This window comes from Muscardinus avellanarius (assembly GCF_963383645.1).
Source record: "Muscardinus avellanarius genome assembly, chromosome: X".
Taxonomy (NCBI): Eukaryota; Metazoa; Chordata; class Mammalia; order Rodentia; family Gliridae; genus Muscardinus; species Muscardinus avellanarius.
In genome coordinates, this window is record NC_137792.1 from 101,568,656 (window position 1) to 101,712,834 (window position 144,179).

The 144,179-nt window shown below is 42.8% G+C and overlaps 1 protein-coding gene across 1 annotated transcript; it reads right to left on the minus strand.

Moving 5' to 3' along the window:
• Nucleotides 1-41,013: 41,013 nt before the first annotated feature.
• On the minus strand, nt 41,014-98,138 carry FAM199X (family with sequence similarity 199, X-linked; the record flags this gene model as incomplete). Its single annotated transcript, XM_080718707.1, has 6 exons — nt 41,014-41,184; nt 43,477-43,737; nt 47,925-48,086; nt 48,559-48,708; nt 84,484-84,703; nt 97,942-98,138. 6 exons carry the CDS (start codon nt 98,136-98,138, stop codon nt 41,014-41,016), a joined length of 1,161 nt encoding a protein of 386 aa, XP_080574833.1.
• Between the last annotated feature and the right edge of the window lie 46,041 nt (nt 98,139-144,179).

The window sequence follows — 144,179 nt, forward strand, 5'->3', positions numbered from 1 at the left end:
TCAGCAATTCAGTAACATCCTCTTTCAAAATAACAAAATAAGGCGGGGGGGGGGGCTCAGAAGTAGAACGACCCTGGATTCAACCCCCACTACCACACGTACACAAAAATATATACGTACTTGCATACATACATACATAAAGGCTAGGTGTTTCACTCAAAAACAGAACCACCACAGGTTCAATTCTCAATACCACAAACACAAAAGCAATAATAAAAGTAACACAGGGCTCTCAGTATCACTCAGTGGTAAAGCGCACACACACACACACACACACACACACACACACACACACACACACACACACGGGTTCATGCCCAGTAATGGCATTCTACAAACCAAGCTACATCTCCAGGCCTATTTGATTTTCATTTGGAAACAGGGTCTCACTTTGTTGCTGAGAGCCTCGTTAAGTTGCTGAGGCTGGCTTGAAACCTGCCATCCTCCTGTCTCACCCTCCCAAGGTACTGGGATTAGATGAGCTGCACCAAGTCCAGTAATGAATTTTTTTTTTTTTTTAAAGGCAGCCAGGTGTGATGGCACATGCCAGCCTCAGCACTTGGGGATGTAGCCTGGAGGTACAAGGCCCCTGGGTTCCACTCTCAGTACCAAAGAGAAGGCAGCTTAAAATGGTGACAATTATTATAATGATGGTACTTAGGAGGCAGAGACAGGGGAATCATAGGTTCAAGATCAGCCTCAGCAAGTTAGCGAGGCTCAGAAACCTAGTGAGACCCTCTTTAAAAAAAAAAAAAATAGCCAGGCGTGGTGGCGCACGCTTATAATCCCCGCGCTTGGGAGGCGGAGACAGAAGGATCTTGCCGGTTCCAAGCCAGCCTCACTGGCTTGAGAGACCCTGTTTCCAAATATAAAAATGGAACCAGGTGTGGTGACGCACACTTGTAATCCCAGCATTCAGGAGGCTGAGACCGGAGGATCGCGGTTCGTGGACAGCCTCAGCTACTTAGTGAGGCCCTCTGCAACTCAGTGAGACCGGTTTTAAAATAAATAAATAAAAAAAAGGGCAGGGGGTATAGCTCGAAGGTCGACTGCTCCTGGGTTCCATCCCCAGACCCGCAAAAAAGAAATAAATAAAATAAATAAAATAAAAATGGGTCTGGGAATGTAGCCCGGAGGTAGAAGGGTTTCCAGGAACCCCAGTACCACCAAAAAAAAAAAAAAAAAAAAAAAAAAAAGCTGGGCATGGTGGTGCAAGTTTGTAATCCCAACATTCAGGAGGCGAAGATGGAGGATCACAGTTCCTGGACAGCCTCAGCTACTTAGCAATGCCCTTCACAACTCAGTGAGACCCTGTTTCAAAACTAAAAAGACAAAAAATAGGGCTAGGGGTGTAGCTCAGAGGTACCATGCCCGAGTTCCATCCTTGGTACAAAAAGAGCTGGGCGTGGTGGCGCATGCCTATAATCCCAGCATTTAAGAGGCTGAGACAAGAGGATCGTTGCAGGTTCGAGGACAGCCTCAGCAAGTAGTAAGACTCAACAACCTGTGAGACCTTATTTCCAAATAAGAAATAAAACTGGGAAGCCGGGCGTGGTGGCACACACTTCAGGAGGCTGAGACTGGAGGATCACAGTTCATGGACAGCCTTAGCTCATAGCAAGGCCTTTCGCAACTCAGTGAGACTGTTTCAAAAAAATAAAGAGACTAAAATAATGGGAGCTGGGGGTGTAGCTCAGTAGTACAATGCCTCTGGGTTCCATCCCCAGTACTGCAAAAAAAAAAAAAAAAAAAAAACCCGGGCTGGAGGTGTAACACTAAGGTAGAATACCTCTGGGTTCCACCCCCAGTACCACAAAAAAATAAATAAAAATAAAAAGGGCCACAGGTATACCTTGGAGGTAGAATGCCCCGGAGTTCAATCCCCAGTACCACACACACACACACACAAAGAAAGGCAAATAAATAAATAAACATGAGATAGGGCTTGCAGAGCAGCACAGTGGCTCAGCAACCTCTGGGATCAATCTCTAGTACTGCAAAAATAAAAATTAAAATAAAGCTGGGCGTGTTGGCACACACTTGTAATCCCAGTACTTGAGTACAGCTTAGCACTCAGGGAGGCCTTCCATAATTTAGTAAGACCTTGCTTTAAAATAAAAAACAAAATAGGGCTGGGGGCATAGCTCAGAGGTAGAATACCTCTCAGTTCAGTCCCTAGTATAAATAAATAAATAAGTTACGGTGGGTATGGTTAGCTCAGTAGTAGAGAACCAATGGGCTGAATTTCCTACCAGTATAATACATGAATAAATGAAATGTAAATAAATAACATAGGGCTGACTGTGTAGCTCAATGGTATAACTCTCCTAGGCTGAACTCTAGTACCATCAGTAATATTAATAGTCATTATCATAAACAATGAATAGTAAGTTATGGGTAGATGGAGCTCAGTGGTAAAGCGCACATGAAATCAATGTGAAGTAATGTAAAATATACACATAAATTAAAATATATAAATAAATGCATATATTATTACTTTTGGTAGTAGAGCATGAACTTGGGCATTTTATGTGAGTTACAGCCAAACCCTTTTTATTTTTACTTTTTTTTTTTTTGCAGTATTGGGGACAGAACCCAGAGGCATTCTAACTCTGAGATACACCCCCAGCCCAATTTTTTTTTCTTTATTTTGAAACAGGGTCTCACTGAGTTACAAAGGGCCTAAGGAGCTGAGGCTGTCCTTGAACTGAGATCCTCCTGACTCAGCCTCCCAAATGCTGGGATTACAAGCTTGTGTCATCACGCCCATCTGACACCCTAACACTGTGTGCGCATGTGGTACTGGGGGTAGAACCCAGGGGCTTTTCTATCTCCGGGCTATACTCTCACACCTATTTTATATTTTATTTGGAAACAGGGTCTCACTAAGTTACCAAGAGCCTCACTAAGTAGCTGAGGCTGAATTCGAACCTGTGCGATCCTCCTGTCTCAGCCTCCCAAAGCACTAGGATTACAACTGTGCGCCACCACGCCCAGCTCACCCAACCCTTTTTAAAATCTCATAACACTGCCGGGTGTGGTGGCGCACGCTTGTAATCACCTTGTAATCACCGCGCTTGGGAGGCAGAGACAGGAGGATCGCGCAAGTTCGAAGCCAGCCGCGCGCGCTGGCTTAGGAGACCCTGTTTCCAAATAAAAATGTAAAAATAGGTCTGGGAGTGTAGCCCGGAGGTAGAAGGGCTTCCAGGAACCCCAGTACCACCAAAAAAAAAAAAAAAAAAAGAAAATCTCATAACACTGTCCTGCTAAATTGCTAAGGATCTTAAGTAAATATAGAAAATAAATAAGATAGGCCTGTAAGTATAGTTCAGAGGTAAAACCACAGTGAAGTTAAACCCCTATTACCACCAATAATAATAGTAAGGACTGTGAATAAATGAAAAAAATAAAGACAGGTCTGTTGATGTAGCCAGGTGGTAGAAACGTCCGAGTCCAAACCTTAGGAAAATCAATAAAATTTCTTAAAAAAATAAAGCCTGGCATGGTGGCACACGTCTATAATCCCAGCACTTGAGAATCTGAGACAAGAGGATCTCAGACTTGAGGACAAGCTCAGAAACTTGAGACTGTTTCAAAATTTCAAAAAGCAAAAAAAGCCAGGCATGGTGGTGCACGCTTGTAATCCGCGCATTCGGGAGGGGAGGCTGAGACTGGAGGATCATGGTTCACGGAAGCCTCGGCTACTTAGTGAGGCCCTTTGCAAATCAGTGAGACCCTGCTTCGGAATAAATAAAAAATAGGGCTGGGGCGTAGCTTGGAGGTAGAATACTCTGGGTTCCAGCTCCAGTAAGAAAGCAATTAAGATAAAAGAAGCCAGCCGTGTGGGGCACGGAGAAAAACGGGTTCAAGGACAGGACTCATAAAATCGGGCTGGGTGTGTAGCGTGAAGGTAGAATGCCTCTGGGTCCAATCCTCAGTACCACAGATATACACACACACACACACAAAAGTAAAAGGACTGGAGAATGCTAAGTTCAATTGACAGTACTAAAAATAAATAAATGAATACGATAGGGCTGAAATTTCACTGAGTTACAAGACCCCTAAATCCAATACCCACACTACAAACAATATAAGTGCCTAGTTGGGCATGGTGGCATATGCCCATAATCCCAGTACTTGGGAGGCCGAGACAGGAGGATCACAGGTTCGAGGATAGCCTCAGCAACCTGGTGAGGCTGTCGGCCACTTAGCAAGATGTTTCAAAATAAAAATAAAAGTAAAAATAAAATAGGGCTAGGGTAGGCTGGAGGCAGACCGCCCCTGGGTTCAAGCCCAAGCATCACAATAAATAAATAAAGCCTAAAAATAACATCTCTTGGTCTTGCTCAGTGGGTAAAGCACTCCTGGTTTCAATGTTCAGTAATGAGAAAATTGTAAAAAATATAAATCACTCTAAAATGAAAGAAGTGGGAGGTAATGATGCAGTGATAGAGCAACCCAGGGAATGATTCCACTAAACACACACACACACACACACACACACACACACACACAGATAGGGCTGACATATAGCTAGTGATAAAGTACCTCCCTGGGTTCACTCCTATGTACCAACAAAAAAAAAAAAATACTATAGGGGTGGGGGTCTTTGTCTTTTTCTGATATTGAGGTTTTAACTCAGGGGCATTGTACCCCCAAACAAAACCCCTAGCACAATTTTTTCTTATTGTGAAACAGGGTCTCGCAAGGCTGATGAGAGTCTCACTACTTGCCGAGGCTGGCCTCAAACCTGTGATCCTCCTGTCTCAACCTCCCAAGTACTAGGATTACAAGCATACACCACCATGACCAGCTTGGGCTGTGAGTTGAACTCTCAGATAGAAAGAAACCCCCAGGATTCAATTCCGACTGCTGCCAACAATAATGATGATAAATAAAAGTAACATAGGGCTCTCAGTTATAGCCCATCTCTGCAGAACTCCTGTGTTCAAGGCACAGTAGTAAAAAAAATAACAAAGAAATAAATATCAAATAAGAGAGAACAAAGGAGGGGGAGTGTAGCATACTGGACGCTTGCAATCTTAGTACTTGGAAGGCTGAGAAAGAAGAACTGCAGGTCTGCAGCCAGCCTCAGCAACTTAGTGAGGCCCTCCGCAACTTAGAAGAATAAAAAATAGGGCTGGGGGTGTAGCTCAGTAGAATGCCCCTGGGTTCCATCCCCAGTACTGCAAAAAAGAAAAAGAAAAATTAATAAACAAATAAATAAGACTAAAATAACTGATGGGATAGCTCAACGGTTCAGCACCCCGTGGGATCAATCCCCAGTACTGCAAACATAAAAATTAAACATTAGGTCGGGCATGGTAGCAAACGCTTGTAATCCCAGCATTTGAGGCAGAGACCGGAGGAGAATCGCAGTTCGCGGACAGCCTCAGCTACTTAGCGAGGCCCTTCCCAACTCAAACCCTGTTTCAAAAAAAAAAAAAAATTAAAAAAAAAAAAGACTAAAACTAGGACTGGGAGTATAGCTCAGAGGTAGAATGCCCCTGGATTCCATTCCCAGTACTGGAAAAAAAAACTTAAAACATTAGCAGGGCACTGTGGCATATACCTACAATCACAGTACTAAAGAGGCTGAGACACAAAGACCACAGGTTCAAGACCAGTCTTAGCAACTTAGCCAGATTCTCAAAAAACTAGCAAAACCACTTCAAAGCTGAGCATAGTGGTGGTCCATGCCTGTAGTCCCAGTATTTAAGAAGCTAAGACAGGAAGATGGTAAGTTTGCAGCCAGCCGCAGCAACTTAGCAACTGTGAACCTGTTCCAAAATTTTAAAATATAACAGGGCTGGGAGTGTAGTTCAGAGGTAGAATGTCTCTAGGCCATTCCCAGTAACACACACATGCACACCGTTTCAAAATAAAAAATGAAAAAGGGCTGGGGGTGCAGCTTGGAGGTACAGTATCCTTGGGTTCAATCCTAAGTATGACCAAAAAAAAAAAAAAAAAAAAATTTAAATTTAACTATAAATAAAAATAAGATAGGACAGAGGGAGATAGCTTAAGTGGTAGAAAACTGTGGGCTCAGTCCCAAGTACCTTCTAATAAATGAGTAAAATAGAAATAAATAACACAGGACTGGGTATGTAACCGAGATGCAGATGCCCATACAGTGTGGTGGCTCACAGCTGTAATTCCAGTACTTGGGAGGCGGAGATTGCAAGTTCAGGGCCAGCCTCAGGAACTTAGACCCTAAGCAACTAAATGAAACCCTGTATGAAAATTTAGGGGAAAAAAAAAAAAACAGAATGAGGGTGTAGCTCAGAGGTAGAATGCCCCTGGGTTCAATTGCCAGTACCGCCACACCCACCCACCCAAAAAAATAAAAAAAAAAAATAAGTAAATGCTTCTAGTTCAAACCCTAGTACCACCAACGATAATAATAGTCATAAAAATGACCAATAAGGCTGAGAGAGGTCGGTGGTAGAAAACACCTGAGTTCCATGTGTTATAATGAAAAAATATGTGTATATGAAAATACAATATAAGGCTGGGGGAGGGAAACTCAGTGGTAAAGGAATCATGAGTTCAATCCTTACTACTCTAAAAAAAGTGAAAACAAATAACAAAATAAAACCAGTAGAATAGTGGCAGGGGACTGAGGGAGGGAATTGGGGAGGGGAAATATGAGGATTGAGGAAGGGAACCGTTTAGGACACAAAGCACTTTCAATATATCCACATAAAATAATAAAGAAAATCAAAATGTAAAAACGAAGTTAGGTACAATTCCAGTACTTGGGAAGCTGAGACTGGAGGACCACAAGTTCAACCCCAGTGTCATAATTTAGTGAGATCCTATTTTAAAATAAAAATAAAATAGGGCTGGGGGAGCTGGGCGTGGTGGCACACACTTGTCATCCCAGTACTTGGGAAGCGGAGACAAGAGGATCACAGGTTGGCGGCCAGCCTCAGCTACTTAGTGAGGCCCTTTGCAACTGAGACCTGTTTCAAAATAAAGAAAGAATAGGGCTGGGGGTGCAGCTCAGATGTAGAATTCCCCTGGGTTCAATCCCCAGTACTGAAAACCAAACAAAATAAAAAGTCAAAGCGGAGTGTCGTGGCACATGCCTGTGATCTCAGTACCTGGGAGGCTGTGACAGGAGGACTGTAGGTGCAAAGCGAGCCTCGGAAATTTAGCGAGGCTCTCAGCAATCTAGCAAGACCATTTCCAAATAAGAAATGAAACTGGTCTGGGGGTGGAGCTGAGGTAGAATGTCTCTGGGTTTAATCCCCAGTACCACAAAAGATTTTAAAATAAAATAAAAATAGAGCTGGGTATATAGTTCAGAGATATAACGCTTCTGGGTTCAGTCCCCAGTATAATAACAACAACAACAACAACAACAATAATAATAATTAAAAAAAAAATGAATGAATGAAAAATAACAGTGGAGTATGTAGCTCAGGGGTAGAAACCCCTGGGTTCAATCCCCAGTACTATAAACACTAACAATCGAGCCAGGCATGGTGGCGCAGGCTTGTAATCCCCGCGCTTGGGAGGCAGAGACAGGAGGATCGCGCAGGTTTGAAGCCAGCCGCGTGCTGGCTTAGGAGACCCTGTTTCCAAATAAAAATGTAAAAATAGGTCTGGGAGTGTAGCCCGGAGGTAGAAGGGCTTCCAGGAACCCCAGTACCACCAAAACAAAAACAAAAACAAAAAAACACTAACAATCATGATAAATGAATAAAAATAAAAAGAAGGCTCTCAGTGTAGCTCAGTGAAAAAGGACTCCTGAATTCTATACCTTTAATGAAATAAGTAAAACGATTAACTTGGGAATAGTGGCACATGCCTGTAATGCCCAGTACTTGGGGGGCTGAAACAGGAAGATCGCAGGTTTGAGGACAGCCTCAGCAATTTCATAAGACTCTCAGCAAATTATCGAGACCCTGTTTCAAAATAAAATATTAAAAATAGGGTTGGTGGTATAGTTTCTTTTTATTTATTTACTTTTGTGTGGTACCCAGGGGCTTTCTACCTCTGAGCTACACTCCTAGATCTATTTTATATTTTATTTGAAAACAGGGTCTCACTAAGTTGCTTAGAGCCTCATAAGTAGGTGAGGCTGGCTTTGAACCTGTGCGATCCTTGTCTCAGCCTCCCAAGCGCTGGGATTACAAACATGCTACGTCCGGCTGGTGGTGTAAAAGCAGAATGCCAAGCTGGGTGTGGTGGACACATGTTTGCAATCACTGAGACAGAAGGATTGCAGGTTCACAGCCAGCCTTAGCTACTGAGTGAGACCTTCCTTAACTTGAGATCCTGTTTCAAAATAAGGAATAAAAGCAGAATTCCCAGTATAAAAGAAAAAAAGAGGGGATAATATATAAATAAGATGCAGCTGAGGAGATATAGCTCAGAAGTAGCACCCCCATAGCTTCAAACCCCAATCGAACCAATAAAAATAAATGAGCCAAGTGTAGTGGTTCACACCTATAATTCCAGCCTCAGCAAATTAGAGAGGGTTCCCACAACTTAATGAGGCCTGTTTCAAAATAAACCATAAAACAAGGCTGGAGATGTAGCATAGAGGTAGAATGTCCCTGGGTTCCAGTTCCAGTACCACATAGAAATCAATTAAATAAACTTATAAAACTTAAAATAGGGCTGGAGGTATAACTCGGGGTAAAATGGCCCTTGATTTAATACCCAGTACCACACACGCATACCAAAAAAAAAAAAAAAAAGGGAGTCACGGTGTGTAGGTGGGGATGAAACCCAGGGGCCTTCTACCTCCAGGCTACACCTCCAGACCTATTTTATATTTTATTTGGAAACAGGGTCTAAGTTGCTGAGAGCCTCACTCAGTAGCTGAGGCTGGCTTAGAACCTCTGTGATCCTCCTGTTCGAGCCACCCAAGTTCTGGGATTATAAGCATGTGCCACCACACCTGACCAGCGTGTAGGTTTTGAGTACCCAATGGGGCTGGTAGGTAATGGACAGAAATTGCTAAGGGAGTGTGATTTGAACAGAGTGATGGAGCGGCCTCCTTTCCTAAGGCAAATAATAAATAAATAACAAAAATGACAATAAGGCCGGGCGTGGTGGTGGATGCTTGTAATCCCCGTTCTTGGGAGGCGGAGAAAGGAAGATCGCGCAGGTTCGTAGTCAGCCTCGCTAGCTTAAGAGACCCTGTTTCCAAATAAATTAAAAATAAGGTCTGGGAGTGTAGCCCAGAGGGAGAAGGGCTTCCAGGAACCCCAGTACCACCAATAAATAAATAAATAAATAAATAAATAATTTTTTAAATGACAATAAGGCTGAGCCATTGCTTATTGTTAGAGTATAACTGGGTTCCAACCCTAGTACTGCAAAAAACAAATACAGAAGCCAGGTGTGGTGGTGCATGCTTGTAATCCCAGCATTTGGGATTACAATCCCAGCCTGAGCTAGTGAGGCCCTCTGCAAATCAGTGAGACCCTGTTTCAAAATAAAGAATAAAAAATAGGGCACAGAGTGTCACTCAGAGGTAGAATGCCCCTGGGTTCTATCCCCAGTATCGCATAATTAATAATAATAATAATAATAATAATAATAATAAATACAAAAGACAAACAAAAAATGAGATAGGGCTGGTTCAATTCTCAGAACTACACGAAATCAAATCAAGTAAGAATAAAAATTAAAAATATCCAAAACTACTGATAAGACAGAGATTGGGAGATAGCTCAGTGTTAAGAGCAGACCCTGGGGATTAGGGCTGAGGGTGTAGCTCAGTGGCAAGCAGTATATCCTGCCCCCAAAAAAAGTACTACCAAAATTAAAATATTAAATACATCAATAAATAATCAGATAGGGCTGGAGGGTTAGCTCAAAGGTAGACCCTACCTTGGGTCAAACCCTAGTACCACCAATAAAAAAACAATAAAGCCAGGCATAGCTGGGCGTGGTGGCACACGCTTATAATCTCAGCACTTGGGAGGCTGAGACAGGAGGATCAGTTTCACAGCCAACCTTAGCTACTTAGGGAGGCTTTCTGCAACTTGGTGAGACCTTGTTTCAAAATAAAGAATAAAAAAAAAGGGCTGGGAGTGTAGCTAGGAGGTAGAATGCCCCTGGGTTCAATCCCTGGTACTGCAAAAAAAAAAAAAAGGAAAAGAAAAAAAAAAAAAAGTCAGGCATATAACCCAGCATGGTGGGACATGGCTGTAATCCTAGTACTGGGCAGACTAGCCAACCTCAGGAATTTAGCAAGACCCTGTTTCAAAATAAAAAATAAAATAGGGCTCAGGGTGTAACTCAGAGGCAGACAGTCCCCAAGTTCAATCCCAAGTAACACTAACACACACACACACACACACACGGTGGCACAGGCCTATAATCCCAGTACTTGGGAGGTCGAGACAGGAGGAGAGCAGGTTCAAGGTTAGATTCGGAAATGCAGCAAACTACCTTGAATGTTGAATGTCTCTGGGTTCAATCTCCAGTACGGGGGAAAAAAAATTTTTTTTTAAAGAAAAGAAATCTAGGACTGGGTGTTGTAGCTCAGAAATAGAAACAAGCTGAGCTTGGTTGTATACAACTATAATCCCAGTACTTAGGAAGCTAAGACAGGAAGATCACAGGTTCATAGCCAGCCTCAGAAACTTAGTGAAACCCTGTTTCAAAAATAATAAATAAGGCCGGGCGTGGTGGCGCACACTTGTAATCTCCGCGCTTGTGAGGCAGAGACAGGAGGATTGCACAGGGTCGAAGCTAGCCTTGCTGGCTTAAGAGACCCTGTTTCCAAATAAAAATATAAAATAGGTCTGGGAGTGTAGCCCAGAGGTAGAAGGGTTTCCAGAAACCCCAGTACCACCAAAAGAATAAATAAATAAATTAATAATAATAAATAAAATAGGGATGAGATTATATCTCAGAGGTAGAACACCCAATAAAACACACACACACACACACACACACACACACACACACACACACACAAAGACACCCTGGGTTCAAACATTACCCACACTATTCGTAACACTATACAAATTAAAAACAAATAGGACTGTGGATATAACTCAGAGGTAACCCCCCTGAAAAACCTCAGTAGCACCTATAATAATTATTATAAATAAAAATTAAGAGGCCTGGGGTAAGAGCCCAGTGGTAGAGGACCACCTGAGTTGAATACCCATACCAGCAACAATACCAATAAATAAATTAGATAGGGCTGGTTGTTTCAATCTCAGACAAAACAAACCCACAGTATTAACAGTAATAGCCAGGCATGGTGGCACATGCCTATAATCCCAGCACTTAGGAGGCTGAGACAGGAGGAGCACAGTAAAAGCCAGTCCAACCAATTTAGTGGGACCTTCAGCAACTTAGCAAGACCTTGTTTCAAAACAAAAAAGAAAAAATAGTGCTCGAGATGTAGCTTGGAGGTAGAATGCCCCAGGGTTCAATCTCTATTACCACAAAAATTGAGCAGGGAAAGGAGGCAAAAATAAGCTAGACCACAGTGGTGCCTATAACCCCAGTACTTGGGAGGCTGAGACAGGATCGCAGGTTTGAGGCAAGCCTCAGCAACTTAAGAAGACCCTTTTTCAAAAATTAAAGGAGCCGGGCGTGGTGGCGCATGCCTGTAATCCCCGCGCTTGGGAGGCGGAGACAGGAGGATCGCACAGGTTCGAAGCCAGCCGCGCGCTGGCTTAGGAGACCCTGTTTCTAAATAAAAATATAAAAATAGGTCTGGGAGTGTAGCCCAGAGGTAGAAGGGCTTCCAGGAACCCCAGTACTACCACCAAAAAAAAAAAAAAAAAAAAAAATTAAATAAAGGAGCCAGGCATGGTGGCACACGCTTGTAATCCCAGTAACTTGGGAGGCTGACAAGAAGATCGCACAGGTTCGAAGCCAGCCTCAGCTACTTAGTGAGGATATCAGCAACTCAGTGAGACTGTTTCCAAATAAATACAAAATAGGTCTGTGAGTGTAGCTCAAAGGTAGAAGACCCTGGGTTCCATCTCCAGTACCACCAAAAAAAAAAAATTAAAAAATTTTTAAAAGGGATTTAAGTGTAGCTTAAAGAGAGAATGCCCCTGGATTTAGTCCCTAGTATCAATAAGTAAAAATTCCAGTACTTGGGAGGCTGACACAGGAGGATCACAGGTACAAGGTTAGTCTCAGCAACTTAACAAGGCACTCAGAAATTTAAGTGAGACCCTGAGTTCAATCCCCAGGACCATTAAAATAAATAAAAATTTAAATAAATAAATAAATAAATATAGTGCTGTTGGTATAAGTCAGTGGTATACTACCCCTGGATTCAATGCAAGGTAATACAAAAAACTACATATAAAAAATGAAAGCTGGGTAAGTGACACAGGCCTATAATCCCCATACTTGAGAGGCTGAAACAGCAAGATTGCAGGATCAATGCCAGACTCAGCAACTTTACAAGACCCCGTTTTAAAAAAAAAAATGGCTTGGAGTACAATTTAGGGGTAGAACACCCCTAGGTTCAATCCCTAGACCCACATTTAAGAAGAAAGAAAATAAACTATAATATATAAAGATAACTAGGGGAGTACAAATGGCACACAGACCTGAATTCATACCCTCCTGGGTTCAATTCCCAGACCAATAATAGATAAATAATATAATATACAGCTGTTGGTGTAGCTCAGTGGTAAAGTATCTCTGGGCTCAAGAAAGGGAGGGAGGAAGGAAGGGAGAGAGGGAGAAAGGAAGAGAAGAAAGGAAGAAAGAAAGGAGGAGAAAAGGAGAAGCCAGTATGGCGGTACACACCTGTAATCCCAGTGCTTGGGAGGTTGAGACAGGAAGGTCACAGGTTTGCAGCCGGCCTCAGCTGTTTAGTGAGACCCTCTGCAACAGAGTGAGACCCTTTCTCAAAATAAAACAGGGTTGGGGGTGTAGCTCAGAGGTAGAATGCCTCTGTGGTGCACACACACACAAAAAAGGCTGAGGGTATAGTTTGGAGGTAGAAAGCTCCTGGGTTCAATCCCCAGCAAAACAAAAGAAAAAAAGAAAAAAAAAAGAAAAAAAAAGAAAAATGCAGGTTGGGAGTGTAGCTCTGGGTAGAGTACCCCCTGGGGACAATCCTAAATATTGCAGAAAATAAGATACAGCTTGAAGTATAGCCCAGAATAAGAACTCCCATAGGTTCAAACCTCGGTAGAACCAAAAGTAACAATAATAAATAAAATGAATGAAAACAAATAAATAGATAGGGCTAGGTGCTAGGGGTATAGCTGAAATGCAGAAACCCCTGAGTTTGAACCCCAGTATCCTAATAATTAAATAAGTGAAAAATAAGATAGATCCATGATGTCGACACAAGAATAATGATAAATAAAAATAGTATAGGGCTCTCAGTGTAGCCCAGTTGTAAAATGCTCCTGGGTTCCAAGCAGAGTAATGCAATATCTGTGTGTGTGCATGTATACAAAATAACAGAGAACGAGACAGAACAGTGGTAAAGCCCATGGGTTCAATCCCCAATATTGCAAAGAATAAATGAATGAATAAATAAGCCAGGACTGCCACAGGCCTATAATCCCAGCACTTGGGAAGCTAAGAAGGATCGCAGGTTCAAGGTCAGCCTCAACAATTTAGCAAGACTGTTCCAAAATAAAAAATAAGCCAGGCATGATGGCGCACCTTTATAATTCTAGTACCTGAGCGTCTGTGGCAGGAGAGTCTGTAGCAGGAGAATCGCAGGTTTGCGGCCAGCCTCAGCCACTTAGTGAGACCTTTATTCAAAAGAATAAAGGCCAGGCGTGGTGGCTCACGCTTGTAATCCCTGCGCTTGGGAGGCAGAGACAGGAGGATCGCGCAGGTTCAAAGCCAGCCATGCTGGCTTAAGAGACCCTGTTTCCAAAAACAAAATAGGTCTGGGAGTGTAGCCCGGAGGAAGAAGGGCTTCCAGGAACCCCAGCACCACCAAAAATAAATAAATAAATAAAATAAAAATAAACAAATAAAATAAAGAATAAAAAATAGGGCTGGGATGTAGCTCAGAGGTAGAATGCCCCTGAGTTCAATCACCAGCACCAAGGGAAGAAAAAAAAATAATATTATGTATGTAAATATATATGTACACACACACATATACATATATATATTTAAAAGCTGGGCATGGTGGCGCACGCTTGTAATCCCAGTACTTGGGAGGCTAAGACAGGAGGATCATAGGTTCAAAGTCAGCCTCAGCAATTTAGTGAGGCTCTCAGCAACCTAGAGATACCCTGTTTCCAAATAAAAAATAAAATCAGGCTGAGAGTGTAGGCTGGAGGCACAATGCCTCTGGGTTAAATCCCCAGTACCAAAAATAAATAAGTAAATCAACTTAAAGATACAGTTGGGGTACATCTCAGTAGAATTCCCATAGATTCAAACCACAATACCACCAATGATTAAAAATAATAACAACAGGCCGGGCATGGTGGCACACACTTGTAATCCCAGCATTCGGGAGGCTGAGACCGGAGGATCGCAGTTTCCGGACAGCCTCAGCTACTTTGCAACTCAGTGAGACCCTGTTTCAAAATAGAGAATAATAAATTGGGCAGGGGGTGTAGCTCGGAGGTCAAATGCCTCTGGGTTCCATCCCCAGTACCGCAAAATAAATAAATAAATAAATAAATAAATAAATAAATAAATAAATACTAGGTGTGGTACCAGACACTTGTAACCACAGTACTTGGGAGACTGAAAAAGAAGGACACAGGCTAAATGACAGCCTCAACAACAAAGCAAACCCTCAACAACTTAGTGAGACCCTGTTTCAAAATAAAAAGAGAGATGGGCATGGTGGTGCACACTTGTAATCCCAGCATTTGGGAGACTGAAACTGTCACTTGTAATCGCAGCATTTGGGAGACTGAAACCGAAGGATCCCAGTTCGCAGACAGTCTCAGCTACTTAGTGAGGCCCTTTGCAACTCAGTGAGACTGGGTTTCAAAATAAAGAATAAAAAATAGGGCAGGGGGTGTAACTCGAAGGTCAAATGCCCATGAGTTCCATCCCCAGACCTAAAAAAAAAAAAAATGCCAGGCGTGGTGGTGCACGCTTGGAATCCCCGCACTTGGGAGGCGGAGACAGGAGGATTGCACAGGTTCGAAGCCATCCTCCCTGGCTTAAGAGACCCTGTTTCCAAATTTTAAAAATATATATAAAATAGGTTCCCTAATACCACCCAAAAAAAAAAAAATGAAAGAAAGAAAGAATAAAAAATAGGACTGGGCATGTAGCTAGGAGGTAGAATGTCCCTGGGTTCCATCCTCAGTACCTTAAATAAATAAATAAATAAATAAATAAATGAAAAGATAGGGCTGGAGTAGAACAATCAGTGGTAGAACACTGCCTGGGTTAAGTCCCCAGTACCACCAATAAAAATAAAAATAAATAAAGAAGACAGTGCTAGTCCTGGGGTTTCACTCAGAGATACAACCTCCTTGGGTCCAATCTCCAGTACTACAGACCACCAAAGTAAAAACATACAGTTCTTGGTGTATGGTAAAGAACTCCTGGTCCAATAACCAATAATGCAAAATAAATATATAAAAATAAAAAGTAAATAAATCATTATGATTGGGCTGGTAGGGTAGCCCCGTGGTACAGGAGTGCCTGGGGTCAATCTCCACAGTACTGCAAAAACAAAACATTAAACATAAATAAAAAATAAAAGTAAGATAGGGCCTGGGTTGTAGCTCAAACGTAGAATGTCCCTAGGTTCAGTCTCCAGGACCACACACAAAAAAAGACATAAAATTTGTACAGCAGCTAGGTATGGTGGTGCACACCTGCAATCCCAGTACTTAGGAGGCTGAGACAGGAGGATCACTAATTAGAACAGCCTCGGCAAATAATAAGGCTCAGCAACCTAGGAAGACCTTGTCTCAAAATACAAATAAAAGACTGGGGGAGGTAGAATGCCCCTGAGTTCAATCCCTAGTACGACAAAAAAAATTAATTAATTGAAAAAATTGACACAGCAACGCAAAGGAAGTAGAATAGCCGAAACAATTTTGTCAAAGAACAAAAAGGACAGCATTTGAGAGGCTGAGACCGGAGGATCGCGGTTCGCGGACAGCCTCAGCTACTTAGTGAGGCCCTCTGCAACTTAGTGAGATCCTGTCTAAAAATAAAGAATAAAAAATAGGGCAAGGGGTGTAGCTGGCAGGTTGAATGTCCCTGGGTTCCATCCTCAGATCTGCAAAAAAAAAAAAAAAAAAAAAAAAGGAATCAATCTACTTGCTCCCAAAACTTATTACATGTCTACTGTAATTAAGATGTAGTATTTGTGAAAGGACATTAAAACAAACGGAACAGACTAAGGACACAGATATACACTCTTACAGATGCAGTCGTCTTGGTTTTTGCAGTTGATTCCAGGGCTTCCTGCAGATACAAAATCTTTGGATACTCAATTCTCTCGTATAAAATAATGCAGTGCTTATATAACTTACCCACGCCCCCCCCCTTTTTTTCTTGCACCCAGGGGGCATTCTACCTCCTCCCCCACCCCGGTTCTTTTTGTTTTGAAACAAGGAATGACTTAAGTTGCTGAGGCTGGCCTCGAACCTGCCATCTTCTGGTCTCAGCTCCCCAGTACCCAGATTACAGGCGGGCCCTCGGCACCTCCCACCATCTTGCAGGCAGCAGTCCCTTCAGGAACCGGCTTCCAGGAAACCGAAGCCTTTGGGTACCAGGCGCACAGTAGAGAAGTTGAAGCTTCAGGGCGGAAAGTGCTGGGGCACGGCTGGCAGGGAGGAGAGGAAAGATGGAGAACTGCAAGTGGAAATAGCTCTCACGTTCACAAGCCTAAGTCCCGCATGGCCGCCTGCCCGCCGGGGAAGCAGTACCTGCTCAGTCCAAGAGGCCGGAGCCTCAGACCTCGAAGCGGCAAAGGTGAATCCGAGTGCAATGCCGGCGGCCTGGAACCACCAGGAGAATGGAGAAGGAGGTGGGGTCCAGCGGCCTAGGTGGAGAGCAGCCACACGCCGTTAACCTTCTGCCGCGTCTTCCTTCCATCTTTGGTTTCACCGCGTCTGCAGCCGATTGGACAATACCGCCCACTTTCAGGGCGGGACTTCCTCTGAAGCTTCCGGTTCGATGTGCCAATCATCCCTAGAACTGGCCTCACAACCGCGCCCTGGAGTCAATTGTGTGTACCAAAAAACTAAATACATAAGTAAATAAATGAATAAAAGCCAAGTGTGGTGGCGCATGCCTGTAATCCCAGTACTTGGAAGACTGAGACAGGAGGATCGCCGGTTCGAAGCCAGCCTCAGCAAGTAGTAAGACTCATCATACTAACGAGACCCTCTTTTCAAATAAAAAATGTCTTCAAATTAACAATAAAATAGGGCTGGGGTGTAGTTCAGAAGTAGAACAACCTCTGTGCTGCACCCTGTGAGCCAAATCCTCAGCCTTATTGTTTACATTATTTCTTTGTTTTGGCAATAATGGGGATTAAACTCAGGGCTTGCTGTACCACTGAGCTAACTTCCAAGCCCTTTTGATTATTATTTTTTTTAAATCTTTGCAGTTCTGAGAACTAAACCCAGCCCAGAGGTAGAAAAGCCCTTGGGTTCCACCCCCAGTACCACACACACACACACACACACACACACACACACACACACAATAAAATAGTATTTTGTCAATACTATTTGGGGGGGGGTATTTTGTTTTGCTTTTTTGGTACTGGGGATTGAACCCAGGGCATTGGGCATTGTACAACCGTGTGTGTGTGTGTGTGTGTGTGTGTGTGTGTGTGTGTGTCTGTCTGTCTGTCTGTCTGTCTTCCATGGAGATTGAAACATGGGGCATACTACCTCTAAGCTAGATCCCCAGTCTTAATTCATTTTTAATTTTGAAACAGAGTCTTACTAAGTTGTGGAGAGTCGCACTAGTTTGTTGAGGCTGGTCTCAAACCTGCCATCTTCCTGTCTCAGCCTCCCAGACACTGAGATTATAGGCATGCGCCACCGCACCTGGGTTCCAGCCCCCTTTTTGAATTTTTTATTTTGAAACAGGTTGTCCTCAAGTTGCCAGGGGTCTTCTGAGTTGCTGAGCCTTGAGTCTCAACCACCCAAGTACTAAGATTACATCCTATAATGCCCTGGTTTTGATAATCACATTGTGGTTTTATAAACATATGTCCTTATTTTTAGAAAACACACACTGAAGTAGTATTTGACGAGAAAGAAGCATCATACTTGTAACTTATTCTCAAACAAATCAGAAAAATGTACATATTTATGTTGTTCATGACTAAAAGAATCCAAAATAAACCTGTCAAGATGATCCCAGGTCTGCCACATGGTCAGCTTGAGAACTGATGCCGTCAAGGGAAGGGTGCCATCTCCACCTGAGTGTCCCTGATGGGTGCCTGGCAACTTGCCAAGCACCAGTACCTACTGTCAGATGTTGACCTAGAATGCCAATTTCCATTAAGAGCCATCACGGAGCCACGCCTGGTGGCACACCCTTGTAATCTCAGTACTTGGGAGGCTGAGACAGGAGGATTGCAGATTTACAGCCAGCCTCACCTACTTAGTGAGGCCCTTTGCAACTCAGTGAGACCCTGTTTTAAAATAAAGAATAAAAAATAGGGCTGGGGGTATAGCTTGGAGGTACAATGCCCCTGGGTTCAATCCCCACAGGGCAAAAAAAGCCATTGTAGCAGTATTCCATTTGGCCACCAGATGGCAAGCAAAACCACAAAAAATATGGTTTTGCCCACTCCCACCCACAGAACAATTTCACTTCTAAGGGAAATTAGCAACAATATGTGCCAACAATATGCGCCAAGTATACACAAATCAAAAACACAGGCAAATTCCTAAGTTACAATACAACCATATGACAGACCATTAAAGATAATATGGTACAGGGCTTGGTGGTGCACACTTGTAATCCCAGCATTTGGGAGGCTGAGACAGGAGGAGTGGGGTTTGTGAATAGCCTTAGTTACTTAGTGAGGCCCTTTACAACTCAATGATGTAATGGTGCCAAGCCCAAACTGTACAGGTGTGAGATGGCAAGCACGGGTTTTTGTTCTTAGCTAGTTTAGAAAAAATAACCAGAACTATACTGCTGTAAGCTTAAGCCATTTTTATTATTACAAAGGCAGAAAGAACAGAATTATAAAGCACTACGTCAGAGAGACATAGTGGAGTGCCTTGAAGGTAAGACACTGAGGTTTGTTTTTGTTTTTGTTTTTTTGTTTTATTTATTTATTTATTTATTTATTTATTTATTTATTGGTGGTACTGGGGATGGAACCCTTCTACCTCTGGGCTACACTCCCAGACCTATTTTATATTTTATTTGGAAACAGGGTCTCTTAAACCAGTGAGGCTGGCTTTGAACCTGTGTGATCCTCCTGTCTCCTCCTCCCAAGCGCGGGGATTACAAGGGTGCGCCACCATGCCCAGCAACACTGAGGTTTTTGGATATAGAACAGTTTTTATAAAGATTTACTATCTTCCATCTTGCTTAACCAATAGTCTCCCTGACCAACTAGATGTGGGCTCGCCCATTATCTCCAGTACAAGTCTTTTGATATGATCATGAGGATTTACTCTCTCTCATCATGCTTGACTAAAATCTTTCTTCCTGGCCTGATGCAGGTATGGGCCTGCCCCTGTCTGTGGTGGAAGTCTTGGTTAAGACCAAGATGTGTTACTTGGTTAGCAAAATCAGGGTCCACAAGATATCTGTGCCCTTTGACAAAGGCCTGTACCATCCTGCCTCCTCTTTGGGGAATTTTAGCCTATCTGCTAGAAGTTATTTATTATGTAAACTTATCTTTAAAATATGAGGGCCCTGGGCTACAACTCTTTTGTGTACTTGCTAATCACTTTTGGTGCTCAGAACTCTGCCTTCCCATCCCTGCCTGAGTATCTACACAGCACCCAGGCCCTGACTACTTTTTACATTTTGAAATCAATACCAAAGCAATTTTCCCATGCTGGCACATTCCCCATCAAGTGAGACCCTGTTTCGAAATAAGAGAATAAAAAATAGAGCTGGGAGTGTAGCTCAGAGGTAGAATGCCCCTGGGTTCCATCCCTAGTACTGAAAAAAAAAAAAAAAGGATAATATGGTTGGAAGGGTAGAAGGGTGTGCTTGCACTCACCTCTAACCCCAGCACTTGGGAGGCTGAGACATGAGAACTGCAAATTCGAAGCCAAGTTTAGCAATTTAGTGAGACTCGCAGCAACCTACCTAGCCCCTGTTTCAAAATGAAAACATAAAAAGGGCTGGAAGGAAAACACTCCTGGGTCCAATGCCCAATAACACACATGCACACACAGCCGAGGATGATTTTCCTTCTCCAGGGAATGGTAATAAGGCCTCCGACAGCTCAGAGGAGAGAACTGGCAGTTCGTAAATCAACTCAGTGAGGGGTATGAAAGTGTAGACTCTCCCACGGGCAGTGAAAACTCTCTCACACACCACTCAAATGACACAGACTCCAATCATGACCCTCAAGAGGAGAAAGCAGTGAGTGGGAAAAATGACCGAATTGTGGGTTCCCACCATGTTCAGAATGGCTTGGACTCAAGTGTACAATGTTCCGTTTTGTAATGTTTTGCCAGCAAATTTTTATACAGTGTCATTTAATTTGGGGGAGGATACTGTCCAGGAATTAATAAATACTTTGGTCACAATTTGCCTTTTTGTGGGTGTGTTTTTGTTTGGTTTGGTTCATTTTTCTTTCCCTCTTTCTCCCTCTCTTTTTTCTTCTTTGCTTCAGTACCTCTACCACTTTTAAATTGTAATAGTTAATTATTTTGAATGCTGCTAAAAGGACATTTTGTGTAGGGTCAAGATATTTTTATATGAGTTAATGTGAAGTTGTAAATGGAAATTTTCCTTAAAGCATAACACAATGATGTCTGTATAAGTCTGTGTCTCTAGAGCCTGTGCGGTGTAAGGGCATTCTTACCATGCTGTCGTGTATCCGAGCACCATTCACACCTGTTAGAGTAGATGGGCTTACGGCCACCAAGTTTGCCCAGTACAGTAGTTTTTATCACTAAAAGTTGGACTTGTAGCTGGGATCCTATAGTAGTTTCAGTGTTAGATACATTTTTTTCCACCATCCATCTGTGCATTTCCTCTTTAGGTGACTGAATGTTTATGATATTTGTGTGCATAGTTACTCAGTTTTTATGAACTGTTGTATCCTGTTAATGCATACTGCTCTGTGGCTCCAGTATATCTTACCTGTACTGACCAAACCTAAATAAAGATTTTTATTGTAATTCTAAAAAAAAAAAAAGAATTCAAGGGCAATATACAATGTAGTGGCAATATATATATATGCAATTTTGTATATATAATATACATATTATATATAATATATATTATGCTGGTATTGGGAAACGTCTTTGGTACTAATTTTAAAATATACTAATTTCAAATGCATTAATTTTCAAATATAAAAAGTAGTCAGAGGTTGGGTGTTACACAGGCACTCAGGCAGGGAAGGAACCCAGCAGAGTTCCAGGCACCGAGGATATGGGAGGATGGTACTGGTCTTCCTCAAAGAAGTTAGATGCCAAGATCCCTGACTCTGATAATCAATTACCAGAGACAGTGTGGGCCTACAGGAAGAAATCCTCACATCAAAAGGTTTGCTCTGAGCTGGGCGAGGTGGCGCACGCTTGTAATCCCAGCATTCGGGAGGCTGAGACAGGAGGATTGCACAGGTTTGAAGCCAGCCTCAGCTACTTAGTGAGACCCTGTTTCCAAATAAAAACACAATCGGGCTGGGAGTGTAGCTCAGTGTAACAGCACCTCCTGGCGTCAAAATCCAGTACTGTCAAAATGGAAATGGAAATAAAAAATTAAACATAAAGATAAATTTTAAAAAGACCCAGGGGATAGATAGCTCAGTGGTAGAACTCCCCCATCCTAGGTTGAATTCCCAGTGTAAATATTTTTATTTTATTTGTTGTGGTACTGGAGATTGAACCCAGAGGCCTTCCACCTATGAGCTACATCCTGAGCCCTTTTTAAGATTTTTTTCATTTTGAAACATGTCTTGATTAGTTGTTAATGGTCCTGTTAAATTGCTGATGCTGTCCTTGAATCTGTGATCTTCTAGTCTCAGCCTCCCAAATACTGAGATTACAGGTATGCTCCACCATGCCTGGCTCCCCAGTAAAAGAAAAACAAAAAGTAAGCCATGCATGGTGGCACACATCTGTAATCCTAGTACCTGGGAGGCTGAGACAGGAGGAAACTTACAGGTTCAAAGCCAGCCTCAGCAACTTAGCAAAACTCTCAGCAACTTGGCGAAATCCTGTTTCAAAATAAAAAGATAGTACTGGGGGGGGGGTGTGGTTTGGAGGCAAAAACCACTAAGTCAAACCCATGTACCACAAATAAGAAGAATCAAAATAATAAATAAATAAATACCAAAAATAAGATGGATGGGACTGTGGGTATAACTCAGTGGCAGAACCCTCTGGGTCCAATCTCCACTATCACGAATAAAAATATAAAATAAGAAAGCCAGGCGTGGTGGCACACACTTGTAATCCCAGCATTCTGGAGGCTGAGACCAGAGGAACATGGTTTGTGGACAGCCTCAGCTACTTAGTGAGGCCCTTTGCAACTCAGTGAAACCCTGTTTCATAAATAAAGAATAAATAAAGAATAAAAAAATAAAGAATAAAAAATAGGGCAGGGGGTGTAGCTTGGAGGTAGAATGTCCTGGGTTCCATCTCCAGAAACGCAAAAATAAACAAACAAACAAACAACAAACAATAAAAGACTGCCAGGCATGGTGGTGCATGTTTGTAATCCCAGAATTGGGAGGCTGAGACAAAAGGATCGCGGTTTCAAAGCCAATCTCAGCAATTTATGAAGGCCCTCTGCAACTCAGCAAGACCTTGTTTCAAAAGAAAAAAATAAAATAAATAATAAAAATTGTAATATAAATAAATATAAAAGAGAAGGCTGGAGAGGAGGTAGCTCAGCGATAGCCCTGGTTTTTTGTTTTGTTTTGTTTTTTTGGTGGTACTGGGGGTGGAACCCAGAGGCTTTCTACCTCCGGGCTATACTCCCAGACCTTTTTTCTATTTTATTTGGAAACAGGGTCTCACTAAGTTGCTGAGAGCCTCACTAAGTAGCTGAGGCTGGCTTCGAACCTGTGTGATACTCATGTCTCACCCTCCCAAGTGCGGGGATTACAAGCGTGCGCCACCTCGCCCGGCTAGCCCTGGGCTTAATCCTCATACTGTAAGAAAAATAAATAAATAAAAACCAAAAATAAGCCAGGCGTGGTGGCGCACGTTTGCAATCCCAGCATTTGGAAGGCTGAGAGAGAAGTATCACGGTTTAAGGACAGTCTCAGCTACTAGTGAGGCCCTCTGCAACTCAGTAAGACCCTGTTTCAAAATAAAGAAAAAAAAAATAGGGCTAGGAATATAGCTCGGAGGTAGAATGCACTTGGGTTCCATCCCCAGTACCACACACACACACACACGCAAAACACACACACACACACACACACACACACACACACCTTCACATAGGAATACTGCATATTCAAGGCCAACCTCTGCAACTTAGCAAGGCCCTATCTGAAAATAAAAGTAAAAAGGGTTGTTGTGCTCAGAGGTAGAATGCCCCTGGTTTCAATCCCCAGTACCAAAATGAACAAACAAATAAATATACACATATAATTATTTTGGTAGATTCAATCCGGGGGCATTCTACCTTTGACGTACACCCCTGGCCATTTAAATTTTTTCATGTGTGGTATTGGGAGTGGAAACCAGGGGCCTTCTACCTCCAGGCTATACACCCCCGATCGATTTAATTTTTTATACAGAAACAGGGTTTTGCTACGTTGGCTGAGAGCCTCACTAAGTGCTGAGGCTGGCTTCGAACCTGTGCTATTCCTGTCTCAGCCTCTTAAGTATTGGGATTACAAGTGTGTGCCACCATGCCTGGCCATTTATATTTTTTGATTTTGAAAAAGGGTTTTGATAAATTGCTAAGGGTCTCACTAAGTTAAATATGTGCAAAAATAAATGAAAAATAAGATAGGGCTATGAGTGTACAGAATAGGTAGAACCATCCCTGGGTCCATTTCCCTGTACCACCAAAAATAAAAATAATTATAAGAAATTTTAAAAATCTGGGCATGGTGGGGCATGCCCCTTATCCCAGTACTTGGTAGGCTGAGACAGGAAGATTTCAGGTTCAAGGCCAGCTTCAGCAATTTAGCTAGGTCCTCAGCAACTTAGCAAGAACCCTCCCAGATACAAACCATAGTACTAACAATAATATTAAATATGTAAAACAATGTAGGGTAATTGATGTAGCTCAGGCAAAGCACCCCTGGGCTCAATGAATAGTTAAGTATAAGCCGGGCGTGGTGGCACACACTTGTAATCCCAGCATTCGGGAGGCTGAGACCAGAGGATCACGGTTTGGGAACTGTCCCCAGGGATCTTTGTCAGACCCCTGGGAATAATTCCCCAGAAAAAAAAAAAAAAAGCGCAGGTTCTTGTCCTGAGCTAAGGATAGTTATGCAAATAGCCCAGACTCCTGCTGAAGATGTAAAGGAGTTTATTAAAAAGATAGAAATACAGAAGACAGTTACAGCCCCGTGCCATTCAGGAGTGGCATGGGGGGTAGTTTGAACTAATTCACCAAAGATACAACATGTGGACCATTCTTATAGCCCTATCTCTAACCCAGGTGTCCTGCTCAGTCTCCAACCCAGCCACATCCGCCCCCTCTGGGGCAGGGGGGCAGCTCTGTCTCTGGCACAGACCCCCCACACCTTTTGTTACACTCCAAAATGTGGTAAGTTGCTTATCTGGAATCTGGGATTTCCTCACATCCTAGAGGGAGTTTGCCTCTCTTCAGAAACGTAAAAAGACCCTAGGCTTCTTTTATTCCTTTGCTAATTTATATCCAGGGTGACATCTGCTGCCCTCTCCCCACAGCTCCTGGCTTTCTTCACTACCAAAGATATATTTTAAAATTGGAAATCTTTCCCAATACTGGTACATTAACACATCTTGAAACCTCTTCCCAATACTGGTGCAGTAACTATATAATATAGCATATATTATACAATATACATCATATATAAAATAAATACAAATAAATATAAAGTTAGAGAAGACTTAGTGCTGCAAGAAAAAAAAGTATTTTTTTCTTATTGGGGATTGAACCCAGGCATAGTCTACCTTTGAGCTATATACCCCATGCTCTTACATTTGTTTTTTTTTAATATTTTTATTTTTCTGTGGTGCCAGGGATGTAACCCAGGGACATTCTTACCTCTGAGCTACATTCCCAGCCCTACTTTTTATTCTTTATTTTGAAACAGGGTCTCACTCGGTTGCAGAGAGCCAAAGTAGCTGGGGCTGGCTGTGAACCTGGGATCCTTCTGTCTCAGCCTCCCAAGTACTGGGATGACAAATTGGGGGCACCATGCCTGGCTACTCTTTTACTTTTCTTATTTTATTTATTTTGTTTGTGGTATTGGGGATGTGTTTATTTATTTTGAGGTACTGGGGATAGAACGCAGGGGCACTGTACCTCTGAGCTACATCCCCCAGGCTTATTTTATTCTTTATTTTGAAACAGGGTCTCACAAGTAGGCTGTGACCCTGCTGAGGCTGGCAGTGAATCTGTGTCTCAGCCTTCTAAGTACTGGGATTAAAAATTTGGGCCACCAAGCCTGGCAACTATTTTGTATTTATTTACTTATTTTTGTGGTGCTAGGGATTGAACCCAGAGGCATTCTATCTCTGAACTACACCCCAGCCCTTTTCTATTTTTTGTTCTGAAACAGGGTCTTGCTAGGTTGCTGAGAGTATTGCTACTTTGCTGAGGTTGTCCTTGAACCTGTGATCTCCTATCTTATCCTCCTAAGTACTGAGTTTACAGGTGTGTGCCACTGTGCCTGCCTAATTTTTTAAAATCAAAAGTAAAATATGGTGCCTAAATAGACTTTTATTGCATTTCCCAATTTATAATCCATCTTTTCTATGGTGTGTGTGTGTGTGTGTGTGTGTGTGTGTGTGTGTGTGTGTGTAATAGGAATTGAAATCTGGGGCATTCGACATCCAAGCTACACCTCAGTATTGAAACAGGATCGATACTGAGGCTGTCCTCAAATCTGTGATCCTTCTCTGAGCCTCCAAAGTACTGGTATTCCAGGTGCGTGCCACCATGGCCAGTCCATCGTTGTCTACTTGATATAAGTGGAGCAGTTAGTACTGTTACCCATGGAGCTTGGACAGTGGTTCTCAAACCTCAAGTAGACACACTTACTCTCCAGTGTGACTGTTAGAACCTTCACTGCATGGCCCTTTTCCTCATAATCCTGCACGCAATTGTTTTGGAGGGAGAGGATTCATTGGAGATTTTCCTAATGCTCCCTTCAAATTAGTCAAGACTGTAGGATGTTCCAGAGAACGATTCCTTGCCTCGGCTCTTTTCTAGTAAGTACTTTCTAGCTTTCCTTGGAGATACCTTTACACAAGATCATTTGGAAAGTGAGACAAACCTTCACGAGTTCTCCATTAAAAGGATGGTGACGCCGGGCGTGGCGGCGCACGCTTGTAATCCCCGCGCTTGGGAGGCGGAGACAGGAGGATCGCGTAGGTTCGAAGCCAGCCTCCCTGGTTGAAGAGACCCTGTTTCCAAATAAAAATATAAAATAGGCCTGGGAGTGCAGCCCAGAGGTAGAAGGGTTCCATCCCTAGTACCCCCCCCCCAAAAAAGGATGGTGATGCCGGGCGTGGTGGCGCATATTTGGGAGGCTGAGACAGGAGGATCATGCAGGTTCGAAGCCTACTAAGTGAAGCCCTCTGCAACTTAGTGAGACCCTGATTCCAAATAAAATACAAAAAATAGGTTTGGGAGTGTAACCTGGAGGTAGAAAGCCCCTGGGTTCCATTCCCAGCACCACCAAAAAACAAAATAAAACAAAACAAGTATATAAAACAGAAGAAGAATGGTGATGCAGGCTGTGGTGACACAAGCCTGTAATCCCAGAACTTGGGAGGCTGAGACAGAAGGAAGGCTCAGAAACTACAGGAGTAGGACCTACCTGGCCAGCATTTTAACAAGACTCCTGGGAATTTTGAGGCACTGCACAAGTTTAAAAACCACCAAGTTGGAAGATCTCCAAAGTCCCTCAAGCTTGCAAATTCTACAATATAACTGGAAAGGATAAACTTCAGTAAAATTGAAAACAAAATACTCTGGTTTCTCTGAAAATCATATAAATCTTTTGCATTTTAGCCAGGCGTGGTGGCACACGCTTATAATCCCAGCATTTGGGAGGCTAAGACAGGAGGATCATGGTTAGCCTCAGCTACTTAGTGAGGTCCTTTGCAACTCAGTGAGATCCTGATTTAAAATAAAGAATAAAGCCAGGCATGGTGGCGCACGCTTGTAATCCCCGCACTTGGGAGGCGGAGACAGGAGGATCGCGCAGGTTCAAAGCCAGCCTCAGCTACTTAGTGAGGCTCTCAGCAACTTAGTGAGACCCTGTTTCCAAATAAAATATAAAATAGGTCTGGGAGTATAGCCCGGAGGTAGAAAGCCTCTGGGTTCCACCCCCAGTACCACCAAAACATAAAAAAATAATAAAAAACAAAATAAAGAATAAAAAATAGGGCTGGGAGTGTGGCTGGGAGGTAGAATGCCTCTGTCTGTACGGCAAAAAAAAAACAAAAAAAAAAAAACAAAAAAAAACCTTTTGATTTTAACAATACAGAACAAAAACTAAGTGTCTCTGTTATATTTTTATCAATAAGATTTCTTAATTTCTCCTCCTTCTCCTCCTTCTTCTTCTTCTTCTTCTTTTTTTTTTTTTTTTTTTTTTGCAGTCCTGGAGATGGAACCCAGGGGCATTCTACCTCTGAGCTACACCCCAGCCCTATTTTTGAAACAGGGTCTCACTGAGTTGCAGAGGGCCTCATTAAGTAGCTGAGGCTGTCGGTGAACAGCGATCCTCCAGTCTCAGCCTCCCAAATGCTGGGGTTACAAGTGTGCGCCACCATGCCTGGTTTCTTAATTTCTAAGGGATAAACATTCCTTATTTTCCCTATATCCTCTACAATATTCAAATTTGTACCATATGGGCCAATTTTAGCTAAAAAAGAAAATTCTTGGGCATAGTTGATCAGCAAATATCCATTTGAACTTTTTTTTGAGGTACTGGGGATGGAATACACATCATGTCTATACGTTAAAAATATAAAACGGTTAATTGAAATTATCCAAATTTCTGCTGTGTTTAATACCATTCAAAATTTTCTGTCATTTAGGCCGGGCGTGGTGGCGCACGCTTGTAATCCCCGCGCTTGGGAGGCAGAGACAGGAGGATCGTGCTGGTTCGGAGCCAGCCTCACTGGCTTGAGACCCTGTTTCCAAATAATAATATATATATAAAAAATAGGTCTGGGAGTGTAGCCCGGAGGTAGAAGGGCTTCCAGGAACCCCAGTACCACAAAAAAAAGTAATGTATAATGTTAACTTCTATGCAACTGTGATATTATTGGCTTCTTTTTAACTGTATTTGTGTTTCCTAAATATGTTTTATATGCAAAGATACAAATGGGATTTTTTCCCCTGGTACGTCTTCTTATAAAATTGTGTAACTGTTGGCCAGGTGTGGTGGTGCACGTTTGTAATCCCAGCGCTTGGGAGGCGGAGACAGGAAGATCGCACAGCTGAGCTGGCTTAAGAGATCCTGTTTCCAAATAAAGTGTATCCCAGAGGTAGAGGGGTTTCCAGGAACCCCAGTACCACAAAAAAAAATTGTGTAACTGTTGTCTGTTATCATTTAACAGAAATATAAACACCCAAACAATGTTTTCACTTTAAGTTGGGCGTGGTGGCATATGCTTGTTATCTCAGAACTTGGGAGGCTGAAGCAGGACGATCAAGGACAGCTTCAGCAAATTGTGAGGCTCTCCACAATTTGGTGAAACCCTGTTTCAAGGTAAAGAATAAAATACGACTGAGGTTGTAGCTCGGAGTTAGGATGCCCTAGGTTCAAACCCCAGTACCACACACACACACACACACACACACACACACACACACACAGATGATAGCCTTCACCTGCAAGATATCTTAAAAATACTGTTGAACCTGACCTTCTGGGTATTCAACCAAGACTTGAGAACAATCAGGAAATAAAAAACCTAAGGAGAGAACAGCCAATATTTTGGCCCTTGCCCCCCAAGGTCAAATGGAACCTAGACAAGGATGTGACTCCTTAAGGGTTCTGCAATTCTGATACATCACCCAACTTCCTGATCAGGGGGTTTGCAAAGACTCCAGAGACTAAGAGCCACCAGTGCATGTTTTATAAAAAAAAGGAGTGTCATTTGGAGGGGGGACTGTCCCCAGTACTTCAAGGGAAGCCATGACCTAGCAGGGGGTACAGGTGGTAGAGGGAATGCCTCACAGATCCCTAAGACTAACCCGGAGGAGCTGTAACTGACCTTAACAGCAACATAATTTTACAAATAATTATGCTTGCCCAACATATGGCTACCAACTTGGCCTTGAATACCCAACAGAGAAGTATAACCCAAAACAAAACAAAACAAAAGTGTGCTATTCTGGGGTATAAACGACTCATGGATTCATTTAAAAGACCCCCACACACACACAGCCAAGTGTGGTGGTGCACACTTGTAATCCCAGTACTTGGGAAGCCGAGACAGGAGGGATGTACAGGTTGAAAGCCAGCCTCAGCTACTAAGTGAAGCCCTCTGTAACATAGTGAGACCTTGTTTCCAAGCAAATAGAAAATAGAAAATAGGTCTGGGAGTGTAGCCCAGAGGTAGAAGACCCCTGGTTCCATCCCCAGTATCACAAAAAAAGACCCCCATATAACTACATTATATTTTATAATGGTACTTCTGTTTTTAGGCTCACAGAAGAGATATGTCAACTGGAGGTGGTGGCGCACACTTGTAATCCCAGTACTTGGGAGGCTGAGACAGGAGGATTGTGTAGGTTCAAAGCCAGCCTTGGCTACTTACTGAGGCGCTCAGCCACTCAGTGAGATCCTGTTTCCAAATAAAAAATAAAAAATAGGGCTTGGGGTGTAGCTCAGAGGTAGAATGCCCCTGGGTTCTATCCCCAGTACCACCAAAAAAAAAAAAAAAAGAAAGATAAGTCACTGATGCCCAAAACCTCTTTCTTAAGATGCTGTAAAACTAAACCTAGACCTCTTGAAGTTTTGCAGATCCAGGACCACCAGACATCATGGAAGGAAAAATTCTTATTCCTCTAAGCTACTGGAGTATTGTCCCCTAAGACTCCGACCCGCAGGGGCTTAGAGAACGACACAGACACCTCTTCAGCTGAAATATGAATTCTTCTTTAATGGATCCTTAATATGTCTCTTCTTCCTTCTTCTATGCGTACAACAAGCACAATATATATCAGCATCATAATCCCTCCCTCTATTCCCTACCAACCCCAAGCTTCCACAGCTAGGGCATGCACATTTCTGACTTTCTAAGAGGCAGGCTGGTGGCAGCATGAGGCTTTGCGTCACTGATCATTCTGCAGGCACGTAGCAGGGCACACTGCGCATGCTCAAGGAGACGTCCATCTTGTGAGTCTCATGACTTGGCTGCAAGCCTAGGCGCCATCTTGAATCCACGCTGGCAACAAGCCTGGGTGCCATCTCGGTCCAGCCGAGTGGGCCCCCACACTGGAGGATCTATGAGTTCTCTCAGAATTAAAACCTAAAACCTGTTAAGCTAAGTTGCCTTATGTACTACATACAAGGAACTTTGTTTCTTTTCACTTTTGTGGAACTTTTTCCTTTTGGTTATGGGAATTTCTAAAATACTTAAGAGAGTTAATGTGGTCTCCCATAAAGGATATGACAACCTGGCACCTAAGGGAAAAACAAGATATTTGGTTTATAGGTGGCTTTGCCAAATATGTAAGAATAGAAGATAGATAGTAGTGGATAATCCTTATAATAAGCAAATTATGATTACTAATTGACAAGGTGGTAATACTTGATATGCTAAAGTGTATCCTGTGTTTTAGGCTTTGTGCCATGAGGCCTTTTCAATATATGTATGTATGTATGTGTGTGTGCATATATGTATATGTATATACATTTTATATATATATATATATATACACATAATATATATATATAATCTCATGGTCTGTTAACAAATGGATTAGCTGTTTGGCTTCCAATTTGAAATGCTAATAGTGGATGGTCCAGGGTAAAGTGTTGGAAAAATATTTTGCAGCAATCTATCTGGATTATCGTACAATGCATGACATGTCAGTTTTTCATGTAGATGCCCCTGCAACTGAAGTACCACTGAAAAGCAGACGAATGGCTTTGTTGATCAGCAAGCCAACATAACCATTGACCCAACAACTCTGACAACACACTTGGTACAATGGGCATACAACAAACAACCTTCAGGCACACAGAAGAAAACCCACCTATTGATCCTCCTGTTTCTGAGGCTGTATCCTTATCTTCTTTTTTTTTTTTTTTTTGGTGGTACTAGGGGTGGAACCCAGAGGCTTTCTACCTCTGGGCTACACTCCCAGACCTATATATTATTTGGAAACAGGGTATCGCTAAGTTGCTGAGAGCCTCACTAAGTAGCTGAGGCTGGCTTCGAACCTGCGCGATCCTCCTGTCTCAGCCTCCCAAGTGCGGGGACCACAAGCGTGCGCCACCACGCCCGGCTTATCCTTATCTTCTGACCTGACTCTAAGAGCCCAACTCAGTAACTGAGGCCAGTTTCTCTCGTTCTCCTTTAGGTCAGTTCAGACGAGACTTTGGATCCCTGGCCCGGAAGGGACAACCCCTTGCCAGCCCGAAGCAACTATAGAAGACAAACCATAGAAAAAAGACAGGATATCAATGAGACTAATGCTTGGGTAGAATGAGTCAACTCTTCTGCCCACATCTTAAATAAAAGCAACTGTTTTGCTTGCAGGGTAGGAAGGCCTGAGGTCCAGGTGGTTCCCTTCCTACTTGAATGATCCTCTGCTGGAATGTCCTACATGTCGGCTTTGTTCTGAGATGAAATTGTCTGGGGAAATGAGTTGTACACTACCCTCATGTATCTCTTCCCTAAAGTTTGAACACCTCCTGCGGACCCTTGATAAATCCAAGCCCCCAGGAATGTAAACTAAATTTCCTGTCTCTTTAGATAGTAGAATAGTATACAAATTTTCTGGGCAATTGGTCCAAGTGCATCCACATGTTGATCGCATCTGGACAGGACAATTTCTCCACCTCTTAACATTCTCTGAGCCGATGTCTGGTGGTATTGTGGGGGAAATGAAATCCTGATCATTTTGCCTAAAGATAGGCGTGTCATTTGCACTCTTGCCCAATTAGCATTTCACTACCACCTTTAATCATTTTTTGTGTGTGGTACTGGGGATAGTAACAGGGGCATTCTACCTTGTAGGGAACCATTAAGGTTTTACCTTATCTTGTCCCACCCTTACTCAAAAGTGCACTTCTGTCTGTCCTTCACCCAGAGTTAACAAGGTTTGGAGTCATGGGGTCTAAGTAAATAAGACCTTCTCGGAATGATTGATGCTAATTATTCTGTCTGCTAGTTAAGATTAGGTTTATGTTGTACCAGGGTACTGTTTGACTTGCAAAGTGATATATATATACTTTGGACTTGTCTTTTTGCATTCCTGTGCAACCCAAAGCTAGAAACGGTATAAATCGCCTTGAGAAAATAGAGTTGGGGTGCTAGTAATCACTAGTTAGCCCTCCCATGCATTAATCCTCACGCCTCTCTTCAGAACCCGGACTTTTGCCGGCTGGCTCCGGCACTACCTCCAAGCTACACCCCAGCCCTGTTTTTTATTTGGAAACAGGGTCTCACTAAGTTGTGGAGGGCCTGACTAAGTTGCTGAGGCTGGCGGAGAACCTGTGATCCTCCTGTCTCAGCTTTCCAAATACAGGGATTACAAGCATGCACCACCAAGCCCGGCTTACCACCTCTAATCTTAAAGGCCAACTAAAGAAAGGGCCCCAGTGGGAACATCTGACAGATACGTAGACAGATAGATAGATACATGCATACATACATACACAGATTCCATTGGGGTACCCAAAGGATTACCAGATAAAAACCAAATGGCTGCAGGATTTGAATCCATGTTATTTTGGTTGTCAACAGTTAATAAAAGTGTAGAGTGGATTATTAATTACAGATAGTAATAAAAAAGAATTGCAAATTATACAAGGGCCAGGATAAAAGGCATAGCTGGATAACTAGATGCCACAAGAAGGATGACCTGGGGAAATCATTTAGCTATAGATAGGAATTATCTGAGGATGCTGGAGTTGATGGTCCTTTTTCAATCTAATGGAACATTATTTTAGAAAATGGAAAGGAAGGCAGGCGTGGTGGCACACGCTTGTAATCCCCGCGCTTGGGAGGCTGAGACAGGAGGATCGCACAGGTTCGAAGCCAGCCTCAGCTACTTAGTGAGGCTCTCAGCAACTTAGTGAGACCCTGTTTCCAAATAAAAATATAAAATAGGTCTGGGAGTATAGCCCGGATGTAGAAAGTCTCTGGGTTCCACCCCCAGTACCACCACCAAAAAAAAAAAAAAAAAAAAGAAGAAAATGGAAAGGAATAATGACATCAATTCTAATATTCCTCATTATAATATTCAGAATAAGGATCCTAGTAGGATGCTGTGTTAAAGGACTAATCCAGGGGCTAAAATAATCTCTTCTTTTTTTATCCTTTATTTTAAAACAGGGTCTCACTGAGTTGCGGAGGGCATCACTCATTAGCTGAGGCTGCCTGCAAACTGTGATCCTGCAGTCTCAGCCTCCCAAATGCTGGGGTTACAAGCGTGTGCCACCACGCCCGGCTCAATAATCTCTTCTTGTTAGACACCTTCGACAGTGAAAGTCACCATATGCTAACAGAATTTGAATAAAAGAGTAGTAATGTCTAATAAAGAGGGGGTACTGTGAACATGTAATTAAGTCTTTTCTATCAAAGGATTAGTTTAACTTAACTCCATTTTGTAAAACTGTCATTTTGCAGCCTTGTATAAGTCTCTATTTCTTTGCACGTTCCACTCCTGAAAATTGCAAAATGTCAACCCCTCTCCCGGCATTCAATTCTAGGTAAGTTAGTATAAGTCTGTGAAACCATGCCCTCACCTGTAGGGGTCAGGTGCCTGAAGTTTGTGTTAGGAATAAAAACTGGGTGAACTTACTGCCATGTGTGCTTGTCTACCTGGCTCTTGTTAATAAGCATGCCCCTTGTGCAAAAAGTAAAATGGTCTTACAGAGCCAATTTCAAACACGTCTTTTCTTACGACACCATGAAAATTTATTTCTAACAGTCAGCAGCAGTGGGGTTTGTAAAACTCAAGGTAAATCAAAATAAACAATGAAGATGATATTATTGCAAGAGTTCTTAATAATCGAAACGACACTTTTCATTCTGATACTCAGTTCAAAAGACAGCTCTGCCACATAGCCAGTTTTTATGACAACCATACATACTCAGATTTAACTACTGAGTGCTTTCATGTACAAGAAGAAACTCAAAATAGAAATGACTGTGTTACAACTATTGTTATTCCCTCACACAGCTTCAGGAAAACGGGCTTTATATACACTGTAATAAGTACAGAATGTACAGAAGACAGTTATTTATACAAAAGTGCATTAATATAGTAATACATTTAGCAGGAATCTAGGAAAAATCCTGATTAATGATCTGATACATTACAGTATTTAAGACTACTTTTGAAGATTCTCCAAACCAGTCAACTTCCTACCTGCTTTGGTTATGAGATTGACGCTACATAACTAATTACTGAAATGAAAACACAGAGACAAGGATACCCTCAATTTGAAAATTTTAGCGATCTGTGAAATGTTTTACGTATACTGGTATTTACTGTTAGTATCTTTTGACATCAATTCTATTAGATTCCCAACAAAAACATGTAGAATGGCTAACATTTATATCTAAATTAGAGTACTTGAATGGGAAATTAAATTTGTTTACTAAAGGAACCGAAATTATCTGCTTCTTACCAGCCTCAGCTAGATAACCTAACCCAAAAGTCTCAATTTAAATCTAACAAGAGACAGGAGAATCACAAATTGGAGGCCAGCCTCAGAAACTTAGAGAGACCCTGTCTTAAAAAATAAAAATGACTGGGGGTGTAGCTCGGTGGCAGAATGCCCCCAGGTTTGATTCCCCAGAATGACAAAGAGAAAGAAAAAAGAGAAAAAGAAAGAAAAAGAAAAAAGCAAGCAAGCAAGCAGCTCCACAGAACAAGTATTGGCTTCAGGCCACTGTTCTTAGAACAATCCAGAATAGAAAGTGTTAACTTGTTTTTACACATATTAATGCTACAACTATCTTTACAGAGTCAAAACAAATATGCACAATTAAGCAATTCTCCCCCATCCCTCACCACAAAAAAGAACACAGATTTCCAGGGATTGACCACAAATATGTAACAACAGCAACAGCAACAACAAAAACTTGATAATAAAAAAAGTGCTACACATTGGATTCAGGGAAGACCAGTTTTTTGAGTGTAGTGTGAATATCAAATTAAACATATTTTTATGATTATTTGACCTAGTTTAAAATATGATAGCCTAATGTAAAAAAAATCAGCACACCTGTAATCCCAAGACTTGGAAGGCTGAGACAGGAGGATAACAAGTTCCAAGACAGCCTCAGCAATGTAATGAGACTTTTAACAACCTAGTGAGACCCTGTTTCAAAAACAAAAATAAATAGGGCTGAGGATATAGCTTAGAGGCAGAATGCCCCTGGGTCCAACTCCCATTACTGTGCACACACACACACACACACACACACACACACACACACACAAACAAACAAGTAGTCTTAACAGTTAAAAAAGAAAATAACATTTTAGTGAGTCAACTCAGATCTTCCGCCATACCGTGCAACTTCCTTACTCTAAAAACAGAGGAATTTTCAGAGTTCTAAGTCTTTTGGAATAAGTAAATTATTTTCAAAGAAATAAGACTTCAATGTTCTAAGGAATATGTTTCTGATACTATGCTTAGAGAGGCCCACATCAAAATATATCTCAAAATTTTCCCACTTAACCTATTTTTATTAAGATAAAATGTATCTTACTTTATCAGACTGAAAACTAATCAAAGTTACCACAGTCCATATGTATACAAATGCTTATTTCCTAACTAAGCGTCCTTTTCCAGGCTAAATTTGCTTTAATTTACATACTGAATGTCATTGCACTCAACACTAATATTTAATGCAACTGAGAATTTTCTTACCAACTGTCCCAAACTATAAACTGACTTTAAGTAACCCCTCACCAATTCCAAACAAGCAGCCCTCTTCAAGGTAGAAGAAAATTTGTTAAAGGAAAGGGAGGGAAATGTTGCAACTATTATACAAATCAATTCAAAGAATCTGTAAAATTAACCAGAGAATAAACTTGCTATATAATCTTGGTTCTTGAAGTGAGTGATTTTGCCTATACCTTGAAAATAATTTTCCCAGACCCCTTTGATGACTTTTAAGGTTCTTCAATGATCTAGCTGGCAGAAAATACAGTCACACAAATCAAATTTAAGATCTGAAAGTTCTTGTTTAGTTTTATACTCTAGCGATTGATTTAATTGAATGGTTTTACTTACTGATATGCGAACACCATGGACATTATACAAAATGAATTGTAACAGTCTCATCATTTCTGAGTTTGGAAAAGCCTGATATTGACAAAAAGTACAGAGTTTACCACCTTTAAGGCACGTGAGGCTACAAAAGAATAAGCCACGAATAAAAAGTCTCCTAAAGAACCCCAAACAATAAAGACATCTATATTGTTCATGTACTACCATTTTTGGCTTAAATATGAAGACAGATGAAAGATTCTGCAATTTTCAAAACTCATCAGAATCTAGATATCTTTATACAATAACTTCTTGTAATGTTTTCTCTATGATGGGATTTTGCACTTTTAAAAGCTGCATAAAACGAGATACCCAATCAATCTATAAAGAGTCATTATTTTATAAGTCAGTGTTAGGGATTAATTTGGCAATATCTCATCTACCCAAGGGACAGAGAAACTGAACTAAAATTGCCACCATCTAATGTATATTGAGATAAGTCTCATGAAAAACAAGTGCTCTTGTTGGGACAGAATGAACTAGCCCTTTACACCCCACTACACATTACAGTACACTGCTTCCTTTAATCAGCTGGGAAATTGTAGAAAAAATGCATGCCACTTTCACTCATGGCTCCTACTTTTAAAACCTGCAGTAGGGATTGACATACTATTACTCTAATAAAGAGTCTCAGTTGGGTGTGGTGGTGTACACCTGTAATCCCAGTACTTGAGAGGCTGAGACAGGAGGCTCACAGGTTCCAGGATAGCCTCAATTTAGTGAGATCCGGTTTCAAACCAAATAATAAAAAGGGCTAAGGGTGCAACTTATAGATAGAATGCCCCTGGATTCAATTCCTAGTAACGTGCGCGCGCACACACACACACACACACACACACACATACACACACGTCTCTGGATAAATCTGCTAACAGGTTTCTTTTTAAAGAGGAGAATTATTTGCATCAATGTCATTTCTATGCAGATGAGACCCAACATTGGAGCAAATTAAGCCTTGGAATTTTATAAATTGGCTAATTAAGGTCTATATGTAGGAAGAAAAAACACTACGTTGGATTTAAGTTGAACTCAGAGAGGTACCAGATTGAACAAATTATTACTTATTTCAAGAAAGTGATCATTCAAACTTGAATTATCTAGATGAGGCATTAAATAGATTAAAAATAATAAGCAACAAAGACAAAAAGATTTTTATGTCTTTCTGTGTTGGCTTCTTTTTTGGAGAGATAGACACTTTTAACTGTATATCATAAGCAATCCCAAATTGTTTAGTTTTTTTGGTAATGGGGATTGAACCCAGGAACATCCTGCCTCTAAGCTACGCCTCCAGACCTATTTTATTTTTTATTTTGAAACGGGGTCACACTAAGTTGCAAAGGGTCTCACTAAATTGCTGAAGCTGGCTTCCAACCTGCCATTCTCTTTTCTCAGCCTCCCAATTACTGAGATTACAAGCCTGTGCCACCACTCCCAGCTTAATTTTCTCTTACTTCAAAGAAAAAAATTTTTTTTGGATCTGGGGATAGAACCCAGGGGCATTTGACCTCTGAGCTACATCCCCTGCCCTATTTTTTATTCATTTTGAAACACGGTCTCACTAAGTTGCAGAGGGCCTCATTAAGTAGCTGAGGCTGTCCGCGAATTGTGATCCTACCATCTCAGCCTCCCGAATGCTGGGTTTACAAGTGTGTGCCACCACACCTGGCTCAAAGAAATATCTTCAATCTCCTCCAACTCAACTTTATGGACTATCTTTAATTTATGGGACTGTGAAGACAGTGCATCCCTCTTTACATAAAACTTCATGACATATTTCTATGAACACTCAAACCTTCACAAACTTCTGCTTAGTGGCACTTTGGTAAAGTTGTTAAATAGTGACTTAAATCTAAGGAGAAAAGAGGAAGTGATCTTAAATTACATCATGACCCTGTTTAGGAATTTTCTTTACTGATCACTTTAGTGATCAGTAAATATGTGACCAAGTATGTGTATGTGACAAATAAATACTGCTCTATAGGCTCCAAAAGTGGCCACCTTCCTTGAAGAATAGGTAGAGAGTAGGCAACTGTTCTATGGGATTTTGCTAAGGGGAGTTAGAGAATCTGATGGATTTGCTCTTTTCTCCCTTTGCTTTTCCTATACTTGGAAGAAAAAAAAAAAAAAAAGCTTTGTGCCCTTCTTCTATGTATTCTGAAGTCTATGTCCAAGCTCTCTTTGGGTTCCCTACATTTGGTTAGGGATACCAAAGTGCAAATAAAAAGAAAGCCAGAAAGACTCTTCCTGCTGAAAAACATACACAGATATATGCTTTTATTTTAGTAAAATTTTAGATTCTGACTTTAGTGATCTTCAAAAGGTTACAAAAATACCACAGACCTCAGCAAAGCTGCAAGGTATTAATTTTTATCCTGTTTTAATTCTTTAACCTTCAAGGAACCAATGTGAAATGAAAATTTCAAAATAACTGACTGAACAAAATGGAAGCCTGGTATCAACTGAGAATCAAGAATTTAAGTTGATAATATTTTCAACTTAAATATATTTAGTTAAAAAGTTACTTTAAAAGTTCACTTAATGTGTTTACTTAAACAGTAAAAGCCCTATGAACCCCATGACTCTACAGAGTTTAAAAAATATTGGTTACAGATGGGCACCTGTAAACCCAGCGCTTGAGAAGTTGAGACAAGATGATCACACAAGTATAAGGCCAGCCTGGGCAACTTAGTGAGACTTTGTCTCAAAATAAAAAATATAAAAGGCGGGGGTATAGCTCCATGGTAGAGCTGTCCTGGGTTTAATGCCCGGTATGAAAAAAAATTGGTTACAACTCCTTCTATAGAATGAGGGTTACCTCCTAAATACTATCCACAATAAAATACAAATTATGAAAGTTGGACAGCAGTTTGATTGTCAGTAGTTTCCATTTTCATCTTCTTTGACTCATGTGCATGTTCAGATATGTGGTGGAAAAAAAGGAATCACTCTACCTCAAATTCCTAACAATCTCTCTAAGAAAAAATTTAAAGATACTCCATGACTTCACATTGAAATTTAAAGTCTATTAATAACCAACAAGCTAAGTTTTTATTTTGTAACTCACTGCTGTGTACACATAGCAATTTATAGGAAGTTTAGCAGAATGCTAAGGGGTGTGTGTTATCAGTTACTTTTGAACATTAATCTGTTTACATGCCTGAAGTTGTTATACCAAATATTTTAAAATTAGAGCCGTGCTGGACCAGAAATGACCCGCAAAAAGAACTGAGGAATAGCGATTAACTTTGCAACAATTTCACAGCCTACAAATTCTGAAAGCAACTGGAAAGCATTGGTTGTGTGCCTAGTCGCTTGCTCCATTTGAATATTCAACAGAGTGTGAAGTCTAAAATTCAGCTACAAGCAACATGTTTTCCTTCCTCAGTAGTCATCTCCTGCAGTAAAGATTCTGATTTCATGTCAAATGAAACACAAAACTCGCTGGAAAAAGGACTAGGGCCTGTTCTTACACCGTTGAGTTAACAATGAATGGAAAGAGATAGAACTAAATTTAATGAAGGCACTATTGTAAACAGTTTCCACCTTCTTTGACCCGTGTGAATGTTCAAAGATGTGTGGTAGAAGAAAAGGAATCATTCTATTTCTAAATTGCTAACAATCTCTCTGCAAAAAAAGGGAAGAAACTCCGTAACTCCACATTTAAGTGTAAAGTTCTATTAATAACCAAAAGAGCTAAGGTGAATTCTGTGACCCCCCCTGCTCTGTACACTTAGAGCGATTAAGAGAGAAGTTCCGCAGAATTCTGTCTTGCACACACCACCAAGTCCTCCCGTGGCAAAAAAAGATTTGCACCAGGAACTGAGAATTATGTTATGGCCCTTTAGAAATCGCAACATAAGAAATGAATTATGATCTCTACACACATACACAATAAACTATTCAGCAGTACCTTGAAATCTCCTAAACTATAAAAGTACTAGCCTTTGACAAAGCCCACTTAGCCACCATAAACTTTAGTCAAAACATTTACTTAAAACAGTGGTTCTTAAACCAGACTGTGTATCAGAATAACCTGGCATGAGTTAAAGCCCCAGGCTGGACCACTCTCCCAGAGCTTCTGATTCCCCGGGTCTGCAGAAGCAACAACTTTTCCGGTGATGCCATAGCTGCAGGCCCCAGGGTCACCCTCTGAGAACCACCAGTCTAAATTATTCATGGTATATCAGCACAGCCCTAACCAAAATTTTGGTCAAGATGCATGTAAACCGATGATAGAATAATGCTTAGAAAGAACACTGATCAATTCATCCCTATTACATCAAAACATCGACATCTGCTTCGTGGTCTTCCTCTGTCACTTTCAAGGACAACACCTCTTCGTTCAGGAAGAGCCCGCTGAGCCTCTCCTTGCGGGCTTGCCTCTGCTCCTTCAGCTGCCTCTTGCGAAAGGCCTTCTGCTGCAACTTCCGCTGCTTGGATCGTTTCTGGCCAAGTACAAAGATCTGAGTCAGTAAGGGTTAGTGTTAGTGCTTGGCATACCAGCCCAGAGCATTCTATTTAGTCATTTATTTAGGTAATGTAGACTGAACCCAGGGTCTTGTGCGAATGCATTCTACCACTGAGCTTCATCACTAGTCCTTTGTTTTTTTTGTGTGTTTGTTTTTTTTTTTTTTAACAGAACTGGGGATGGAACCCAGGGGCATTCTACCTCCTAGTACTGGGGATGGATGGAACCCCGAGCTACACCCCCAGCCCTATTTTTTATTCTTTATTTTGAAACTGGGTCTCACTGAGTTGCAGAGGGCCTCACTAAGTAGCTGAGTCTGTCCGCGAACCGCGATCCTCCGGTCTCAGCCTCCCGAATGCTGGGATTACAAGTGTGCACCACCACGCCCGACTTATTTTCAAATTCTAAGAGTTGATTAAATTCCTCTATCTGCAGCATGATTCTTACACCAATAAATGAACCAATGGCATAGACTTAAAAATAAGTGTGTGTGTGTGTGTGTGTGTGTGTGTATGTGTGTGTGTGTGTGTGTGTGTCTTACAGGGGGCTGAACGCAAGAGCATAGACTCTCTGAACTATTTCCCCAGCCTTTAAAATTTTTTTTAAGTCTTGAAACAGGGTCTCACTAAGTTACTGGGGCTTGGCCTTGAATCTGTGATTCTCTTGCCTTACCCTCTCAAGTACTGGGATTATAGGCATAAGCCACTATGCCTGGCTAATAATGATTCTTTTAAGATTCTATTTTTATGGTATTTGACTAGCAACTCTTCTGACGTGGAGAAGTTCATACTTGAGCATTTGTTTGACCGTGCACTTTGAAGATTTATTCCTTAAATCAAGTTAAGATACACTGGTGTCAATGCAAAGCAAAAGCAAAGTTAATATTAGGGGATGATATTGAATATAAAATGTAGAGAACACTGCCCAAATCTTTGGCACTTATGCTTTCAAGGTGGCTTTCACCCAAAAGCACTAGCAATTTTACAATAACTGGGAAAGAATCATCCCTTTGTCACAGTAAGAAAAGATTATCTTAAAAGCCCATTAGAAACCTGTGGGTAGCCGGGCATGGTGGCGCATGCTTGTAATCCCCGCGCTTGGGAGGCAGAGACAGGAGGATCGCGCAGGTTCGAAGCCAGCCACGTTGGCTTAAGAGACCCTGTTTCCAAATAAAATATAAAATAGGTCTGGGAGTGTAGCCCAGAGGTAGAAGGGCTTCCAGGCACCCCAGTACCACCAAAAAATAAAAAAGACCCCATGTCCAGGGAAGTCTCTTGGCAACCAATAAAGTTAATATTGTCTTTCTACTTCTCTATGAACCAGGGACAGAATCATTGTGTATCTTTAAGTCGCCATTGTGTTCCCTAAGAGAGATTTTCTTTTCGTTTTTAAATTGGTCCCCAAACCTGGTAAGGTGGCACACACTTGTAGAACAGCCTTGGTAACTTAGCAAGAGTCTGATCGAAGTAAAAAATAAAAAAATAAATAAAAAGGGCTGGGCTGTAGCTTGAAGGCAGGACACTACTGGGTTCAATCCGCAGTAGCGCGTACACACACACACACACACACACACACACACACACACACGCGCGCGCGCGCGCAAAAATAAACATAAATAAATAGAGGGCTGGGGTATGGCTCACTAGCAGAGCGCTCATGGGTTCCATCCCCAGTACCACAAATAAACAAACAAATAAATAAATAAATACATAAATAAGTTCCAGACCATACCACTATACCACTGCAAAGAATAAACTCCCCTGCTAAGGCGTGAAACCATTCTGTATACACTTGTATCATCTTTTTTAAGTGCCCCAAAATATTATACAGAAACTTTTCAACTGTGAAGAGTAGACAGGCATGACAAAAAGCATTATTACATCTTTAAATTCGCTAAGAAGAAACATTCCGGACTAAAGCATCAAGAAAACACTTGACACACACCAAAGACAACATTTTAGGAGCTAATAGACAGCAACATCAGCGACATAGCGAGATTGGCTTGGTCGTGAGTTGCAGTCGAGATTGAAATCTGGAGAATTAGCATTTCCATCAATAAATCTTACTTAAAACAGATACAGAAATGAGATAAAGTCGGATGTGGTATGGTTGTGGGCCAAAAGTACTTCAAAGCACTCGCTCTAGGTAGGCTGAGTGCTTTCTGCGACAGGAAAGGGTCCTGCTCATTCAGTTAAAACCGAAACCCCAAACGAAGGAGTACTAATATTAGTATCGAAAGGTAAAGTTTTGTATTGATTAGACATTTTACTTTGGAATCCCGAATCCGCTCTGCTGCACTGGCGGACAGGTTGCTGTCACTGTGTGCTCGACTCATGTTGGCACTGGAGTTTGAAGCAGAGTTTCCAACACTGGACCCACTGCTGCTTGCAGAACTGACCATGCTGGCACTGCTGCTGCTGGCGCTGGCACCGCTCACTCCGCTGGTGCTTGCACAACTAAAGTTGCTTCTCTTCCAGGCCTCTCTTGCAGGCCGCTGGCGAGGGCTATGCTCCTTGATATAGTTTCTGACCTTGGGACACATGGACCAAAAAAAAAAAAAAGCACATTATCCAAAAGGTTACCAAAAGTCCTGCAGATCGAGCCGGGCGTGGTGGCGCATGACTGTAATCCCAGCATTCGGGAGGCTGAGACAGGAGGATCGCGGTTTGTTGACAGCCTCGGCTACTTAGTGAGGCCCTTTGCAAGTCGGCGAGACCCTGTTTCAAAATAAAGAATAAAAAATAGGGCTGGGGTTGTAGCTCAGAAGTCGAATATCCCTGGGTTCAGTCCTCGGTGTCACAATAAATAAATAAATAAATAAATAGGCTTCCCTGTGCTGAGTTCAATCCTCAATACCACGATAAATAAATAAATAAATAACCGAGCATGGCGGCGCACGCTTATAATCCAGCATTCGGGAGGCTGAGACAGGAGGATCCAGGTTCGCTGACAGCCTCACCTATTTAGTGAGGCCCTTTGCAAGTCGGTGAGACCCTGTTTCAAAATAAAGAATCAAATTAGGGCTGGGGGGAAGTCGTGTTCCATCCCCAGTACCGCAAAAAAAAAGTGCTGCAGATGAACAGGTGATAGAATAAGCGGGGTGCAATGGCACACGTGTGTAACCTCAGGACTTGGGAGGCTGAAACAGGAGGACTGCAGGTTGGAGGTTAGCCTCCACAACTTAATGACACTCTGTTTCAAAATATAAAATAAAATAGGGCTGGGGGTGTAGCTCAGAAGTAGAACCTCCTGGGGTTTGATCCATAGGATCACCACTGGAAAAATAAAGAAAGAAGGAAAAAGAAGACTTCAGCAATTTAGCGAGACACCATTTTATTTTTATTTTTGTGGTATTGGAGATTGAACCCAGGGGCATTCTACCTCCACACTACACCTCCAGCCCTTAAAAATATTTTTTGTTGTTTTGAGAGAGTCTTGCTAGGTTGCTGAGGCTGTCCTCAAACCTATGATCCTCCTATCTCAGTCTCCCAAGTACTGGGATTACAGGCATGTACCACAATGCCTGGTGACCCCGTTCTAAAATTAAAAATTAAAAAAGGGCTATGGGTGTAGCTTGGAGGAAGAGTGCCCCTATGTTCAATCCCCAGTACCCTACCACTGAAGATAAAAGAAAGGAGAAAGACTAGAAAGGCGCCAGGGGTGGTGGGTCACGCTTGCAATTTCAGTACTTGGGAGGCTGAGACAGGAGGATCCCAGGTTCAAAGCCAGCCTCAGCTACTTAGTGAGGCTCTCAGTAACCTAGTGAGACCCTGTTTCAAAAATTAAAAAACAAAATAAGGCTGGAGGTATAGCTTCCAGGGAGAATGCCCCAGCACAATCCCCACAAAAGGTCTCGATTTAAGTTGATTTAAGTAAATTAATGGTCATATCAGTTGCCGAATGAGGCGGCACACACCTATTATCCCAGGATTTCCCAGTATTTGGGATGCTGAGATAGGAGGATCGCAGGTTCAGGGCCAGCCCCAGCAACTTAGTGAGACCTTCAGCAACTAAGAGAGACTCAACTTCAAATAAAAAATAAACAGGGCTGGAGGTATGATGCTATTGGGTTCAATCTCTACTACAAAAAAAAGTCTCCACTTATAGGCCGGGCGTGGTGGCGCACGCTTGTAATCCCCGCGCTTGGGAGGCGGAGACAGGAGGATCGCGCAGGTTCGAAGCCAGCCGCGCTGGCGTAAGAGACCCTGTTTCAAAAATATAAAATAGGTCTGGGAGTGTAGCCCGGAGGAAGAAGGGCTTCCAGGAACCCCAGTACCACCAAGAAAAAAAAAAGTCTCCACTTAAATTGATTTAAGTGAATTAATGATTACATCTATGATTAGAATGGTTATTTCCTAAGTTTTATCCAGGGGCCAGTGGTACCTGTCTTCAAATGCAAGGCATCCATTTATCGCACTAACAAAAAATGGGCTGGAATGTAGAAAAGTATAGTGTATGTCTGTTGAGAGAAATACTGAAATCGGAGAGATCTGTTAGAGATGATAAATAAAACAAATGAACCAATAAGAGAATATAAATATTACGTATTCATTTAGCCATGCACTAGAGACTCTGTTGAGAATATACCAGAAATACACATTTCAGAACAGCAGAGGGAAAGTTCATTAGATTCTGCCCTAGCCAGAATCTAGTCTCCATAAGACTGCTCATGAACACAAAGGTGCCTCCAGGAGCCGGGCGTGGTGGCGCACGCTTGTCATCCCAGCATTCGGGAGGCTGAGACAGGAGGATCGTGGTTCGTGGACAGCCTCAGCTACTTAGTGAGGCCCTCTGCAACTCTGTGAGACCCGGTTTCAAAATAAAGAATAAAAAATAGGGCTGCGGGTGTAACTAAGAGGCAGAATGCTCCTGTGGTTCACCCCCAGACCCGCAAAAAATATAAATAAATAAATAAGCCAGGTGTGGTGGCGCACGCTTGTAATCCCCGCGCTTTGGAGGCGGAGACAGGAGGATCGCACAGGTTCGAAGCCAGCCTCAGCTACTTAGTGAGGCTCTCAGCAACTTAGTGAGACCCTGTTTCCAAATAAAATATAAAAAAGGTCTGGGAGTATAGCCCAGAGGTAGAAAGCCTCTGGGTTCCACCCCTAGTACCACCAAAATAAATAAAGAAATAAAACAAAATAAATAAATATAAAGGTGCTGCTATATGAGATGTAGACAAACCATGGGTCTCCATTTTGTGTTTATACTACATTTTTTATATCCATTCAATAAGGCCGGGCGTGGTGGCGCACGCTTGTCATCCCAGCATTCGGGAGGCTGAGACCGGAGGATCGTGGTTCGCGGCCAGCCTCAGCTACTTAGTGAGGCCCTCTGCAACTCAGTGAGAGCCGGTTTCAAAATAAAGAATATCCATTCAATAAAGAAGAACATGGTGATGCGTGTGTGTAATTCCACTACTGAGACTTGAAACAGGAGGATGATGGCAGGTCTGCAGCCAGCCTCAGCAGTTTAGTGAGGAGCTCCACCATCTAGTGAGCCCTCTTTCAGACTAAAAAATAAAATAGGGCTAGAGATATAGCTCAGAGGCAGCAGAATGCCCCTAGGTTCAATCCCTAGTGACACACACACACACACACACACACACACACACACACGAACAAAATTATGTCGTTTGCAGGAAAACCGATGGAACTAGAAGAATATTAGGCTAAGTGAGATCAGCCAAGTCTCGGAAAGTCAAGTGGTATATGTTTTCTTTCAGATGTGAAATCTAGAAAGAAAATGGGAAACAAGGGATTCAGATAAACTAGCAGAGAGACCAATAGGATTGGGGGAGGGAGGAAGAAGGGGAAATAGGAGGACTGAAGAACGATCAATAAGCATTCAAACACTGCGAAAGCAACAGATGAAGGCATCGCTACTCATCTCTCGAACACGTTCGGGGATGGAGGAGTGGGGAGTGGGGTGGGATGCAGGAGGAAACGCACTGAGTGATGGGTATTGGACATATTCGTTTCACTTTGGATCTCGCTATGATGTATATTTACAACTACAATGCACTAATAAAAGCTCAAAATCCCATGTGTTCTCAAATATTCGCATTATTTTTAATTTCTTCTCCTCTCCGCCTCCTTCTTTTGCCGTGCTAGGAATTGAATGCAGGATATGCATGGACGCATATCCCCAGTCCCACCATCATTTTTTCTAATACAATATTTCACAAAAGCGATTTTGACTTTAATTCACTACGGATATACATCTGATTATTCAAATCTACACTTTTAAGCCAGGCACGGTGGCCCACGCTTGTAATCCCAGCATTTGGGAAGCTGAGACAGGAGGATCATGGTTCAAGGACAGCCTCAGTTACTTAGTGAGGCCCTTTATAACTCAGTGAGACCCTGTTGCAAAATAAAGAATAAAAAAATAGGACTGGGGGTGTAGCTCAGAGGTCTAATGCCCCTGGGTTCCAATCTCAGCACCGCAAAAAAAAAAAGTCTATACTTTTCAAGATGGTGGTATTTTCAACTGGGTGTGGTGGTGCATACCTGTAATCCCACTACTTAGGAGGCTGAGACAGGAGGAGCTCAAGTTTGAGGCTTGCTGGTACAACCTACTGACACTGTTTCAGAATTGTAAAAAATAGGGCTGGGGTGTAGCTCAGAGGTTCAATCGTTAGTACCATAAACAAAACAAAAAGACACAAGACAGTAGTATTTTAACAGGCATGCAATCTATATTCACTTTACATACCTGCTTCAGTTTTTCATCGGTGAGACAGTTAAGTTCAATGATAAACTCACTGTCTGTAGGGGAGATCTGAGCAGAAGGATCAATGATTTTAATAATATCAAGTTGTTCCCGAAGGCCCATCTCAGTACTGACTTTACGACTCAGATATTCAATATATTCCACCTAAGTGATGAAAAATCACAACAAATATCAATACTAAAATCTCTAATCTTTTAGTAGGTTAATGAGAATGAATTTTCTATTGCACTAGCCCCTAACATTGTATTATTCCCTGAAAAGCAATCAGCTAAAGCTCAAATTCAAATTTACTAAAACAATCCACATTTACCCAATGGCTTCAAATACGTAGTAAAATGAGCTTCACCTATTTTCCACGCATAAGCTTTTTAAAAAAAAATTTTATTAGTGTATTATATTCATACATCATATTGGGGTAAAAAAACTGTGTGGACATACATGTGCACATCACCGATTTAACCCCTACCCAATTCCCACCCCGTTCCCTCCCCGTCCCCCCCTCCCTTGCTTGGCTTAGTGACTGACTTCGATATGTTTAAGTACATTGTGTGTTTTAGAGATTTTCCTCTTCCCCCTTCCTTTCTCCTCCTTTAGGTTGTCTTGTTTACTCCCTTACCTGCTCGTCATTTGTCATTGCACTCCAAGGAAGGTCATCTAAATTCCGGTGCTTGTTTTTCTTTTTAGGAAGCAGGCAGGGTGAACTTGGAATGCTGGGTATGACATCAGAAAGCACGTCGCTCCCACTGGCGATGTCACTGCCAGGTAACTATAAAAATAAGGACAGCAGGGGACAGAGAAAGCAAGATGTTAAAAAAATCATTTGAAATGCCACAACCGATTTTACATCGAGTAAAAGTTCTCTTAACATAAGACTAATGGAAACTACAGAAATAGAAGACGCTGATTCTGATTCATGAGATGGTATAAAAATATAATTAATTAGCCTTAGCGAATTTTTTTTTTGGGGGGGAGAAACTAACAAAAGAGATCCCAGAGTTCAAAAATCAGCTCCACTGTTCCCTGGAGGCGTGATCTTTACTAACTTAGTTTACTTCTTTGAGGAGGAGTCTGGAGTAAAATGTAGTTCTTGTGGATCTCAAAAGGTTATTGAGTTTTTGTTGTTGTTTTGTACTTAAGATTGTAGTCATGGGTGTCTGACTTCCAGGTTATACCCCCAGCCCTATTAGATATTTTATTTGGAAACAGTTTTGCTAAGTTGCCAAGGCTAGGCCCCAACCTGAGATCCTCCCGTTTTAGCCTCCCAAGTACTGGGATTACAGGAGTGTGCCACGACAGTTGGTTCTGTTGAGAGGTTTCAAGGAGATAACATGCAAATGAGATGACATGCCTGGCACATAGGCAATACTCAATAAAGATGCTATTTTTCTTTTCCCATAATTTGCCCTATTTTTTCAGTATTGGGGATTGAACCCAGGGGCATTCTTCCTCTGTGCTATACCTCCAGCCATATTTTTAATTCTTCAATTTATTTATTTATTTACTTATTTATTTATTTATTGCAGGTCTGGGGATGAACGCAGGGACATTTGACCTCCTAGCTACACCCACTGCCCTATTTTTTATTTTTATTTTGAAACCAGGTTGCACTAAGTTGCGGAGGGCCTCACTAAGTAACAGAGGCTGTCCGCGAACCCTGATCTTCCTGTCTCAGCTTCCCAAGTACTGGGATTCTAAGTGTACGCCCCCATGCCCAGCCTGCTGTGCCCTGAAGCAGCATATTTGTTGCTAAAGTGGCTGGGTTAAATTTCACAAAGTGGTGTCTCAGAATGACAGAAGAGGAAAAGGAACGGTACCTAGGTAGAGACAATAATTGAATAAAATCATAGGTGGGAAAATGTAGGGTGAGGTGAAATCAATATAATTAAAACAGAAAATGAGTGTAGGGATTGGAAAGCATGTAGAAGCCAGGCGTGGTGGCCCATGCCTATAACACTCCCAGTATTTGGGAGGCTGAGACAAGAGGATCACAAGTTCAAGGCCAGCCTCAGCAACTTAGCGAAACCCTGTTTTAAAATAAAAAATAAAATAGGGCTGGGCTATAAATCAGAGGTAGAATGCCTCTGGGTTCAATCCCCAGTACCATTAAAAAAATCATAGAGAATTGGTCTCATAGTTTGAAACTCATGTTAATGTATAATTATACCGCACCAATACATTTCTACAAAACAAAAGTGTTCACAATATTTTCTAAGCAGAAATAATGTAATAAAACTAATCTTCAGGGAAGAATAGTTAAAAAGCACTATGAGATCCAGACATGGTAACACGCTCATAAACCCAGTTCTTGAAAGGCTGAGACAGGAGGATCACAGGTTTGAGGCCAACCTCAGCAACCTAGTGAGACCCTGTTTCAAAATAAGTAAAATTGGGCTGGGGGTGTAGCTCAGAGGTAGAATGCCCCTGGGTTCAATCTCCAGTACCAAAAAATAAATAAATAAGCCAGGCTATCCCATTGGAAATGTTAAGAAGTCAGACATGTAGGATTAGAGTGGCAGTTGTATGGCAGAATTAATTGCATGAACTGTAATACTTGTTAGATCAGAAATTTTGCATTTTATAACTGAGAAGAAAATAGGCTCTCCCTAAAATTGAGAGATCACCTCTATAACTTCCCATTAACTTGGTTTTCTGCCTTTCCTTCCACTGAAAGAAAAGGATGAAAGGATACCCTTTCTGGCCCTACTAGCACCAAGGAAGCCAAGACTCTATTGCGATCCATTGAAATTTGCACTTGTATATATTTCCTTGGCTACCGTGTGTGTGTGTGTGTGTGTGTGTGTGTGTGTGTGTGTGTGTGTGGTACTAGGGGTTGAACCCAGAGGCATTTTATCTCTAAGCTACACCTTCATCCCAATTCTTCCCTCCCTCCCCCCTCTCTCCCTTTCTTTCTTTCTCCCTTTCTTTCTTTCTTTCTTTCTTTCTTTCTTTCTTTCTTTCTTTCTTTCTTTCTTTCTTTCTTTTCTTTTCTTTTCTTTCTTTCTTCATACTGGGAGTGGAACCCAGGGGCTTTTCTACCTCCAGGCTATACTCCCAGACATCCCGATTCTTCGATTCTTCCCTTCCTTCCTTCCTTTCTTTCTTTGGTTCTTTCTTTGGTACTGGGAGTGGAACCCAGGGGCTTTCTACCTCCGGGCTATACTCCCAGACCTATTTTATATTTTATTTGTAAACAGGGTCTCACTGAGTTGCCGAGAGCCTCACTAAGTAGCTGAGGCTGGCTTCGAACCTGTGCGATCCTCCTGTCTCAGCCTCCCAAGCGCGGGGATTACAAACATGTGTCACCATGCCTGGCTTATTTTGAAACAGGGTCTCACTATGTTACTAAGATTCTCACTAAGTCGCCGAGGTTGGCTTTGAACCTGTGATCCTCCCGTCTCAGCCTCCATGGGCCACTATGCCAGGCTAATAGTTGCCTTCTGTTTTACAAATGAATCAATCCCCGGCCCCTGAGCTCTCCAAAGATAGAGATGTAAAATAAGCCCTGTCGTGGCACAGCCTTGTAAGCCCAGAACAGATTACAGGAGGCCGAGACAGGACGATTGCAAGTTTGAGGCCAGTCTTAACAATTTAGCGAGGCTTTCTACAACTTAGCAAAATTATGTGTCAAAAAAAAAAAAAAAAGAAAGAAAGAAAGAAAAAGAAAGAGAGAAAGCAAACAAGCAAGCAAGTGGGACGTGGTGGCGCACGCTAGTAATCCCAGTGCTTGGGAGGCTGAGACAGGCGGATCGCACAGGTTCGAAGCCAGCCTCAGTTATTTCATGAGGCGCTCAGGAACTTAATGAGACCCTGTTTCCAAATAAAAATATAAAATAGGTCTAGCTAGGAGTGTAGCCTGGAGGTAGCATGCCCCTGGGTTCCATCCTCAGTACCACACACACACACACTATATATATATATATATGTTAGGGCTGTTAGTGTAGCTCAGAGGCAGAATGGCCCTCGGTTCAATCCCCAGTACCACACACACACACACACACACACACACACACACACACACACACACACGTAAAACAAGCCAGCTTCCCCTACCTTTTAGGGCTAGCTTTTAATGAAACCTAACTTCTTGCCATTGAGGAGCTGGGAGGAGAACCGTGGGAGGGAACCAAGCCCTAGGCGACAGGTGCAAACAGTCCCACAGGTAACCTTTCAGGTTTACTGTCCCCAAAGTGCGCTCTCTCTCTCTTTTCTCTTTCTGTTTTTATTTTTCAGGTACTGGGGGTTGAACCCAGGTGCATTCTTCCTCTGTGCTAAACCCCCAACTCTTTAATTTTTTGTTATGGTACTGGGGGTGGAACCCAGAGGCTTTCTACATTTGGGGCTATATCCCCAGGCCTATTTTTTGTACTTTATTTGGAAACAGGGTTTCACTATAAGATGCCAAGAACCTCACTAAGTAGCTGAGGCTGGCTTTGAACCTGTGCAATCCTCCTGTCTCAGCCTCCCAAGTACTGGGATTACAAGCGTGCGCCACCATGCCCGGCTTTAATTTTTTTTTTAATGGAACTGGGGATTTTACCCAGGGGCATTCTATCTATGAGCTACATCCCCAGCCCTCTTTTTTTTTATTCTTTTATTTTGAAACAGGGTCTCTCACTAAGTCGCAGAAGGCCTCACTAAGTAGCTGAGTTTGGCTGCAAACCTGTGATCCTCCTGTCTTAGCCTCCCAAGTAGTGGGATTACAAGTGTGCATCACCATGCCTGGCTTAAATTTTTTATTATTTTATTTTATTTTATTTTTGGTACTGGGGGTGGAACCCAGAGGCTTTCTACCTCTGGGCTATACTCCCAGACCTATTTTGTATTTTATTTGGAAACAGGGTCTCACTAAGTTGCTGAGAGCCTCACTAAGTAGCTGAGGCTTGCTTCGAACCTGTGCGATCCTCCTGTCTCAGCATCCCAAGCGCAGGGATTACAAGCGTGCGCCACCACGCCCGGCTTAAATATTTTATTTTGAGTGAGGTTTCCCCGAGTTGCTGAGTCTGGTATCAAATGTGCTATCTGTCCTCCATCCTGTCTCAGCCTCACAAGCAGTGTAGGCATACACCACGGGGCCTGGCTCCTAGGAGCTTTTAACAGCTTACCCACAACAGTGTGGGTTCCAGCCCTTGATCTCTGAGGAGGAGGGGCCCAGGCAGCTCACTACTGGCCTGATCGACATCTAGGACTGTTTTTTAATCTTAGCAGCTGCTGAGAGACATTTTAAATCTTGGCAGTCTTTTCCTGTCCTTCCGGTTATAGCCTAAAAATGATGCCTTGGTAAAGAAAAAGGTTACTTGGTCTTGTGGCTGACAAGACACACTGGGTTGTTCCACAAGGTGCATGAAGAATTTTGTCTTTCTCTAAACTTTTTTTTTGTTGTTGTTGTTTTGTTTTTTAATGGTAATGGGGATTGAACTCAGGGGCATTCTACCTTTGAGCTATTCCACCAGCCCTATTTTTTTTTTTAAAACAGGGTCTTGCTAATTGGCTGAGATTGGCCTCAAACCTAGGATTTTTCTGTCTCAGCCTCTCAAGAATAGGGATTACAGGTGTGTACCACCACACTGGCCTAGCCCAATGTGACTTTGATTCCCATGATTTTTATTTTTTATTTTTGTTGTACTGGGGTGGAACCCAGGGGCTTTTTTCCTCCGGGCTATACTCCGAGACTTTTTTTTAATACTTTATTTGGAAACAGGGTCTCACTAAGTTGCCGAGGTCTCACTAAGTACCTGAGGCTGGCTTCGAACCTGTGCGATCCTCCTGTCTCAGTCTCCCAAGCACTGGGATTACAAGTGTGTGCCACCATGCCTGGCTTGATTCCCATGATTTCCCCATGTCTGTGACAATTGGCTTCAACTTGTTGATGATGAAGATGCATTTAAAATCTGGTATCTTGGCCGGGCATGGTGGCGCACGCTTGTAATCCCCGCGCTTGGGAGGCTGAGACAGGAGGATCGCGCAGGTTCGAAGCCAGCCACGCGCGCTGGCTTAGGAGACCCTGTTTCCAAATAAAAATGTAAAAATAGGTCTGAGAGTGTAGCCTGGAGGTAGAAGGGCTTCCAGGAAACCCAGTACCACCAAAAAGTGAAAAATAAAATAAAATAAAATAAAATCTGGTATCTCATTCATTTTCTGCACTATTAGCCAGATGGGATACTTGTCTCGATGTTAAATACACTGAAGAAATTGGGGATAGAAGGAATTTACCACAACAACATAAATGTAATAACCCCAAAGTCACCACCATGTGGAACAGGGGATTACTGGATATATTTCTTCTATGCCTGTGATCCCAGTCCTTGGGAGGAAACAGGAGGATCACAAGTTCAAAGTCAGCCTCAGCAACCTGACAAGACTCTATTTCAAAATAAATGCATAAAAAGGGCCAGGGGTGTAGCCTGGAGGTAGAATGCCCTTGAATTCGATTCCCAGTAATACAATAAATAAAGTCAGAAACAAGACAAGGATGCTAGCTATCACCACACCTTCTCAATGTAGCACTAGAATTTTAGCCAGAGCAAGTAGGCAACCAAAGGAAACTAAAGGGATGGAAACAGGGGAAGAGCTGCTGTAAAGAGGTCGGCAGTCGCTCAACCAGCTCTGCTGGGGGCCATCCAGCAACTCCTCACCTTAGGTTCCCTTTAGGTTAATGAGGCGCCCAAGATGCTTCTCCTGACATCATCCATGGTGCTGAGTCTGTGCACTCAAAGCACGATGTCCTTGGAGCTCTGACAGAGCCGACAGTCTGACCTGCCTTTCAGGTTCTACTAACCTCAGCTTCTTCTGTCACTTTCCCCTCTCGGCCCTAGCAATTGGGCCTGTGTGATACATTAGCAAATAAAGAACCTACCTTTGCGATGACTGCAATACTATGGGTTTTTTTTTTTTTTTTTGGTGGTACTGGGGTTCCTGGAAGCCCTTCTACCTCCGGGCTACACTTCCAGACCTATTTTTATATTTTTATTTGGAAACAGGGTCTCCTAAGCCAGCGCGCGTGGCTGGCTTCGAACCTGTGCGATCCTCCTGTCTCCACCTCCCAAGCGCGGGGATTACAAGCGTGCGCCACCACGCCCGGCCTTGTGGTGTGTGTGTGTGTGTGTGTGTGTGTGTGTGTGTGTGTGTGGTACCAGGGATCGAGCTCAAGAGGCATTCTACCTCTGAGCTATACTCCCAACACTTTTTTTAAAAATTTTATTTTATTGTGGCACTGGGATTGATCCCAGGAGCATTCTACTCTGAGCTACACCTGCAGCCCCATTTTATTTTTTACTTTGAAACAGGGTCTCACTAAGTTGTGGAGGGCCTAAACTGGTAAGGCTGTCCTTGAACCTGTGATCCTTCTGTTTCAGCCCCCCCCCAAGTACTGGGATTACAGGCATGCACCATCATGCTCGGCTTTTGTTTATTTGTCTTAAACAGTCTCATGCCAGGTGTGGTGGCGCACCCTTGTAATCCCAGTGCCTGGGAGGCTGAGACAGGAGGATCGCGTAGGTTTAAAGCCAGCCTCAGCCACTTAGTGAGGCTCTTAGTAACTTAGTGAGACCCTGTTTCCAAATAAAATAGAAAATAGGTTGGGGCTGTAGCCCAGAGGTAGAAGGCCCATGGGTTTTATCCCCAGTACCACAAAAATAAATAAACATTAAATAAATAGTCTCAATAGGTTGCTGAGAACTTAGATACTTGCTGAATGGTGACCTTGAACCTGCAATTCTGCTGTCTCAGCCTGCCACATACTAAGATTACAGGCGTGCACCACCACACCCAGCTTGCAATATACTCTTGAAACCACTAATACCATGTTTGGGTTGTTTGCATCATCTACACGCCCTATACTGTGGGGAGCCATTAAGGTTTTCCCCTTTAAGAATACTTCTGCCTGTCCTTTGCCCAGAGCCAATAAGGTTTGGGGTCATGGAAAGTTCAACATCTGAGAGAAGCTCAGGTGGAATTGATTGGACCATTAAGCGCACACAGGTGGCGACGTCATGAGGGTTGAGGTATAAATAGGATGAGAGTGATAAACCCGAGATCGGCCAGTAGAGATATCGACCCGGGAGTGTACTGGCGATCCTTCCATGAAAGAATTAAATATTCTATGAATAAAATTCATTGAATTGAATTCTTTTCATCCTCACGCCTCTCTTCAGAACCCGTACTTTTGCCGGCTGGCTCCGGCACTACACCATGAGGAACTGGTTGGCAAAAGAAACCTCAGAAAGAAGGAAATAAACCTCAGCTCATGATTGCTCCTCTCTACAGTGGACTATAAAATTATATTATACTGAGAAATTATTTGAGTTAGCAAGAAAATTAGGGTAAATGTTAGCTCTGGGAAGAAAGATAAGAAAGAGAGTAAAAAAAATGTTCTAAAAAATAAAATAGTGCTCCCTCTAGGCATCCATGTTACCCCAGAAAAGGAGGTTAGGAGAAACATTTCAAAGACAGTCCAAGAGCATGTAAAATTAGATTTAACAGGGTTCTAAATCATGTAAATCCATTTATACATAAAACATTAGTAAAAGAGATGCCTGCAGTACTATTTAAGAGCCTGTCACAAATTGATCAGGACAGACAAAAGGGTAAATATTGGCACTTAGGACTTCTTAGGAGATAGAAGCCTGAAGGTGACATTGCAGAGAATGCAATAGGCCCAAGGAACTCCTATCCCAAGGACCTAAAAGATTGTTCTGGTGGGGGAGGATCTATTGAGCATGACCAATTATAAATAATAATGACAACAATAATAATAATAATAAGAAGAACAATAACATAATACATTGCATGCCTATAATCCCAGTACTTGGGAGGCTGAGATAGGAGGATTGCAGGTTCAAAGCCAGCCTCATCATCATAGTGACACTCTCAGCAACTTAGTGAGACCCTGTCTCGAAATAAAAAATAAAGCCGGGCATAGTGGCACACGCTTGTAATCCCAGCATTTGGGAGGCTGAGATCGGAGGATCGCTGTTCGCGGACAGCCTCAGCTACTTAGTGAGGCTCCTTGCAACTCAGTGAGACCCAGTTTCAAAATAAAGAATAAAAAAAAGCAGGGCAGGGGGTGTAGCTCAGAGGTTAAATGCCCCTGGGTTGCACCTCCAGACCCGCAAAAATAAATAAATAAATAAATAAATAAATAAATAAATAAATAGTGCGGGGAGTTGTAGCTCAGAGGTAGAATGCTCCTGGTTCAATCCGCAAGTACCACAAAAATAAATAAATAATAAAACAATATCAAAATGGTAATAGTTACACATTACACATTGTAATCTAGCAAAATAATTATAAATCATAACTCACTAAAACACTAGATTGTAACTAGAAAAACAGTACTAGATTATAAACATGAACAGGAAGACCTCAGAACCTAGCAGAAGGCCAGATTTCGTGCAGAAACCAACCACAGCTGTCGACCGGCTTGAACACCTGTGGGGCGGAGGCGTGAGCACAGGAGGAGCTTGAAGAGTCTCTGAAAGGAATCAAATTTTCTCCTAAGCAGAAACTCCAAATATAAACCATGAGTTACTAAGAATCACGACTAACTCTAACCCAAACAAAGTCCTGTCATTCTGGTACTGAATAGCAGTAAGCTGAAGAAAAACAAACCCTTACTGGGACTCCACAAAATTGGAAGATAATTTAGCCGGGCGCGGTGGCGCACGCTTGTAATCCCCGCGCTTGGGAGGCGGAGCCAGGAGGATGGCGCTGGTTCGAAGCCAGCCGCGCGAGCGCGCTGGCTTAGGAGACACTGTCTCCAAATAAAAATGTAAAAATAGGTCTGGGAGTGTAGCCCGGAGGTAGAAGGGCTTCCAGGAACTCCAGTACCACCAAAAATAAATAAATAAATAAATAAATAAATAAATAAATAAATAAATTTCAAGATCCACCCAATGGTTAAAAACAGACTTGTTTTTTAGCCGGGCGTGGTGGCGCACGCTTGTAATCCCTACGCTTGGGAGGCGGAGACAGGAGGATCGCGCAGGTTCGAAGCCAGCCGAGCTGGCTTAGGAGACACTGTCTCCAAATAAAAAGTATAAATTAGGTCTGGGAGTGTAACCCGGAGGTAGAAGGAACCCCAGTACCACCAAAAAAAAAAAAAAAAAAAAAAAGGAAGATAATTTAAAATGGACAGATCTAAATCAAAAAACTGGAAACACAAGGAAAATAGCAATTTGGCAATGACATATAATCAGACAAGTGCATATGCAACATCATTTGAGGTACCAGCAACAAATGATTCAAAGAAAGTTTTAGTAAGAGGCGCACTGGAACATCTCAAATTCTCATTCAAGCCGGGCGTGGTGGCGCGCGTTTATAATCCCAGCATTTGGGAGGCTGAGAACGGAGGATCGTGGTTTGCGGACAGCCTCAGCTACTGAGTGAGGCCCTCTGCAACTCAGTGAGACCCTGGTTCAAAAAATAAAGAATTAAAATAGGGCAGGGGGTGTAGCTTGGAGGTAGAATGCCCCTGGGTTCCATCCCCAGACCCGCAAATAAAGTAAATAAATACAATTCTCATTCATAAATGCATTAGCAGGCTGTCAGAGCATGCATGGCATATTACAGACATTCAAACTGTCATCAGAATTATATGGGTCGCATAAAATGATGTTCAGAGCCGAGCATGGTGGTGCAGGCCTGTTATCTCAGTATTTGGGAGGCTGAGACAGGAGGATCTCAAGTTTGCGGTTAGCCTTAGCAACTTAGACCATTTCCAAATAAAAAATGAAATAAGGCTGGGGGTATAGCTCAGAGGTAGAATGTCCCTGGTTCAATCTCTAGCATCACACATTAATTAATTATTTAGCTAATTAACTTATATAATAATATCCATACAAAATTATGTTCAGAACAAAGCTCCCCACAAACTACATTTTTTCCACATTCAACACTAAAACATGCAACAGGCAAAATACAACTAAGAGAAATTAGGTTCCACAACCAACGGACAACATGGTACACTGCCGCGGATGAGCTCACAGAATTACATATCAGCACAAACAGATCACACACGAGACTTAGGTAAAACTGGACCATTGCAGGAAGATATCCCCCCAAAAAAGAAACTCAGAAACAACTTCCGAACTTTTTCCCTTGTAAGAAACCAACAAAGGAACACACAAAAGAATGCAACAAGAGGTACACAGAGATTCCTTATACAAAATTGGCAACCGAAAAGGCAGGAGCAGAGACAAATCCACATTTTCTTAATAGACCCAGGATCACAAATGACCTTAGTAAGGAAAATAACTTACAGAAAGAATTGTGCACAAAAACAGAAGATAAATGACACTACCTCCAACAGAGACCACTCGGGCCAGTGGCATGACTCGCTTCCACAGGAGAAGGCCACGGGCGGAGACACCGCACCAGCGCTCGGCTGCTGCGTTCAGCAGCGCCCAGATCCCGGGAACGGGTGGCACTGTTTCTAAGGTTTGGAGGAAACTAGCGCAGCATGACCCGCTGGCATTAATATGGCTACTCACCGACATGTCTGAATGGATCGCTAAAGAGCACAGGCCAGGATTCTTGAAGGAAACCACGGGACTTCCCACTAGAGTGAACAATCAAAACCCTCTTGGCTCTGGAACCCAATGTGTTTGGCTTGGGAGGACGAGTTTGCTCAGAGGAATACTAACTTGTCTCTGACAACCTTGGCTTAGCTTTGCTTTTTCCAGGCTCTGCGGATGGCATTAAGAGCCCTGTTATAGACAAAGGCAACGCGTCCAGCTTTCCTTTGTTGGAAGGAAAGTCGGTCTTGTTAACACTGCAAGGGGAAAGAATACATTTTAGGTAACTACGCCACCATCAGGACGACAGTGTTACCTGCTGCACCTGTTAGGAATTGCCAAGCACTTATTTTTTTGTGCATCCTAACTGAGGCACCTAGCTCTTAAAACCAGATACTAAATTAGATACTAAATTAAATTATATTAGACTGGACCTTGGCTGGTCCTCAAAGATAGAAGCCTTACCCACCAACAGACCATTCTGTTCTTATGAATAATTATGAGAAATAATTTATTTTTATTTATCTTTTTGTGGTAATGGGAATTGAACCCAGAGGCATTCTATCTCCGAGATACACCCCCAGACCAATTTTATTTCTTATTTAGAAAGAGGGTATCACTAGGTTGATGAGAGCCTCACTAAATTACTGAGGCTGTCCTCGAACCTGTGATCCTCCTGTCACAGCATCCCAAGTACTAGGATTACAAGAATGCGTCACCACGCCCAGTGAGAAAGGAGAAAGACTTTAAACTGTTTTTCCAAGCCATTCAGACAGGTGATGGACGGAAAAACTGCTCATATACAACATAAGGATCTCTTTGGGTTTTGCAGGTTTAGGATTCACATGATAATCACAAAATGGAAAAAATCCCATTCTTGGAAGCTACTAAACGATTTATGGCCACTGTACAAGATTCTAAAAAACAAACAAACAAAAAAAAAAAAACAAAGAATCTGCTAAAGCTACATTCCCGAATGTGCCAAAGAACAGAAATCCTGCTCCTTTTTATTCTTGTAGGATATTCTCCTTTCTACTTTGGGAATTTCTCTATGAATAAAGATGCCTAAAGAGGCAACATTGGCATATGCCTGTAATCCCAGTACTTGGGAGGCTAAGACAGGAGGATCACATGTTCAAGGCCAGACGCAGCAATTTAGTGAGACCCTCAGTCACTTAGCAATATGTTATTTTAAAATAAAAAGGGCTGGAAGCCAGGCGTGGTAGCGCACGCTAGTAATCCCAGACAGGAGGATCACACAGGTCCGAAGCCAGCCTCAGCTACTGAGTGAGGCTCTCAGCAACTTAGTGAGACCCTGTTTCCAAATAAAATAGAAAATAGGTCTGGGAGTATAGCCCAGAGGTAGAAAGCCTCTGGGTTCCATCTCCAGCACCAATAAATAAATAAATAAATAAATAAATAAATAAATAAATAAAATGGGCTGAGCCAGGTGTGGTGGTGCACACTTGTAATCCCAGCATTTGGGAGGCTGAGACAGGAGGATTGCGGTTCGCGGGTAGCCTCAGCTACTTACGGAGGCCCTTGGCAAATCCGTGAGAACCTGTTTCAAAATAAAGAATTAAAAAGAGGGCTGGGCGAGTAGGTCAGAAGTAGAATACCACTCCATCCCCAGTACTGCAAAAATAAATACATACATAAATAAAATGAAAATAAAAAGAGCTGGGACTCTAACGTAGAAGTAGAATGTCCCTGGATTCAACCCCGCCCCCCCCATCCACGAAGATACCTAAAGACTTAATGGCATTTGGGAGACTCAGACAGGAGGATGGAGGTTCATGGCCAGCCTCAGCTACTTAGTGAGGCCCTATGCAACTTAGTGAGAACTTGTTTCAAAATAAAGAATTAAAAAAGGGCTGGGGGTATAGCTCTGAGGTAGAATTCCCCTGGGTTCCATCCCTAGTGCTGGGAAAAAAAAAAAAAAAAAAAAAAGAATCGCCTATAAAGTGGAAAAAGGGATATGACAACCTTATACCTTTTTTTTTTTTTTAAACACAGGGCACTGTACTTCCAAGATACATCCCCAGCCCTTTTTATTTTTATTTTGAAACAGAGTCTCACTAAATTGACGAGGGTAGTTTGGGCATGGTGGCACACACTTCTAATCCCAGTACTTGGGAGGCTGAGATAGGAGGATTGCAGGTTGGAAGCTAGCCTCAGCAACTTAGCAAGGCTTTCAGCAACCTAGCAAGACCTTGTTTCAGAATTAAAAAATAAAATAGGGCTGGTGATTTAGCCTGGAGGTAAAATGCCCCTGAGTTCAATCCCCAGTAAAAACAAATATATATACATGTATGCATTCATACATAGATTGCCTGCTGAGGCTGGCCTCAAACCTGTGATCCTCCTGTCTCAGCCTCTCAAGTACCGGGATTACAGGGATGCACTGGCACATCTAGCTAACCTGACATTAAAAAACAAAACAAAACTGCCGGGCGTGGTGGCGCACGCTTGTAATCCCCGCGCTTGGGAGGCAGAGACAGGAGGATCGCGCAGGTTTGAAGCCAGTCTCAGCTGGCTTAAGAGACCCTGTTTCCAAATAAAAAGGTATAAAAAATAGGTCTGGGAGTATAGCCCGGAGGTAGAAAATAAAATAAAATAAAATAAATTAAAATTTAAAAAAATCTGCTTGGTTTACTGATGATTTGGCCAAATACGTTGGAACAGATTTAGGCATCATGCCAGTAACCAAAATAAACTCAACACGTTGAATGTGAGGCAGCCTATGGCACTGTCCATGGTTTGGCAGAAACTGGTGGAGTCTGTGACTTGCAGGCACTAGCCTGGTTACATATTGACTTGATGAATTTTTTTTTTTTTGGGGCGGGTCTGGGGATGGAACCCAGGGGCATTAGACCTCTGAGCTACACCCCCTGCCCTTTTTTTATTCTTTATTTTGAAACAGGGTCTCACTAAGTTGTGGGGGGTCTCACTAAGTAGCTGAGGCTGTCCACGAACCACGATCCTCCTGTCTCGGCCTCCCAAATGCTGGGATTACACGTGTGCGCCACCACGCCCGGCTTGAATGTATTTCTAAAGTGACACAGTTCAGTATGTTTTAGGAAACCACGGAAACTTCTGTTGGAATGAAGACTCAAACATTCTCTCTTTGAGGATCTGCAACGATCCAGTCCAGTCTTTACACTAATCTATTTATTTATTTATTTGTTTATTTATTTATTTTGTGGCACTGGGAATTGAACCCAGGGGCAATCTTCCTCCTAGCTACACCCCCAAGCCTATTTTATTTTTTATTTGGAAACAGGGTCTTGCCAAGTTGCAGAGGGCCTCGCTAAGTTGCTGAGGCTGGCCTCGAACCTGTGATCTTACAGTCTCAGCCTCCCAATTACTTAAATTATAGGCATGTACCACTATGCCTGGTTATCAGTACTTGTTGCACCAATTTAACAGTATGAGCTAAGTACCTCAGTTTGTATGTGTGAAGGTACTGTTTAGCGATTCCTTACAGGTGGTACTGTCTTCCTCTGTGGGGGCTTAGGTATCTGAAATGCATTTTGTCCCTACAATGTTGAGGGCCATTGGGCATTGTCTATGATAGGGTAATTGATGCTATCCACGTAGCCTGGAGAAAGTAAAGCTAAGCCAGGGGTCGTCAATGGTAAGTTTACATACATTCGAGCAGTCAAACAAAAAACATCAACAACAAAAAACAACACAAAAAGAACTTTAAACTGTTCTTCCAAAAGTCAAGGGATGGAATTTTTTTTCTCATATACAACATCATAACGTCTTGTGGTTTTGCAGTTCCTATAACCTTAATAAAAATAAAAGCATGCTATTCCTATCAAAGACAGAGGGAAAACATCCAGTGCCTTATTTTTTTTGTTGTGTGTGTGTGTTGCTGGGGGTTGAACCCAGGGGCATTCAACCTCCGAGCTACACCCCCAGCCCTATTTTTTATTCTTTATTTTGAAACAGGGTCTCACTGAGTTGCAGAGGGCCTCACTAAGTAGCTGAGGCTGGCCGTGAACCTGTTATACTCCTACCCCAGCCTCCCAAGTACTGGGATTTCAAGCGTGCAGCACCACACCTGGCTCTTAGACTCTGCTTCAAAATTAAAAATAAAATAGGCCTAGAGGTATGTCTCAGATGTAGAACCTTGCTCCTCTTCCTGGGCTAACTCTCTAGGACAATGACAAAAATCAAACAAACAAGCAAAAACAAAACAAAACAAAAAACAAAACAACTCCATCCTATTCTACTCTGGCATCCCTGGTTGAAGAGGACGAAGCTCTTCATCCTGGTGGCCTGTATTGGTACTCAGGTAATACTGGCTTTCCTGAAGTTGAGTTATAGAGGCTTCCCCCTAGATTTCAAAGGAAGGCCAGGTAATAACTGGCAGGGTAGGAATCCCTGAAAACAGGCCCAAAGGGTGCAATTTGTGAAGCTGTGAAGGTGAGCCAAAATTGCGGTGGGAATCCCCAAAATGAAGAGATGCCAGAAATGGGGCACATCCTCTGAGGAAAACTGCCTAGAGTGGGCAATGGAGTCAGGATAACAGAACACCACCACCAGCTACAACCAACTCGGCTCTAGTGGCATAGATGGAAATGGTGGAAGTGCCACCATTAAAGAGCCAGGCATGGTGGTGCATGCTTGTAATCCCAGTATTTTGGAGGCTGAGATAGGAGAATCGCAGGTTTGTGGCCAGCCTCAGCTATTTAGTGAGTCCCTTCGCAACTTGGTGAGTTCCTGTTTCAAAATAAAGACTAAAAAATTGGGCTGCGGTTGTAGTTTGGATGTAGATGCCTGTTGGTTCAATCTCCAGTACAGAAAACAAAACAAAAATAAAGCAAGTAGAATAATTAGAAGAGAACTTATCCTGAATCTAACCGAAGATAAAATTCAAAATTTCAGAAAAAAAATGAAAACCTCTCTAAATGTATATGGTTTATACTCCCCAATTAAAATAGTCTGGCAAAGTAGATTAAAATTTAAAATTTAATTCTATGTTGTCTTCAGGAAAACTCATCTTACAGGCAAAGATGTGCATAGGCTAAAGGTAAAAGGATGAAAAAAATATTCTTGGCATATGGAAATCAAAAGCAAGCAGGAGTTGCTACCCTCATATCTGACAAAAAAGACTTTAAGCCAAATCTTACTGATGAAGGAAACAATCAGAGGGTCACTTCTTATTGATAAAGGGGCCGGTCCAAAAACAAAGACATAATGATAACATCCATGCCCTAAATATTGGTACACGTACGTACATAAAACAAACACTACTTGACATTAAGATTCAAATCCACTCCAATACAACTATAATGGAAGACCTCAACACAACATTATCAACACTAGAGAGATCATTCAGAAAGTAGATAAAACTCTTCAGAGCTAAAGAATGCTATAAATAAACTAGATCTAAGAGAAATTTAGAGAATATTTCACTCAACAGCTGAATTCATTCACTCAGCTGCACATGGAACGTTTTCCAAAATAGACCACATTCTAAGCCAAAACAAGTATTCATACATTCAAAAAATGGATATAATACTTTGTATCTTCTCATATCCTAAAGGGCTGAAATTAGAAATCAACAGCACGAAGACACAAAGGAACTACATCAATACATGGAGATGGAAAAATGTAATTCCAAATGAAAGTAGATCATAGAAGAAATTACGAAAGAAATTTAGAAATTTCTAGAATCAAATGAAAATTGAAACACAACTTACCAAAATTTCTTGTACATGATGAAGAGGAAAATTTATAGCTCTAAGTACTCACACTTTATTTACTTTTTTTTTTTTTTTTTGGTACTTAGGATTGAGTCCAAGGGCATTTTACCTCTTCGCAACACCCCCAGCCCTTATTTTTTATTTTTTAATTTTGAAATAGGGTCTCACTAAGAAGCTGAGGCTAGCCGCAAAACTTCGATCCTCCTGTCTCAGCCTCTCAAGTTCTGGGATCACAGATGTGCAGATCACGCCAGCTGAGAGCTGTATTTAAAAAAAAAAACAGTAAACAAGCCCGGCGTGGTGGTGCATGCTTGTAATCTCACTCAACATTTGGTAGGCTGAGACCAGAGGATGGCGGTTTGCAGACAGCCTCAGCTACTTAGTGAGGCCCTTTGCAACTCAGTGAGACCCCATTTTAAAATAAAGAATAGCCGGGCGTGGTGGCGCACGCTTCTAATCTCCGTGCTTGGGAGGCTGAGACAGGAGGATCGCACAGGTGAAGCCAGCCTCAGCTACTTAGTGAGGCTCTCAGCACTGTAGTGAGACCCTGTTGCCAAATAAAAACATAAAATAGGTCTGAGAAGACAGCCTGGAGGTAGAAAGCCTCTGGGTTCCACCCCCAGTACCACCCCCCAAAAAAGAATAAAAAATAGGGCAGGGGGTATAGCTCAGAGGTCGAATGCCCCTGGGTTCCATCCCCAGACCCGCAAAAATAAATAAATAAATAAATAATAAAAACCCAGAAAGATCCCAAATTTAAAAAAAAATGAGCCGGGCGTGATGGCGCACGCTTGTAATCCCCGCGCTTGGGAGGCGGAGACAGGAGGATCGCGCAGGTTCGAAGCCAGCCGCGCGCGCTGGCTTAGGAGACCCTGTTTCCAAAATATAAAATAGGTCTGGGAGTGTAGCCCGGAGGTAGAAGGGCTTCCAGGAACCCCAGTACCACCAAGAAAAAACAAAACAAAACACTAATGATATATCTCAAGGCCCTAGTAAAGCAAGAGCAAAATAACCCCAGGCAAGAAATGATTAAAATTAGAGAAATGAATGAAATAGAGTAAAAAAAAAAAAAACCCCAAAGGATCAATCAAACAAAAATGGTCGTTTATTGAGAAGATAAACAAAATTAACAAGCCCTTAGCCAACCTAATCAAAAGAAAGAGGGGAATGAACCAAAAATTAACAAAGTGAGAGATGAAAAGGGACATTTCACCATAGACTCTGTAGAAATCCAATCATTAGGAACTATTTTATTTTTGTTTTTTGTAGTACTGGGGATGGAACCCAGGGGCATTCTGCCTCCAAGCTATACCCCAGACCTATTTTTTATTCTTTATTTTGAAACAGGGTCTCACTGAGGTGCAAAGGGCCTCACTAAGTAGCTAAGGCTGGCCTCAAACCACGATCCTCCTGTCCCTGCCTCCCAAATACTGGGAATACAAGCGTGCACCACCACGTCCAGCTCATTAGGAACTATTTTAAACATTTTTATTCCAAGCCAGGCATGGTGGTGCACACTCGTAATTCCAGTACTTGGGAGGTTGAGACAGGGGAATCTGGGTTCGCGGCCAGCCTTAGCTACTTAGTGAGGCCCTCTGCAACTTAGTGAGACCCCGTTTCCCCAAAATAAAGATTAAAAATCAGGCTGTGGGTGTAACTTAATGGAAGAATGCCCCTGGGTTCAATCTCCAGCACCACAAAAAAAACTTACATTCCGATAAGCTGCAAAAGGTAGTAAGAAAATTGAAGAACTTCTTGACACATAAACCTACCTAAATTAAAGCAAGAGGATACCGAAAACCTAAACAGACCAATAATGAGAAATGAGATGGAAGCAGCAATAAAAAACAAAACCTCCAACAAGAAAAATCCCAGGACCCAAGGATTTCCAGCTGAATTCTACGAGACCTTCAAAGAACCGAGCCCAGTGCTCCTAAAATTAATAAATGAACTAGAAAGAGAGGGAGTACTCCCAAACTTATTCTGTGAAGCCAGTATTACTTTGAGATTAAACTAGAAAGTTTGCAATTACAAGGAAAAGCCAGAGGAAAAGCTATCCTACATATAAGGTACTGCTAGAGACTTTCTTATAAAAAACCCAAAGCTCTGGAATGAAAACTGAGAAGCAATAAATGGGATGGATCAAATTAAAAAGCTTCTGTACAGCAAAGGAAACAATTGAGAATCCAACAAGAGAGTCAACCCAATGGGAGAAAATCTTTGCCAGCTATTCCTGATACAGGACTGATATCTAGAATATATAATGGACTCCAACACACACACACACACACACACACACACACACACACACACACACACCTCAATCATAATAGAGTTAAATAGACACTTCTGAAAAGAATACAATATATTTTCATTTGTAGAGTATATAAATAACTAAAAAAATTTTACTGTGACACTAACCTAGTTAAAAATGGGCAACAGAGCTAGCTGGGCATGGTGGCACATACCTATAATCTCAGTACTTGGAGGCTGAGCCAGGAGGATCGAAGGTTCAAGACCAGCCTCAACAAGCAACCTAGTAAGATCTTGTTTCAAACAAAAAATAAGATAGGGCTGGGGATATAGCTCAGAAGTGAATTGCCCCTGGGTTTAACCCTTAGTTGCTACGATGACCAACATCACTAGCAATCAGGGAAATACAAAACTATACTGAGATTTCACCTAACTAGGGTTAGAATGGCAATCATTGAAAATATAAACAATAGCAAATGCTGGCAAGAATGTGGGGAATATGAATTCTTTTACACTCTTGGGAGAAGTTTTGGTCCCCACCATGCTAGGTATTTAACCTAGGGATGTTCTACCCCAGAGCTCCGCTTCCAGCCCTGGTGCATTATATTATATTATGTTATATTATATTATTTATAAAAAAATTTTTGCAAGTCTGGAGATGGAACCCAGGGGCATTTGACCTCTGAGTTACACCCCCTGCCCTATTTTTTATTCTTTATTTTGAAACAGGGTCTCACTAAGTTGCGGAGGGCCTCACTAAGTAGCTGAGGCTGACCACGAACTGTGAACCTCCGGTCTCAGCCTCCCGAATGCTGGGATTACAAGCATGCGCCATCATGCCTGGCTTTTATTTATTTATTTATTTATTTATTTATTTATTTATTTATTTATTGTGGTGCTGGGGGTGGAACTCAGGAGCATTCTACCTCCGAGCTGCACCCTAGCCCAATTTTTTATTCTTAATTTTGAGACAGGATCTCACTGAGTTGCAGAGGGCCTAAGTAGCTGAGAACCATGCTCCTCCTGTCTCAGCATCTCAAATGCTGGGATCACAAGCATGCGCCACCATGCTCGACTTCCCCAGCTCTATCTAATTAACTTATTTATTTTTGGCACTGAAAGCTGAACCCAGAGGCATTCTACCTTCCAACTACATCCCCAGTCCCATTTTATTTTTTATTTTGAAACAGAATCTCACCAGGTTGTTGACGCTGGAATCAAACCTGTGACCCTCCTGTCTCAGCCTCCCAAGTACTGGGATTACAGGTGTGTGCCACCATGCCTGGCTTGCTTATTTATTTATTTATTTACTTATTTATTACGGTATTGGGGATGGATCTAGGAGCATTCTACCTCCGAGCTACACCCCCAGGTCTATTTTTTATTCTTTATTTGGAAACAGGGTCTCACTGAGTTGAAAAGGGCCTCAGTAAGTAGTAGCAGAAGCTGTCCTTGAACCGCGATCCACCTGTCTTGGCCTCCCAAATGCTGGGATTACAAGCGTGCGCCACCATGCCCAGCTCCTGCCTTTTTTTTTTTTTTTCCTTTGGTGGTACTGGGGTGGAACCCAGGGGGTTTTCTACCCTTGGGCTATACTCCCAGACCTATTTTCTAAATACCTTTTGAAAACAGGGTCTTAGTAAGTTGCCAAAAGCCTCACTAAGTACCTGAGGCTGGCCTCGAACCTGTGTGATCCTCCTGCCAGGCTCCCAAGCGCTGGGATTACAAGTGTGTGCCACCACACCCAGCTCCTGACTTGTTTTTTCTTTTGAAACAGGGCCTCACTAAATTGCTAATGCTGTCCTCAAACCTGTGATTTTTCTGTCTTATCCTCTCAAATATGGGATTACCATAGGGTATGCCACCATACCCAGACGACTGGTGGGCTTATAAATTAGTAAAACCCACTATGGAATATCAGTTTGTAGGTTCTTCTAAAAAAATTGGAACAGAACCACCATATGAGCCAGCTCTGCCACTCCTTGATCTATTCATGTACATCCACGTTTATAGGAGCACAATTCACAGTAGCCAAATTATGGTACCGACCCAGGTATGTGTTAACCCAGGTGTGTATCTTTATGAACAGATAAAGAAGATGTAATATAAGCCAGGCGTGGTGGCACACACTTGTTATCCCAGCATTTAGGAGGCTGAGACGAGAGGATCACAGTTCGCAGACTGCCCTCCGCAACTTAGTGAGACCCTGTTTCAAAATAAAGAATAAAAAATAGGGCAGGGGGTGCAGCTCGGAGGTCGAATGTCCCTGGGTTCCAGCCACACACCTGAAAAAAAAATAAGATCTGATGTAGACACATGGTGGAATTCTTCTCAGACATAAAGTCAACGGTTGTATGATTTCTCTTGTATGTGAAACCTAAAAAAACTTGAAAATATAAGAGTCTTCAAATAATGTAGAGACCTGTAGAACAGTGGAATGGAATGAGGGGAGTTAGGGAGCAGAAGGAGGAGGAGTGAGGATGGAAACGATTCTAATACTATGACACTACGTGCAAGTATTACAACCAGTTTCACTGACATGTGTGGGGAAGAAGGGGGTGAATCAGGATGGGATGTGGAGAGAAATATACAAAGAGCTGTGTGCATGTATGTCTTTCTCACATGCAACCTCATGATATATAATTATAATATAGTAATAAAATAATTTAAAAAATAAATTTGAAGCTGGGCGTGGTGGCACATGCCTATAATCTCAGCATTCGGGAGGCTGAGATAGGAGGATCGCGGTTCGCTGACAACCTCAGCTACTTAGTGAGGCCCTCTGCAACTTAGTGAAACCCTGTTTCAAAATAAAGAATAAAAAATAGGGCTGGGAGTATAGCTCTGGAGGTAGAATGTCCCTGGGTTCCATCCCCAGACCCACAAAAAAAAAAGTTTGAAAAGTGGACAATACACCTCCCAAATAGAAACAACTTCCATAGAAGCAATTTATTCCCTCTTAAACAACAATGAAGGAAATAATGTAATGCAAGGCACACAGACATTCTTTTCAAAACACCACAAGGACACCAGGTAGGAAATATCTTACCAGGTTAGAAGCTGGGTGTGGTGGCGCACACTTGTAATCTCAGCATTTGGAAGGCTGAGACCAGAGGATCGCAGTTCGAGGACAGCCTCAGCTACTTAGCAAGGCCCTTTGCAACTCAGTGAGACCCTGTTTCAAAAATAAAAAGACTAGCCGGGCGTGGTGGCGCACGCTTGTAATCCCCGCACTTGGGAGGCGAAGACGGGAGGATCGAAGCCAGCCTCTCTGGCTTAAGAGACCCTGTTTCCAGATAAAAGTATAAAAATAGGTCTGGGAGTGTAGCCCGGAGATAGAAGGGCTTCCAGGAACCCCAGTACCACCAAAAATAAATAAATAAATAAATAAATAAATAAATAAATAAATAAATAAATAAACTAAATAAATAGGGCTAGGGGTGTGGCTCCATTTCCAGTACAGGAAAAAAAAAATCTTTGTTAGACATGGGGATGACAGAGCATACATACAACTGGTAATGGAAATTCAGGGACATAGAGAAATGAATATTTTCTTTAATAGACACAAAATCACAAACAATCTTAATAAAGTATCCAACTGGAATAACTCCACGAAAGTAAAAGGGCTGAGCGGCAAGACTACCGAAGCCAGTGCAGGCAAGGCAAACATTTTATGCCAGGAGAGCAAGGCAGAAGTAACTGTGCGTTGCGTCCCTGAGATGGAAAACATCTGGCACATGGGTGTGATAGTTGTAATATATATAAAAAACAACTGGCCAATAAAACCTAAGAATTATCAAGGTGCAGTTTTTTTTTTTTTTTTTTTTTTTTTTTTTTTTTTTTTTTGCGGGTCTGGGGATGGAACCCAGGGGCATTTGACCTCCGGGCTACACCGCCTGCCCTATTTTTTATTCTTTATTTTGAAACCGGGTCTCACTGAGTTGCAGAGGGCCTCACTAAGTAACTGAGGCTGTCCGCGAACCGCGATCCTCCAGGTCTCAGCCTCCCGAATGCTGGGATTACAAGCGTGCGCCACTACGCCCGGCTAAGGTGCAGTTTTGCCAAGGTTCAGATTACACCTATCACACGACCCGGATCTGTAGTGACGGCATTTACAAAGAAATATCCCTTAAAGAAACTGGATATAAAGAACTCACAGAGCCAGATACAGAGGCACACACCTGGAATCCCAGTACTTGTGAGACTGAAACAGGAGGATCACAGGTTCATAGCCTGCCTCAGCAACTTAATGAGATCCTGTTTCAAAATAAAATAGGGTTTGATGCGTGGCAAGAGGTAGAATTCCCCTGGGTTCAAACCCCAGTACCATAAAAAAATTACAGAGAAAAAAAATATAATTACTTTAGAAAAAAATCATGGTATCTGGCATATTTAATATCCTTAATACCCCAATACAGCTAGGTCTAAGACCTAAATGAGTCATACAAATTAACAATAGATTATAGAAACCCGAACAGAGTTATCTCCCAAACTCTCAGGAACTTTACCAGCTATAGGATAAGTTTTCCATAAAATAACACAATAGAATGGAAGATCGTGTGTGGAAAATTGACACTTCAGATAAGTTCTTTGCAATCCCTATAAGATAGATAAAGCTAAGAATATGCAAGTTTTACATGGGAAGGCAAATATTAATTTGTAAAACCCCCACAAGTCTATTTATTTAGTGATACTGAGTGTGGAACCCAGAAGTCCTCTACCATTGAGCAGCACACCCCCAGCCCTTTTTATTTTAATTAATTAATTAATTAAATTTTTTTTTGCAGGACTGGAAATGGAACCTAGGGACATTGTGCCTCCGAGCTATACTTCCAGCCCTATTTTTTTTTTTTTAGTATTTTTAGTTTTGAAACTGGGTTTCACTGAGTTGCAAAGGACCTCGAAAAGTAGCTGAGGCTGTCTGGGAAGCCTGATCCTCCAGTCTCCGCCTCCCAAGTGCTGGGATTACAAGCGTGCACCACCATGCCCAGCTCTTATTTTAAATTTTGAAGCAGGCTCTGTCTGCTTCAAAATCAGAGGCTGGCATTCAACTTGAAATCCTATCTCACCCTCCCAAGTACTGATATTATGGGTGTAATTCGCAAGTCTATTTAAATAGTCCAGTAATAGCTTATTAAATATTTTCCTCCCAAAATAAAAAAGCAAATTATGACTCAGTGATCATATCTTACATAGATGATATAATGACAGGTAATAAGGGAAAATTAGGAGTGGAAAAGAAATAATTAATAGACAGAAAGTGGACCTTTATAAATGAGAGGAAAAAACAACAGAACCTGATCCTCTTTGTAAGCTTTTAGGAGTTACATGGTCATTAGATGGCAGAGAGATAAGGAAGACAAAATTATAGCAATTTTATGTTAATTAAAATTATGGCAAAATTATACAGACAAAATTATGGCAATAGGGACACCCACATGTAAACAAGAAACACAAAGGCTGATAGGACCATTTGGCTACTAGAGACAACACATACTCTATCTAAACATTATATTAAGACCTATATATCAGTGGGGCATGGTAGTATATGCCTGTAATCCCAGTACTTGGGAAGCTGAGACAGAAGGATCACAGGTTTGATTACAGCAACAGCGAGGCCCTCAGCGATTTAGCGAGGCCCTATTTCAAAATAAAATAGAGCTGGGGGTGTGTTCAAAGGCAGAATGCCCCTCGGTTCAATCCTCAGTACCATACACAAAAAAGACATATATATATACACACACATATACATATACATACATTTATATATAAAATAAAAATAAAGTCACAGATTTCACATGGGGAACAGAACAAAAGGTGCTACAAATATTAAAGGATTATGTTCATACCATCCCAAGTTACAGTACTTATGAGACACTACTGTACAAGTGAGAATAGAAAAATCATGAAGGTACAAGATTATGGCATGAAGCCATTATGGACTAAGGAGCCAACATGACAACATTTGGTTCCGGTAGGCTTTTAGATAACTAAATTTTCACATGCATCAAATAAATACACATTTTATAGAAAATACATTTGGATAACTCATGAGGCATCAAGAGATACAGTGCCTCTGACTGGTTAAGAGGCCTATTGTCATCAGATATATGATACCTTTGCTCCGTTTGAAGGCGCTAAGTCCCGAAGAGTTGGCAGGTATCCAAATTGGTCAAAAGCCAAAGCAGGGATGCTGACTTAAAAGAGTCAACCAGGGTCCCGCACAGAGGAGATATACAGGATGGTGATGGAGATTGTTATAGTTAGATATAAAATGTTCCCTCAAGCTCATTTATTAATATTCAGGGTTGATATAATTGAGTCTTGAGGGATGTAATCCTAGCAGTGGATAATGCCATTGTAATGGATTTACCTGAGTGGTACCCGGTAGGCCAGTAGGGTATGGCTGGAGGTGAGTCCCTGGGGGTGTGGTCTTGGGGATTATATTTGGTTCCTCCTCCGTCTGTGCGTGCATGCCCGCCTCTCTCTCTCTCTCTCTCTCTCTCTCTCTCTCTCTCTCTCTCTCTCTCTCTCTCTCTTTCTCAATCGCTTACTGTCTCCATGATGTCAGGAGCACGGTCCATGTGTTCTCTCTCTCAACTTCCTGTCGCCATGCCCTGAGATCCACGGTCCCTGACCTTACACGGACCGAATCCAAAACAGTTAAGAAAATAAATCTTTTTTTGCTCTAAGTTACGTGATCAGGTCTTTAGATTATGGCTGTGAGAATGCTGACTGGAATAGGAATGGACTTGGAATTCATCCCGAGAGCAGAGCCAACAAAGAAAAGTGGAGTCCTGCCTGGTCAGAGAGCCTCCATAACTAGCACCACAGATGCACATCCCTGTAAGAAATTCACTAACTAGAACCTTCGTATGATACACACTATCACTGGGATGTGATATCTTAACAGATCCGTCACCGAGATCCATCCAGACATCAATCTCTTCACCCTGTCATCACCACCAGCACCTTCTCCATCTATCCCAATCCATCGCATCTACTCTCAAGGAGCAGCTTACATCTCCCCCTATTGGACACTTCCTCCAGCAAAGACCACTTTGCCGAGTCAGATGACTCATCTTCCACAATGGAAGGGCACTGCTGGTTGTACAGACCAGATGTGGGCATCCCACCAGTATGACTCAGGCATGGTGGTGCATGCCTGTAATCCTAGTACTTGGGAGGCAGAGGCAGGGAGATTTCAGGACTCAGCAACTAAACATGACTCTCAGCAAACTAGCAAGACCCTGTTCCAAAACGAAACAAAACAAACAAAAAAAGGCCGAGGGCATAGCTGGGAGATATACTGGCCCTGGAGTCAATCCTCAGTAACACACACACAAAAACAAACACACACAAATAATAGTATGACCACAACACTAACAATACAACCTACACAAGCAAGAAACTTTCATCATATATGTGTGTGTGTGTGTGTGCGCGCGCGTGTGTGTGTGTATCCTTATTTTTAGCCATAAGAACACATACCTTTGGCATGTGGCTATTCCCAAAGGGAGGAAACATAACATCCACAACAACACACGTATACATTATCACCTGACAGGGGTCCCAAATTTTCCATTTTGGGGTACAGGAGTTGACCCCATGGCAAATCATTAAGACCCATGCAGCCTTGCAAAAGCAGACAGAAATTACACAACTCCAGATTAATTTTGTGAAGAACCAAATGCACACAAATTTTTCTCCAGCAGAGTCAGAATTCTACCAATCAGAGGTGGAACCCGGAGGGGATACAGAAACAGGAAGCTGTACCCGGCCTTCCCCAGCTTCCAGCTTCATGGTCTATGACATAAAGTCTGAGGGACATTTTCTTTATTTATGATTATTAAGTTTTTGGTGGTACTGGGGGTTGAACTCAGGGGCATTCTACCTCTGAGCTACAACCCCGGCCCTTTTTGTTTTGAAACAGGGTCTCACTAGATCACTGTCGACACACTGCTGTGGCTGTTTTGAATCTACAAGCCCCTTGTCTCCAGCATGTTGCCACCACACTTGGCTAAGAAATATTTTAAATCCAAACTCTAACAGCTGATATCTGCTCTCTACCTTTTCAAGCCTTCCTGAACTGCTGCATGGCTTTAACACTTTCTTAGCCTTTCTGTTACCCTCATAGATTACACAGGTCATTCTGTAAAGTATGCTGTGTGATTTGAGTGTTATGTGTATTAGAAATTAAGACTGGAGTAAACCAGGCATGGTGGCATATGCCTGTAATCCCAGTACTCAGGAGGCTGAGACAGAAGGATCGCAAGTTCAAGACCAGTCTCAGCAAATTAGCGAGGCCCTCTGAAACTTAGGGAGACCCTGTTTCAAAATAAATAATAAAATAGGGCTGGCTGGGGGTAAGAACGCCCCTGGGTTCAATCCCCAGTAACACACACACACACACACACACACACACACACACACACACACACAGAGGAATAAAAACCAGATGTAGTGACACATGCCTGTAATTCCAATTCCAGTATTTGGGAGGCCAAGATAGGAGGATCACAGATTCAAGACCAGCCTCAGAAATTTAGCAAACCTTGCAGGAACCTAGCGAGACTGTTTCAAAAACAAAAATAAAAATGGCTAGGGCTGGGCTGTAGATTGAAAGTAGAGTGCCGTCAGGTTCAATACCCAGTACCACATACACACAAAAAAATATTGCAATAAAAGAACTTGCAGCCAGGAATGGTGGTGCACACCTAGAATCCTAGTACTTGGGAAGCTGAGACAGGACGAGCACAGGTTCAAGGACAGTCTCAGCAACTACTAATACTCTCATCAACCTACCAAGAGGTGTGTAGCTCAGAGATAGAGTGTTCCCGGGTTCAATCCCCAGTGCCGAGAGAGAGAGAGAGAGAGAGAGAGACAGACAGACAGACAGACACAGAGAACGAACTTGCAATCGCCTTGGTCATGACACCAAGTGAACCATGATGAGAGTGGCGAAGTAGGGTATTTATTGTTACTCAACAAGTTCTAACATGGCAGAGAGACACAAACCTGTTCTATTGTTGATGACCTAGCCGCTAATGACAGGAGAGAATTAAAGCAGGCTCCTCCTAAAATTGACAAAACCCATCTAGATTTGACAACATCCTGGCAACTTGTTTTTCCGCATTTTCTCAGGGTGTGAATAAGGGCTGAAGAGCTGCCTCCCCCGGGGCCTCAGGATCCAAGGAAGTTGAAACTGACCAGTTCTCGGGCTTTCTAAATCTAAGTGAGTGTCTCTGCTGGCCATGGTAGCACACACCTGGAATCCCAGTATTTGGGAGACTGAGACAGGAAGATTGCAGGCTTGCGGACAGCCTCAGCAACTTAGCTAGACTCTGTTTCAAAACAGAAAAAGGGGTGCTTGGGAGGCGGAGACAGGAGGATCGCGCAGGTTTGAAGCCAGCCTCCCTGGCTTAAGAGACCCTGTTTCCAAATAAAAATATAAAAAATAGGTGTCTGAGAGTGTAGCCCGGAGATAGAAGGGTTTCCAGGAACCCCAGTACCACCAAACCAAACCAAACAAAACAAAACAGAAAAAGGGGCTTGGGTATAGCTCAGAGGCAGAATCTGCTCTGGGTTCAATCCTCAGAAACCACACCCAAGTAAATATATATAAATATATATATATAAATATAAATATATATAAATATATGTGCATTTCTTTTGCTCATTTAACAATTCTCTTATAAAACCTTCCCTTGCCCTTGAGTTCTACAAAGATGGAGACTTAAAACAAGAAAGTTTGCTCTCTCCTCCTTTGGAACTGGCTTTAAATAAAACCTCTTCTGCCAAGTTGACTCCAGGTCCTTGTGCAGCAGGCACACTGCCTCTTGCCCAGTGTGCTAACTGTTCTGCCCAGTAACAATAATGTACTTCAGGATAAAGCTGCTTAATGAGTGCCACCTGATATTTTTCATAATATCTGGTATATTCATATTAAAATCAGTAATTGTGACACAGAAGGAGAATTAAGCAGAATCTTATGAGTAAGCTCATTTCTGTAACAGCCGATGTGCCATTTCACATTCCACCTCTAGGTTCCGAGTGTGCCAGTTTGAATCTTTTAAGCTTTCTGCTCAACAATGGGGATAATTTCTAAAGTCCTAATACTCAACTATTTCTTTAATAATGAAAGGACTGAAAGCAAAGAAAACTATCAGCAAACCAAAATGCTCTGTCGCTCGCTACTTCCAAGGCTAGGATTCTGCACGACTCTAAGGTTAAAATCTTGCCTTTTGTCAAGAAGTTTGTATTTCCCTTTTCCAGAAAATCTACCAATCACTTTGGTAGTAACTGAAATATCTCATGTTAAAGAGATTTAAACAAATGCAGTTCACAATAGAGGGAAGATGAAGTCTTTAACTAGGGTTAGTGATTTTTACTCTATATTAATCCTAGCATAAATTTCTAATTATCCTCTTGGATAATTTAATGCTCATCATTGAAGTTCTACCAAAAAAAGAGATCATTTAGAACCTTTCAGCATATTTAAATGGCACATATCCATGGTAACAGAGTACTCATACCCCAAGAAGTGGAAAATGAGTTACCAAGGCAGGCCCACTTTTCGTTCCATGTTATAGCCACTAATCGCATTAAGAACAAGCAGTTAGGAATGGATCTCCACTTTAACCACTCATGAAATGAGAGAAGGCCAGCAATTAAAATTTTTAAAAGACTGCCAACTTTTAACATTTGGGACGATAGGCACACTAAATAATTCACATGAAATAAGCAAAAATATTTCTCAGAATCGCCAAGACTCTGATTATACTTTATTAAGAATCCTTGCTGACTGTGGTGGACCACACCTATAATCCCAGTACTTGGGAGGCTAAGACAAGAGGATCGCAAGTTCAAAGCCAGCCTAGGAATTTAGACCCTGTTCCAAACAACAACAACAACAACAACAACAACAAAAACAACAACAACAACAAAAACAGGGATGGGAGTGTAGCTCCAGGGTGGAATGCCCCTGAGTTCAATCCCTAGTACCACCATAAATAAATAAATGTACAAATAAAAATTTTAAAAGGGCTGGGGGTATAGCTTAAAGGTAGAGTACCTTTAGGTTTAATCCCCAGTGCCACACACAAAAATATAATTCTTTTTTTGTGGTACTGGGGATGGAACCCAGGGGCATTCTACCTCCACGCTACACCCCCCAGCCCTATTTTTTATTCTATTTATTTTGAAACAAAGTCTCACTGAACTGCAAAGGGCCTCATTAAGTAGCTGAGGCTGTCCACAAACTGCAATCTTCCTGTCTCAGCTTCTCAAGTGCTGAGATTACAACATGTACCACCACGCCTGGCAAAAATATAATTCTTGTAGTGTGATTTTAAATACAACATGTAGCCGGGCGTGGTGGCGCACGCTTGTAATCCCCGCGCTTGGAAGGCTGAGACAGGAGGATCTCACGGGTTCGAAGCCAGCCTCAGCTACTTAGTGAGGCTCTCAGCAACTTAGAGAGACCCTGTTTCTAAATAAAATACAAAAAAGGTCTGGGAGTATAGCCCGGAGGTAGAAAGCCTCTGGGTTCCACCCCCAGTACCACCAAAATAAATAAATAAATAAATAAATAAATAAATAAATAAATACAACACGTGCATTTATAAATGGAACACTAAGCTGGGCATGGCAGCACGTGCCTATAATTCCAATACTTGGGAGACTGAGACAAGAGGATCACAGGTTTGAGGACAACCTCAGAAAGTAGTGAGACTCTCATCAATCTAGAGAGACCCTGTTTCAAAAAATAAAAATAAAATAGGGCTGAGGCTTTAGCTTGCAGGTAGAATACACCTGGGTTCAATCCCAGCTACACCCCTCCTCCTCCTCCTCCTCCCCCTCCTCCTCCTCCTACTACTACTTACACTGCAATACTTGTACTGTAATAGTAATTACACTGTAATCCCAATACTTGGGAGGCTGAGACAGGAGAATGGCAGGTTGGAGAACTGTCTTGGCAAGAAATGAGACTCTCATAAACCTAGTGAGACCCTATTTCAAAATAAAAATAAAACAGGGTGAGATTCTGTTTCAAGATAAAATAAAATAGGGCTGGGAGGGTAGCTCAGAGGTAGAATGCCCCTGAGTTCAATCTCCAGTACCCCCTCAAAAAAAGAACTCTTACAACTATAAAGATAACACAATTTAAAAATGGACAAAAGACTTAGATGTTTCTTCATATTATTTTTATAGTACTGGGTACTGAAAGCATAGGCATACCCTTCAGGCTGCATCCCCAGCCCTAATTTATTTTTTATTTTGAAACAGGGTGTCACTAAATTGTTGAGGGCCTCACTAAATTGCTGAGGCTGGACTCAAACCTGAGATCCTCCTGTCTCAGTATCCCAAAAGCTGGGATTGTAGGAGTGCACCACCATGCCCAACAATAGATGTTTCTTCAAAAAAGACATGCATCCGGGCGTGGTGGCGCACGCTTGTAATCCCAGCATTCGGGAGGTGGAGACCAGAGGATCTCAGTTCACGGACAGCCTCAGCTACTCAGCGAGGCTCTTTGCAACTCAGTAAGACCTGTTTCGAAAATAAAAGACTAAAAAAAAAATCTAGGGCTGGGGGTGTAGCTTGGAGGTACAATGCCCCTGGGTTCCATCCTCAGTACCACACAAAAAATATATGCAAATCCCCATGAAGCACATGAAAAAAAGATGTTCAACATCATTACTCATTAGAGAAATGCAAACCAAAATCCCCAAGAAGCCGGGCGTGGTGGCACACGCTGGTAATCCCAGCGCTTGGGAGGCTGAGACAGGAGGGTCGCACAGGTTCAAAGCCAACCTCAGCTACTGAGTGAGGCTCTCAGCAACTTAGTGACACCCTGTTTCCAAATAAAGTATAAAAAAGGTCTGGAAAAGCCCCTGGGTTCCACCCCCAGTACCACACACACACACACACACACACACACACACACACACACAATAAAACCTCAAGGAGATACTGCTTCACACCCATTAGGATAGCTAAAGCCAAAAATATTGACAATACCAAGGACAGAGAAGGTATGGAGAAATCGCAACTTTCATACATGGCTGCTGGAAATGCAAAATAGTGCGGCAGCCCTGGCAAACATGATTTCTCAGAAAGTTCAACAGAGTCATCATAGCAACCAGCAATTCCGTTTCTAGAATATATCCAAGAGAAATATATAATCCATGTAAAAACTTGTACCCGGATGTTCATAGCACTGTCATTCATAGTCCAAAAGTGGAAATCTCACAAATGTCAATGGGCTGACGAATGAGTAAACGAGCGTGGTATTAAGCCACGCAACGGAATATGATTTAGCCACAGAGAAAAATGAGGTTCCTCTATGCTATGAGTCAGATGAACCTTCGAAACACTATGCCAAGTAAAAGAAGCCAGAAATAGCTGGGGCACAGTGGCACAGGCCTGCAGTCCCAACTACTCAAGAGGCTAAGGTAGGATGATCACAAGTTCAAGGCCAGCCTGGGTAACTTAGGGAGACCTTGTCTCAAACTTTAAACAAAGAGACGAGGGTATAGCTTACTGGGAGAGCACTTGCCTAACATGTGCAGGCAAATATAAACAAAAAAAGGCTAACATGTGCAGGCAAATATAAACAAAAAAAGGAAGCCGGTGTGGTGGTGCACACTTATAATCCCAGTACTTGGAAGGCTGAGACAGGAGAATTGCAGGTTCAAACTCAGCCTCGACAACTTAGCAAGGCCCTCAGCAACTTAGTGAAAGCCTGTTTCCAAATAAGAAATAAAATCAAGCCGAGGATGTAGCTCAGAGGTAGAATGCCCCTGGGTTCAATCCCCAGTGCCACACACACAAAATAAAATAAAATAAATAATAAAAAGGGCTGGGGTGGGTCTCAGAGGTAGAATACCTCCTAGGTTCAATCCCCAGTACCAAAATATAAAAATAAAAACAATTTAAAAATGATGCAAGCCGGGCGTGGTGGCGCACATTTGTAATCCCAGCATCCGGGAGGCTGAGACCGGAGGATCACGGTTCGCGGACAGCCTCAGCTACTTAGCAAGGCCCCTTGCAACTCAGTGAGACCTTGTTTCAAAATAAAGAATAAAAAATAGGACTGGGGGGGGGTGTGGCTCGGAAGTAGAATCCCCTTGGGTTCAATCCCCAGACGCACCACAAAAATGATGCAGCTATGAAAAAAAATTTGTTGAAAAAAGCGTTAAGACCAAGCAATAGATGAAATATAATTCTATCTGTACAGACAAACCTATTATACGTGTATCAACTTTTTTGCAGTACTGGGAAATTGAACCCAGTGGCATTCTACCTTTGAGCTACATTTCAGCCCTTTTCATTTTGAAACAAGATCTCACTAAGGTGCTAAGGGTCTTGGTAACTCGCTGAGGTTGGCCTCGAACCTGTGATCCTCTTGTCTCCACCTCATAAGTACTAGGATTACAGGCATGTGCCATCATATCTGTAAGAACTCAACAGTGACTCCTCATTTGGAATATGACTTCAAGTATTTAGTTTTTATTTATTTATTTTTTGTGCGGTACTAGGAATTGAACCCAGGAGCATTCTACATCTGAGTTACACTCACAGCCCGTTTATTTAGTTTTTATTTGGAAACAGGGTCTCACTAGATTGATGAGGGTCTCACTAAGTGGCCGAGGCTGACCATGAACCTGTGATCCTCCTGTTTCAGCATCCCAAGCATTGGGATTACACTTGTGTGTCGCCATGCCTGACCTCAAATGTTGAGATAGCTTTCAAACATAGTAGGCATTCAAATTTTATTCAAAGTAGTGAATAAAAACGTTTGTTGTAGGCAAGAATAATCCTTTAAATGTTACTGTCTTCTACAATCAGAAACTAGATGTCGCAGTAACACACTCTACATCTTCTGACAGAATGTACTCATTATAAGGTAGCATTTTTAAACAGTTCGCCACAAAGCCAGTCTACATGGCAGATATGCCACGAGAAGACAAACATATCAAGTGAAAAACATCCCTACATATAAAGGGAATACAAGATGAGAATTATATTCCACTTCTGAGAAAGGAACCCAAATTGTGTATTTATGGTAATAATGGTTTATGGTGCAAGATACATAAGGTTACCCTGATGTACAGATATTTGTTCCATGAGGACACAACAGTTTACTTATTATAAAGTAGAAAGAAGAGATACTTGAGGTCGTACATAGAAAAGTACATTATTCTATAAATGAAAACCTAAAAAAGGGTATCTGTAGCAGCAGAAGCCCATAAGGCACTTAAGCAAAAGCAAAGAATAACATTCCATGTAATTTTGTATATTTTTATTTTTTATTTTTTAAAGGCATGCTTCTTTGTTTGTTTGTTTATTTATTGCAGTACTGGGGACGGAATTCAGGGGCATTCTACCTCAGAGCTACACCCCCAGCTTTATTTTTTATTCTTTATTTTTGAAACAGGGTCTTACTGAATTGCAAATGGCCTCACTAAGTAGCTGAGGCGGGCCGCGAACCCGATCCTCCTGGTCTCAGCCTCCCAAATGCTGGTTTTACAAGTGTGCACCACCACATCCGGCTTCTTTATATTTTTAGTGTGTGTGTGTGTGTGTGTGTGTGTGTGTGTGTGTGTGTATGCTAATGAGGATCGAACTGGTCCATTCTACCTCTGAGATACACTTCCAGCCCTATTTTAATTTTATTTTGAAATAAGGTCTCACTAAGTTGCTGAGGCTGGTCTCAAATCTGCAATCCTCCTGTCTCAGTCTCCCAAGTACTGGGATTACAAGCATAAGCCACCACACCTGACTTTGTTTTTATTTTTTTGGAAACAGGGTTTGGCAAGGATGCTGAAAGTCTCACTACATCACTGACACTGGTCTTAAATTTGGCATCTTCTTGTCTCAGTCTCCCAAATTCTTGGATAACAGGCACGTGCCATCACATCAAGTTTTTAATTTTTTTTGAAACAAGGTCTAAATTGTGAGGCTGGCCTCAAACCTGCAATCCTGTCTCCATCTCCCAAATACTGGGATTACAGGCAAAGTAATTCTTACCCTTAAAACATGTCACAAAATCTCCAGGTCAGCCGGGCATGGTGGCACATGCTTGTAATGCCAGTACTTGAGAGGCTGAGACAGGAGGGGACCCTGCTTCAAAAATAAAAAATAAAAACATAGGGCTGGGGGTGTAGCTCAGAGGTAAAATGCCCCTGGGTTCAATCCACAGCACTGCAACAAACAAACAAACAAACAAAAAACCTCTCCAGGTCTAGTGATACTAGAGATACTATTCGACTCTCATTTATCTGAAGTCTCTTTTGTACCTTTTATATCTCAGTTTATTTCTAGTTTCCAGGAGAAAACATACAACCTTTGACCCTTGACTCTCTGAGACTGGCCAATCTCACTCAGCATAACAGTCTCTAGCCCCATCCATTTTCCTGCAAATGACACAATTTCGCTCTTCTTTATGGCTGAGTAACATTCCATTGTATGTATACACCACATTTTTTTTTTTTGCGGGTTTGGGGGTGGAACCCAGGGGCATTTGACCTCCAAGCTACAGCCCCTGCCCTATTTGTTATTCTTTATTATTATTATTATTATTATTATTATTATTATTATTGGTAGTACTGGGGTTCCTGGAAGCCCTTCTATATCCGGGCTACACTCCCAGACCTATTTTTTTTTTTTTTTTAGTTTTGGAAACAGGGTCTCTTAAGCCAGCGCGGCTGGCTTCGAACCCGTGCGATCCTCCCGTCTCTGCCTCCCAAGCGCGGGGATTACAAGCGTGCGCCACCACGCCCGGCTTTTATTCTTTATTTTGAAACCGGGTCTCACTGAGTTGCAGACGGCCTCACTAAGTAGCTGAGGCTGTCCGCGAACCGCGATCCTCCGGTCTCAGCCTCCCGAATGCTGGGATTACAAGCGTGCGCCACCACGCCCGGCTACACCACATCTTCTTTCTCCATTCTTCTGTTGATGGACACCAGGTTCATGGTAGAGATGAAAATATCAAAAGTGATATTATACTTGTGCTTAGGGAGCAATAATGTCAGGTGAAGGGGAAAATAAAAACCCTACCTGCCATTCAAACTCACTGTCTGACCAATCCCAGTACGTGCTGATGGAAGAAGAGACATCACTGCAGACGCTGCCCTCGGGGAATAAATCGAAAGAAGTGAAGTCTTGATCATCTAACAGCGAGTAGCAGTCATCCTGATCGCCCACAGAAACCGAGGAGAACAGCTCCTCGCTGCACTCTGAGCTGGCGACGCTCGTTCCACACGACGTGAGGTTCCACCTTCGGAAACACAAAGCAGCGCAAATCACAGCAGGAACTGCAGAATCCCCAGGACTGGAAGATACCCACGGGACACATTTACGTGTATTAGGGTATGATGATGGTGTGGTCATTTTACATTGCTACGTTACAATTATGCATCGTAAGGCCGGGCGTGGTGGCGCACGCTTGTAATCCCCGCGCTTGGGAGGCGGAGACAGGAGGATCGCGTAGGTTCGAAGCCAGCCTCGCTGGCTTAAGAGACCCTGTTTCCAAAAATAAAAAAAATAGGTCTGGGAGTGTAGCCCGGAGATAGAAGGGTTTCCAGGAACCCCAGTACCACCAAAAAAAAAAAAAATTATGCATCGTAGTGAAGTCCAAAGCAATGTAAACATACCGGTACACTTGGTGTGTTTCCCTCGTATTCCGCCAGGCTCTCCCTCTTGCCCCCCTTACATGTTAGTGAGATTGGTGTTGATACCTTCATGGATGGACATGGCTTTGTATGAGAACTGCTTCCTTCCCCAAGCCTTCCTTTTCCCCTCCTGACCCGCATCCCCCAATCCCCTTCTGCTATTCTACTGGGCTCTCTTCCCATTTATCTGAAGTCCCTTCTGTTTTCTATTTTCTGTCTAGCTTCCTCATATCAGAAGAAACACAAGACCCTTGTCTTTCTGAGCCTGGCTGACCTCACTTAACATGATGTTCTCTAGTCCCATCCATTTTCCTGCAAAGGACATAATTTTGTTCCTTTCTGGTGGCTGAGTCAAATTCCATTGTGTGTCCATACCACATATTCTTTTTGGTACTGGGGATTGAACTCAGGGGCGTTCTACCTCGATGCCACACCTAAATCTTATTTTTTGGAACAGGGTCTTGCTAAATTGCTAAGAATCTGACATCCTAGCTCAGCCTCCCAAGTACTGGGATTACAGGTGTGCACCACCATGCCTGGCTGTGACCGTTTTTAAAAAAGATTTTAGGCTTTCTCCCTCTTGAGATGGCCCACATTCTCCCTTGAATGTGTATCCCCCACCTTCCTAAATAAACCTCTGTCTTTACCTCTGACCGGCTTGTGCTTAAAAGACTTAGAATCACCAATCCTTTCCTTCCCCTGGCATCCCCGTCAGCCAATGGCGTGTACAGATTGTGTGACTACTACGCTCCCACCCATGGCGTTCAGCACAGGAACCTCACACTGAAAATAAAATGCCCAGCAGTTTTCAGCCACATTGTTCTTGCCCACTGGTGGCAGGATCCCTTTTTGCAAAAAGCAAACTTGCCTTGCCAAGCCAAAAATACATTAAAAAACTAAAAAATATTTTACCTTTTAAGAAATATACTAGGATTCCAGGTTTGTGGCTAGCCTCTGCAACTTAGCAAAGCCTTTTGCAATTTAATGAGCTTCCGTTTCAAAATAAAAAAATAGGTCTGGAGTTGTAGCTTGGAGGTAAAATTGTTCCTAGGTTCAATCCCCAGTACTGAAAAAAGGAAGAGGGGAAAAAAGAAATACCAAGCAAAATAATATTAGTGTGAGCTGGGCGTGGTGGTGCACGCTTGTAATCCCAGCATTTGGGAGGCTGAGACCGGAGGATCGCAGTTCGTGGACAGCCTCAGCTACTTAGTGAGGCCCTTTGCAACTTAGTGGGACCCTGTTTCAAAATAAAGAATAAAAAATAGGGCTGGAGGTCTAGCTCCGAAGTAGAATACCCCTGGGTTCCATTTCCAGTACCACCAAAAATATGTTTGTGTGTGTGTGTGTGTGTGTGTGTGTGTGCATCTATTATAAATGAGATAAAAATTAATTTTGAGTAAAAAATATACTAAAATATTTATGAATAAAATCTCTGCGATTTGTCTCAAATTATAAGGAAGGTAGATAAAGCGGGATGCCATATGTGAAAAATTGAATGAAGCTAGGTAATGGGTATAGAAGCACTCTTTTGAAAAATAAATATATGACAATTTTATAATAAAACAATTTTTTTGTGGTACTGGGGGTGAAACCCAGGGGCTTTTCTACCTCCGGGCTACACTCCCAGACCTTTTTTTTAAATATTTTATTTGGAAACAGGGTCTCACTCAGTTGCCGAGAGGCTCACTAAGTAGCCGAGGCTGGCTTCGAACCCGCGCGATCCTCCTGTCTCAGCCTCCCAAGCGCGGGGATTACAAGCGTGCGCCACCACGCCCGGCTCAATGTTTTCATTATTGATTTTGTGAGTTCTTTATACATTAACGATATTAACATGTATTTTTACAGTATTTGTTACAGGAGCTTAGGGTCATTTTTTTGGTAAATTCCTGAAATCTATCGATCTGGGTTCTGGGGAAAATTTCCACTAGTTTTATGCTACTAATGAGACGACTTTCATTGCTTTCAAAGAAGCATAGAAAATTAATCCTTTCATAATTCTGATACTAATAAGCTACTGAAACAATGACTTCCTGAAGAAAAGCCTATTATTTACCTATTATTAGGCTGTAACCCATCCTTCATTAAATTCAGGGGTTTTTTGAGTTGTGTATTTAATTTTTTAACTTCTTTATTTTTACGGCTAATATTAAATTCAGATGTTCGTGACTTACAAAATTTAGGCCACTTAAAAATGTTTATGGTATTTTCCCTTTGAATTGAGAGCATAATTCTTTTTATCGAACCCAAGGGCACATTACCTCCAAGCTATCACACCCCCAGCCCTTTTTATTTTTTATTTTCTTTCTTTTTTTGTGTGTGTAGTGCTGGGGGTTGAACCCAGGGGCATTCTACCTCTGAACTATACCTTCTCACCCATTTTTATTTATTTATTTATTTTATTCTTTTTTTTGCCGTACTGGGGACGGAACCCAGGGACATTCTATCTCCGAGCTATTCCCCCAGCCCTATTTATTATACTGTATTTTGAAACATTTCACTGAGTTGCAAAGGGCCTCAGTAAGTAGTAGCCGAGGCTGTCAGTGGACCACGATCCTCCTGTCTCAGCCTCCTAAATGCTGGGATTGCAAGTGTGAGCCACCATGCCCGGCTCCCTATTTTATTTTTTATTTGGAAACAGGATCTTACTAAATAGATGTGAGTCTCAGTGAGTTACGGAGGCTGGCCTCAAGCCTGCTATCCTCCTGTCTCAGCCTCTTAAGTACTGGGGTTGCAGGTATGCACCACCATGGCCAGCTTTTATTTTTTATTTTCAAACAGGGTCCTGCTAAGTTGCTGAGGGTTTCACTAAATTGATTGAAGATGACCTTGATCCTGTGGCCTTCATGTTTCAGCTTTCCAAGTACTGGGATTACAGGCAGACACCACAGGGTGGCGCCCAACTAAAGGAAGAAGAATTTAAAGTCCTATCAATGTACACAAGTACAGGCGCTCAAAACGATTATAGTTCAGTAAATATAAAGCAAATGTCAGTACATTTTTATAAGTGTACAATTTACTTAAGCCGGCCATGGTGGCGCACGCCTGTAATCCCAGTACTTGGGAGGCTGAGACAGGAGGCTCACAGGTTCTCGGCCAGCCTCCGCAAGTAATGAGACTCTCATCAATCTAGTAAGACCCTGTTCCAAAAAAAAATTAAATACCAAGATGTCCATCAACAGATGAATGGATTACAAAACTGTGTAATAGGTACACAGTGGAATTTTACTCAGCCATAAAAAACCCCACACAATTGTAGCATCTGCAGGGAAATGGATGGATCTTGAGGACATTATGCTAAGTGAGATTAGTCAGTCGGAAAAGTAAGAAATCAGATGCTTTCCCTAATAGGCAAAAGCTAAGGTGAAAGGGGTCATAGGAGGAACTCCAGGTGGAAAAGGAGATCCTATAGAGGAGCAAATAAGGCAACCTAACTGTGGGGATGGGAGGGGGGAAGAAAGAAACTCTTTAAAGCGCACGATGTACTAATTCATATCACAGTCACCCACTAAGCCAAGCATGGGAGGGAGGGATGGGGAGGGAGTGAGGTGGGGGCTGGGTGGGGGCTGGCTGGGTGATGTGTGCATTTATGTCTACACAAGTTTTTTTTTTACCCCATTATGATGTATAAATACAATGCACCAATAAAAATTAAAAATAAATAAATAAAATAGGGCTGGGGTGTAGCTAAGAGGTAGAATGCCCCTGGGTTCAATCACAACCACAAAATATAAATAAAATTCACTTAAGTATTCTAGAATATTTTGTAAGAGTCTTATCATGTGTTTTCTAGGTGGGCAGTATCCTCATTTTATTTTAATTAACAGACCTAGTAGAATGAAGCAAACTGAGCTGGGCATGGTGGTGCACCCTTGTAATCCCAGTACTTGAGAGGCTGAGACAGGAGGATCACAGGTTTGAGGCCAGCCTCGGCAACTTAGTGAGAGATTGGTTAAAAATAAAAAAGAAATAAAAATAGGGCGGGGAGTGTAGCTCAGAGGTAGAATGCCCCTGGGTTCAATCCCCAGTAACACACACACACACACACACACACACACACACACACACACACACACACACAAGGATTCACCAAATTATCTAGGTCTTGCAATGAAAGCTCACAATAGCAAGCCTAAGGCCAGGCCTGGACCCGGTCTCCCATAGCTCCATCATGTTCCGAGGAAGCCGCTCTTTCTCTTATATCTTCAAATTGCACATGACAACCGGGCGTGGTGGCGCACGCTTGTAATCCCCGCGCTTGGGAGGCTGAGACAGGAGGATCACACAGGTTCGAAGCCAGCCTCAGCTACTTAGTGAGGCTCTCAGCAACTTAGTGAGACCCTGTTTCCAAATAAAGTATAAAAAAATAGGTCTGGGAGTATAGCCTGGAGGTAGACAGCCTCTGGGTTCCACCCCCAGTACCACCAAAAAAAATAAAATAAAACAAATTGCACATGACTCCCTGCACCCTTTACTCAAACTCAATCAACAACACATTTAGTCAGTGTCCCCTATATGCCAAATGCTACGTTCAGTACTAGGAAAAGCTGTTAGAGACTCGTATATATGTGTGTGTGGCGGGGACATGACTGGAGATTGAACCTAGGGCATTCTACATTCTACCTCTGAGCTACACTCCCAGCCCTATTTTATTTTTATTTTGAAACAGGGTCTAAGTTGTCCAAGGCCTCACTAAATTGCAGAGGCTGGCCTCGAACCTGCGATTCTCCTGTCTCAGCTTACAAGTACTGAGGTCACAAGTTGTACTACCACACCCAGCTAACCCCACCCCCCCCCTTTTTTGCAATACAGGGTCTCACTAAGTTGCGGAGGACCTCACTAAGTAGCTGAGGCTGGCCGCGAACTGTGATCCTCCAGTCTCAGCCTCCTCAACATAGTGAGATCCTGTTTCAAAACAAACAATAAAAAATAGTGCAGGGGTGTAGCTTGGAGGACAAATGCCCCTGGGTTCCATCCCCAGACCCGCAAAAAAAAAGCAGTGTTATCACTCAGCTTTTCAGATTCATGACTATATATCAAAGTTTTAGACATTCTCAAAAGTCACTGCTTATTTTTTTTTTATCATCAGTAGCATCTAAACTAAGCTCAAAGTTGAAACAAAAATATTTACTGTTAAGCAGGGCATGGTGGCGCATGCTTGTGATCCCAGCATTTGAGAGGTGAGACAGGAGGATTGCAGTTCACAAACCTCAGTTACTTGGCGAGGCCCTTTGCAACTCAGTAAGACCCTGTTTCAAAATAAAGAATAAAAAAAGGCCAGGTATGGTGGCGCACGCTTATAATCCCAGCATTCAGGAGGCTGTAACAGGAGGATTGCAGTTCACAGACTGCCTCAGCTATTCCCTGAGGCCCTTTGCAATGCAGTGAGACCTTGTTTCAAAATAAAGAATAAGTCAGGCGTGGTGGAGCTTGTAATCTCAGCCTCCCAAGCACTGGGATTACAAGCATGCGCCACCACGCCCAGCTCTCAGCTTCACGATTTAACAAGACCCTTATGAATTTAGAGAAAACGCTTGTTCAAAATTTAAAAAAAAAAAGTGCTGGGATGTAGTGTGAGTTGGAATGATTCTGCGTTAAATTCCTACTATGAGCCGGGCGTGGTGGTGCACGCTTGTAATCCCAGTGCCTGGGAGGCTGAGACAGGAGGATCGCGCAGGTTCGAAGCCAGCCTCAGCTACTTAGTGAGACTCTCGGCAACCTAGTGAGACCCTGTTTCCAAATAAAATATCAGAAAGGTCTGGGAGTATAGTCCGGAGGTAGAAAGCCTCTGGGTTCCACTCCCAGTATCACACACACAAAAAAAATTCCTACTACGAAAAATAAAAATAAAAGAAATATCTAAGTGTTGATAGTTCTTATATCTGCGGAAAGGGACCGCGTGTGACTTTTGTAGTTTTCTATATGCTTTCAGTTTCCTACAGTGAAAAAAAAATTATTTTGGTGGTCCTGGGGTTCCTGGAAACCCTTTTACTTTTGGGCTATACTGCCAGAACTATTTTTAAATATTTTTAAATTTGGAAACAGGGTCTCCTAAGCCAGCGTGCTCGACTGGCTTGGAACCTGCGCGATCCTCCTGGCTCCGCCTCCCAAGCGCGGGGATGACAAGCGTGCGCCACCACGCCCGGCTGCAGTGAAATTTTATAATAAAAATTTTAGTATGATTCTTTAAGACTATTCTTACAATTTCAAATTTTCAATGGATATCGATTCCTTCAAAATGACACGCCCTCTCTCTTATTCCACTAAGAGAAAGCTGCCGAACGCTAGGATTTCTGCCATAACTGTAACATTGCTCTCAGAGAATTTCTCCAAAACGAGTAGAAAAAATGTTGACCATAACTCCAAAGAAATGCTGTTTAATTCAATAACTAGGCTTGCTGCTCACATGTTAATTTAAAAAGAGTAAAAGCAAGAATGTTTTTCTGTGTGTATGTGTGTGTATGTGTATGTGTGTGTATGTGTGTATATGTGTGTATGTGTGTATATGTGTGTATATGTGTGTGTGTGTGTGTGTGTGTGTGTGTGTGTGTGTGTGTTTATATCATCTTTTTTTTAAGTACTGGCGTGGAACCCAGGGACATTGCACCTCTGAGCTATATACCCCCAGCCCTATTTTTTATTATTTTATTTTTTATTTTATTTTATTTTTTTTTGGTGGTACTGGGGTTCCTGGAAGCCCTTCTACCTCCGGGCTACACTCCCAGACCTATTTTATATATTTTTTTGAAACAGGGTCTCTTACGCCAGCGCGGCTGGCTTCGAACCTGCGCAATCCTCCTGTCTCTGCCTCCCAAGCGCGGGGATTACAAGCGTGCGCCACCACACCCGGCATTTTTATTCTTTATTTTGAAACAGAGTCTCACTGACTTGCAGAGGGCATGTCACTAAGTGGCGGAGGCTATGTGTCAAATGTGTTCAGTGCTAGGGAAAGCTGCCCACAAACCTGCGTTCCTTCTGTCTCATCTTCCTATGTCTTGGGATTACAAGTGTATGCCACCATGCCAGATCCTAACATCCATCTTGGGTGGTGGTCGTGGTTGCAGCAGACACAGGTGGTGTAGAAAAAGAGCCCAATGAAATGCTAAGAGAAAACCCTCACTTATATCATAAAAACTCTGACCTCCAACCACATGTCTTACACACGCACATATGTATATATTTAACACTGACCTTTCAAGTTTAAGTCTATTAATTCTTTTGGCTTAATTGGAAATTATTCTTTTTCCAAACTCCAAAACAAACTCATACGGGCTATGGAATTCTAAGATGCCCATAGAAAAATGTGATTTTTCTTTTCTTTTTCTTTTTAACTGAGGATTGAATCTAGAGGCATTCTGCCTCCAAGCCACACCCCCAGCCTGAATTTCTTTATTTAGAAACAGGGTCTCATTAGGTTTCTGAGAGCCTCTGTACATTGCAGAGCCTGGCTTTGAACCCGCAATCCTCCCATTTCAGCCTCCCAGATACTGGGATTACAAGGATGTGCTACCACACCCGGCTTCCTCTTTTTTCTTTTTTGAGACAGGATCCCACTATGATGCTCAGACTGGATACAAGCAATTCTCCCTTTTAGCCACTTAACTGTCTGGTATTACAGGTGCTGGCTGGAAAAATGTAAATTCTTAAAAAAAAAAAACTGGTTATGTCCATGTAATTTATTTCCTACTAAACACAGACCCATCAATCAACATGAAAAATGGCTTTAAATACTACATACATGCAACCTTAGGACGAATGATATTAATGCCTTAATTCTCTTGATTAACGAAGATTGCAAATACAACCCAGAGTACAGTAAATAAATAGGCACAATATTGTCATAATCACAAGGTCCTTATCAAGGGCATTATTTGAATAATATCTCCATTTCCCCCCTCCCCCTCCTTCTCTTCTTTTTTTGGTGTGTGTGTGTGTGTGTGTGTGTGTGTGTGTGTGTGTGTGTATGGTACCAAGGATGTTCTACTTCTGAGCTAAATCCCCAGTCTTATTTTTTTTATTTTGAAATAGAGTCTCACTAAGTTGCTGAGACTTAGCCAGGCGTGGTGGCACACGCTTGTAATCCCAGCATTTGAGAGGCTGAGATAGAAGTATCATGGTTCAAAGACAGCTTCAGCTACTTTACTGAGGCCCTTTGCAACTCAGTGAGATCCTGTTTCAAAATAAAGAATAAAAAATAGGGCTCGGGGGTGTAGCTCAGGGGTAAAAGGCCCCTGGGTTCCATCGCCAGTATTGCAAAAAAAAAAAAAAAAAAAAAGTTGCTGAGACTGGCCTTAAACCCGTGATATTCCTATCTCAGCCTCCCAAATAGTGGAATTACAGGCATGCACCACCACACCTGGCAATCTATTTTCTTATCCAGTAATAAGGAGGATCAAAATAAGCTTTGTACTTTCAATCATTTCTTTGTGTGTGTGTGTGTGGTACTCAGGATTGAATACAGGAGCATCGTACCCCTGAGCTACACCCCAGCTCTTTATATATATATATATGTGTGTGTGTGTGTGTATGTATATGTGTGTATGTGTATTTGTTTGTTTGTTTTTGTTTTGAAACCAGGTCCCTCTAGGCTGCTGAGAGCCTCGCTATGTTGCCGAGGCCATCCTTGAACCTGTCATTCTCCCGACTCAGCCTCCCAAGTACCGGGATCACAAGCATGCACCACCATGCCCAGATCCCCAGGCAGAATTTCAGCACTCAACTATCTGTCTCCAATTTTTGGATCATCGCTTGAACTGGCAAATGATGTGAAGACAAAAAGTGACACATACAAACTCCAAAATAAAAGCACTTCCTAAATTAAATGTTGCCCACGTATGTGATTTAGCTGTTTTCCTTCTCTCTAAAAAGAAATGGCTGTAAGCATATGGTCCTTTCAAACACCATCCTGAGGAGCGCTAAGAAGGCAGAACATAACCGGCCATGGTGGCCCAGGCCCGGCATCCCAGTACTCGGGAGGCTGAAACAGGCGGATTGCAGGTTTGAGGTCAGTCTCAGCAACTTAGCAAGACCCTGTTTCAAATTCAAAATAAAAAAGGTCTGGGAGCCGGGCATGATGGCCCACGCTTGTAATCCCAGTATTTGGGAGGCTGAGACTGGGGGATCACAGTTTGCAGACAGCCTCAGCTACTTAGTGAGGCCCTTCGCAATTCGGTGAGATCCTGTTTCAAAAATAAAAAGACTAAAAACTAGGGCCGGGGGTGTATGTCAGAGGTACAGTGCCCCTGGGTTCCATCCCTAGTACCAAAAAAAAATGTAAAAAAAATACAAAAGGTCTGGGGATGTGGCACAGAGGTAGAGTGCCTCTGGGTTCAATCCCCAGTACAACCAAAAAGAAGAGAGAAAAGAGAAAGAGGAGGAGGAGGAGGAGGAGGAGGAGGAGGAGGAGGAGGAGGAGAAGGGGGAGGAGGAGGAAGAGGAGGAGGGGGAGGAGGAGGAGGAGGAAGAGGAGGAGGAGGAAGAGGAGAAGGGGGAGGAGGAGGAGAAGAAGGGGGAGGAGGAGGAGGGGAGGAGGAGGGGGAGGAAGAGGAGAAGGGGGAGGGCAGTGGTAGAATATTATAGAAAGCAAAGTGGTCATCAGGCATGCTGGCACAGATTTATAACCCCAATACTTGGGAGGCTGAAACAGGAATCAGATAGCAATTCCTGAGCATTCTCACAACTTAGTGAGACTCTCAGCAATCTAGCAAGACCTTGTTTCAAAACAAAAAATTTAGCTGAGTGTGGTGGCGCATGCTTGCAATTCCAGTACTTGGGAGGCTGAGACAGGAGGATTGTAGGTTTGAGGACAGCCTCATCAACACAGTGAGACTGTCAGCAACCTAGTGAGACCTTGTTTCACAAACCAAAAAATTTAAAGGGCTGCAGGCATAGCTCGGAGGCAGAATGCCTCCGGGTTCAATCCCCAGTACCAAAAAAATTTTTCAGAAGGATTGAGAATATAGCTTGAAGGTAGAATGCCGCTGGAAGTCTAGGGCAGAAACATTTGCTAAAAATATTGCTAATTCTGCCTCACCTGCTTTCTGCTGAAAAAACAAAACAAAACAGAGTAGAAGAACCCAGGCTATCATTTCTAGGCTTGTGAAATGTAGGGTAATAAAAGGAGGCTTCAAAAAGAGCAGGGAGAGTCGGGCGTGGTGGCGCGCGCTTGCAATCCCAGCATTCGGGAGGCTGAGACAGGAGGATTGCGGTTCGCGGCCAGCCTCAGCTATTTAGTGAGGCCGCTTGCAACTCAGTGAGACCCTGTTTCAAATTAAGAATAAAAAATAGGGCTGAAAGTATACCTGGGAGGTAGAATGCCCCTGGGTTCCATCCCCAGTACCAAAAAAAAAAAAAAAAAGCAGAAAGGAACCAGGAAAAATAATGCCTGACTTGGACCAACTCGGGCCTACTAGCAACTACCTCTTCCATCCTCATTGCCGGGTTTTGTAAAATAGCCCTAACTCACCAGTCTTTAAGGGGAAGAAAACACAAACTAGAATGGAGAGGAATAGAACAGCTGTAAGAAAGGAATTCTTACTGCTTTACTCCCCAGAACCTCTACCAGTTTTGGCAGTATTTACCCTAAAACTCTGCCCCCCATTTGTTTGCCTTCATCATCAGAGTGGGTTAACTCTCTGTGTGTGGGAGAACACGAGAGATTGAACCCAGGGACATTCTACCTCAGAGCTATACACCCAGCCTGATTTTATATTTTATTTTGAAATGGGGTCTCACTAATCTTACTAAATTGCTGAGGCCTTGAACCTGCAATCCTCCTGTCTCAGCTTCCCAAGTACTGTGATTACAGGTGGTGTGTGTGTGTGTGTGTGTGTGTGTGTGTGTGTGTGTGTGTTATTGGAGACTGTGAACCCATGGGGAGTTTCAACTCTCAGCTATATTCCAGCCCTATTTTTACTTAATATGTTCATTCATTCATTTATTTATTGGCACTGGGGATGGAACCCAGGGACATTCTACCTCTGAGCTACACCCCAGCCCTTTTTAAAAAATTTTATTTTCAAACAGGTTCTCACTGAATTGTTGAGGCTGTCCTTGAACCTGCGATCCTCCTGTCCTGTCTCGGCCTTCCAAGTACTGCAATTATAAACGTGCACCAGATTTTACATTCATATTATATTCCGCATTCACATTAGTTGTACATCATGGGTTAAATAGGCTTTTATGAGTTAGTCTAAGAAACTATAATGACCACTGATTACAGGGTCTATTAGTTTTGATCCAAGTTATACGACTGGTTCCAAAGGAAAGTCCAGGTCTGATTAGGCCTTTGCCTGATTAGGTTTTATGACCTTCAACTCAGGCTTTTTTCTCTCTGGGCTTGTAGTTAATTTTGCAATGAGGATTTAGAATCGTTGTGAGAAACTTCCTTCTGAAATGTGTTACATTGATGTTCTGATAAATTATTTAACATCTTGCTTCCACGGATTATAACTTTCTTTTAGGTAACTGAATCATGTTTGGTACATTCCTTGTACTTGGTAAAAACTCAGTTTATCTAGATTGATTTAAGGGGGTAGAAAGAAGAAATATGCAAAAGACATTAAAATGTGGAAGAATTCGGTCAAACCCAAATAGTAAAGTTGAACCACGAATCAGAACTAGGCTCCCTATCTCCAGAATTGTCCGTAGCTGGGCCCTCCCCGTCCTTTGTTCACATAGTCTCCCCGTCCTTTGTATGTATCCCTTAAATGTCCACCTATATTAAAAGTTGAGGCTGTAGCTGAACATCTTCAAATCCCCCGAAGCATTTGATGTAACACTTAAGTGTTTGCATGAGAGAATTCTCCAGATCACCGCTTTGTAATAAAACCAGCCAGTAGACCCTCCGAATAAATTCACCCTCTGAATAAATCTGCACGCCACTCATCCCAAGCCTTGCTCTGACCCCAACTGGGGCAGCCAACAAAAGGTTATATTCATTACCCGAAGCAATCTTCCGGATTTATGCTTATACATTTTGGTAAGGCATAAAGTACTACAGCAATGAGTTCATAAAAGAGAGGAAAATTAGAATCTAGTTTCCTAGCGCTTTGTTAAAAAATGAGAAAGGAGGGCACGGTATTTGGGACCACGTGATGGGAGGATCACAGGTTGGAACCGTAAGACAACTTAAGAGACTCTGTTTCAAAAAAGAAAAAAAACAAAACCGGGGATGTAGATCAGAGGTAGAATGTTCCTGGGTTCAATTTCTAGTATCACCAAAGTAAATATATAAAACTAAAATAGGGCTGGGGGTGCGGCTTAGAGGTAGAACTCCACTGGGCTCAACCCTCAGTACTGCAGTAAATAAGTAAGTAAGTACAAATAACATAGGGCTAGGGGTGTAACTCAAGTTAGACCGATCCTGGGTTCAATTCCCAGTAACACACACACACACACACACACACACACACACACACACACACGGGATGTGGGAGGGATGTGAGACAGCCTAAAATTTGAGAAAGGGAAGGTTGTAGCTTCCAAAGTGCCCCCTTTCAAAAGACCCACGGATTTACTTTGAACCACCCTACCCTGTTTAGGGCGGCGTGCCATAGGCGGAAAGGGTTAAACTTTGGCGAGAAGGACGGAAACGGGGTGGGGGGGGCCTAAATATTGCGGGGTACAAATGGGGAGCGAGGAAAAGGTAAAGCAGGAAGTGATCGAGGTAGCCAGAAGCTGAATGGGGGAAGACAGAGCGAGAAAAACACCGCGGAGAGGAGAGAGAGGGCCGGGGAGGGCGCGCGGCGTGGGGGAGGGGCGGCGGCGCCCGCGCAGGGCGAGGGCCGGGCCGGGGCGGGGGGAAGGGGCGCGCGAAGCCCACCGAGCCCTCGGAGGCGGTTCGTACCTGTTGGTGTGGAAGCGGTGGAGCGGGTCGGTGCGATGGCAGGAGGACAGCTGGCAGCCGAAATCGCTGATGTCCAGGCAGCCGGGCTCCTCGCTGGGGCAGGTGCCCACCCCGCGAGGGGGTCCCAGGAGCGGGAAGGGCTCCTCGGGGGTTAGGAACTTCTCATAGGAAGTGGTGGCCGACGCCTCATCGGACATGGTTGGCGATGGGCTGGCTCGGGCTCGGTCTCCCGCCCTGGGCTGCGCCCGCCCCAGCCCCCACTCTGACCGGTCCCCAGTCCCCCGAGCCCCGGGGTGCGCCCACCGCACCTCGCCCGCAGGCTGAGCGCTGAGGCGCGCCGCCGCCCAGCCCGGCCCGGCCAGTCTGCGCAGCGATGCCCGGCCCGGCCGGCCCGGCCCCCCGCGCTCACCAACCGCGACGGCTGCGGTCAGCCCGACGCCCGCCAGAATGGAAAGGGCGGTGGGATGCGGCGCCGCCGGCCTCCGGCTGGAGCGGAAGCCACATGGCCCGCCCCGCCCTCGACGCGTAGCGCCGGGACTCGGGTGCTGATAGGGCCGACGCCTCTCCGCCGACCTCCTCCTCCTCTTTCCCACAAGCACCTGATTACTAATCAGCAGCCGCAGCCCTGAGAAAGGGGACGTGGCCAGGGTCACACTGCGGATGCCTGAGAAGCAGTCCAGATGCCCTTGTGCCCAGCACAATCGATCACCCTGTCTCGACGCAACAAGTTTTTATTGAGCTCCTGCAGCTCGCGTCCCCAGCACTATGCGATGAGCTGTGGGAAGAAATGGACCAAGAAGAGAAAAATAGTCCCTGACTCAGCTCCATTACCTCGCCCCAAGAATCCTACGCTCCAGCCACCGGGCTACTCAGAGCTGCTGGACACGTCGTGTTCTTTTGTGCTTTGTGCTTTCTCGCCCTTTATGCGCCGCGCTTGAAATGCCCTCTGCCATTTCTCCCCGGCTAATCCTTAAAGGCCCGGCGCAGTGCGACCTCCCCTGACTCACAAGGGACATACCTACACTCTCCCAGGACTACTCCCTGCAGGTCTCCTGCCCAAGTGGAAAATATGTTATGGAGCTTAACTTGTTCGACTGAAATGAATTTTCTAAATGTTGTTTACCGTTCTTTCCCCCAGCACTTCTCTTTTCTCCGTATTCTAGACAAGCGGCTCCAGATCTTAAATAACATTATATTTATATATATGTATTTACATACATGCATAACATACAGATGTATATTTGGAGGCTGCCAGGCGCGTTTGCGCATGCCTGTAATCCGAGTACTTGGGAGGCGGAGACAAGAGGAGCCCAGTTTCCAGGGCTGCCTGAGAAACTTAAGAGACCATGTTTCAAAGTAACAAATAAAATAGGGCTGGGAATGTTGGGAGAAGAATGCCCCTAGGTTCCATCCCGATTCATATTCATATTTTCTGTCTCTCTCTCTCACACACACACTTGGAGGAAAAACCAACACTGCCAATTTCTTAAATTTCTCGTTTTGTCAAATGGAGACAATTTTTAAAAAGACCCACAAGTATTTCATAAAAAAAAGGAATCATTTGCAAAAGGAAGCATCTGGGCGTGATGGTGCACACCTGTAATCCCAGTACTTTGGAGGTTGAGATAAGAGGACCACAGGTTCGAGACCAGCCTCAGCAATTTAGCGAGGTCCCAGCAATTAAATGAGATCCTGTTTCAAAATAAAAATAAGTAAATAAATAAAATAAGGCCTTGGGGTGTAGCCCTGAGGTAGAACACCCCTGGATTAAATTCCCAATGCCACACACACACACACACACACACACACACACACACACAAAGGAATTATCATATAAAAAGGTAAATTCAGCTGGGTTTGGCAGCACGTGCCTACAATCCCAGTATTTGGAAGGCTGAGATAGGAGGGTACAGGTTTGACACCTGACTGCAATTTTTTGAGATCTTGTTTCAAAATAAAAATGCCTGGTACCCCTTTCACATGGAAGTAGAATGTCTCTGGGTTCAATCCCCAGTGCTAGGAGAGAGGGGGGGACAGGGAGGGGGAGAGGGGGAGGGAGAGAAGGGGAGGGAGGGGGAGGGAGGGAGAGAAGGGGAGGGAGGGGGAGGGAGGGAGAGAAGGGGAGGGAGGGGAAGGGAGGGAGAGAAGGGGAGGGAGGGGAGGGAGGGAGAGAAGGGGAGGGAGGGGGAGGGAGGGAGAGAAGGGGAGGGAGGGGAGGGAGGGAGAGAAGGGGAGGGAGGGGAAGGGAGGGAGAGAAGGGGAGGGAGGGGAGGGAGGGAGAGAAGGGGAGGGAGGGGGAGGGAGGGAGAGAAGGGGAGGGAGGGGAGGGAGGGAGAGAAGGGGAGGGAGGGGGAGGGAGGGAGAGAAGGGGAGGGAGGGGGAGGGAGGGGGAGGGAGGGAGAGAAGGGGAGGGAGAGAAGGGGAGGGAGGGGGAGGGAGGGAGAGAAGGGGAGGGAGAGAAGGGGAGGGAGGGGGAGGGAGGGAGAGAAGGGGAGGGAGAGAAGGGGAGGGAGGGGGAGGGAGGGAGAGAAGGGGAGGGAGGGGAGGGAGGGAGAGTGATCATTAACATTTAGTGGGGCTGATCAAGTTGAAAACTGTGGAGGTAAAGGTACTGATTGAAGCTGAAATCTAATTGTAAGGACCTGGGTTTGCTGTTTCTTTTCCGCGTGATCATTTGCTGTCATTAGACAGGACAGTGGCTACGAAGGGAGAGCGCACCTCAAAAAATACAAAGCAGAAACAAACCCAATTTTATTTTGGTATGGTACTGCGAACTGAACCCAGAGGAATAAATTTCTCTTGTCTTAAGCTACCAAGTTAGCGGTCATTGTTTACTGCAACCTCAGCAACTTTCTGTGGCCACTAAAGCCGGAGAACCTCCTGCCCCAGCATTTCATGAACTTGACCAGGTGGCGGCTTAGAATACAGGGATGGGCCTCGCTTCCTGAGGGAGAACGTGGCTGGCCATGGAGAAGGATGCAATAGGTCTGGTGGCGCAAGCCTGCAATCCCCGTACTTGGGAGGCTGAGACAGGAGGATCGCAGGCTTGCGGCCAGTCTCAGCAATTTAGCGAGGCGCTCTGAAATGTAGTAAGATGTTTCAATAGACATATATAATATATAGGGCTGACGGTGTATCGTGGGGGTAGGGTGCCCCTGGGTGCAATGCACAGGACCACAGAAAAAGGACTACACAGAAGGATGAGTACTTCTGTCCCCGGAGACTCGAGACTCTGAGGAATCTGGAGAAAGTTGGTACGGCTAGTTCTATAGACTTCAGATTGGGGATAGAAACGAGTCCCGTGGCTTAATAGGAGCACTTTGGGCTCCTGATTGAAAAGTACACTACAAATTCCGATTATAATTTTTTTGAGCCAGGTGTGGTGATGAATACCTGTCATTCCGATACTTGGGTGGCTGAGACAGAAGGATCACAGGTTCAAAGCCAGCCTCAGCAGCTTAGTGAGGCCCACCACAAATTAGTGAGGCCTTGTTAATAGGTCTGGGTGTATAGCCCGGAGGTAGATGTTCTCTGGGTTTCATCCCCAGTACCACCAAAGAAAGAAAGAAAGAAAGAAAGAAAGAAAGAAAGAAAGAAAGAATAAAGAAAACAGAAAGAAAAGCTACAATGGCTTAATTATATCACAAAATACCAAAGAGTTCAACATTACTCTAATACTGCACTAATTGTTGGGGGGGCAAGAGTTTGTTAATATCAAAGAATTCTTATAATTATTTTTTTGTATGTGGTGCTGGAGATTGAACTCAGGGGCATTCTACCTCTGAGCTATACCCCCAGCCCAATTTTTTATTCTTTATTTTGAAACAGGGCCTCACTAAGTAGCTGAGGCTGGCCACGAACCCGGATCCTCCTGTTTCAGCCTCCCAAGTACTGGAATTACAAGTGTGCGCCTCTTCACCTGGCAAGGGTTCTTGTAATTCTTATCATATTGGTGATCAATATCTCTTTTTGGAGATACTGAGGCACCCTCTTACTGCAGGGAGCTTCTGTCTTGCGAATGACACATCTTGGCCCCCTCTCCTGAGCCAAGGGGACTCAGATTGTATCTGAATTTTGTAAGCACAGTGGCAAGCAGAATGGTGCCCTTTGCCCCTTGAGTTCCTGAAAGCCTACTGGGGGGAGAAGGGTGGGATTTGTCTAGCCATTCCCCTTCTTTTTTCCATACTATACACACCTATCTCTTTTACATATTATTTTGAAATATGGTATGGCTAAGTTGGGGAGGTTCTTGCTAAATTGCCGAGGTGGGCCTCGAACCTGCAATCCTCCGCCTCAGCCTCCCAAGTACTGGGATTACAGGTGGGAGTCAACACAACACACTGGGTCGTCCTATTGCCATTTTTTAGGAGATTTGGGGAAGTTCTTACTCTGTATTTTGTAAGTCTCCACTCGTAAGTTTTTATTCAAACGCCTTGCATAAAATCCAAAATGCACACAAAATTGTTTTCACTTGTATTGACTTTATGTTGTATAATTTTTTTTTTTGGTGGTACTGGGGGTGGAACCCAGAGGCTTTCTATCTCCGGACTATACTCCCAGCCCTATTTTATATTTTATTTTGAAACAGGGTCTCACTAAGTTGCTGAGAGCCTCACTGAGTAGCTGAGGCTGGCTTCGAACCTGTGTGATCCTCCTGTCTCAGCCTCCCAAGCGCGGGGATTACAGCGTGCACCACCACGCCCGGCTTATGTTGTATAATTCTAATCTCTGTTCTGTTTGGCACTCGTATATAATTCTTCACCTTTGTAAGACATTGTCTATTGTGGATGTGTTCACTGAAGCTATTTAATACTCGGTGCTGTTAATATACAGTACTTTCCTGTACAGGCTGTTTTGCTGTTTTAATTGTAGTCCTGTATATTTTTTTAAAATATGGGGCTGGAATGTTTTATTTGTTTTCTGGAAATACATGTGAGAATTTCGAAGTGTTTTGTTGTAGATGCTAATGTGTCTGAATACTTAATCCTTTATATTCATTTTTTTTTGTATGTGGTACTAGGGGTGGAACCCAGAGGCTTTCTACCTCCGGGCTATACTCCCAGACCTTTTTTATACTTTATTTGGAAACAGGGTCTCACTAAGTTGCTGAGAGCCTCACTAAGTAGCTGAGGCTGGCTTGGAACCTGAGCGATCCTCCTGTCTCAGCCTCCCAAGCGCGGGGATTACAAGTGTGCACCACCACACCTAACTATATTCAATTTTTTAAGAAAAGCATTTTCAGTCTTTTAGTATATGTGCTTACAGTAACTAATTTTGTTGAAATGGGTTCGTTACAACAATTCGTACAGGACTGTAAAGATTTGTTGGCAACAAAATTTTGAAGAAAAAACTTATAGAAGAAAGCTATAAATATATTAGGATCTGTAAACAATAATTATGTAATATATTGTACAAATGTAAGCAAAGGCTCTGAAATAAAATGTCATACTTTGTGAATCAAAAAGTAAGTTTTTAAGCCGGGCATGGTGGCGCACACTTGTAATCCCAGCATTCGGGAGGCTGAGACCGGAGGATCGCGGTTCAAGGACAGCCTCAGCTACTTAGTAAGGCCCTCAGCAACTTAGTGAGACCCGGTTTCAAAATAAAGAATAAAAAATAGGGCAGGGGGCATAGCTCGGAGGTCAAATGCCCCTGGGTTCCATCCCCAGACCCGCAAAAAAAAATAGTTTTTATTCTATTTCAAGTGCAACAGATCTCCATATGAAATAATAATCCTGCTATGTGTGAATATTTGAGTTAGAACATCTTAACCATGGGATACTAAAGAAAATGCTAAAAGATGGTTCCTTTTATACCTTCAGAGCTCTAGAAGACTATCCTGCAATGGGTGTAGTGGCACATACCTGAGCTTGAGAGGCAGACAGGAGGATTGCAAATTTGAGGCCAGCCCCAGAAACTTAGTAAAATCCTGATTCAAAATCAAAAATAAAAGGCTGAGGTAGAGCTCAGTGGTAGAGGGTCTCTGAGTTCAATTCCCAGTACCTCATACGCGCGCGCGCGCACACACACACACACACACACACACACACACACACACACACATAGCAGTATCCTTGGGCTGAAGCTGGACTGTGCAACACGAGCAGGCCAGTAGGGGACAGTCATAGGCAGCCAATGAGGCCATATTGTTTGTGCCCCTACCAGACTTTCTCTTGGCTGTGATGAGCAATGGGCCACAAGATCCTAAGACCAGTAAGTCATGTCACACATGATTTGTATCTTTCCACCATGTTACAAGGTTTATTCAACACTCGAAGGTTATAACACGCAGGAAATTGTCTAAGTTAAACTAGTCTTAGATCCTGGGTGGCGGCTTTACCCAAGCCGATTTCCTATCAGTGAACATCAAAGGACAGACTCCACACTAACAATTCTAACAAGTGTCCTAGACTAACACTTCTAACAATGTATGTTGAACAAGCATACTAGACAATATACACATCTTAGCATCTGAGCACTTCAAATAATTAACAAATAATAAGCTACAAACAAGCATGGCGAGGGAAATAATGCACAAAGTCCAGGAGTGGAAGGGGGTATTCCACAACTGACCTGGGCACCAAGAAGGCTGAAGAGTCGTGGTAATCCTCAGTCGGCAGAAAGAGCAGGACCAGAGTTGCTGGATCTGAGTTGTGTGTACAGTGGACTTATAGTGGCATAAGTAACAGCTAAGAGCACTGTGTGTCGTGTCGAAAATTTGCTGGGCACGGTGGTGCACACTTGTCAGCATTTGGGAGGCTGAGACAGGAGGATCAGTTTTTAAACAGCCTCAGCTACTTAGTGAGGCCCTTTGCAACTCAGTGAGGCCCTGTTTCAAAATAAAGAATAAAACATAGGGCTGGGGGTATAGCTTGGAGTAGAATGTCCTGTGTTCCATTCCAAGTACCACAATAAAGGCTGCTCTTTTATAGGGTTCCTATAAGTCCTGTTAAGTGTCTTTGGCAGGATAATTGAACCTTATCAGACACTTGCCAGTAGCCACAAATGTATTGATGATGTAAGTCTATCAGATGAAGGCAGAAATTTATAACCCAGGAGCCTGTTATCAACTACAGCACAGGCCTGTTGGTCTGAGCCATATGCTGGAATGTCTGGACAAGTTGCTTATGAGTTCCTGAAGTTGGTGTGTGTGTGTGTGTGTGTGTGTGTGTGTGTGTGTGTGTGTGTTTGTGTGTGTGTTACTGAGGATAAAACCCAGGGGCGTTCTACTTCCAAGCTACCCCACCAGCCTTATTTTCATTTTATTTTTGAAACAGGGTGTGGTAGGTTGATGAGATAGAGTCTTACTACTTGCTATGGCTGTCTCTAACCTAGGATCCTCCTGTTTTAACCTTTCAAGAACTCGAATTACAAATATGTGCCATCACATTTGGCCTGAAGTTGTTGTATGTCCCATACTCTATGCATGGGCCCATAGACATCTGAAAAAACTTGGATAAACATTTGAAAAAGCCAATTTCTTTCTCCAGATATTTTCTCCCAGTCTCCAACCACCAACTCCTCATATATTGTTGACTGAATTCCCCAGAATGGTCACTGTACATGGACTTCTTATTTCGAAATAATTTAGGAGCGACCAGGTTTAAAAAGGAGAAACTAAGCTGGATGTGGTGGCACACACTTGTAATCCCAGCACTTGGGAGGCTGAGACAGGAGGATCGTGGTTAGCGGACAGCCTCAGCTACTTAGTGAGGCCCTCTGCAACTCAGTGAGACCCTGTTTCAAAATAAAGAATAAAAAAATAGTCCTGGGGTGTAGCTTGGAGGTAGAATGCCCCTGGGTTCCATCCCCAGTCTCACACACACACAAAAGAAGAAACTGAGCCAGGCATGGTAGCACATTATAGGGACGGGGCTAGCAGTGGCCATGGTGGAAGTGGACCCAGATGGAGGCTGGCCCAGCAGTGGCCCAGATGGAGGCAGGCCCAGTGGCTGTGATTGAAAAGAACCCAGCCACCGGGTGTTGCGGCACATCCTTGTAATCCCAGCATTCCGGAGGCTGAGACGAGGATTACGGTTAGTGGACAGCCTCAGCTACTTAGTGAGGTCCTTTGCAACTCAGTTTATTTTGCAACCCTGTTTCAAAATAAAGAATAAAAAATGGGACTGAGGGCATAGCTCAGAGGTAGAATGCCCCTGGGTTCCATCTTCAGTACTGCAAAAAAAAAAAAAAAAAAAAAAAAGCCAAGCAGCAGTGATTAAAGAGGATGTAACTGCCTTTCCTGCTGCCAGTCAATTTCAGCACTCATGTAATGCTAGCTTGGCTGGGGAAAAAGTGGGGGTCATGAAATCTCCCCCGATTTCAAAGGAAAGCCGTAGAAGCCAGGCACACGCATGTGCTATACTATTTGGCAGAGCTGGAATTTCGGCAAGCTGTTCGGAATGGGCCAATTTGTGCAGCTGTGAGGGTGAAGACAAGGTTGCAAGAAAAATTCCAATGCTTTAGAAATGCCAGAAATGTGGAACAACTGCGAGGTAACGCTGCAGGCTGCGAGCCATGGCTATCAACCTATTGCCATCAACAAGACCATGGGGGCGGGGCTGCCGAGGCCCCTTGGAGATCACCTCTCACCACCATGTGCCCCGGATGCCAGAAGTGGAGCTACAGGATCAAATGCTTGCCTTGCTGGATTTCCACATTGTTTTGGTCCCATTCCTTCTTTCTATGGACCTATTCTTCCCCTTTGGAATGCAAATGTAACTTGAATTTTATTTTTACAGAGGTTCACAGCCAAGAGTTTACTTTGAGCCTCAGAGGAGACTTTGAACTTTAGGACTTTTGAGCGATGCTGGAACTCTTAAGATCATAGAACTCCTGGAGATGGACTAAATGTAATGTGCATTGTAAAGTGCCTATGAGGTCGAGGGGACCAGAAGTGGAGTGTAATGATTTTATTGATTTTGATTTTTGTGGTACTGGGGATTAAACTCAGGGGCATTCAACCTCTGAGCTACACCCTCAGCCGTACTTTTTATTCTTTATTTTGAAACAGGGTCTCACTCAGCTGTGGAGGTCCTCACTAAATTGTTGAGGCTGTCCTTGGACCTGCAATTTTTTCCTGTCTCAGCCTCCCAAGTACTGAGATTACAAGCATGTGCTGTTATGCCTGGCTATGATTTGGATTTAGAATGTTCCCCGAGTCTTCACAGAAACAAGGTAGCACTATTGGAGGTGGGACTTGGTTGCTAAGGAGATCTCTGCTTCCAGCCACCATGCCCTGAGCTCCACAGACTTGGCCTAACATGGACTGAACTCTGAAATCTCCAAGAACTATAAGCAAATAAAGCTTCCTTCCCCTAAGTTTTGTGGTCAATTGTTTTGGATTACATCAGTGAGAATGTTGACTGACACAGTCCTACTATGAAATGATTACAATGGACTCAGTTAAGGGCATCATGGTTATACCAGAATTTCCATACACCTCATCTACCCCTCCTTTTCTTTTTTCCAGGCCAAGTTCCATTTACCCTTCAAAAATGAGCACTTGTTATAAGAGCACTGAAGATAGCACTTAGAAAGTGAGTGCTTATTTATAAAAGTGCCAAAGAAGCCAGGTGTGGTGGCACACACCCGTAATCCCGGCACTTGGAAGGCTGTCTCAGGACAGTCTCAGCAACTAACAAGATCCTCAACAACTTAGCCGGACCCAGTTTCAAAGTAAAATAAAAACAGAAAGCACTGGAGGTGTAGCTGCAAAGTAGAAACCCCTTGGGTTCAACCTTTAGTACCGAAACTAACTAAATAAAAGCACCAAAAGATATAATATATCCTTTAGGCAAATACACCTCATTCCTAGGTCAGAGGAAAAAGTTACTCATTGGGAAGACAAATTCCAGAGACTGGTCTTTAGTGTCTGGGGCAACCCCTCATTTCATCAAACATGGACTTATGAGACACCTTTTTAGAGGGATCCAGTCCTGATATGAACGTCAAGGAAGCTTATCTCTATTAAGTACCACATTCAGACTCATTACCCGTTACTGGCAAATCATTTAACTCTATTAAGCTTTTGTTATAAATGTAAGTTCTGTAAATTTCTCTTCCTTTACTCACTTCCATACACTGTCTCTGCGTAACCTCCATGTTTTATGCTCTTGAAAAACCAGTCTGTCCTGTACAGTTACTGTCTGCTAGGGAGCATTCTTGGAACTTTGCCTTAACTAAAGCATGTTGATTTTTTTTTTTAATTTTATTTTATTGGTGCACTGTATTCATACATCATAGTGGGATACAAACTTTTGTAGACATACATGCACACATCGCCCAGTCAGCCCCCACCCGATCCCCACCCCATTCTCTCCCCATCCCTCCTTCCCATGCTTGGCTTAGTGGTTGACATCTAGTATTATAGCAATTTATCCAAAATTAAAAATGATAATCTCACATAACAGTTTCATTTGTCTGATACCAAGCGTTTGATGATTTAAAGATAGCATTTCAATATTTCTTTTTGCTTTCTTTCTTACTAGAGCATATTTTTTTCTGTTTTTTTAGGTGAAACTATCATATATTTATATATTTATTTTTCAGAAAAAAATCTATCTTAATATGGAGTATGAATTCTAGATACCCAAAACGATCTTGAAAAAGAACAAAGCTAGCAGATATATATTTTCTGATTTCAAACCATATAAAGCTACAATAATTGAAACAGTGTAGTACTGTTCTAAAGGCAGATATATAGACCATTGGAGTTAAATACAAGCCTAGAGCTAAATTCTTCCCTATATTGTCAAGTTATTTTTGACAAGGTTTCCACGAACATTTGGTGGTGGAAATAATAATCTTTTAACTAAATATTGTTGAAAAATAATAATTACATGGAAAAGAATAAAATTGGACCTTTACCTAATCCCACATACAAGTATTAACTCAAAATAGATAAAAGACCTAAATATAAATCTTAAGACTATAAACTTTTAGGAGAAAATCTGGGTCATAAAACCTCACAACATTGAAATTGGCAGTGATTTCTTGGATATGATTTCAATGGCACAGGCAACAGAAGAATATACAAACTCCCTAAAAAATAAAAAAAATATTGTATATCCAAAGACAATGTAAACAGAGTTAAAAGTTACTAATAGAATTGGATAAAATATTTCCAAATGCTATATCTGAAGGTATATTAATATTCCAACTAGAAATCCTAAAAATTAACAACAATAAAGGCAAACAATACAACTTAGAGATAGGTAAAAGACTAACATAAATAATGAATCTCCACAGATAACCAATCTTAGTTGTCTGTTGGATGGAAACTCTTGTTTCTCTGGTTCTGGTGAGTGTTACCTATTTCTTCTTTGTAGTTAATCTCTTTGAGTATTTTCTCTAGCGCTGGTTTTGAAGACATAAATTCCTTCAGTTTCTCTTTGTCATGGAAGCTTCTTATTTCTCCATCTAATTTGATAGAAAGTTTTGCTGGATAGGAAATTTTTGGCTGGAAGTTGTTTTCTTTCAGAGTTTGGAATATGTTACTCCAAGCCCTTCTGGCTCTCATGACTTGGTTTGGGAAGTCTGGAGTGATTCTAATTGGTTTGCCTCTGAATGTCAGTTGGCCCTTTGTTTTTGTTGCCTTTAAGATTCTCTGCTTGGCTTCCACATTGGTCATTTTGACAGTTATATGGCGTGGGGATCCTCTTCTCGGATCCTGTCTAAAGGGAGTTCTATAAGTTTCCTGGATCTGTGTATCAACCTCTTGCTCTATATTTGGAAAATTTTCTGCTATTACTTCCTTGAAGAGATTGTTGATCCCTTTGGTATCACTTTCTTTTCCCTCCTCTATTCCAATTATTCTTAGGTTAGCTCTCTTAAGATGGGCCCATATTTCTTCAATGTCAGATTCCTGATGTTGGAAATTTTTTTCTAGATTAGAAACTATGCATTCATTTTTGGATTGCTCATCTTCTAAGAGCGAGATTCTGTTCTCCATGTGGTCTAATCGGTTGTTTGTGCTTTGAATTGAGGCCTTTACTTCATTAATTGCATCCTTTATCTCTTTTTGGCTCTCTCTGAGTTCTTTTCGAAGCACCTCTATTATTTCTACAGTTATTTTCCTGATTTGATCTTCTAGAAATCTCTGATTTTCTGTTTTATCAGGTTCTGATGTTGTGGGGTTGTGCACATTCATTACTCCAGTGTTATTCCTCTTTCCCATGATTTCGGAGGTTTGTGCCTTCTCTGGGTTCTTCCCTTGGGTCACTATGGCTTCACTTAAGGTGCTCTGGATCTCGAGTCTGTATTATCTCAGACCCCACTACTTCTTTACTGTGTTGTATCACAGAGTCTCCGACCCAGGGAGTCGATAGAGGCTGCTTTAAACTATGGGGGGTGCCAGGTTGCACGTTCTCCTATGGTGTGATATCTCTGCCACCACCACTCCCTCACTGGGTCAAGTCCCAGGAGGCACAATACTGCGATTTCTCCTCTGTGGCCCGCAATTTGACTCACTGTTCTTGAGTACGCAGATGTAGCTGTACTGGACTCAGTGAATTCACTGCTGCTGCCGCCGCCAGTGGCAATATGGCGCCTCTGCCACGCCCTCGGCCATGAGGCTGGCGTATTTTTTCTTCTCTGGTTTTGATTTCCACTCTGAATCCCTGCAGCGTGTGCTGAGCTCAGCCACTGGGAGCTTTAAATGCTGTCTGCGCCGAAAGATCCCGCCTGGCTGTTCCGCAGCGGCTCACCTGGCTTGCTGTAGCCGTCCGTTGAGTTCGCCGCTGCCGCCGGCAGTATGGCGCTGCTGCCGCGTCCTCGGGCGCGTGTGTCTCCTCTGTGGCCCTGAGCTCTGTTATCAGTCCGCTTTCTCTCTGGAGCCTGGTGGTTTTTTTTTGTTTTTCTGGTGATGGTGTTTTCTGGCTATGAAAGGCGCTCTTTTTGTGGTAATGGAGATTGGTTGTTAGCGGGACTCTTAAGCCCCGCTTTTCTCGGTCGCCATCTTGAATCTCATCCGCATGTTGATTTTTGTATTATTTGTTCTCAATATCCAGGGAAGCAAGTTACTCCAATCTTGACTTGTCCCTTTGATTGAAATAGTCGGGAAGAAAAGTGTCTTCTCCCTTGTCTGACCTCTTGTCTTAACTGAGATAAACACCTACTGTTTTGATACTAACTGAAAACCGACTCCACACACATTTGGGGTGTGGCAAGTATTGTACTTAAGATGTGTTTTGCTTTCTATTATTGTTTTATCTAGGAATGTCCTCAGGTCCTCTTAAAGTTCTCTATAAAGTTTTTTTTGTGTGTGGGTGCACACATGCATGTACATACGTTCATGTGTTCTGGTAAACTTATAAATTCGTAAAGTGCACCTAAATTTTCTGAGATGTTCGGGGTATTCTTTTCTTTTCCTTTTTCTTCCTTTTTTGGTACTGGGAGTTGGACTCAGGGACATTCTACTTCCGAGCTAAACCCCCAGCCCTTTTTATTTTTATTTTTTTATTTTGGAACAGGGTCTCAATAAGTTGTTGAGGCTGGCCTCAAACCTGCGATCTTCCTGTTAGATTCCCAAGTACTAGAATTATAGGCATATGCCACCCTCCCTGGCTAGGGTATTGTCATAAGGAACTTCTTTTCTTCTTTTTCTTAAGGACTCCCAGAGCAGGCTCAGAGGATCCAATATAGGGGTTGAAAGGGAGCCACTGATAATAGAGCACCCTAAGAATTGCATAGTGGGGTCAAAGATGCTGGTGCTGCTAATAAATTACAGATGGAATTAACCACAATGCTCATTCATTGGGCTACATCTGTGTGGTAGCCTGGCCATAAAGAGATTTGCAGCTCTGATCCTAGTAGAGACACTGAAAACACTGTCCTTTTCTTTTCAGAATATCTTAAGGAAACACTCAAAGTGCACACAAATTACAAGATCATGGGTAATTCTGTTTTTACTCCTGAGAGCTCACCCTTGGGTACATATTAAGTAACTGGAATTATTTTAAGGCAGAGGACTTAAAGACAAATAAGTTAGTTTCTCTCTATAATATGGCTTGGCCTGGGTATAAATTAGAAGATGGAGAAATACAGCCTAAAAATGGGACTCTAAACTTTAATATCTAAACTTTAATATCGTTTTGCTTTATTCAATAAGCAGGACAGAGATTGTATATGTCAGGCCTTTATGGCTTTATATCAAAACTCAAAGTTATGAGAAATCTGTGTGTGTGTGTGTGTGTGTGTGTGTCTGAATGTTGCTAGGGATTTAACCCAGGGACATTCTACCTCTGAGCTACACCCCCAGTCCTACTTATTCTTTAGTTTGAAACAGGGTCTCATAAGTTGCAGAAGGCCTCACTAAGTTGTGGAGGCTGCCCTTGAACCTGTGATTCTTTTGTCTCTGCCTCCAAAGTACTGGGATTACAAGCATCCATCACCATGCCCAGCATGAGGAATCTTGTGAGATTTGCTATGCTCGTGTTCTCCTTCAATCAAATAAACATCAGGCCGGGCGTGGTTTCGCACGCTTGTAATCCCCGGGCTTGGAAGGTGGAGACAGGAGGATCGCGCAGGTTTGAAGCCAGCCGCGCACGCTGGCTTAGGAGACCCTGTTTCCAAATAAAAAAGGATAGTAGTTCTGGGAGTGTAGCCCGAGGTAGAAGGGTTTCCAGGAACCCCAGTACCACCAAAAAAAAAAAAAAAAAAAAACATCCCAAATCAGCCTTATTCAATGGAGGATTCATTTTGTTTTGTTTTGTTTTGTGGTTCTAGGGGTTGAACTCAAGGGCATTCTACCTCCGAGCTACATCCTCAGCCCCATTTTATAATTTATTTTGAAACAGGGTCTTGCTAAATTGCCAAGTGTTTTGCTAAGTTCTTGGGGCTGTCCTCAAACCTGAAATCCTCCTCACTCTACCTCCCTAGTACTGAAATTACAGGCTTGCGCCACCACACCTGGGTTGGAGGATTCTTTTTTTTTTTTTTTTTTTTGGTGGTACTGGGGTTCCTGGAAGCCCTTCTACCTACGGGCTATACTCCCAGACCTATTTTTACATTTTTATTTGGAAACAGGGTCTCCTAAGCCAGTGCGCGTGGCTGGCTTCGAACCTGCGCGATCCTCCTGTCTTTGCCTCCCAAGTGCGGGGATTACAAGCGTGCACCACCATGCCCGGCCTGGAGGATTCATTTTTAAGTTTTCTACACGGTGCTCCTTCAACATATATAGATCCAATTGCAGAACTAGCAGCATGCCCAGAGATGTCTCCTCGTCCTCCTCCTCCTCCTCCTCCTCCTCCTCCTCCTCCTCCTCCTCCTCCTCCTCCTTTGTTCTACTGGAGATTGAACCAAGGGCATTCTACCTCTGAGCTACACCCCAGCCCTATTTTATTTTACTTTGTTATTTTGAAACCAGTCTTACTAAGTTGCTGAGGCTGGCAGTGAACCTGTGATTTTCCTGTCTCAACCTCCTAAATTACAAGCAGGCACCACCAAAAAAGCTTCACAGGTTCTTCTGTCCCCTTTTTCCCAATATCCTCCCTGTCCACACCATCTCCTCATAGGCTTATTTATCTTCCATTTCCAGAGGAACTTAGTTTCTTGCTGGTGTGAAAAAAGTAGCACCTCTTATCATCTATTTCTTAGCCTCCCAATATCTGTCTGCTTTGAGAAGTGGCAAACGGGGAATGGGATGTAGTGAGAATACCGGTTGTTTTTCTATGACTGACTTAACAAAATGCAAACAAATATTGGATTGCTTCTCAGAGGACTCTGCTAGATTCATAGAGTTTCAGACTTTGGCTTTTATGTTTGATCTAACAGGGAATGGAATTCAAGTAATTTTTTCTACTTGCTGCACTCACTCCCAAAGGAAAGACTTGTATATAGGCGGTAGCAAAGGCCTATGCGATGAAGTTCATGCTCAAGACTATAAACCCCCTGCAGGGGAAGATGCTACCTCCCAAACCCTAGCTGGAACTATCAAAACGAAAGCCAGGATCTGAGCAAAAGCACGCAGTCAATTGTTTAACGAAGGAGATGAGGAGATGCATAAACAAGTCAATTATAACAAGATCAGAGAAATGACAAGACAAGGATGGAAAATCTGCCTTCCTTTTGGGATGCTTAGCTGAAGCCCTCTGGAAATATACTCATATTAACTTGGATTCATGCTAAAGTCTAATAGTATTAGAACCTCACTCCATCAGTCAGTCAGCCCAAATTTTAGAAAGAAAAAAAAAACTCAAGAAACAGGTGATGAGACCCCAGACTCCCGTTGATCAACATTTTTGTGGCATTGGGGATTGGACTCAAGGGAGTTCTACCTATGAACTACACTCCCAGCCCTTTTTAAAAAATTCTATTTTATTGTGGTACTGGGAGATTGAACCCAGAGATATTCTACTGTCAAACTACAACCCATAATTATTTTATTATTTTATTTTGAAACAGTCTCTTGTTAACTTGCTGAGGTTGGCCTTGAATCTGTGATCCTCCTGACTTAACCTCCCAAATAGTGGAATTACAAGTGTGCACCACCATGCCTGGGTCCATTGATCAAACTTTTAAAGTTGGCCTTTGGATGTGTGTGTGTATGTGTATGTGTGTATGATACTGGGGATTGAATATTTGTGTGTGTGCCTCCGAGTCTGTCTGCCTTTGGGGCTTTCAACAATGAGAACAGGGTAAATGAAGACATAGAGACAGAAGGGGGCACATGCAGGCATGAGAACAAGCTTGATTACTTGCTCTGGGCAATAGGCTCATGTCACCTCTGAGATACCAAAAAAAACTTCTTATGAAAAAAGAAGAAGAAACTTGAGCGTTGGAGCAAGGACTGCCCCAAGCAGAGGTCAGCCCCATTTCTTCTATGCCCTTTCTGTAAAAGACAGAAATCATTAGAGATAAGATTGCCTATTCTTCCGAAGAGAGGGGAGGCCATCTGCTCCCATTATGGCTACCTGGAAGATTAAAGATGCCCAAGTTCTCAAAAAAGCCGCCTTTGAACAACTGGACATCACTACAGAAGAGCCTTGGGGAATTCTTGACATGGCACATAAAGATATAAGCTTCCTTTTGGATATGAGGCCTTAATTTTGTGCTCTGCTTAAATCTCCTGGATCCCTGTCTTATAGAACTTGTGTTGTAACTGGTGTTGTCCATGTGGTTATCCCAAGGCCAAACAATATACAATGCCCTTAACTTGTAGATTTGGAGAACCAATTTTACCCAAGCTTTCTTAGTTCTCTCAGAGTGCCCCATTAACCCTATAGGAGGAAATTTTCTAACTTTTCTGGGTGCAATCCTTTATTTAACAGGAAAACATCCCCCACCCCTTCTTAGTTAACAGTAAAGCCAACACTGGTGTGGTGGCACATGTCTATAATCACAGTGCTTGAGGAGGATCACAGGTTGAAAGTCAGTCTCAGCGGTTTAGCAATAAAGACCATGTTTCAAAATAAAAAATGAAATAGGGTTGGGGTTCTAGCTCAGAGGTAGAATGCCTCTGAGTTCAATCCCCAGCACTAATAATAATAACACTACTACTACTACTACTACTACTACATGATGAAAATATATCTGAGGACTGAGGATGTTTTTCCTTAAATAGACCCTCAAGTTTTTTTTTTTTGTTTTTTTTTTTGCGGTACTAGGGATGTTCGGAACCCAGGGGCATTCTGCTCTGAGTTACACTACTGGTCCTATTTTTTAGTATATATATAATTTTTTTTTTTACGGTACTGGGGATGGAACCCAAGGGCATTCGACCTCCAAGCTACATCCCCAGCCCTATTTTTTAGTCTTTTCATGTTTGAAACAGGGTCTCACTGAATTGTGAAGGGCCTCACTAAGTAGCTGAGGCTGTCCTCTACTGTCTGCCTCCTGAATGCTGGGATTACAAGCATGCGCCACCACGCCCAGCCGACCTTCAAGTCTTGGATACTGAAGTTCCGGAAAAAGCAGTCAATGCTAAGCCTGTTTCTATCCCAAAAACTCCACAAAAGCTTACCCTTATAAGTGGCAATATGCTCTTAAAACAGAGGCATGCTGAGGACTTCAGCCTCTCATTTCTGAATTTCTCACATGTGGTCTTTAGTTCACTGCTAGTCGCTATGTAATAGCCGATCCATCCTGCACTAAAACAAAATGGGAAATATTGATTAGTTCAAGATTTCTGGCCAGTTAATAAGACTAAAATCCTACTACATTCTATAATTTCTTTTTTAATCCTATAACTTCTAATCCATATACTATTTTGAGTCAGATACCAAGTGGGTCTTTATGGTTGACTTTTCTTTATATTAAAGATATTTTCTTCTGCATCCCATTATATTCCAGTATCTGTTTGCTTTAGAATGGTATGCTCCTGATACCATGGAAACTGGATAGTTGGACAGGGCTGCTTCAGGGGCACAGAGCCAGCCCCTCTTCGTTCAGAAATGCTCTACCCAAGAGTTAAGATCTTTAACTCTTAAAAATTACAGACTGTTCTGCGCCAGTATGTAGATGATCTCCTTATCTCCAGTCTCACTAAACAGGACTCTGATTAGCAACACTCCCAAAGTTCTTAACTTCTTCAGATTTGCAGGATTGTTTTACATTGTTTTCACAAAAGGCTCAAATCGCCCAAAAAAAGATGAAAGCTGGGCATGGTGTTCCATGCCTGTAATCTCAGTATTTGAATGGCTGAGACAGGAGATTAACAGGTTGGAGGACAGTCTCAGCAGCATGGCAAGACTCTCAGTAACCTAGAGTGACCTTTTGCAAAACAATAAAAAGGGCTGAGGATGTAGCTTGGAGGTAGAATGCCTCTATACCACACATACAAAAAAAAAAAAGAAATGAAATATTTAGGTCATATTCTAACTGCAGGGGAGTGAAACCTCACCCCGAGAGGAAAGAAGCCCTTTGGTGTAGGTGTGTAATCTCAGTACTTGGGAGGATGAGCCAGGAGGATTGCAGGTACAAGGCTAGCCTCAGCAACTTAGTGAGACTCTGTTTCAAAAGGAAAAATGAAAGAAATAGGTTTGGAGGTATAGCTAAGAAATAGAATACCTCTGGGTTCAATCTCTAGTAACATACACACACACACACACACACACACACACACACACACATACACACACATCACATCACATCACATCACATCATATCAATAAATAAAGATAGGAATACCTTACCTCAAAAGGGAACTCAGAGTCTTCCTGGGGATATCTTTATTTTGCAGAATTTGAATACTCAGCTTGGGGTGTAGAGTTAAGTACTTGGGAAGCTGAGATAGAATCACAGGTTCATGGCCAGCCTCAGCTACTTGGTGAGGACCACCACAACTTAGTGAGACCCTGTTTAAAAATAAAGAATAAAAAATAGGGCTATTGGTGTAGCTCAGATGTAGAATGGCCCTGGATTCAATCCTCAGTATTGCAAAGGAGGAGGAGGAGGAGGAGGAGGAGGAGGAGGAGGAGAATAGGAGTCATGGATTCCCAAAATGTATCTCTTATTCTGGCGATGGCCCACACTCTCCCTTGAACATGTACTTATTGCTTTCCTAAATATATCTCTATGTCTCTCACTAGCTCTTACTGAAATTCTTCCCATCTCATAAGCCAAGGACCTTCCCCATCCTGAGTTGCACTGTGTTCCCCTTTCCCCTACTGGGAACTCCTCCAGACTCTTCAGAAAATCAACACTTCACTCGTGACAAAATGACCCATGGCTTACTTTTTTTTTTGAAATGTGTGTAAATGAAATGTGCACATTATTTTGATTTCCATTGTGATACTGTATACAAGGTACAACTAAGACATCAATTTTATATATGAAGCAAAGGCAATGAAGTTAGGAAAAAAAACTTTTCAGATTGTTACCAGAAGACAGTCTCAATTTTGAACCAGCATTGTCTGGTTCTAGAGGTAGTGCTCATTTTTGGAAAGAGGGGGCTGGGGAATGAGCCCAGGAGCATTCTATCTCCGAACTATATCCCCAGCCATTTTTAATTGTTTATTTTGAAACAGGATCTCACTAAGTTTTTGAGACTGGCTGCAAATCTGCTACCCTCCTTTCTTAGTTTCTGAAGTACTGGGATTAATGATGTGCACCACTGTGCCTGGCTGAGGTATTGCTCTGGACCACCAATGAACACCACTTGAAGCTCCCTTTCACTAAGACAGGTGTCACTATTGTTATTATCATTATTACTGTTGTTGTTATCATCATTATTGGTACTGGGGACAGAACCTGGGAACATTCTACATCCAAGGTATTTTTATTTTGAAATAGACTCTCACTAACTTGAATCTCACTAAGTTATTGAGGCCTTGAACCTGCAATGCTCCTGTCTCAGCCTTCCAATTACTGGGATTACAGGTGTGCCCCACCACACATAGCCAGAAGGTTATCATTATTGAGACAAGGAAATAATTCACCATCTTCTTCGGGGTTTAAAACAAGTTATCTCTTTAGGGTCTTCTCACTATTTTGTTGTTAGTCTAAATTAATGCTATTATAAATATTTAATTTAATTTCTCAGTTAATTTTGTATAGGAATTATATTGAAATTAGATTCAGTGTCATACAGATGGCCAGGATGCTTGCAAGCTGTAGCTACTACAGCATACCTGGTAGAAGCTACCAAATTGTTCTGGTCAGCATTCTTGCAGGTATAACCTAAAAAACTGAAGCCGGGTGTGGTGGTACACACTTGTAATCCCAGTACTTGGGAGGCCGAGAAAGAAGCATCCCAAGTTGGTGGCCAACTTCAGCTACTTAGTGAGGCTCTCTGCAACTTAGCAAGACCCTGTTTCTAAATAAAGAATAAAAAATAGAGCTGGAGGTATAGCTCCAAGGTAGAAGGCCCCTGGCTTCAATCTTCAGTACCACAAAAAATAAAATTAAAAAAAAAAAACACAAAAAGTAAAAGATTGACCATGTAACTTAGAGAAAAGAAAATGTATTTTCTTATGGTTTCAGGTTCAGTTTGTATGAGGCCAGGGACCACAGATCTCAGGGCATGGCAGCAGGAAACAGAGAGAGGGGGAGAGCACATGAACTATGCTCACATCATAGAGGATGAAGGCAAGAGAGAGAGAGCAAAGAGAGGCAGAATCATATATATAATCCCCAAGGCTGTACCCCCAGGGATTCGCTCCTTCAGCCATCACCCAGATAAATCCACTACAATGATCTATCCACTGCTGGGATTACAACCCTCAAGACCCAATTATATCAACTCCAAACACCAATTTATGAGCTTTTCAGGGGACCATTCTATATCTAACCATAACACAAATTAACTCTTTTAGGGGGTTCTTGGAAGTAAACCCAGGGGGATTCTACCACTGATCTACATCCATAGCCCTTTTTCTCTTTTCTTTTGAATAGGTCTCACTAAGTTGCTGAGGCTGGCCTTGAACTTGCTATTCTTCTGTGTTGGGGATTACAGGTGCTGGCCACCGTGCTTGGCGTTACTTTAGGACACTTACTGGGTCCAAAGCCCTCACCATGTTCAGTGCATTCTTCAACATAAAGGACATGAATAGCTAACTGGAAGATGGCTATTTAGATAACAGTTCCTCCTATTAGAGTCTCCAGAAATTGTTCTCAAGGTCTGCCAAACTCTAAGTACAACTACTTTACTTCTCATTCAGGAGGAGACAGTTTACTTGTTCCCGTATAGAGACTAGAGAACATATCTACTCTAGCAGGCCTGATTTTTGTGGTACTGGGGGTGGAACCCAGGGACTTTCTACCTCTGGGCTAACTCCCAGACCTATTTTCTATTTTATTTGGAAACAGGGTCTCACTAAGTTGCTGAGAGCCTCACTAAGTAGCTGAGGCTGGCTTCGAACCTGTGCGATCCTCCTGTCTCAGCCTCCCAAGCGTGGGGATTACAAGCATGTGCCACCACACCCAGCTAGCAGGCATGATATTAAAGATCACCTTTTGACTAATCCTGATATGGAATGGTTCACAGATACAAGCAGCCTATGGGTAAGGTAACTTGAAAAGCAGGTTATGTTGTAGTTAGCCTCCAGGAGGTCACAGAAGCAAAGCCACTTCCAACACCTCAGCATAAAAGGATAAAATGGTTGCCTTCCTCTGAGTTTTGCAATTGGGGAAAGGCAAATGAATATATATATTATATATATATATATATACACACACATATGTTTATACAGATTCTAACGATGCTTTCTTTACTTCATGCTCATGCAGCCATACAGAAAGAAATGCAACTCTTTTTTCATACTGGGTAATTGAACCCAGGGGCATTCTACTTCTGAGTGGCAACTGAAGCTTTATTTTTTAATTTTGAAATGAGACAAGGGCCACTACCAGTTGGACTGGGGCGAGTTCTTGGCCCCAGACACCCAACTTGATTCTCTTTAGGAACTAAAGAATTAAGCTCAGGAAGCCATGGTAGCCAGAGCCTCAGGAACTTAGCAAGACCCTGTTTAAAAACAAAAAGAGCAGCCGGGCATGGTGGCGCATGCTTGTAATCCCCGCGCTTGGGAGGCTGAGACAGGAGGATCATATGGGTTCGAAGCCAGTCTCAGCTACTTAGTGAGGCTCTCAGCAACTTAGTGAGACCCTGTTTCCAAATAAAATATAAAATAGGGCTAGGGGTGTAGCCAGAGGTAGAAAGCCTCTGGGTTCCACCCCCAGTACCACCACCAAAAAAAAAAAAAAAAAAAAAAAAAGAGCTAGGGATGTAGCTCAGAGGTTGAATGCCCCTGGGCTTTTTCCACAGTGCTGCACACATACATACACACGAAGAAACAGCATCTCCCTAATTTTCCCAGGCTGACCTTGAACTTTTGATCCTCTTGCCTCACCCTCCCAAGTAGAAGGAATAATAGGCGTGAGTCACCTTGACAAGCTCATGTCATTTATTATTACCTATAATAAGCATCTACACTTGCAAGTATACAAGATATTAAAATGGCTGGGAAACATAAGCATTCTCTGCTCCAACCACAGGAAAGTCATGTGCTGGAGAGGAGGAACGGCCCTGAGGCACAGGAAGGGAGGTGAGATTTTATGGGAGCCCTCTTCATAGTCGTTATACTGGGGATTGAACCCAGGTATGGGTTCTACCCCATACCTACCACTGAGTCCACACCTAGCTCTTTAATTTTTTTTTAATTTTGAGATAGGGTTAAATTAAGCTACCTCACACTGGCCTTGAACCTGTGATCCTCCTGCTTCAGCCTCCCAAGTAGCGGCAATTATAGGTGTGTGCCATCTTGCCTGCCTTTGGTTGCCTATTTTTATCTGTAATAAGTATCTATGCTTAGAACTATAGAAAATATTAAAGTTGTTTGGACAGATAAGCGTTCTCTTCCCCAACCACAGGTAAGCCACTCACTGTAGAATAGGAACATCCTAGAGGCACAGGAAAGGAAACAAGATGTTGGGGAGGGCACTTTCCACAGTATGACTGGGGATGTTTCATCCAAATTCAGAGCCACATAGATTACCATCAATAGTTTACATTTCTGGTATTTATTGGGGGGGGAGTACTGGAGATTGAACCCAGGGGCTGACCTCCAAGCTGCACTCCAGCCCTTTTTATTTTTTTATTTTGATGATATTTGTCTATCCAAGAACATAGGAGTTCCTTCCATCTTCTAAGATCTTCAATTTCTTTCTTTAGTGCAACAATCCCCCTTTAGAAGTCTAGCCTCAGGACGTAGTAAAGAACATTGATAACTCCCTTATTATAAGGAATGGCATCCTGAGAATTCTCTTCATTTCTGGGCCTAAATTTAGAAAGGAAGGGTAAAGCATTTGCAAAGCCACGATGGAACACAAGGAAGCGCACGCACATACACTGACCAGGTTCTATTATTACAATACTAGAAATCTCCCACGACGGGTTGCTGAGCTCAAGGCGCACATTTTAAGCTCACGGTCGCCAAGCGTCACAAGAACACTGCCCAGAACTGTCCTACGGCAGTGTACATCCTATGAAAAGGCGCCAACCAGACAGTGCACATTATAAGGAATATCAAAACAGGCTGAATAACATAGGCAGGTGAAGGTTGATTATATCACATACATAGAATACAAATTTAGAAGGCAGGAAAAAAATTCCAATAAAAACAGTGATGAAAGATGGTTTGTCACCTATCAGGTTAGTAATGATTCTCATGATTGTTAATGTGTGGGAAAGTAGATACTTATACACTGTGATATTAGGAGTATAAATGAATAATATTTTTCAAAAGATGTCAATATAAACTATTACAGTATCCCCATTTTAATAGAAAAATTTCAAGTATTTATAAAGAAATGCTTCCAAAGATATTTGTTTATATATAGGCAGGGTGGTAAGTACACTATTGTTTGTAATAAAAACTCTGGTAAGGGAATTATATTTTCACCACTAGGGTACTGGGCATACAACAACTGGGATTTGATGAAAGAGCCAGAACGTGTAAAAAGTTAAAACGTTATAAAACACTTAAAATGCTATATAGAAATATATTTACATGAAAACATGGCCATAACAAATATAAAATGAGATTGCAAAGATAATATGACAGGGATCCCTATTTGCTAATCTAGGTCTCCAGTGATTTATCCAGAAGTCTCACAGCACAAAAAGAGGGAAATGACTTTTTGCACCTCAAATACACACTTTTCCTTTGGCATAGAAAATACTTAAAATTATGTCTTTAGTCGGGCATGGTGGTGCACACTTGTAATCCTAGTACTTACTGAAACAGGAGGAACACAGGCTCCAGGCAAGCCTCAGCAACTTAGTGAGCCCATGTTTCATAATAAAAAATAAAATAGCTCTGGGAGTGTAGCTCAGAGGTAAAATGCCCCTGGGTTCTATCCCCAGTAACAACAACAGAAATCTGTCTTGATACCTACAGCATCCCTGTACCCTAGAGATGCTTCCTGTCTGCCCAGACTCCAGAAAGCACTTCTGGGTAGGCAAAGGCCAATGCCCCTTCTCTCTCCATCAGGCTCGCTGCCGTTCAGGATTCTGTCAGGAGGTGGTGCTCACCTACCTGCATCATCAGACAGCCAAGTGTGTGCAAAGATCACAAACACTCTATCAAAAACACCAGTGTAAAAGTTTTTTTTATCCTCCTCTACGCAGCCTGAACAAGGAGAGGAGGTCCAGAACGCCACACCCCCTGGGTCCAGGAGGGTCCCACATCTCTCTCCCTCACAAGACAGCAGGACACTGAATCCCAATGCAAAAATGAGGCGACTTGGACCTGGGGTCCCTTCATCTTCCCATACACCAAGTAGTTTGAGCTCCTACTGTGGGGCATCTGCACCCTCAACTGGGTCCAAGTACCCATAGCTGAAACCAGCTCTTCTTCCCAGACCACTGGGTCTCCATTAAAACATCATGGCGCTTGACATTATGATGTCAGGTTTCTATGGAAACCGAGATGCACAGACCGCTCCCCTACACCTGCAAAACCTTCTGCCTTGGTCTAAGCCGACCTTTAGCTGAGAACAGGACACCTTCACCTTCAGGTCACCCGAGAGAGCATACTAACCGGAGGGACTAGGCAGAGACCCAGGCAGTGGGCAGAAGGTGGCCCAGGTTGCCGGAACAAAGACTGTTCCTATAGTTAGAAATTTCATTGGCTTTAAAAAAGAACCTTATGTTGTGGCGCATGCCTGTAATCCCAGTAATTGGGAGGCTGAAATAGTAGGATCATCAGAGGATCCCGGTTCGCGGCCAGCCTCAGCTACTTAATGAGGCCCTCCGCAATTTAGTAAGACCCTGTTTCAAAATAAAAAATAAAAGCCAGGCGTGGTAGCACATCCTTGTAATCCCAGCCTTTGAGGGGCTGAGACAGAAAGATCACACAGGTTCGAAGCCAGCCTCAGCTACTTAGTGAGACCCTGTTTCCAAATAAATTATAAAGAAAATAGGGCTGGGGTGTAGCCCGAGGTAGAAAGCCCCTGGGTTCCACCCCCCATTACCACAAAAAAAAGAATAAAAAGAAAGAATAAAAAATAGGGCTGGGGTGTAACTTGGAGGTATAATGCCGATGGGTTCAATCCCCAGTACCACTAAATAAATTAATAAATGAAAACAGGGCTGGGGTGTTGTATGCAGGTACAGCAAGAAATGAGAGACTTGAGGGTCCAGGGGTATGTGCCAATTGAAGCCTTTATTAACTGGCTGGAGGGATGCACCTACCAGCCATGGGTAATGCTTTATAAAGAGAAAACCCACAAATAGGTGGCCTCTCTGTTATGCCAAAGCAAGCAACAATGTTACAGAGGTAGACTGCCCCTGGGTTCAGTCCCCAGTACCACAACACACACACACACACACACACACACACACACACACACACACACACTATGCAGCTAGCCATCTGTGGCTGAAAGCTAAGAGACTATTAATAATTATGTAACTGAATGAACCTTGGATGCCAAAAACCATCCCCTTGAGAAATTTCATAGTTATTTCTGGGAGGCAGGCCTGGAACAATGAAGTCATTTTTTTAAAAAGTCAAATCAAGCATACAATTGTTCATCTTGGGAAATCCATCCTTCCATCCATCCATCCATCCATCCATCCATCCTTCCTTCCTTCCTTCCTTCCTTCCATTTCCCTCCATGGGGAAGAACACCCATGACATCTAGCCTCTCCACATTCACTGCTGCTCTGTGGCAGGAAGGACCAACATGGTCAGTGCATTAGGGAAGAGGAACAGCCTGTGCACTTTTTCAAGCCTCTTGGAGGTACTCTGCACTTCTGAAACATTTTTCTGCTCTGTCCTCAGAGGTGTGTCTTACAAAAGCCTCTTGCTCTTAGAGGAGGCCCCTCTGTTCCTCTTCCTCTTCTTGCTGGCTCCCCAATTATTCCTTCAGTCTTCCTCCAAATGCTTGTGTTTTAAAGGGGCCCCCAAATAGCCCCTTGCTTCATTTTATTTTATTTTTGCGGTACTGGGGATGAAACCCAGGGGCATTCTACCTCTGAGCAGCACCCCCAGCCCTATTTTTAAATTTTTTATTTTGAAACAGGGTCTCACTGAGTTGCAAAGGACCTCACGAAGTTGCTGAGTCTGGCTGTGAACCTGCGATCCTCCTGTCTCAGCCTCCCAAGAACTGGGATTACAGGCGTGCGCCACCACGCCCGGTTTAGGCCCCTGCTTTAAATCTGAGGTTTAGTCCAACTGAGAAATATGACAAGAGAGTAAGAAGAACAGCACATTCACTTTATTTCTTATAAAGGTGATATGGGAAAATGTGACTTAGATTTGGTGGCGCATGGGCTTCACATGATAGAACTCCAAATTTGGACTTTTCCAGCCATAAGTTGCTCAGGGTCAGACACAAAGTTCAGGGGCTATAATGTGTCTCTATGTATTATCTTGTGAAGAAAGCCTGTCTATTTGTGCCCAGGAGAAGTCATTGCATAAGATGATCTGTGTAACAGTAGAAAGTGTTTCAGGACACTTTTAAAAAAAAAACACTTCTCGCCGGGCGTGGTGGCGCACGCTTGTAATCCCCGCGCTTGGGAGGCAGAGACAGGAGGATCGCGCAGGTTCGAAGCCAGCTGTGCGCACTGGCTTAAGAGACCCTGTTTCCAAATAAAAATGTAAAAATAGGTCTGGGAGTGTAGCCCAGAGGTACCAGGGCTTCCAGGAACCCCAGTACCACCAAAAAAAAAAAAAAAAAGCACTTCTCAAAGTGAACAACACTCCTTATATTTATTTATTTTTGGTGGTACTGGGGGTGGAACCTAGAGGGTTTCTACCTCCGGGCTATACTCCCGGACCTATTTTATATTTTTTATTTGAAAACAGGGTCTCACCAAGTTGCTGAGAGCCTCACTAAGTAGCTGAGGCTGGCTTCGAACCCGTGTGATCCTCCTGTCTCAGCCTCCCAAGCGCGGGGATTACAAGCGTGCACTACAACACCTGGCAACACTCCTTGTCTTAATGGCATACTCACCAAAGAATGTGCTGTAGATGTGGCTTTGCATATGGTTCATGGAGCAGTTTGTAGTAACATCCTCTCAGTTCCTAACTCCAGTCATTGCATTAGAGGCTCATGTTACGAAAGGACATTGGGATTACACTCTACAGTCTAAGGATAGGTAAAATAATGCATATAGTGAACCTGTCTGTTGGAAATTTTTAAGTAGAAATTGATTAAATGATCAGAACTCTATACACTCACATTAACCAATATACTTAATAAAATCATAACAAAGTCCTATTGTCAAATCTTACATTTTCTTCCTTTGTCCTCCCCCTTTCTGCTTCCCCTGTTAACAAATAATATGTTCTTAACCATTCTCTGATGGAAGAGGACCTGACATCTGTGAACCTGAAATGACTCAAGAAAGGCTCAGTTATAACCTGCGCCCATTCTGATATACACCTCAGCAAGACTCTGGCCTATGGATCTGAATAAGAACTGACTCAAGAAAGAGGCTGACATGAATTGCATCCCTTCTGCTGAGACACCAGCATGACACCAAAGAGCTAACTCTTAAAGAAGACTTGAAGCTGGGTGTGGTAGCGCACACTTATAATCCCAGCATTTGGGAGGCTGAGACAGGAGGCTTTTCAGCTCTTGAAAAGCCTAAGCTACTTAGTGAGGCCCTTTGCAACTCAGTGAGACCCAGTTTTAAAATAAAGAATAAAAAATAGGGGTGTAGCTTGGAGGTAGAATGCCCCTGGGTTCCATTCCCAGTACAGAAAAAAAAAAAAAAGAAGAAAAAGAAGAAGACTTGATTCCTTTGTTCAGGGAGAACCCAGAGCTTGTTCCTGAATGCTTAAATTCACTGATTTCTCTCATTTGCTGGCAAATTAACATATTTCTTTTTCCTTCTTCCCAAAGGCTTGTCCTAATTATTTGATTCAACAAATTGGGGCAGGTACTGGGATTTGGTGACACTACAAAGCCTTCAGGGACAAGAGAATCCATCCATTATCCTATAAAAACAGATGACAGAAAATCATGGAAAGTTCACCAAAACCATGTGTTTCCAATATAGCCAGATTATCTCCCAGAATTTTTTCCCCCGCAGTACTAGGGATGGAACCCAGAGGCATTCTACCTCTGAGCTACACCCCCGGTCCTATTTTTTAGTCTTTATATTTTTTGAAACAGGGTCTCACTGCGTTGCGAGGGGCCTAACTAAGCAGCTGAGGCTGGCCATGAATCGCGATCCTCCTGTCTCAGCCTCCCAAATCCTGGGATTACAAGTGTGCGCCACCACGCCTGGCCAGAAATCTCTTTGTTGACTGGCATCAGCTTGTTTTTTTTTTTTCTGTTCCATTTGGTGTCTGTCATGGGCTATAGTCACCTGTAGGCTCCACCCCACTGGGACATCCAGAGCATCCCCTAACACGAATGATGGCTGGTGCTGGCATCCACTAGAAACTCAGTTGGCGCTGTGGTCTTTAGAGAACATTGGTTCCACTCCATATAGCCTGATGGGGATTGAGCCTGTATTGATTGTTGATAAGAACTGTATTAATTGGCAATAAGAACAAGCTTTCATATGGACGTGGTGGCGCACACTTGTAATCCCAGCATTGGGGAGGCTGAGACCGGAGGATCGCGGTTCGCAGACAGCCTCAGCTACTTAGTGAGGCCCTCTGCAACTCAGTGAGACCCTGTTTCAAAATAAAGAATAAAAAATAGGGCAGGGGGTGTGGCTCAGAGGTTGAATACCCCGGGGTTCCATCCCCAGACATGAAAAAAAAAAAAACGTTCATACTTAGGCAGAATAATAAAATAATTTTCTCTGCCTCTAAGCTGTCATCCAAGAACTGCAGCCAGGACTGACCTTGACCTTGGTCAGCTAAGGGTTGGCTGCTAGCCCAGCTGGACACTAAGAGTATATAGATTTTCACAGTAGTTTAGGCTAAAGTTAAAGAAAGCAGGCAAACCCTATTAACCCAATATCAATGATTAATTCCACAAAATAGACTATATTCCTGTGTCTTTTCTTCATTGTAAGACAAATTTTAACATAATAAGCAACTTTTTAGCAGACAGAGATAGGGAAAGGCTACGGACTCATCAAGGACATAGGCAGACAATGCATGCTTTAAAACTAAAACCAAAGACAAAGCGGGTTTCTTCCGTGCAGCCCTCTGACTTTGTTAACCAAGTAATACATTTTAATCAGACCTATCTGTCCCCATGAGGATGGACAAAGAAGGCTAACGAAAAAGGCTTACACAGCACAGATAACTGGCGAGCCCGCATCTACTTTTGGTGGGAAAAGAGGACTATTGGCTAAGCAGGATGGGAGGAAGGAGATAATGAATTCTTATTAAAAATGTTACGTGTTCAGAGACCCCAGGCGCTCCACTACATCTTCTCTGACATAGTGCTTTATTGATCTGTCCCTTCTTTCTACCTTCGTAATAATAAACTTTGCTTGAACTTGCGACAGTATAGTTCTATTTTTTCTAAATTAGCTAAGAACAAGAACTTACCCCCACATCCACAATCGTTACATAGCCCACTTTGTGTAGAGTTGCCAGATAAAATTTAACACAAAGTTTAATTCTATATAAATAGTTTTTTGTGGTACTGGGAACTGAACTCAGGGGCATTTTATCTCCAAGCTACACTCCCAGCCCTATTTTATTTTTATTTTGAAGCAGAGTTGTGCTAGGCTGCTGGGAGTCTCACTAAGTTGCGGAGGCTGTCCTTGAACCTGTGACCCTCCTATTTCAGCCTCCCAAGTACTAGGATTGCAGGCATGCAGCACTATGCCTGGGGCTATAAATAGTTATTTTTTTTTACTGCTTATGGTATAAAATATTATTTTGTTAAACTGAAATTCAGATTCGGGTGCACACTCTATATTTTCATTTGCTGAATCTGGCAACTCTAGGATTTAACACCTCAGAGGACTCTTCTAATAGCTGCGGAGAAATGAGCATATGAGATTGGAAATACTAAAGCTGGTCGTACCTGGCTGTGACAGTTATTTTTTTTATTTTTATTTTTTTGCAGGTCTGGAGATTTAACCCAGGGGCATTCTACCTCCGAGCTACACCCTCGGCCCTATTTTGTATTCTTTATTTGGAAACAGAACGGTTTCATTAAATTGTGGAGGGCCTATGTAGCTGAGGCTGGCCAAGAACCTGCGACCCTCCTGTCTCAGCTTCCTCAGTACTGGGATTGCAAGCGTGCAGCACCATGCCAGGCCGTGATGGTTAATTTTATGTGTCAATTTGTCAGTGCTAAGGGATACTGAAATTGGTGTTAAAACATTTTTGTGGGTGTGTCTGTGAGGACATTTCTGGAGGAGATTAGGATTGGCATCAGTAAACTGGAATTACGGGCAAGTGCTACCATGCTCAACTTTTACACTTTTTTTTATTAGTGTATATTCTCACCAAGCATGAGAAGACAGTACCCATTTTTGCAGAATTCACCAAATAATGGGCTTCAGGACATATTTTTTGGTGGTACTGGGGTTCCTGGAAGCCCTTCTACCTCCAGGCCACACTCCCAGACCTATTTTTACATTTTTATTTAGAAACAGGGTCTCCTAAGCCAGCGCGCGCGGCTGGCTTCGAACCTGCGCGATCCTCCTGTCTCCGCCTCCCAAGCGCGGGGATTACAAGCGTGCGCCACCACGCCCGGCGTTTCAGGACATTTTTAATATTTGCTAATCTGAGAGCCGGGCGTGGTGGCGCAGGCTTGTAATCCCAGCATTCGGGAGGCTGAGACCGGAGGATCACAGTTCACGGACGGCCTCAGCTACTTAGTGAGACCCTTTGCAACTCAATGAGACTCTGTTTCAACAAGCAAAGAATAAAAAATAGGGCAGGGGGTGTAGCGCGGACGTAGAATGCCTCTGGGTTCCATCTCCAGACCCACAAAAAAAATTGCTAATCTGAAATCCTATAAATGCCATGGTTCACATTGATGCCTCAGAATCATCTGTGAATAATGCCGGAGTTTGAGGGAAAGCCTAGTGATGCTGTGTGTGTTAATGCTACAGGGAACTTCACTGGAAAATGTCGGGGAGGAGAACTTCATACACTGCTGGACGAGGAGAAACTATATAACCTCTTTGTAGAAACACTGGGAAATGCCCGTGATGCAAAACCTAAGGTTTCTTTCAACTACTGGTCTTTTAGTTACCATGCAGAGAGAGTCCCAGGCATATTTGCCTCAGGATATGAATGCAGGAATGGTCACGGCAGCATGGCTGCTAATAACACAGCAGCCCCAAAGTCACCAATTAGAGAAATCTCAGAGACACTCATTTTAGAGAAGGAAAGAAAAGTGGCCAAGAGAAATTTACTCTATGACTTTACTTATGTGTTTAGAACGAAACACATGCCCATAACCATATATTTTGCATTATTCCTCAGAACTGCTTTGTAAGCTGGGCTTGTTTGCGCATGCTTGTTATCCCAGCATTCAGGAGACTGAGACAGGAGGATCGCGGTTCACGGACAGCCTCAGCTACTTAGTGAGGCCCTTTGCAACTCAGTGAGACCCTGTTTCAAAATAAAGAATAAAAAAATAGGGCCGAGGGTGTAGCTCAGAGGTAGAATGCCCCTGGGTTCCATCCCCAGTACTGCAAACAAACAAACAAAAAACAAAAACAAAAAACCCTGCTTTATAAGGCACCATTATTGCCAATTTTCATATGGTAAAATCTAAGTTGTTGATGGTTGGGGTCATCAAATAATGTGTAGAAATGGGATTCTATCTCTTCTCCTCCTCCAAAAGGCACCTCACAGTCCTGATGCTGCACTTTCCCTTAAAGTGAAATAACTCAACCTGCACAGTAATGCCTATAGACGAATTCATAGTAGTATAAACAAATGTCTGAATTAATCAACAAACGGAGAAGACAAACTGTCTTTATCCAGTCATTCCAAGGAATATATGTAGCTTCTTGCCCTCCATGAAGTGAAGTGAAGCTCTGAGCTCCACCCCCTGAGAAGAAAAATAACTTAGTCATTCCCGAAGAGAACAGTAGACAGATGGAAAATAGTTGCTGTACGCTGAAGAAACTTGTCAAGCATCACCTGAGCCAAGCGATGAAGGCTACATCACCAGTGATGTCGCATGAGTACCATGCACTTCCAGATACGTTGTGATGTATCTTGCATTTTTCTCTCAAAACCTATGACCACGATCTGATCAGGACAAAAATATTAGGCTCAGCCTATGTTCCTCATGGCAGTTCTTGTAATGGTTAAAGGAGTATTCTTATGTCCTAGCAACTATACACCTAGGCACACACCCATGATACACGAAAGCATATGCCCACAAAAAATGTGCACATGAATGTATGTAACATCATTCACAATACCAACAGGTGGAAATGAATCATGTGTTTATTTATTTATTTATTTTTTTGGTGGTACTGGGGGTGGAACCCAGGGGCTTCCTACCTTCCGGCTACACTCCCAGAACTATTTTGTATATTATTTGGTCTCACTAAGTTGCCGAGAGCCTCACTAAGTAGCTGAGGCTGGCTTCGAACCTGTGCTATTCTACTGTCTCAGCCTCCCAAGCACTGGGATTACAAGTGCGCACCACAACGCCCGGCTATGTGTTTACTTTTAATGATTCATGTGTTTATTTTTTTTGGTGCTAGAGACTGAACATGGGGTATTCTACCTCCAAGCTATATCCCTAGCTCTATTTTATTTTTACTTTGTAATAGTAAGAGTCTCACTATTTGCGGAGACCATCCTCAAACCTGCGATCCTCCTGTCTCAGCCTCCCAAGTAATGGGATTGCAGGTATGTGCAACCATATCTGGTTGTCTGGTTGCAAGCCCCTATTTAAAAAAAAAGGGGGGATAGGGTGTAGCTTGGAGTTAGAGTGCTCCTGGGTTCAATACCCAGTGTCAAAATAAAACTACTGCCATTCTGAGAATTTCCTTCTTTCACTTCTAAAAGCTCTCTCTCTTTCTCTCTCTCTCGCTCTCACTACACACACACACACACACACACACACACACATACACACACACACACACACTCCTACAACAACCAGGCTTGCCAGATGTGGTGGATCACGGTTCGCAATCAGCCTCAGCTACTTGGTGAGGCCCTCTGCAACTCAGTGAGACCCAGTTTCAAAATAAAGAATACAAAATAGGACTCGGGGTGTAGCTCAGAGGTAGAATACCCCTGGGTTCTATTCCCAGTACTGCAACCCCCCCCCGCCAAAAACAACAACAACAACAACAACAACAACAACAACAACAACAACAAAAACAGCAACCAGGCTCTGCTCTCATAACACTAAAATTATCCAGGAGAAATTGCTGACCTTAAGCAGGACACATCCATCTCACCTTGCAAACACTCACACGAGCTCTGCTCTAAACCATGTTCTTTAGCAGAGTGCACACTCTGAAGATATCAACCACACAGAGTCCAGAACAGGAAACATCAGAACACTCCATGTGACATAGGCTTGTGGAAATCGATTATGTCACATGTATAGGATTGTATTTTTCTTTTTGCTTTGTGGTGTTAGAGACTGAACCCAAGGAGCATTCTACCCTGAGCCACACCCCCCGGTCCTATTTATTTTGCTTTTTATTTGGAAACAGGGTTACACTAAGTTTCTAAGGGCCTCGCTAAGTCACTGAGGCTGACTTCGAATCTGTGATCCTCCTGTTTCAGCCTACAAAGTAATGGGATTAACAGGTGTGTACCACCACGCCTGCCTTTATAGGGTGCAATTTTATTTAATTTATTTATTTATTTATTTATTTATTTATTTATTTATTTATTTATTTTGGTGGTACTGGGGTTCCTGGAAGCCCTTCTACCTCCGGGCTACACTCCCAGACCTCTTTTTACATTTTATATTTTGAAACAGGGTCTCCTAAGCCAGCGCGCGTGGCTGGCTTCGAACCTGCGCGATCCTCCTGTCTCCGCCTCCCAAGCGCGGGGATTACAAGAGTGCGCCACCACGCCCGGCCTATAGGGTGCAATTTTAAAAGGCAGCCGAAACAAGTTATAATGACAAAAGGGATGGGAGATTTCTTCACTATCAGATTAGCAAGGACACCTGTTACTATTTCTCTTCCTCCTTTAGGACTGGACTTTGAAGCCAGGGCCATTCTACCTATGAGCTATGTACCTAGCCCTTCTTATTTTGAAATAAGAACTCATTAAATTCCTGAGGCTGGCTTGGAACCTGCGATCCTACTGCCTCAACTTTCCCAACACTGGGATTACAGGCATGCAGCACTGTGCCCAGTGAAGCCCATTACTTCTAGCTTTTGTAGAAACAGGTAATTTGAGCCTTTGATGTTAGAAATATAAATTTTAAAGAATATTTCAGTCATTATGAAGCCAGATGTGGTGGAACACAGCTGTAAACCCAGTACTTGGGAGGCTGAGATAGGAGGATCACAGATTAGAGACCAGCCTCGGTGACTTGGTGAGACCCTGTTTCCAAATGAAAAATAAAATAGGGCTGGAGGGCGGAGGCTAGCTTGGAGGTAAAATGCTCCTGGGTTCAATTCCCGGTGCCACACATACACACGTGAAAAGTCATTATGAGCTGGATGTGATGGTGCAAGCTTGTAATACCAGTACTTATAAGGCTGAGACAGGAGAATCACAGGTTGGTGGCCAGCCTTAGTAAAGTAGTGAGGCCCTTCACAACTCTGTGAGACTCTGTTTCAAAATTAAAAAAACAAAATAGGGCTGGGGATATAACTCCTGAGTTCAATCTCCAGTACCACAAAAAAAGTCATGTTAATAAAAATGTTAAATGTAAGCCAGGCGTGGTGGCGCACGCTTGTAATCCCAGCATTCGGGAGGCTGAGACCTGGGGGATCGCAGTTCGCGGACAGCCTCAGCTCCTTAGTGAGGCCCTCTGCAACTCAGTGAGACCCTGTTTCAAAATAAAAAATAAAGAATAGGTGCCAAGACATCCTGCTGCCTCGGCATCTATGTGTTGAAGACCCCACTCCACATAGGTAATCTGGCAAGAACGCCCCGAGAAAGAGGTATCGTCTCTGGCAAAAAAATATCCCCCACTTTTAGATATCCTTCATAACTTTTATTCTCTTGGTATTCTTTTAACTTTCTACACGAATTGCTCCAGTGATGTGAAATTAGGACTATAATTAGAAACTGAGTCCGTGGAAATAAACGTCCTTGGCTTTGTTCAATAATAATAAAAACTGGCCAGAATTCAGATGCTGTGATAAGCATTCCAGCTGCAGCAATTACAAAGGGTCTCTGACCCTCACTATCACTAACTTAGGTTAAGCTATTAACTCAGGTAAGGTAGTTCAGTTTAAGGAAACTTTGTTTACCCTTGAAATCCTGCCTAGAGACAGAGAAGATAAAATTTTGTGTGTGACTTCGAAGCAATTTAGTTGATAAACAACTTAGTTGCCCAAATACAATAGACTCAAGGAGAAAGATTGGTGACTTTTACGCCCAGTGTAAATATTCCTGAAGACAGAGAGGCTGATCGCATGGTTAATGAATATGACAAAATAAAGGACAGACGTTCTAAATATATATGTATGAAGGAAAGGAAATACTGTGTAAGAGTAAGAAAAGCATTTTTGCATGAAGAAGAGCTTATCATGAGAAAGTCCCAACTGGGAAAGAAAGGAATTAGAAAGTTAGAAGCAAGTTGCAGAGGGTTTGTGACAGAGAAATGGGTTATTAAAGATGGTTAGACTTTTAATAGGCTTATTGTCTAAAGAAGAGTGTTCAGCAGTTAAGAAAATATATCTGACAATTAAAACCAAGAACTTTGTGGTGTTGTTTGTGGTATTTTGTCTGCAAAACTGTGTTGTGAGTTTGCTTAAGCTTTCAGATTTAGGAGATAAAATGCCAACACCTGGAGAAACTTTATCACATCCACCTGAATCACCACGTCTCCCCACACTTGCTATATGAACTGAGCCCAAAAGATGGAAAGTTCCAAGAAAGCCAAAGAAGATTCCCCGAGAAACCCCCAAGCCTTGGCCATGCTTGTTTATTTTGGGAAGTGGCCCCCTGGGACTGCTTATCTGCAAAGACCTTGGAAAAGAATCAGGAGTCAGAAGTCAATCTCTCTCGAAGATCAACAGCCAGCTGAAGGACTAGTTTTATTACCTTTGTTTACATGTCATTCATTATTACTTCACAATGATTACACCCACCTCCCTCTCCTCTTACTATTAACTTTACTGGTGAAGGGTATAAATTTCTTGGAGTTTTTGTAATAAAGTGTCATTGGTTCAAGAAGCCTTTGTCCACCTCAGATTTCTTTCCCAAGCGTCGTACCCAAAAACTTAGGGAATTCATAGAGGGAAAGGAATCGCTGCAGATAGTTTCTGCAGGACATCACCTGCCTTTTGCCCCATCTTTCTGAGGATTTGACCGGGAGCTGATAATAACGACCCAACTGAGATTAGTCGGCAACAAATAGGGCAGGGGGTGTAGCCCGGGGGTCAAATGCCCCTGGGTTCCATCCCCAGACCCATAAATAAATAAATAAATAAATAAATAAATAAATAAATAAATGTTAAATGTATTTGGTTATGTGTATATGTACATATGTGTATACACATATCTATATATCTATATCTATCATCTCTCTCTCTCTCTCTCTCTCTCTCTCTCTCTCTCTCTCTCTGATGTTAACAGGCATTTTTTTTTACAGTACTGAGGATTGAACCCAGGGACATTCTATACTGAGCTACACCCCCAGCCCTATTTTTTATTCTTTAATTTGAAACAGGGTCTCAGTAAATTGCGGAGGACCTCATTTTGTAGCTGAGGCTGGTCAAGAACCTGGATCCTCCTGTCTCAGCCTTACAAGTGCTGGGATTACAAATGTGCACCACCACACCTCGTTTATCAGGGTTTTAAGTAGACTATTCTTTGTCACAGAAAAATGAGTAAAGGAACTAATTTTACATCATTTGGATACTAATAAAATTTGGGGGTACCTATTTGGTAAAACACCCAGTCAAGAAGAAAACCCTGAAATTTCATTGAAAATGTCATCAGAAGTATTTCTTTGTTGTTTGATTTATTGTTGCTGTGGGCTAATATCTCTCATGCCCACACCTTTTCTTCATGGCTATCATCCTTACACAGCTAAAGAAGATGGATCTTTGAAGCAGGGCATAGTGACACATGCCTGTAATCCCAGTACTTGGGAGGCTGAGAAAGGGGGAATTACAAGTTCGAGACCAGCCTCTGCAATTTAGCAAAACTCTCAGTAGCCCCTGGGTTCCATCCTCAGTATCAAAAAGAAAGAAAGAAAGAAAGAAAGAAAGAAAGAAAGAAAGAAAGAAGAAAGAAAGAAAATGGCTCTTTTGCCCTCATCAATACTTAAGATTAATGGATCAAAATCTTGGGAAGGGGGAGAGAAATGAGATAGGATAGAAGAAAAAATAGAAAAGAAGAAAGAAGTAAAATATAACTGTATAAAAGCCTGATGCTAAAGTTCCCCATACTTTTACTTGCCAAACCAGTTCTTTCTCCCAAGCTTATCTCGTATAAAATCTTTGGAAATCTATAAATCTTAAAGTTAGCCAATAAATAAATATTTAAAATTAAAATTAAACCCTGCATACTGTTAATAAGACAGATATGGTATTTTGAGAAACCTATAATTTAGAGGACTTTCCAGTTTATCTGTTGATCAGTTGATGGAGACCACGATCAACCTAAGGATCAGGTAACTGACCAGACCACCATAAACTGGCTTGTGATTACTGGGCTGATGTCATCCTCACATACCTTCCCTGTACCCATTCTTCACCAGGTTCCCTTTAAAATAAGAGCCAGGGAACTGGGCATGGAGGCACATGCTTGCAATCCCAGCATTCAGGAGACAGAGACCAGAGGATAGCTGGTTAGCCTCAGCTACTTAGGGAGGCCCTTTGCAACTCAGTGAGACCCTGTTTCAAAAATAAAAAGACTAAAATTAGGGCTGGAGGTGTAGCTTAGAGGTATAATGTTCCTGGGTTCCATCCCTGGCACCGCAAAAATAAATAAATAAATAAATAAATAAATAAATAAATAAGAGCCCAGAATCCTCAAAATTTATCTTTTGTGAGATAGCCCACATTGACCCCCTCTTTGTGATGCTGGGGATTGAAACCAGAGGTGTTCTACCTCTGAGCTACACCTCCAGACCTATTTTATGTTTTATTGATACTCTTGCTAAATTTCTGAGGCTGTCCTCGAACCTGCAATCTTCCCGTCTCAGCCTCCTAAATCCTGGGATTACAAGTGTGTGCCACTATGCCTGCCCCTGTATTCACCCTTGAATGTGTATCCTTTACTTTTGTAAATAAACTTTATGTCTCTGATTGGTATATGCTAAATTCTCTTCTTTCACATAAGACAAAGACCCTGCCAGTCTAGAGTTGAGCCTTTCTTTCTGGGAACTCTTGAACCCTTCTCAGAATCAAACATTCTCCTGTGACGGAGGGTGGGATGTATCAGAGAAGTTACAAGCTGGGCAGTGCTGTGCACATCTATAATCTCAGTATTTGGGAGATTGAGACAGGAGGATTGAAGGTTTAAGACCAGCCAGGGAAATTTAGGGAGACTCTGTCTCAAAATAAAAATAAAAACAAGAATAAAAATAAATAGATAGGGATAGGGATATAGCTCAGCGGTACAGCTCTTGGCCCAGTATCACACATACATATACTCCCACAAAGAGAATTCGGCTTAAAATGTATTTCAAATATGCCTAAGGCATGGATCAGGAAGGGGAAACTGGAGAGATTCGGGAAGCATTCCTGGAGGAGGTGTGAGTTTTGACTTGGTCTTGTTAGGCCGCTAGATAAAAATAAGCAGGCAGGTCAGGGCAAGAGTGGAACACATCCGAGAGGAAATTAAACCACCAAGAAAGGAAATACGAGGATTCCTCTCCCAACTACAATTGGAAAACCGCTGCAATACCAGACAGCTAGCTAGACATGGCAGCACACACCTGTAATCCCAATACTTGGGAGGCCGAGACAGGAGGATCACAGGTTTGGGGCCAGCCCCAGCAACTTAGCAAGATCCTTTTTCAAAATAAAAAATAAAATTGGGCTGGGCACATAACTCACAGGTAGAATGCTCCTGGGTTAAATCCCCAGTACTACAAAAGGGCTGGGGGTGTAACTTGAAGGTAGAAGGCCTCTGGCTTTAATCCGCAATAACACACAAGCGCGCGCGCATGCGCACGCGCACACACACACACACACACACACACACACACACACACACACTTCATTAGTAGAAGAAAATGGGCGGTGAGTAGGAATCAGATTTAACATAAATCACTGAGATATTTGATATTAATTCCCTTCACTGAGCCACTGCAAGAATGAATCCCAGGGTCATCCCTGGAGAAAGCTCAAGACGATGCAATGATCACTAAAAAGGAGGTTCAGCAGTGCATCATGGTTGTCGAGAACTTAAGATCTGATGTCAGGCTGAGCCAAGGATGGTTACGGTTGGTCCAGGGTGAGGAGGTCTCAGTCCTGAACCCATAGCTTATCTTGGCTCTTGTCTCCGGGAACCAAAATAGCTTAGGGGACACAGGAGTCAGGGCATAGCATTTACTAGAAGGAGTAGGGAAAGGGAATGGGGCTCGGATCACAGAGGGGGAGTCTTGAAAAGGTCCTCACACCCTGATGCTTACACTGGGCCTTGGTGCCCCATCCCATTTCTGTTGCTGCTACTCTGCTTTGCTGGCAGTCCAGCTCTGCAAGCTTGCTCGCTGCTGCTGTGACTGTGCCCATGGCTGTGCCTTGGCCCCTTCCACCGCCACCGCCACCGCCACCGCCACCGCCTTTTCCTCCCCGCTCAGACCCGCTGCTCTGCTTCTCTCCTTCTGCAGGTGGCTACAGCTCTGCCTGCGCTGGTCTCTCTGCTTCTTTGCTTTGGGAAGGGTAGATTATGTATCCTGGCAACTCTGCTTATTAGTCTGTAAGTCTGGGTCCTGATTAGCCCTTAGATCTGGGCCCCTAGTGGTCCATTTTTTTGTGTGTAGTGCTGGGGACTGAACCTCTAATCTACATCCCCAGTTCTAATTTTTTGTGTGTGTGGTATTGGGGATTAAACCCAGGGGCATTCTACCTCTGAGCTACATCCCAGCCCTACTTTTTATTTTGAAACAGGCTCACTAAGTTGCAAAGGGCCTCACTAAGTAGCTGAGGCTGGCCGCAAACCGTAATCCTCCTGTCTCAGCCTCCCAAGTACTAGGATTATAGGTGTATGCCACCACGCCCAGCCAGACCCTTTTTTTTTTTAATTTTTTAAATTGTGGTGGTACTGGGGATGGAGTCCAGGGGCATTCTTTCTCCAAGCTACACCCCCAGCCCTATTTATTTAATTTTATGTTGTTTTATTTTATTTTATTTTTGTAATACTGGGGATTGAAGCCAGGAGCATGCTACCTCTGAACTACAACCCCAGTCCTAATATTTTTTTTATTTTGAAACAGGGTCTCAGTGAATTGTGGAGATCCTAGGTTATTGGGGCTGGCCATGAATCCTGTTTCAGCCTCACAAGTACTGGGATTACAAGTGTGCACCACCACAAGTGTGCACCACCACAAGTGTGCACCACCACAAGTGTGCACCACCACATCTGGCTTTCTTTTTGTTTTCAAATAAAGTCTTTTTAGGGTGCTGAGGGTCTCACTATGTTACTGAGGTTGTTCTGAAACTTGAGATCCTCCTGTCTCAGCCTCCCAAGTACTGGGATTAGAGGTGTGTGCCACCCGTGTCTGGCTCCATTGTTTTTCTTTGTTTGTTTTGTCTTGGGGATGGAACCCGGGGGCAGCCTACCTCTGAGCTACACCTCCAGCCCTATTTTACTTTTGTGTGTGTGTGTGTGTGTGTGTGGTACTAGGGACTGAATCCAGGGACATTCTACCTCTGAGCTACACCCTCAGTCCTGCTTTATTTTGGAAACAGGGTCTCACTAAGTTGCAGAGAACCTTGTGTTACTAAGACTGGCCCCAAACCTCCTATCCTCCTGTCTCAGCCTCCTCAGTACTGGAATTACAAGTGTGTCCCATTTTATTTTGAAACAGAGCCTCACTAAATTGCTGAGGGCCGCACCAAGTTTCTGAATGTGGCCTTGAACCTGCGATCCTCCTGTCTTAGCCTCCCAAATACTGGAATCGCAGGCCTTTGCCATCACACTCGGCTTCCTTTTTTTTCCCCCCCAACCAGAGCATAGGTTGACTCCAGGCCTGGTTTGATTCTGGGCTGTAGCATCTCCTAGCTGTGTGACTCTGGGTGCTTTATCCAAACTTTCTGCACCTCTGTTGCTTGGTTTATGTTACGCGCCTCATAGTGAAACGTGTTCCCTAAAATTGAAATACTCCCTGTAAAATCAGTGGACTCCCTCTGGAAACTGACAACTTCTGGATAATTTGTTTTACTGAATCTTGTACTTTCCTCACGTTGAGCATGAAATGAAGACTGAGAGGCTGCCCCGCCAGGTGACTTGCCGAGACCTGCTGAGATCTACAGGTTCTCGGGTGACCTGAATGGACATATGTATATTTCTTTTGTTCGTTGGCATTTCCTCTTGCTCTTGCTCTCTCTCACACTGGGGACTGAACCCACAGCACCAGACCATTCTACTTCTGAGCTACACTCCCAGCCTTTAAAAAAAATTTTTTTTAAAAAACACAGTCTCACTAGGTTGCTGAGGGTATCGCTAAATTGCTGAAGTTGAATTTGAACCTGTAATATCAGCCTCCCAAATGCTGGGATTACGGGCCTGCACCACCACACCCTGCTGGCTCCTCCTCTTTTTTTATTAATTAATTTATTTTTGCGGTACTGGGGATGGAACCCAGGGGTATTCTACCTCTGAGCTGTAACCCCCAGCCCCATTTTTTAGTCTTTATTTTGAAACAGGGTCTCACTGAGTTGCAAAGGGCCTCACTAAGTAGTTGGGGCTGTCTGAGAACAGTGATCCTCCTGTCTCAGCCTCCCAAATGCTGGGATTACAAGCCTGCATCACCACGCCTGGCTGGCTCCTCCTCTTTTAAAAGCATTCTATGCTTTGCTCTGGGCTCCTGGAAGGTGGAGATTTGAAACAAGAGTGTGCCTTCTGTTTGCCTTCAGAGCCATCTTTGAAGAATAACTATTTTTCTGCCAATGTGACTCCGGGCCTTTGTGGAGCAGGGGAGCAGGAGAGCCAAGCCTCTGCCCCTCCACCCCGTGTTCTGCTGGTTACCAATAGAGTTGTTGTAAGCGTTAAATGAAATCATACAAGTAAAACATCTGGCCAGGCGTGGTGGCGCACGCCTGTAATCCCCACACTTGGGAGGCGCAGACAGGAGGATTGCACTGGTTCGAAGCCAGCCGCGCTGGCTTAAGAGACCCTGTTTCCAAATAAAAATATAAAAAATAGGTGTCTGGGCATGTAACCCAGAGGTAGAAGGGTTTCCAGGAACCCCAGTACCACCAAAATTTTTTTTAACAGGTTCCTAGCATATATTAAATGCTGAACAAATGTTAAATTGTTGTGAAGGTGACCTACAAAGACACACCAAACTCCAAAGTGCCAAACAGGTTGCCTTATTTACCCACAGAGGAAGCAGTACCCACTATACTGCCACCTTTTATAGCAGCTGGCTGGGGCAAACAACAATGGTGGAGATGCTGCCGTCCCGAACATCAGTCTTAACAGCCTTTTATACCCCTTGGTTACAAGCCGGGCGTGGTGGCGCACGCTTATAATCCCCGCGCTTGGGAGGCTGAGACAGGAGGACCGCGCAGGTTCGAAACCAGCCTCAGCTGGTTTAAGAGACCCTGTTTCTAAATAAAATATAAAATAGGTCTGGGAGTGTAGCCCAGAGGTAGAAGGCCCCCCTGGGTTCCACCCCAGTACCACCAAAAAATAAATAAATAAATAAATAAAAATACCCTTGGTTACAGAGCTGGGGGGTACAGAAAAGTCGGGTTTTCATGGTTATAAAATCATTACGTCATTTGACAGATGCCAGGTGTTCATTCAGCACAGACATCACCTCTTATTCAGATGCGATCTTGTGGCCAAGACAGCATTTTCATGCCATGCAGCATCAAGCAGTTTACAGAAGCAGATAACAGCAGTTAAAATTTCTTTACATATCCAGATTTAGTTCTGGGACGGGCTTGCCTAAGGCTTCTGCCTAAAAGGGACACACTGCCTCAAAATATAACAACTGGGGCTGACGGTGTGGCTCAGTGGTAGAGTACCACATGCTTAGCATACGCAGGGCCCTGGATAGCATCCTAAAATGAAAAATTATAAAAGAATTGTTTTATGGCGGTGTAAAAGTTGGTAATTTTTTTTGTGTGTGTGGTACTGGGGGTGGAACCCAGAGGCTTTCTACCTCAGGGCTATACTCCCAGACCTATTTTTATATATTATTTGGAAACAGGGTCTCACTAAGTTGCTGAGAGCCTCACTAAGTAGCTAAGGCTGGTTTCGAACCCGTGTGATCCTCCTGTCTCAGCCTCCCAAGAGCAGGGATTACAAGCATGCGCCACCACACCCGGCAAAATGTTGGTATTTTGATTTTCTGTTTGCAAGCTTAATTCTTTGTTTACAAGCTCAATCGATTTTATTCACCATTGTGTCTCCTGTGCTTATCACCTTGGATAAGAGTATTGTGGCACTTAGGAAATAAATTTGTTGAATGAATAAAGGAGTATTAGCAGGTAAACAATTCCTTTTCTTTTCTTTTTTATTTTTTTTATTTTTGGCACTGGGGATTAAACCCAGGGACATTCGACATTCTATCTCCAAGCTACACTCTCAGCCTATATTTTAAATTTTTATTTGGAAACAGAGAGTCTCGCTAGGTTGGTGAGAGCCTCACTACTTGCTGAAGCTGGTTTCAAACCTATAAATCCTCCTGTCTCAGCTCCCCGAGTACTGGATTACTGCTGTGTACCACCACACCTGGCTTACAGGTAAACAATTCTGACAAAGAGATGTTATAAAGGAACTTGGGTCCAAGGCACTTTGTAAGACAGAAGGGAAAATATAATTAATTTTGAGCAGTTCACAGAACATTGTACTGAGTGGGCGGGGCTGTTGCTTTCCAGAATTTTTCTTTTTAATATGAAAGAATTTTATTGGTGAAACATGACTATATGTCATAGTGAGAGTCAAAGTGATCCATTCACATACACACACAGCACCCCTTGGTGTGGTTCCCTTCTAACTCCACCCCACAACCCCCTCCTTCCCTGCCTGTGCCAGTAAGCTTGGTAATGCCACCTTCATACATGGAGATAATAGTTTGGTCCGTTTCCTTCCTCAAGCTTCCTTTTCCTTTTTCTTTCTCCCTCCCCAGATTCCACTATTCTATTGGTCTCTCTCATCGTTATCATTTTTCTTTCCTATTTTCTTTCCTATTTTCTCCCTAGCTTCCAGAATTTTCCATCTGCAGTCAGAGCTAACAGAGCAAACTGCATCCGGGAACTAAGTAAGTGATGCTAGATGGCCACCAGGTGGCGATATTACCAAGGGATTCGAAAAGCAGAGGCGGAGCCCAGCCCTCTTCAGCCAAGAGTCAATGTTTATGTCGAAATCAGTTTTTCTGTCTTGCCCACAGAGTTTGAGCTGTGATTTCCTTCCTTCGTTCCACTGATTATGGGACAATTCTATTCCTTCCCACCGCTCTCTGCTGCTGCGGCCATTGTGCTGAGAAATGATGCTGATGGTGTTCTTCAGGTGTTGGGATGCTAATTGGTGCACCAGTGATCTGCTATGCCCTCGTGGGGATGGATTTAAAGGAGTGAGGACAGAAGCAAAACTAATATTTTTTGAGATCTCAGACATTATAAGTAGACATTTTGTGTGATCACCTCATTTAATTTCCTCGAAATGCCGAGAGATTGATTTTGTCATTTATTTTATCCACCAGCCTGCCTCAGCAATGGCTAACATAAGCGTTGTCAGTCTTGTTTCAGCCGCACCCTCATCTGACACTGTAACCCAATTCTTTCTTTGCTGCCAACATGATGCAGATTTTTTCCTCTTATTGGGTCCTAGGTCTGAATAATTAAAGAATAAAGTCAACAGACTACAGAAGGGGGAGCGTAAGGGTATAAATATGAATTTTAAGCCAAGGGAAGATAGAAGACGAAACAAAAAGCTTCTCCACACAGGGGGAGGAGTCCTTGAAAGAGAGGGACCGTTAAAGTTCTAGGGAGTTTAGCTTTCATCCGTTCTTGTGGTTCCCATCTGCTCTTTTGTGATTGGTCAGAACTGGGTCTCTGGGCGCAATGTTTTTGGCCCAGTTTCAATCCTTAATTTGAATCTTTCCATTAAAGGTCGGTG